We start from the raw sequence: 144179 nt of genomic DNA, 5'->3' as shown, positions 1-144179 counted from the left end.
TTTTCAGTTTTGTTCTTAGATTGCACTCACATCCAGTTATTTATGTTCACTCCACGCCCTGCACCTGCCTTTATGTTTTTTCCTCACTTTGATTCTGTCTGCTTTGTTTCGCCTCACTCACACTCCCTACACCAGCCCAAGTATCTTTGCTCCTCACATCACTCTCTTGCACAGTGTTTGATCTTTGTCTACTAGCCACGCCCCCTTTCTGGAATCTTCCCTCCACACCTGCACCTTGTTACCTAATTAGTCTGCACATGCACATTGTTCACAGCACTTGTTACTTAAGCCCTTACAGTCTCACAGCACACCGCCAGATTGTTGTCTTCGTACACTTTCCAGCGCCCATTCACAGTTCTGATTTTTGTCTTGCCGTGTTCTGAACCTTGCTTTGTATTCTTCGACCATGCCTCTCGCCTCATCCCAGATGTCAGTGTTTGCTTGTGCCTCTGAACCCTGCTCGTGTATGACTGCGTCTCAGCCTGACCCTGTTTGTACCTCTGCTGCGCTGACTGATTACTTGTGTACCAAACCCAAGCCTGAATTAAAGACCATGATTTCCTCCACACCAGAACCTGGTTTGGGAGTCTGTATTGTGGGTCCAGCCGCTCCTGGTGATGGGCTCCCCTCCGTCATGACAGTACAATCTGGCCAGAACATGGACCCCGCAGGCTCCACCACTGCCACGGACCCTGCTGCTGTGCTCCCGGACATGAAGGTGATAAAGGAGATTTTTGCAGACCTTTCGTTTTTCTTTATTTGTTTTCGAGACTGCTATGTACCCAGAGAGAAGTTTGATTACCTTGATCAAGCTTGGGATCTTGTTAATCTGAATCCATGGCTGTTTGATTATTTCCTAGAGCATCTGAGCCTGGATGACTTTTTTTGTCTTCAGACGCGTCCAGATTGGATGAAGCAACCTGAGGCCTACATGCCGTCTGATGATGATAATGATTCAGACTGGACAGATTTGGATGAAGACAGATGAGTCAGAGCAATTAGCTTTGCAGAACATGGCTATGTCTTTATTCAAAATACAAGACTTATTTTTTGATTATCAGGACTGCAGCAGTCAGCGAAGCAAACAGCACATTTTTTCAGCTCTCGATCAAATTTTTCTCGCTGAGCCTGAGCTGTTAACCACATTCCCAGAGCTGAGAGACATTAAAATGATGTTTGAGCAGGGTGAGGCCCCTTCCTGCATTGAGGACCCCATGGACCTTTTGTTCGAGTCCAAACTAACTGCCACTTGTTGTGAGGAGCCGCGCGTCATTACGTTTTCTGATGCCGCTCTCGTTCCACCCCAGTACGACATAACACCGAAGCCAACCGCTTACCTCACTCCTCCTGTTCCAGAGATGTCACCTCCAAAGCCTGCTCCACGGTGAAACCCAGCGGTGTCCAGAATTTCGCACCCAGAACCCACGGAGCCGCTCGTCCTGGACGCTACCTCCACTGCGTGTCTGGCACTCCGATGGCGGCGCCATGAAGATTGCGTATACCACAGCCTGATCCTCCAGTTTCTGCTTCAGAGACCCCTGCACCGATGATCACCTCTGGTCCTGTGTTGCCCGACTCCTCTATTGTGATCACTCTTCTGACATCAGCTAATCTCATGCCTCCGGGTTCACAGATAGAGCCATCGGGAAAAGCCCTGTCATCCTGGAGCTCAGCCTCAGCTGCGGTGCACGGCCCGCCACCTGAAGTTTGTTTCGTCTCGGTGCACGGCCCGTCGCCTGAAGTTGATGATGTCCCGGCGCGCACTTCGCTGTCTCATCCACCAATCGATGCTCCCACAGTCAGTCCAGCTTCGCTGCCACCTACAGCCTGCTCAGACTCTGCTTCTGCATTTACCGTGACCACCTCGCTGGTGACGTCATGTCCATCTGCTGCCTCACCCTCGCCTACTGTCATCGTGGCTTCACCGTGCTCCGCCTCTGCTTTACCCTTGCTGGCTGATGAAGGAATCTCTCTGCACCCGGTGTCTCCACCAGCGGCGGCTCCAGAGGGGGGAGCCCACCCACACACAGACAGTGCTTCCATTTCTGATCTTCACCAGCCTGCTGCAATCCCAGACCTGACCACAGCCTTTGTGAACTGCGACCGCGGGATGGTCAGTGACTTTTCTTTTTCTCTCTGATTTATAATTTTGTGTTTACTTGCCTGTGACAATGTCAGAAGTCTGTTAAAGATGCCTCATCTGAACCTGAAACAGTTTTCTTATGCATCTTTTGGAAATAAGTTAAAAGCACTACTTCCGAGCTTGAGATGGTTTTCTTGTGAACCTTTTACAAAATAGCTAAAATTTACATGTCACACTTTGAAACTTGCTTCATGCAAGCTTCACTTGCAATTACTGATTGCCATGTGTGCACTTCTGAGCTGCAGATTTATTTCTGTGTTCGGTTCCTCCCCAGAGAAACTTCATCGTTTTGGGATATGCAACTCCACTCATGCAGGTGCTGTGTCCATTTAAGGGTTCCCAAATTGTTTTTTCAGTCTGGATCAAATTACGGATTTATCTAGAAGGATCAGTTATTGTGTGAATTGTTTGAAGGAAAACATCTACAAAATTGGCCTGTTCTCTGGTGGACTTTCGTTGTTTTGGCTGTGTTGCAAGGGGGGACGAGATCTTTCGGGTCCTTGGATTTTGCACCTGTGTGCTTCATATGAGCTGGGTTTTTCATCTTACTGTAAAGCATTGTGGAAGTTGATAGTGTTCTATGTGCATAGATTTGTTCTCTGGCACTTGTATTTATTTGAACAGATGGCTGAAATGATCTGGAGTTTTAAGGCGGTTTATGGTTTACTTCAGACATTGTCCTCTTTGAGTTTTTGGACCAAACACCTCAGTGCATCTTGTCTGCTTGCTTTTTGTGCCTTCTCTGGTGCCACCATTACTTTGATAAGATGTCACTTTAGAGCTATGGTTAACTAGTTTTCGTACTCCTATGAGGGGGTTGTGATCTGGAATGGGGGTTTGGAAACAAATGGAGGAATTTCGGCTCATTTGGTTTCCAGGATATTTTGGATTTTGTTATTAGTACTGTTTCTTTGGTTATCTAGCATGGTGGTCTCTTCCTTTACACGTCTGGTTCTCTCCCTTTGGGGTTCCTGGTGTTTTACCCCTAGGTTGGCTCCCATTTGTGCCCCCGACTCTGCTTCTGGGCCTGCTGGCCCCATTACCCGTCATTCTGACACTAGGTTGCATCTAGAGGGGTCTTCTGGTTGCCCCCCGGACCCTGTCTTACGTCGGTTCCCTGACACTTGCATGCACGGGGTCCCATTGTATGGCCGACCTCCTGCTGCGGTTTTTCGCCCTGTTTTCGCCCAATGGTTCCCTGGCCTGTTTTTGGTCATGTTCTCAGTCTTCCTTGGGGTCTCCAGCCTTTTGGGCCTGGTGGAGTGTGCCCCCTGTCTCTGGGTTCCCCCCGTCCTGGGTCCCCCGCCATCCCGCCCATTGTCTGGGGTGTGCAGCGTTGTGGGGGGGTTGTTGTGGCAGCCTCCGGGGGTTGGCTGCCTTGGGGGGGAGTTCTGTCATGACCGGCCCTGTTCCAGGCTTTGATCCCCTTTTTGCCTCTTTCTTTGCGGCATCTTCTGTTCCTGCTTTGATTTATTAGTGGTTTATTTTCATCATGTGTTTCTTCTATGTTCTATTTTGCTTTGTCACTTTGTTTCCTTGCTGCTTTTATATTTTAACCATTGTGCAGTTCCGTTCTTGTTTTGTTCAGCCAGTTTGTGTTTTCATTGTTTACCACTTATTTTGTTCTTCTCATTGGTTATATTATCTGTTGTGCTTTAGTGTCAGGTTTTGTTATCTGAGTCTCTGTTTTATTTTTAATTTGTTTAGCCACTTTGGTTTCTTAGTCTGTTCCAGTTTAGTTTTGTCTTAGGGTTTTATTGTCGATTATTCTCAGAGCAGTTTTTTTGAAATTTATCTTCTGTGTTTGTAATCCCCTGTTTTGCTTTTCAGTTTTGTTCTTAGATTGCACTCACATCCAGTTATTTATGTTCACTCCACGCCCTGCACCTGCCTTTATGTTTTTCCCTCACTTTGATTCTGTCTGCTTTGTTTCACCTCACTCACACTCCCTACACCAGCCCAAGTATCTTTGCTCCTCACATCACTCTCTTGCACAGTGTTTGATCTTTGTCTACTAGCCACGCCCCCTTTCTGGAATCTTCCCTCCACACCTGCACCTTGTTACCTAATTAGTCTGCACATGCACATTGTTCACAGCACTTGTTACTTAAGCCCTTACAGTCTCACAGCACACCGCCAGATTGTTGTCTTCGTACACTTTCCAGCGCCCATTCACAGTTCTGATTTTTGTCTTGCCGTGTTCTGAACCTTGCTTTGTATTCTTCGACCATGTCTCTCGCCTCATCCCAGATGTCTGTGTTTGCTTGTGCCTCTGAACCCTGCTCGTGTATGACTGCATCTCAGCCTGACCCTGTTTGTACCTCTGCTGCGCTGACTGATTACTTGTGTACCAAACCCAAGCCTGAATTAAAGACCATGATTTCCTCCACACCAAAACCTGGTTTGGGAGTCTGTATTGCGGGTCCAGCCGCTCCTGGTGACGGGCTCCCGTCCGTCATAACACTCATGTTCAAAGAGTGGCATGCCTTTGCATCACAAGTGCCCTTAGGACAACACAGACAGCAGCTTTAGAAGTACTTCTGAATTTCACCCATCGAGACCTCTACATTGTTGGAGAGGCCATACCTATGTCAGTAAGGCTGCACCAGTTGGGCAAGTGGTGAAGACTAGCAGATGTCTGTCATATCTTAATCAGGGAAAGAATATCAGCGGATCTTCCACTTAATTTAGTACAGTGACAACAGGGAGAGAGTCATGGTCAGACCCGGCTCTGAACAAAACCTCACCTGTATCACCTGTTTTACATATGGATCATTGATCAGGGGAAAAGCCAGAGCTGGAGTATTAATACAACATGAGGGCCTGATACGTTACAATGGGCAGATATACCACTGTCTTTCAGAGGGAGGTGTTTGCTGTCATTCAGTGGGTGGAACTCATGATTAGCCTCAATTTTAGGGGTAAAAGAGTTTATTTACTTAGATAATCAGGTATGTATAAGAGTCGGGCCAAACTTATCAGCTTCGGTGTGGGAGTGTGCCCACTTAACACACTGGGGGACATGTAGTATGGGAACCTGGTCATGCAGGTATTCCAGGTATTCACAGATAATAGGGCCAACATGGTTGCTGCTGTGTGCAAGGCAGGTTGGGCACATTACCCATATTTTGCTCACACCTTAAACTTGGTTGTAAAAGACTCACTCAAAGCTGTCCCGGACTTGGTTGAGATCCAAAAGAAAACAAGTGCAATTATTTCTTTCTTTCACCACAGCACCACTGCTACATCCAAGCTCAAGGAAATTCAAAAGCAGCAGAAATTTCCTAAGCAAAAACTGCTTCAATCAGTTGAGACCAGATAGAACTCAGTATTTTACATGTGGGAGAGACTCTCTGAGTAAAAAGATGCAGTTACCACGGTCCTCTGCCTGCTTGGCAAAAGCTCTCTTTGCTTGACTCAGGAAGAATGGTCTGAAATCAGTCTCTCCCTGAATGCACTAAGACCATTTGAGGAGGTAACAGGGAAATATCGGCTGAAACACGTTTCCATTTAAAAAGTCATACCCCTGGTGTCTCTGCTTCAAAGAACCTGATCTGCGTCTGAGTGAGAAGGCAACAAGCCAGCTACTGAGCTGTAGGCTCAATGTCACTGCCGTTTCAGGACCATGGAAACATTTTATGGTCTTGCCGTCAGCACTTACTTGGACATCAGGTTCAAAAACATGGGGTTCCGTGACTCATCAAATGTTGAGCCTGTGATACTGGGCCTGTATTTACTTGGTATACCAATACCAAAATTCCCGGTATCGCCCACCTCTAGTGGAATGTTCCAATCAGGTGTTCTTTGAGCATTCATCAACTTTCCCAGTCTATTGTCCCAGCTTTTTGAAAACATGTTGCAGGCATCCATTTCAAAATGAGCAAATATTTGCACAAAAAGAAAAAAGTCTATCAGTTTGAACATTAAATATCTTGTCTTTTTGGCTTCTTCTACCTGTTCAAGTGTCTCATTGACTGAAATTTGACTTCATGAACATGTTTAATGATGCATTCATTTGATGTTAAAATATAAAATGAAATGGCTTTTTCAAATAATTAAATAGTTGCTCTTTAAAGAGCTTTTGTTTTATTTTAGAAGCATGAGTTCAGCGTGAACATACAAGTGTGAGCTGCACCATCAGGACATTTAACCAGATGAAAGTCTCTTCTGCAGCTTTGACCTCTGGTGGAGCTTTTGGAGACACTTTCCTCACATTTTGAAGAGTAGAGATGTTCTCTTGTTCTTTCTCTTCAGGGTTTGGTGTTCAGCTCCATCACTGGAAGTTTTTGAAGTCTATCTGTATTTAACAAGGTTCTCTGCACAGCAAATGTTGAAATCTTCCTGATATGAACAAGTCAAGAAATATACTTATTTAAATATAATGAAATCACAACTACATAAGTATTCACAGTCTTTGCCAAGAAGCTCAAAATTGAACACAGGTGCATCCTGTTTCCACTGAGCATCCTTGAGATGTTTCTACAGCTTAATTGGAGTCCACCTGGGGTAAATTCAGTTGATTGGACATGATTTGGTAAGACACACACCTGCCTACATATACGGTCCCACAGTTGACAGTGTATGTCAGAGCACAAACCAAGCACGAAGTCAAAGCAATTATCTGCAGACCTCTGAGACAGGATTGTCACAAGCCACAAATCTAGGGAAGGGTACAGAAACACTTCTGCAGCTGTGAAGGTCCCATTGAGCACAATGGCCTCCATCATTCCTAAATGGAAAAACGTCCGAGAGCTGGCCACCCTTCTAAGCTTGAGAGATCATGGAAAGGGGCATTAGTCAGGGAGGTGACCAAGAACCTGTGTTGTGTGTGGGCCGCCAGAAGAGGAGGTACTGCTGGCCCACCACCAGTGGGCGCCCTGCCTGAAGTGCGGGCTTCAGGCACGAGAGGGCGCTGCCGCCACGAACACAGCCGGGGGTGACAGCTGTCACTCATTATCTCTTGACAGCTGTCACCCATCTACTCAACATCATCTCACTCCATAAAGACCAGACGTCATCTCCACCTCGTTGCCGAGATATCATACTTCATTGGAGGTAATATCCTCAGCCGTTTTGTAATTGTAATACTTGTATATTGTGAGTGTTTGCAGGAGTACCGGTACCGCTGTCAGTGGAAGCTGAGAGAGCGCTAGAAGGCACTCTTTTTCCCTGAGGAATCTTCAGTACTCTGCAAGTTATTGAGTGAGAGGTGGAGGTGGCATTCCCACCGCTGTTGTTACTGGGTGTACACACACCCACACTTGACTGTCTTTGTTCTCGCCAGCAGTACCAGATCCGACAGTCGGGGACGGTGATCACCTGGGAATTCGGGACTTGGCAGCTCCAGTATTCACCAGGTTCTGTGGTGGCGGAAATCGTGTGGTTCCAGCTCTTCTCAGGACGGACGTCTTCTATCCTCGAGCCTGCCCACACGTCACCTTTTGTGGATTGACTGTAATTATATTCTGAGTTTTTCTGTATATTCGTTGTGCACATTTCACAACATTAAATTGTTACTTTTTGGCTCATCTATTGGCCGTTCATTTGCGCCCCCTGTTGTGGGTCCGTGTCACTACACTTTCACAACAACCTGATGCTCACTCTGTCATGGCTTGGACATTCTTCAATGGAGAAAGGAGAAACTTCCAGAAGGACAACCATTTCTGCAGCAATACAGCGATCCGGCCTGTATTGTGAGTGGCCAGACGGAAGCCACTCCTTAGTAAAAGGTACATGGCAGCCCACCTGGAGTTTGCCAAAAGGCACCTGAAGGACTCTTAAACCATAAGAAACAAAATTCTCTGTTCTGATGAGACAAAGATTTAACTCTTTGGTGTGAATTTCAGGCATCATGTTTGGAGGAACCCAGGCAACATCCCTACAGTGAAGCATGGTGGTGGCAGGATCATGCTGTGGGGCTGTTTTTCAGTGGCAGAAACTGGGAGACTAGTCAGGTTTGAGGAAAAGATGAATGCAGCAATGTACAGCGACATCCTGGATGAAAACCTGCTCCAGAGTACTCTTAACCTCAAACTGCGGTTCTTCTTACAGCAGGACAATGACCCTAAGCACACAGCCAAGATATGAGTGGCTTCAGGACAACTCTGTAAATGTCTTTGAGTGGCTCAAACTTGAATCCGATTGAACATCTCTGGAGAGATCTGAAAATGGCTGCGCAGCGACGCTCCCCATCCAACCTGATGGAGCTTGAGAGCTGCTGCAAAGAGGAATACGCAAAACTGCCCAAAAATAGGTGCACCAAGCTTGTGGCATCATATTCAAGAAGACTTGAGGCTGTAATTGCTGCCAAAGGTGCATCAACACATAATTGAGCAAAGGGTGTGAATATTTATGTACAGTAGTGTTCAGAATAATAGTAGTGCTATGTGACTAAAAAGATTAATCCAGGTTTTGAGTATATTTCTTATTGTTACATGGGAAACAAGGTACCAGTAGATTCAGAAGATTCTCACAGATCCAACAAGACCAAGCATTCATGATATGCCCACTCTTAAGGCTATGAAATTGGGCTATTAGTAAAAAAGTAGAAAAGGGAGTGTTCACAATAATAGTAGCATCTGCTGTTGACACTGCAAACTCAAAACTATTATGTTCAAACTGCTTTTCTAGTAATCCTGTGAATCACTAAACTAGTATTTAGTTGTATAACCACAGTTTTGCATGATTTCTTCACATCTGTGAGGCATTAATTTTGTTGGTTTGGAACCAAGATTGTGCTCATTTACTAGTGTGCTTGGGGTCATTGTCTTGTAGAAACACCCATTTCAAGGGCATGTCCTCTTCAGCATAAGGCAACATGACCTCTTCAAGTATTTTGACATATCCAAACTGATCCATGATACCTGGTATGCCATATATAGGCCCAACACCATAGTAGAAGAAACATGCCCATATCATGATGCTTGCACCACCATGCTACACTGTCTTCACTGTGAACTGTGGCTTGAATTCAGAGTTTGGGGGTTGTCTCACAAACTGCCTGCGACCCTTGGACCCAAAAAGAACAATTTTACTCTCATCAGTCCACAAAATATTCCTCCATTTCTCTTTAGGCCAGTTGATGTGTTCTTTGGCAAATTGTAACCTCTTCTGCATGTCTTTTACTTAACAGAGGGACTTTGTGGGGGGATTCTTGCAAATAAATTAGCTTCACACAGGCGTCTTCTAACTGTCACAGCACTTACAGATAACTCCCGACTGTCTTTGATCATACTGGAGCTGATCAATGGGTGAGCCTTTGCCATTCTGGTTATTCTTCTATCCATTTTGATGGTTGTTTTACGTTTTCTTCCACATGTCTCTGTTTTGTTTTTTTTTTTGTCCATTTTAAAGCATTGGAGATAATTGTGGATGAACAGCCTATAGTTTTTTTGCACCTGCGTATATTTTCCCCTCTCCAATCACCTTTTTAATCAAACTATGCTGTTCTTCTGAACAATGTCTTGAACGTCCCATTTTCCTCAAGCTTTCAAAGAGAAAAGCATGTTCAACAGGTGCTGGCTTCATCCTTAAATAGGGGACACCTGATTCAGAGCTGTTTGTTCCACAAAATTGATTAACTCACTGACTGAATGCGACACTACTATTCTTGTGAACACTCCCTTTTCTACCTTTTTTTTTTACAAATAGCCCAATTTCATAGCCTTAAGAGTGTTCATATCATGAATGCTTGGTCTTGTTGGATTTGTGAGAATCTACTGAATCTACTGGTACCTTGTTTCCCATGTAATAATAAGAAATATACTCAAAACCTGGATTAATCTTTTTAGTCACATAGCACTACTATTATTCTGAACACTACTGTACATGTGATTTTAGTTTTTTTTATTTTCAATACATATGCAAAAAATAAATAAAAATCATGTCATTATGGGGTGTTGTGAGTAGAATTTTTTGGGGAAAATGATTTGCTCCATTTTGGAATAAGGCTGTAACATAACAAAATGTGGAAAATATGAAGTGCTGTGAATCTTTTTGGACACACTGTTGGGAAAGTGTAGTGACACGGACCCACAACAGGGGGCGTAAATGAACGGACCATGGAAGGAGTCAAATTATAACACTTTACTGTTGTGAATATCACAACCAAACACAGCAGATTCAGAATGTGCAACAGTCGATTAATAAAGGTGTCGTGTGGGCAGGCTCGACGATAGGAGACGCCCGTCTGGAAACGAACCGGAACCACACGATTTCCACCGCCACCTGAACCCGAGGAATACTGGAGCCGCCAAGTCCCGGAGTCCCCAGGTGGCCACCTTCCCGGCGTGTCGGATCTGGTACTGCTGGCAGAAAGCAAAAGACAGTCAAAGGGTGGGTGTGTGAACACCCAGTAACAATGGTGGGAATGCCACCTCCACCTCTCACTCAACACGTTGCAGCGGTCTCAGATGAAAAGGAGCGCCGTCTTGCACAGCCTCCGCAAAAACGACCGGTTCTCCTGCAAACACTCACAATAACAGATTTATAAATCTCACAAAAAGGGCTGAGAGTATTACCTCCAGATGAAGATGATATCTCGGCAGTTTGGTGGAGGTGTCTTCCTGCTTTTATACCAGATGTGTTGATTAGTGACAGCTGTCACGGATGATGGGTGACAGCTGTCACCACGGCTTGTTCCTGAGGCGGCAGCGTCCTCTCGTGCCTGAAGCCCGCACTTCAGGCAGGGCGCCTTCTGGTGGTGGGCCAGCAGTACCTCCTCTTCAGCGGCCCACACAACACACACTGTAGGTTTTCCCACACTGCAGTGTCCTAATTTGATGATTTAGTGGGATGACAGAGGTTAATGTTCACCACTGCAACAAGACTGTTTGGGAATATTAATCTCATCTCTTTGGAACACCAGGGTCTACATGTGTTTCACCAGGTGAAACTGGAATTGCAGTAGGAAAGGCATCAGTTGTAAAACTTTTGCCAAATAGTGCAGATATGGCTATATCCGCTGTGGCAACCCCAATCAAAAATGGGAGCAGCCAAATGGACACCAACAACATTCTTCTGTTATTATACTTTCATTTTAATGAAATGTGTTTTGAGGCTTGAAAAGAATTTCATTTGTGGGAGATGGGACAAAAATGTCTCTTTTGAGCGGTGTGTTTAAAAACACTGATGGCTGCAGACCCCTGAAGTTGTGAAAATGTAATGTTTGGATGTAGTTCAAGAATGTATGAACCCTAAAGCAAACTCCCCTGAATGTACGCTTACATATTATCAGTTCTATCAGTGTAATAACTTACTTTTGTCAGGTCACACTCATCAATCTGAAGCTTTAGCTTTATTTTTATGAAAGTTCTAAATTTTTCGAATTTCACTTACTCTTTGCAGACATGCAGACGTTGCCTGTGATTAAGGAAGAAATTCTTCCTGAACAGCAGAAATGTAATCTGAGTGTTGACCATTTGAACATTAAAGCGGAACAAGAGGAACCCTAGATCAGTCAGCAGGTTCAGCAGCTGGGGGAGGCTGATATCACTTAGTTGCCTTTCACTACTGTTCCTATAAAGAGAGAAAATTTTGTTAAACAATCATCGCAGATTTGTCAAACCCAAAGTGATAAGGACGTAGAGACTGAACCTGTAGCCAGCAGCTCAACTGTTCATGGAACATTGACAACACAAACTGATGGAGAGAACGATGGAGGACCACAGCCAGCGAGCAACTCTGGTCCATATCGTGTACAACTAGATTCCAATGGTAGGAGTTCAGACAGTTCAGAAACTGAGACTGATGACAGTCACGACTGGAAACAGAACAGACACCCTAGTTCACCTTATGACTGCCTGAAAAACAGGAATGTCTCCATGAATACCAGCAGTTGCAACATCGCGAAGAAACCGTTTAACTGCTCTGTATGTGGAAACGTATGTTGTCACGTGGACTATTCAAAGCAACTACAGGGAAGGCAAGCAAGTGAGAAACTATTTGTTTGTTCATAGTGTGGTAAAAGATTTGTACGAAAGGGCAATCTCAACATACACATGAGAATTCATACGGACATTACACAAGCCGACATAAGATTTATAAATTTCTACATTGGAAAGTATGCAAGGAACTGGAGGTGGAAGTAGAGGGTCACGTTTGGAAGTGTGAGCCAGCACCAGTCTCATCCAATGGAAAAGTGACTATCTTTTATGACAAAGAGATCCCAGCAGGAAGACATATCGGAGGTGCAGTAAAACCTGATATTGTCATTTGGAACAAGCAAGAGAAGACAGCAAAAATTATTGATCTGACAGTCCCCAATGACTATGGCCTGAATAGAGCTGAAAGGGAGAAAATCACAAAATACCAAGAACTTCAAAATGATCTACAAATAACGTGGTCATTGAAAGAAATTGATATTATACCAGTTGTGGTGGGAGCAACAGGGCTTATGAAGAAGAACCTGAAGAAATATCTTGAGGCAATCCCTGGTCACCCAAGTGCCCATGAGGTGCCGATATCCGCAGTTAAAGGAACAGTTACCATCTTGAAGAGAGCCCTCGGATACAGTGCCAGTAATGATTAATGATTAGGATGCAACTGTAGACCCCAGGTTTTGGGCCCATTGCACTCTGTAAAAAAAGAAATTGAAGAGAAATTAAGAAAAAAGGGAGAAACCATTTGTCTGTTCTGTGTGTGGTGAAGCATTTGGACACAAGCTCAGTCTGAATGAACACATGAGAATTCATTCAGGACAGAAATCATTTGTCTGTCTGGAATGTGGTAAAACATTTGGGCAAAAGAGCAAACTGATAAGACACATGATAATTCATACAGGGGAGAAACCATTTGTCTGTTCTGTGTGTGGTAGCAGATTTGGACTAAAAGGCAATCTGAACAAACACAAGGACACTCTGAACATGCACATAAGAAGAGTGAAAATGATAATGAAAAACCAGAGTCATCACAGCTTCATCAAAGCCCAAGTGATGAGAGCACAGAGGCTGAGCCTGTAGCCAGCAGCTCATCTGTACACAGAACACTGACAGCAGAAGCTGATGGAGAGGACGATGGAGGACCACAACCAGCCAGCAACTCAGGTCCAAACAGTCATTTACATCCAGATACAATTGGCAGGAGTTCAGACAGTTCTGGAACTGAGACTGATGACAGTGATAAAAGCTCTAAATATGGAAAGCATCTGGTCACATGAACAGCTCAGAGCAACAAAAGGATCGGCAAACAAGAAGAAAACCATTTAGCTGTTCTGATCGACGACAAATACTGGAACAGAAGGACACTCGGCTGGATAATCCACCAGATCAGCATAGTTCTGATCCTGGACTCCAGCAACAACAGCATGAATGGGCCAGAAGAAACAAACGAAACTACGCCACAGTAAATTGGACCATTGAAGAGAAGAAAAAGATCTTTCACTGCTTCACTTACTCAAGGCATGAGAAGTGGGGCAGAAAGAAAAGGGCAGTATTTGAGGAGCGCATAAAAGAAGCGGATCTACCACCACAGAAGAAAGAAGCCACCACAACTGCAAAACTGCAATCGATCGCCTCACAAATTGCAAAAATATCTGACAGCAGAGGAAGACCAAAAGGAAGCGATAAAAGATTATCAGTTGATGGATAAAGAGAAACAACTCCAGTTTGAAAGGAGTCAGTGGAAGAGGGAGGAAGAGTGGATACTGCTGTGGGCAATGGAATATGCCACAATAAAATAGACCAAAAACCAGACAAAGAGATCTAGAGAATGCCAAAAAATATTCCATCACCACTGCCCAAGTAAGAAAGACATCCCGAGTAAGACTCTCACCACGCAAAAATCCAACTTTATCACACAAAAACATTTCTTGGAGGATGAAATAAAAGCTATGCAACAGGAGGTTGGGCAAATGATCAGAGACGGCATCTGCCCTCTGACGCAACCCATTGCACCACCAAAAAATGATTGCCCTCAAAAAAAGTACATCCCCGAAAAAACAAACCATCCACTGCCCCCAGAAAAAACGAACCATTCACTGCTCCCCGAAAAAACTAACCATTCACTGCCCCCCCGAAAAAACAAACAACTCACTGCCCCCCGAAAAAACAAACAACTCACTGCCCCCCGAAAAAATGAGCAGTTCACCAGCTCATCTACAAAACAATATACAGGTGCACACAGACACAGAACAGCAGGAACTAGAAGAGGAATTGGCAAATAAGATTGAAAAAACAAGAAAAATGGACATGAAAGCGCCCAAAGCTGACTAAACTAAAGGAGAATACAAAATTCAAAAATATCCTGCAAAAAGTTAACATAGGACAGACCAAACTGGTCCCAAAAGGAACCACATTGACAGAGTTAAACTCTGTAAATTATGGAGCAGCATGGTACATACAAAGTAAATTAGTCCCACAAGATTTGGAGAGAAACGGAACCACAAATAAGAAAAAGAATACCATGCCACGATGGAAAAAGAAATTACAACAAAAAATAAGCCGCCTAAGAGTTTTTTGGGAAACAAAAACCACAAAAAGAATCTTCTTAAAGTAAATTGCATTAAAAGAAAATACAATGTTGAAGACAAACAGCTAGGTGGAAGGCTGGCTGAACATCAAGCCTTAGTAAAAGCTTTTGCAGCACAAATTAGGAACAAAGACAAGAAAATACAAGCAAAACAGATAAACTATTTGCAAAAAACCCCAGACTAGTGTACAGAAAGCTGGCAAACGACACAATAGAAGTACAACAGCCACCTGAGAGAGAGGAAATTGAAAAATTCTGGAGACCACTCTTTAAAGACACAAAACAACACCAAGAGGCTGAGTGGATTGAAAAAATAAAACAGAAAAACAAAGACAAACAAATGCCAGCAATTGTAATCACTGAAGAGGACATCAGAAAGAAAATGAGTGAATACAGTAACTTCAAGGCACCTGGCATCGACAAAATCCCAAATTTTTGCCTGAAAAGACTGACAGCATTACACCAACATTATGCTGTGACTTTCACAAAAATATTAAACGGAGAAGAGGACACACCAGACTGGCTAACGACGGGGAACACAAGCCTAATTCCAAAGACCAAAGAAACACAACTTCCCAACAAGTACAGACTCATCTGCTGCCTAACAACAACGTACAAATGGCTGACAGGAATCATAGCTGATGCCATTTATGAACATCTTGACACTGGTAGCTACCTGGAAAATGAACAGAAAGGATGTTCCAGAAGAAGATTAGGAGCTAAAGACCAGTTACTGACAGACAAAGGTATCCTGGAGGATTGCAAAAAAAGGAAGAGGAACCTCAGCATGGCTTGGATTGACTACAAAAAGGCATTTGACAGTGTACCACACTCCTGGATCATGAGGTGCTTAGAACTCTACAACATCAATGAGGAAATAAGATCTTTCCTGAGAGCACAAATGAACAAGTGGAACACCACCATCACCCTCAGTCACACAGAGGGACAAATAACAATCCCAGACATACGAGTTCAGAGAGGGATATTTCAGGGAGACAGCCTTTCGCCTCTCTTATTCTGCTTAATCATGGACCCGCTCAGGAAAACCCTGAAGGAGCATGACATCAGATATAACTTAAGCAGAAGCAGGAAAAAAAAACAAAAACTTGTGAACCATCTGCTGTTCATGGATGATTTGAAACTCTATGCCAACACAAAAAAGGGACTCAGTCACCTCGTGAAAACTGTCCATAAGTTCTCAAAAGACATTGGCATGGAATTTGGACTGGATAAATGCTCAAAATGCCCAATGACAAAAGGTAAAAAGACGAAAACCGAAAACATACAATTGGATGAAGGGAGCTACATTGAAGATCTGGCCGTAGACTCCACATACAAATACTTGGGAATCGAACAACATAATACAATTGAGCACAAGAAAATGAGAACAAAAAACACAATAATACCTAAACCGCTTAAAAAAGATCTGCAAAACACAGTTGACACCAAAAAACATGATCACGGCCATAAACCAGTTTGCAATACCAGTGGTGACCTATGGGTTTGGTTTATATTATTTTTTTAGTATTTTTGAATTGTTCTTTAATTCATGAAATAAAATGACATTAAAACATTAGACCTGGGTGGGCGGGGAGGTAGGGCTTGGAGGCGGGATGTGGAGGCGGAGCTTGAGGCGGGGTTAGGGGAGGTGCTAGGGGCGGGGACAGGGTTAGGGGCAGGGCTTAGGGGCGGGACATAGTGATGTAGTCAATTCTGATTGGCTGTGATGTCATAAGGGGTGGAGTTAGGGGCGGGGCTTAGTGACGTAGTCGATTCTGATTGGCCATAAATCAGTTTTTGACATAAGGTCTCTCAGCTTACTCTCTAATATAGTAACTTTAAGGCACCTGGCATTGATAAAGCCCCAAATTTTTGGTTAAAAAGACTGACAGCATTGCACCACCACTATGCCGCGGCTTTCACAAAAATATTGAACGGAAAAGAGGATACACCAGACTGGCTATCGACTGGGAACACAACCCTACTCCCAAAGACCAAGGAAACACAGCTTCCCAAGAAGTATAGACCCATCTGCTGCTTAACAACAACTTACAAATGGCTGACAGGAATTATAGCTGATGCCGTTTATGAACATCTGGACACTGGTGGCTACCTGGAGAAGGAACAGAAACGTTGTTTCAGAAAAAGATTAGGAGCTAAAGACCAGTTATTGATAGACAAAGCTATCCTGGAGGACTGCAAAAGAAGGAGGAGAAACCTCAGCATGGCTTGGATTGACTACAAAAAGGCATTTGATAATGTCCCACATTCATGGATTATGAGATGCCTAGAACTTTATAACATCAATAAGGAAGTAAGTTCTCTCTTGAAAACTCAAATGAATAAGTGGAATACCACCATCTCTCTAAGCCATACAGAGGGACAGATAATGATCCCAGACATAAAAGTGAAGCGAGGGATATTCCAGGGAGATAGTCTCTCCCCACTCCTTTTTGTCTTAGTATTAAGCAAGATTCTCAAGGAATTTGACATCGGGTATGATTTAGATGGAGGTAGAGGAAGAAAACATAAACAGGTGGTGAGCCACCATCTATTCTTGGATGACTTAAGATATTTGCAGATTCAGAGAGGGGACTCAGGAGATTAGTGGAGGCAGTCCATACGTTTTCTAAAGAAATCGGTATGGAATTTGGGCTGGATAAATGCTCTAAATGTACAAGAAGCAGGTCACAGAAAATATACAGTTGGATGAGGGGAACACTATTGAAGATTTGGCTGAGGATTCCACGTACAAATATTTGGGAATTGAAGAAAATACTACAATAGAGCATAAAAAAAATGAGAGAGAAAGTAACACAAGAATACTTAAACCACTTAAAGAAGATCTGTAAATCAGAATTGACACCAAAGAACAAGATCACAGCCATAAACCAGTTTGCATTGCCTGTGGTGAGCTATGGCTTTGGCATACTAGACTGGCCACAGGGTGAGCTTAACAAGTTAGATACTAAAACTAGGAAGATGCTCACCCTGCATAAAATTACATACAGAAACCAATGCATGGATAGAATATATCTCCCCCATCGAGAAGGCGGCTTAGGTCTTATGGAGATCAACCAGGCTTATAGAGCATCTATAATAAGTATTGGGCAGTACTTAAAGAATTCTCAAGAAGAAGTTATGAAAAAGGTTACGCAACACCATATTAAGACCATGCCACAACAGACCTCTATTATAAAATTGGCAGAAAACTTTGGCGGAGAGCTTTTGCAAAAGAGAGAAAGCAATGAGCTGACACCTGCAACGACACTAGCAAGACAGGCCAGGGAAAAATACAGCAAAAGAGAACAAAAACATCGAATGAACAGATGGAAACAGTACAAAAGGGCTGGCCGATTCCAAGAAAAACTCGAAAAGGAATACATAGACAAAGAAGGATCTATGCGGTGGCTTACAAATAGAGAACTTGGTTTTGATGGAGAAAGAATTATAGGTGGAGAGCAACATCAAGGACTACTAACAAATGGCTTCAAAAAAATGGCAGGAATTTCACAGAATGATCAATGCCGATTCTGTCATGCAGCTGTTGAGAGTGTAAACCACGTAGTATCAGCATGTCAGATCCTCATGGCAGACGGACATTACACAAGCCAGCATAACAAGATCTATAAATATCTACATTGGAAAGTATGCAAGGAACTGGAGGTGGAAGTAGAGGGACACGTTTGGGAGTATGAGCCAGCACCAGTCTCATCCAATGGAAAAGTGACTGTCTTTTATGACAAAGAGATCCCAGCAGGAAGACATATCGAAGGAGGTGCAGTAAAACCTGATATTGTCATTTGGAACAAGCAAGAGAAGACAGCAAAAATTATTGATGTGACAGTCCCCAATTACTATGGCCTGAATAGTGTTGTGAAAGTGTAGGAACACGGACCCACAACAGGGGGCGCAATGAACGGACAATGGAGAGAGTAAATAACAAGATTTACTACTGAAACAAGCACGAGTAATACAACAAACACAATTTGGGGTCGAATCCGCTGGTGTCGTGTGGGCAGGCTCGAAGGTAGGAGACGTCTGTCTCAGTCGAACCGGAACCACCCAGATCTCCTCTGCCACCGAACCCTGGAAATACTGGAACCGCCAAGTCCCGAATTCCCAGGTGGCCACTGCCTCCGCTCGTCGGATCCGGTACTGCTGGCAGGAGAGAGCAACAACACACAGGAGTGGATGAACGCACCCAGTAACAGAGAGGGGAGAAGCCGCCTCCACCTCTTGGCAAAGTATAGCAGGAAGGTGAGTACTTATCCAAAGAATGAGGTTTTCAGTAGTCACCAGTCCTGAAAAAGGTTTTAACAGTCTTAGCTGATGATGCAATGTATAACTGCAGAGAATACTACCTTGGTCTTAGGCGATATCTCGGCACTGAGGTGGAGACGCCGTCCTCCTGATATACCTCGGTGCTGAGTAGAACAGCTGTGTCTGGTGATGGGTGACAGCTGTCACCCAGGCTACTCCCATGATGCGGCAGCGCCCTCTGGTGCCTGGAGCCCGCACTCCAGGCAGGGCGCCCTCTGGTGGTGGTGGGCCAGCAGTACCTCTTCAGCGGCCCACACAACAAATAGAGCTGAAAGGGAGAAAATCATGAAATACCAAGACCTTAAAAATGATCTACGAATAACGTGGTCATTGAAAGAAATTGATATTATACCAGTTGTGGTGGGAGCAACAGGACTTATGAAGAAGAACCTGAAGAAATACCTTGAGGCAATCCCTGGTCACCCAAGTGCCCATGAGGTGCAGATATCCGCAGTTAAAGGAACAGTTACCATCTTGAAGAGAGCCGTCGGATACAATGCCAGTCATGATTAATGATTAGGATGCAACTGTAGACCCCAGGTTTTGGGCCCATTGCACTCTGTAAAAAAGAAATTGAAGAGAAATAAAAATAAAAAAAAAGACAAAAAAGAACAAAAGCAAGAGAGGATAAATACTTAGAGTGGACAGATGGAAATAGCACAAAAGGGCTGGATGATTCCAAGAAGAATTCAAAAAGGAATACATAGACAGAGATGAATCAATCCAGTGGCTTACAAATGGAGAACTTGGTTTTGACAGAGAAAGAATTACACTGGTCAGCATGATTTTCTGGCATGGCGTTCTTCAATGGACTTTGGGTAATTTGGGGGTGCTGAGATCCCACACAGCCCTCACTGCCAACGGATCTGAAGAACACCGGAGCCGCCAAGTCCTGGATCCCCAGGTGGCCACCGTCTCCAGCTGTCAGACCTGGTACTGCTGGCAGAGAACAGAAACAGTATAGATGAGTGTGAGTTTGCACACTCAGTAATCCCACAGTCTGTGTTCTTTTGGGAGGGAGCATCTCCACCTCCAATCACGCACTCGTTCAGCTCCTGTCTAACCACTTATCTGGTTGGGGTGTGAAGCGAAGCCGTCGCTGATCACACCAAACGCCAATCCCACAGATAAGGCACCACTACAGGAAAACGGCTGCAAAAAGGTATCAGACTATAAGTCAGAGTTAAGTTTAGCAGAGAAATTACCTCTTCTGGTCGCTGATTTCTTGGCGGGGAGGTGGAGTTGCAGTCCAGCCTTTATGGTGGTGGTGATGTGGATGAGTGACAGCTGGTGCTGATGACGAGTGACAGTTGTCACTCCCGGTTGCTATGACGCCCTCTCGCTTAAAGCCCGCACTTCAAGCAGGGCGCCATCTGGTGGTGGTGGGCCAGCAGTACCTCCTCTTCAGCGGCCCACACAACAGTAATCCATCAATATGGAACATACAGATTGCAAAAAAACATGATGTGATAGTGTAATATAATCTCAGTTTTGGATTTAGCACCCCAAAATTATGCTACATAAGTTCTCAAAGTCCATGTAAGAAGTTTCTTTTTTTAAACCAGTGTCAAAGTTGGAGCACAAGATCAGGAACTTTTATATAACACCGGAGTGGATCCTTGTGATTTGATTGCTGGGTTGTATGTCACATGACATGGATTATTCATACCATTTGCTGTTGTGTTTCATTGACCGTGCAATAGTTCTTTTTAGCATGTTTTGGTGCTATATAGAATGTGCTATTGCACGTCCTGACCACCACATGCACTCATATTACCGGGACAGCGTTTAGCTAAATGTGGCGAGGTTTGTTTGCTGGTGGACGATGATTTTAAGAAACTAATTGACGCTGCTAATTCATCTAACACAAAAAAACAAATCAACAACGCTGTAGGCCCTTTGGAGGCATGAAAAGCTGGACAAATTTCTGACGTGATTTTTCACTGGACTGAGGGACTATACAAAGTCTTTTCGGGGGGGTGAGTACATGAAGTCAAAGCACGGCATCATGGACTATATCGTCAGAATTATTTTTGAAGTAACTGTTTTTCCAAGTTGACTGAGAACAATTTTTGACTCCTATTTAAAATTTGTGTTGGACTGTTGACATAAGTCCCTTTTCTGTTATTTATAAATTAATAAAATACCAAATGACAAGGATCTATTTTAGCTGTTATACAAAACAAATAATGTTTTTCGTTCACTCAGTGTGATGAATATTTAATTCAGTGAAAGCTGGAATGTTCCATTCAATGAAGCGACGCCGAGTTGAATGGTACATTCATGAAATATTTGTACCATTGAACTCATAAACATTCATTATTTGTATACTAACAAATGACTTAAAAAGTGGCAGGGATTTCACAAAATGGTAAATGCCAGTTGTGTCATACAGAATGAATGCTTCTTCATTTTTCCCCCCCATCGTGAGTTACAAAGGAGGTGGAGACAGAAATGTTAGACTGCCATAGTGGCGGCTGCTGGTCTGTCAAAGAGGGAAAGCGGTTTTCATCATACAATTTGTCAATTTATTTATATGTAAATTCAGATATATAAATGGCAATAACCGTCTCTAGTTGCACAAGTATTTCACAATTTATATCTCTAATCCATACAATATTTTATTATGGCACAATTGCATTATAACACAAGTATACTGTTAATGTCCATCCATCCATCCATCCATTTTCTTCCGCTTTATCTGGAGTCGGGTCGCGGGAGCAGCAGCTCAAGCAAAGCCGCCCAGACCTCCCGATCCACACACACCTCCTCCAGCTCCTTCAGGAGAACCCCGAGATGTTCCTAAGCCAGCCGAGAGATGTAGTCCCTCCAGTGTGTCCTGGGTCTTCCCTGGGGCCTCCTCCCAATGGGACGTGCCCGGAAAACCTCTCCAGTGAGGCGTCCAGGGGGCATCCAGAAAAGATGCCTGAGCCACCTCAGCTGGCTCCTTTTGACGTGGAGGAGCAGCGGCTCAACTCCGAGCTCCTCCCGAGTGACCGAGCTCCTCACCCTATCTCTAAGGGAGCACCCAGCCACCCTGCAGAGGAAACTCATCTCAGCTGCTTGTCCTCGCGATCTCGTTCTTTCGGTCATGAGCCAAATCTCATGACCATAGGTGAGGGTCGGAACGTAGATCGATCAGTAAATCGAGAGCTTTGCCTCCTTCTCAGCTCTCTCTTCACCATGACGGTCCGATACAGCGACCGCATCACTGCGGACGCTGCACCGATCTGTCTGTCGATCTCACGCTCCATCCGTCCCTCACTTTTGAACAAGACCCAGAGATACTTAAACTCCTCCACTTGAGGCAAGGACACTCCACCGACCTGAAGAGGGCAAGGCACCTTTTTCCAGTCGAGAACCATGGCCTCGGATTTGGAGGTGCTGATTTTATCCCTGACGCTTCACACTCGGCTGCAAACCGTCCCAGTGCACACTGAAGGTCCTGATTTGACGAAGCCAATGGAACCACATCATCCGCAAACAGCGGAGATGAGATTCTGTGGTTCCCAAACCGGACCCCCTCTACACCCTGGCTGTGCCTCAAAATTCTGTCCATAAAGGTAATGAACAGAACCGGTGACAAAGGGCAGCCCTGGCGGAGGCCAACGTGCACTGGAAACAGGTTTGACTTACTACCAGCAATGCGAACCAAGCTCCTGCTGCAGTCCTACAGGGACGGGATAGCCCTTAGCAAAGGACCCCGGAGCCCGTGCTCCCGGAGCACCCCCCACAGGGTGCCCCCAAGGACACGGCTGAACGCCTTCTCCAGATTCACAAAGCACATGTGGACTGGTTGGGCAGACTCTCATGAACCCTTGAGCACCCGATGGAGGGTGTAGAGCTGGTCCAGTGTGCTGCGACCAGGACAAAAACCACACTGCTCCTCCTGAATCCGAGGTTCGACAATGGGTTGAATTCTCCTCTCCAGTACTCTGGAATAGACCTTACCAGGGAGGCTGAGGACTGTGATCCACCTATAGTTGGAACACACCCTCCGGTCCCCCTTCTTAAACAGAGGGACCACCATCCCGGTCTGCCTATCCAGAGGCACTGTCCCTGACCACCACGCAATGTTGCAGAGATGTGTCAACCAAGAATCAAAGGGCAGCCCTGGCGGAGGCCAACGTGCACTGGAAACAGGTTTGACTTACTACCGGCAATGCAAACCAAGCTCCTGCTGCAGTCCTACAGGGACGGGATAGCCCTTAGCAAAGGACCCCGGAGCCTGTGCTCCCGGTGCACCCCCCACAAACTCAAAATGTTAATAAACTACGCATTTGACCATTTAAGTTTTTGACACTTTAGTTGAAGTTGAAGTCGCCTCTGGCCTTTCACTGATTTTTGAAATGTACATGTATCCATCCCCTGACTTGTCAAAAGTAAACTGACTGTGAAAGAAATGATTCATGAGGGGTAATTGAAAAGTTTTGAGCCTGACCCAGAAAAAGTAGGGTGTTCTTTTTCATCTTTTCAGGGATAAGAAGCCTCTGTGGATCCATGGATTTCTGACTTTTTCTGGATTTCTGGGCCATTACTGAGATCAGCTTAAATCCGTTGAGAAAAATTGTTTTCTGGGGGGGTTGGAGGTGCATCTGGGGCCAGCTGTGCTTGTTAAACCTTTCCTCATATCCATGGGAACTGCATTGTTGAAACTACAAGCTAAAACACGCAATGTCATTGGTTACTTTTTGTACAAAGCAAACTTTCAGCCAATCAGAATCGATAATATCAAAAGTCACTGAAAGTACTCGGACGTGGACATTTTTATTTTCTGCAAGTTTGGTCTGTCGAGCTAACTCTTTAACATGGCCAAAATTACAGAGAGAGAGAAGATGAAGACTACATTAAAGACATCGATAGAGGTGTAAAAATAGGCTTAAGTGGAGATGTTTGGAGCAGGAGGTTGACGTGGACGGGCCAAAGGCAAGATTCTGTGAATTTGTCTGCAAGGTTGAGCTCCCCGGTAAAGCTCTCTGCATGTTACGTTCGTATTTCATCAACAAAACCTAGGAAGAACACTGCAAGACGAAGAAACGTGTCACCAAATTTAATATTAAATGGGCTAATCTGCCCGGTTTCCAGAAGACCGTGGAAGAGGCCCAGCGAGCCCCAAAGCCCACAGCAACCGAACATCCAGTGCTCAGGTGTGTGTCCAGTAATTCTATTCATGCAATTAAAATGTGTTTACAATTACTGAAATTTTTAAGTGTGGTGCAGTTATTCATACCAGACATGTACAGAAGTGAAATTCAGGGTTGCAAAACCAGCGTTTGTACGAGGTCTGTTAGAAAAGTATCGGACCTTTTTTTTTTTTTTTTTGCAAAAACCTGATGAATTTGAATCACGTGTGCTTGCATGAGCAAACCTTGAACCTTCGTGTGCTTGCGTGAACTTTTTCACGTCTGTCGATTGCATCATTTTCTGGTAAGCAGCCTTTGTGTGAGGTGGTGTGCAGTGCGGTCAGCAGATTTTTATTTCAAGGAAAAAGACGAAACGACTGGAGCAGTGCTACTGCATCAAATTTTGCCAGAAACTGGGTGACGGCCAGGTGGAAACCATTCGGATGATTCAGACGGCTTTCGGTGACTTTTCAGTCGTGTGACTATCTGAGAAATTGTGGAAGAGGTGGGCATGTCACAACATGTTCTGTGAGACTTCAACACGGAGGCGCTTTTGCTGCAGCAGCATGAATTTCACAGCCACTCTTTTCATGGCCAAATCTTCTGTCACAGTGGAATGTACCGAAAAAGTGCTGATGTCCACCTCTTCCGCAATTTCTCGGATAGTCACACGACGGTCCCACATCACCACAGCGTTCACTTTGGAAATGATGTGGTCATTTTGGTATGTTGATGGCCGACCGGTGTGTTGCTCGCTCTCCACCATTGTGCAGATGTCTTTAAACCGGTTGTACTGCTCCTTAATCTGTGTGATGCCCATAGGATCATCACCGAAAGCCGTCTGAATCATCCGAATGGTTTCCACCTGGCTGTCACCCAGTTTCTGGCAAAATTTGATGCGGCGCTGCTCCAGTCATTCCGTCTTTTTCCTTGAAATGAAAATACGCCAAGCACACTACACACGTCCCACACATAGGCTGCTTACCAGGAAATGACGCAATCGACAGGCGTGAAAAAGTTCACATATGCGCACGAAGGTTCAAGGTTGGCTCATGCAAGCACATGTGATTCAAATCCAGCAGGTTTTTGCAAAAATAAAAAGGTCCAATACTTTTCTAACAGACCTCGTATGCTGATTTTCGTCAGTTTGTTTTCATGTACCATTTATTTCATCATATAAAACTGCTATCTTAAAAATATGTAAAATATATGTTTTATGGCTTTTATTTTGACATGAAAACACGCTTTTTCTCAAAACATGACTGTGTGGAGAAAAAAAACCACCCAAACCCTTCTTCTTTTGTGGTGTATAGCGGCAGCCAGCATCCTTATTGTTGCTTTGCTGACACCTTCTGCATTAGGTGAGTCTATTCATCCAACAGCCGGGGACACAGGGCCGTGGCAAGATGTCTAGCTGCCTGATCGTCGGATGAATAACACGCAAATAGTGTATTTGCCCGACCATCGTCGGGCCGAAGTCTTGACATTTTGCTGAAATGTCGATGGGATGTAGCTTTCTGTTGTTTTTTTTTTGTTCCCAACTTGTAAAATTTCACCATTTTAACCTTTTTTTTTTAAGTTGGTGGACTGGGTCCCTGCGTGAATTTTTTTAAATCCCTCTTTCTCTGCGATTCAGCAGATGCATTTCAACCTCGCAGTCACTGTTTTTTTTGTTTTGTTTTGTTTTTTTTTAGCAGTTACCGTCTTTGTGAAGCTTTGTGTGTTCCCCAAAAAAGTGAAAATTAAAAAGCAAAACACTCAGTCTGCGACTCTGAGTAACGGACTTCTGCTGAGAGGAACTTTTTTCAGACTGTCTGTCTGGTGGCACAGAGCTGTGGCTCGCCCGGTGTGAGCGGAGTGCTGAGCCCCTCACACCGGGCAGAGAGAGACAGCAGCCGGGCGAATAGCAAACTTCGATTCTGGGTGCCTGGTTGCCGGGTCAGTAGTCACTCACTTCTGCATGAGTTCTTTACAGCAGTACTAAATCCTCTCGACAGGTCCAGTGTCTTTCAAGTATTTAAAAAGCCAACACTTCCCCATCTCATTTGACCTTATGGCTAAAATATTTCCCACAGAAACTTCTTTCAGGCCTTAAAATTGATTTCCTTCAGTTTTTACTCTTTAATAGATAAACATTCAAAAATTACTAGATATATTTTGCCTGCATGCTGAAATCATCCTGCATCAGTTTTATTTTTTATTTTGGTGAATTTCATAGAATGTGATACAGCTGGTGCACAGAATGTGTTGTGTGGGTCGCCCGAAGAGGAGGTACTGCTGGCCAACACCAATGGTCTGATGCACTGTCCCGGGTGCATGAAGAGGAAGTCAGGCCAGAGCTGTCGGATCCACCGGACACCATCATCCCCGAGTCCACTGTTGTCGCTACCCTCATCTGGGACGTGAAGAAGACCATCCGGGAGGCCCTGACACGACACCCGGACCCCAGAGATGGACCTAAGAACCGGCTGTACGTCCCACCAGAGGCCAGGGCTGCAGTCTTGGACTTCTGTCACGGTTCAAAGCTCTCCTGTAACCCAGGGGTGCGTAGAACCGTGGCAGTGGTCTGGCAGCGCTTCTGGTGGGCGTCGATGGAGACCGACTTCCGGGAGTATGTCCAGGCCTGCACCACCTGTGCCAGGGGCAAGGCTGATCATAAGAAGGCCCAAGGACTCCTCCAGCCGCTGCCGGTGCCTCGTCGCCCCTGGTCCCACATAGGCCTGGACTTCGTCACGGGTCTCCCTGCGTCCCAGGGTATGACGACCATCCTGACGATAGTGGACCGGTTCTCCAAGGCGGCCCACTTCGTGGCCCTCCCGAAGCTCCCGACGGCCCAGGAGACTGCAGACCTCCTGGTCCACCATGTCGTGCGTCTGCATGGTATCCACACGAACGTAGTCTCGGATCGTGGTCCCCAGTTCTCCTCGCAAATCTGGAGGAGTTTCTGTAGGGAACGGGGCCACCGTGAGTCTCTCGTCCGGGTACCACCCTCAAACCAATGGACAGGCAGAGCGGACGAACCAAGACCTGGAGCAGCCCCTGTGGTGTGTCACCTCCGCACACCCGACGGCCTGGAGTCAACACCTGGCCTGGATCGAGTACGCCCATAACAGTCAGGTCTCGTCTGCCTCCGGCCTCTCCCCTTTTGAGGCGTGTTTGGGGTACCAGCCCCCATTGTTTCCAGCCGTGGGGGGAGAGGTTGAGGTCCCCTCGGTCCAGGCCCACCTCAGGAGATGCCGTCGGGTGTGGTGCACTGTCCGCTCTGCCCTTCTGACAGCCCGGACGAGGGCTAAGGACCATGCAGACGTACCCCGGCCCCTGCATACCAGCCCGGGCAGGAGGTTTGGCTGTCAACTAAGGACATCCCTCTGCAGGTGGACTCCCAGAAACTGAAGGACAGATACATCGGACCTTTCCCTATCATCAAAGTCCTCAGTCCAGCCGCAGTGAAGCTGAGGTTGCCAGCTTCACTGCGGGTACATCCAGTCTTTCACATGTCCCGGATAAAACCGTGTCACACCTCCAGCCTCTGCACTCCCGGACCAGCGCCGCCTCCTGCCCAGATCATCGATGGAGAGCCTGTGTGGACCGTCCGCAGGCTTCTGGACGTCCGTCGACGGGGCCGGGGGTTCCAATATCTGGTGGACTGGGAGGGGTACGGACCTGAAGAACACTGCTGGGTGAAGCGGAGCTTTATTCTGGACCCGGCCCTCCTGGCCGACTTCTACACCAGACACCCCGACAAACCTGGTCGGGTGCCAGGAGGCGCCCGTTGAGGGGGGGTCCTGTTGTGTGGGTCGCCCGAAGAGGAGGTACTGCTGGCCAACACCAGAGGGCGCCTTGCCTGTAGACGGGCTTCAGGCAAAAGAGGGCGCAGTTCGCCGCCAGGAGCTCCAGGGACCCTGACAGCTGTCACTCATCATCTCATCATGCCAACCATAAAAGCCTGGAGAAGACACCATACCCCTGCCGAGAAATCATATGAAGTATTCAGGTAAAACTCTCAGCCGTCTTTGTGTCTTGTTCAGCTAAGCTTGTCGCAACGTACTTTGCTGCTAAGCTCGAAAAGCTGTAATCTATATTCTGAGTTTGCAGACGTATCTCAGTACACTTGCAGCTGGTCAGGAGGAGTTGGCGTTCCCGCTCCTCAGCTGTTAAGTGTGATTTGGGATCTGCACGACTGTGGATATTGTGAGAGTCGGAGGTGGTGTTTTTTTCTCCCTTTATCATCAGAACCCTGCTGACTGTTTACTGGGTGTGTGCTCACACACCCACTCTTGACTGTTTCTGCTTCCTGCCAGCAGTACCCGATCTGACAGCTGGAGACGGTGGCCACCTGGTGACTCGAGACTTGGCGGCTCCGGTGTGTTCCAGATCCGTTGGCGGTGGAAATCGTGTGGGTCCCGACTCCTATCTGGACAGGCGTCTCCTATCCTCGAGCCTGCCCACACGACACCAACTGTATAATTGACTATAGTATTGAATTGTATCTGTATCCGTTGTGCACATTTCACAACATTAAAAGTGTTACTTGTTATTTCCATTGACTGTTCATTTACACCCCCTGTTGTGGGTCCGTGTCACTACACTTTTACACAACAGAATGTGTGTTTTTAACTATACTGTGCTGTATGTGCCTGCTGAATGACATAAGTAGTTGGGGTGCAAACTCACATGGTGTGATTTAGGAATTTATTATGGGGCAGTAATTTGTAAGCATACATTTTACATGTAAATATGAATAAAGTCACTGTTTTATACCACAAATATTGTTGTTTTGATCATTTTTAATCTCTTTAAATGATTTACACATGTTGTGTGGGCCGCCAGAAGAGGAGGTACTGCTGGCCCACCACCAGAGGGCGCCCTGCCTGAAGTGCGGGCTTCAGGCACGAGAGGGCGCTGCTGCCACGGACACTGCAGGGGGTGACAGCTGTCACTCATTATCTCATGCCAGCTGTCATCCATCTTCACTGCATCATTCCACTCCATAAAAACCGGACGTCATCTCCACCTCGTTGCCGAGATATCATCTACCTGTGAAGGTAATTAATCTGAACTGTGTCTTAGTCTGAACTCTTTTTGCAGCCGCTTTCCTGTGGTGTTCCTTATCTGTGAGATTGGCGTTTGGTGTGATCAGCGACGGCTTCGCTTCACACCCCAACCAGATAAGTGGTTAGACAGGAGCTGCACGAGTGTGTGTTAGAGGTGGAGGTGGAATTCCCACCATTGTTGTTACTGGGTGCGCACGCACCCACATCTTACTGTTTTTGCTCCTCGCCAGCAGTACCAGATCCGACATTCGGAGACGGTGGCCACCTGGGGACTCGGAACTTGGCGGCTCCAGTATTCTCCAGGTTCGGTGGTGAAGAAAATCGTGTGGTTCCGGTTCTTCTCAGGACAGACGTCTTCTATCCTTGAGCCTGCCCACACGTCACCTTTGTGGATTGACTGTTTGCATCAATTCTGTAATCCTCTGTGTTTTGGTTGTGCTCTTTCACAACAGTAAAGTGTTCATATTCGACTCTTTCATTGTCCATTCATTTTCGCCCCCTGTTGTGGGTCCGTGTCCCTACACTTTCCCAACATACACATACTGGTACTTGCATTAAGTTCCACTGTATTTCAGAGCTCACTGCGAGTTAAAGAAAGACACATGATGAATAGTTTTGGCAAGTTCAATGATATCTTTCGAATGCTACGGCATTTATGGCAAGTACATATGATACAGCAGGAGGCAGGAATCACTGAAAGAAGGTCTACATGGACGGATTCTTTTATTACAGTCAGGTTTCCACATACACCAACATACACAAAATATGACATGGAAATTCATCAAATTAGGTCTCTCAGCCCCTGGAGCCCGCTTGGAACCTACGATGGCCCCCTGCAGATTTTCAGAGTTTTTTTTCTTTGTCCATTCTCATCCCTGTATTTTACATTCTGAGAAACCAACGTTTCTCTTGAGAATGTGTCAAATTTTGACTCACTGGGTGCAATGTTACAGACGCAGCATTTCAGTGAAGTGAGTGAGGGTGTGCCAGATTGGCAAAATGGAGAAAACTGGTGATTCAGTATGTCATTAAAAGGGAATGTCTCTGAAGGAGATCTTTGAGGACATGGTAATGAGATTAGGGGGATGCCCCATCTTATGCTGCAGTTGAGCGCTGGGGGGCAGAACAAGGGTCGAAGAATGAGCAAGATCAGGGAGACCAAAAACTGCCACCTTGACCGATGATGATGCAGAAGAGTGCGCATTACAGTACTGTAGGCACTTCCAAGGAGAGGGTTCATTCAGTTCTAATGGGGGAAAACTGGGAATGACAAAAGTTTTCAGCGCAATGGGTCCCAAGTCTTCTCATGGCCAATCAGAAACACATGAGGTTCCAGATGTGCAGAGAGAATCTTCAGCTTTTTGAGGAAGATACGGACAACTTCATGCAAGGATTCATGGCCATGGACGGGATCTGGGTTCATCTGGGTCCATCACTTTATCCAGAGTCCAAACAACAGCCAAAGCAATGGAAACACAGGTTGTAAACCGCTGAACAAAACCAACACTGTCTGATCTTCTGGAAAGGTCATAATAATAATACATTTTATTTATTACTTTACATTTAGTCTGTGGGGGCCCTCAGGTGGTCAGGGAGGGCGTTCCACAGCCTCAGAGCAGCAGAGGAAAATGCCCAATCAGCCATGTTGTGAAGCTTTTGTGGGGGGGCTTGGAGGCTGTTTGCGGCTGCAGGACGGAGGGGGTGTGAGACGGTCTGGGGGGTGAGGAGTTCCTGGAGGTAAAGGGGAGCATGTCTGTGTATGTGCTGGTGGGTGAGAAGGGAGACCTTGTAATCAATTCTGAGTGGGATGTTGAGCCCCAAAATGTGAATCTGCTGCAAATCGTGAATTATCCGCAAACCGTAAATAAAAATTTACGTAAACCGTGAATATCTGTGAACTGTGAATAAAATTTCCCACAAAACGTGAAAATCATCCATGATATATATTTTCTTTCTGCTTAAGCAGTTTATGGATTTCAAGTTTACAGATAGGAAATCTTGATCGCAAACCCTATCGCCGCAAAGGTCACTCAATTCGGTGAGGTGAGCCCTGAGCAGGCTTTCGCTTCTGGTGTCAAGCGCTCAGCCCGCAGGGTGTGATCTGCTATATAAAATAATAATTTTGTAGCCGATGACGCATTTTCGCTCAGAACTTGGCTGATGAAACCATTCTCTCATCGCTCCCAGAATCACAGAGCTGCAGGTTGTCTCGTGCGCGTCATGCAGTGTTGATCGCATTTGGAATCTTGTCTCAAAGGTTCTTAATATATAGCAGAATCATGGAAGTGAGAGTTGGAGTAGCCCACTCTAGGATTTATCTGACAATGGACTTCCACAAGGGAGTGTGTGCACAAGTGAGTATTATATGTAATATTAATGATGTGGGGAAATGACTAAAATTTCTGAAAAAAGGTTAGAAAATAATTTTTTGTGTCAGTCTGTCAGAGGACATGAGTGTGCACATGCATGAGCTTCTGAAAAATGTGGAAGTTTCCTTTGACTGCAGGATGTGTGTGCACACTGATGTCCGCAAGATGTCTTATAAATCACTCCAGAGGTGTTATCAGGTTGTGAAAACAGTGTTTTCAGTTTTCAAAGTGTTTTTCAGTAGCTTTTACATAATATATGATGGGCATGTTAGATTTACACAGAAATGAAGCTGTTTTGGAGTGGATACTGCCATGTTGCATTAGCAGCCAGAGAAAGACCAGATGTCACAGTGGCTCTCTACTGTGACTATCTGTCAACCCCCCCACCCCCCAAAAAAACTGATTTGCAAGAATGTTAGTTTCTCAAACCTGTAATCTGGGTCAGGAAGAAGTTCAGGTGGTCCCATCTATACTTCTTCTGCTCGGATAGGACATCTTCGGATCATGGCACAATTGTAGAAATGATGGTAGTACTGTCCATTGATGTGATATTTATTGCAGCCGCCATGACAGCTCTGTAAATTTGTGGCACGTCCCTGGCAAGGCTGCCTTTGATGGTTCCTGACTTGCCTTGACTGCTGAAGTGCTGCCAAAGATAAACAGGAGCAGCAGCGTTCAAGGAGCCACTGACAATGATTGTTACTGTATCCTTCCCTTGTTCCATTCCAGGCGTGTATGCAGTCAAGGTATTGATTAGGCCATTCCTCTGGTGCCTGGTTCCCTTGTCCTCACCATCACATTTGTCATTATTACTCTTGAGCTGCAAGTTGAAAATTTCCATTGTTAGTCATAAGCAATTATATATTTTTTCCTGTTGAGATACTGTATAATTTGAGCAGCATGGTCATAGCTGGTATTCAACTCAACACCTTATTGGACAGGCCCTATATTTTTAACAAGCTGTTTATTTTGCTTGCAGAAATTTTCTCAAGTTAGTTATCAGCTAGATATACCACACAGGAGCCAAGTAGTGAATAGTTAGGACTATGAAAGGACTATAAAATAATTATGCGGAACGGTAAAAAAAATCATACTTTGGAAAAATACTAAACGATAATAAAAACAATATAAAGGAAACATGGAAAATATTGAATAGTATTATAGCAAATAAACCTAAATCAAATAATGATTCAACATACTTTACTTATGACAACAAAGATGAATATAACATGAGCCAAGTAGTGAATAGTTTCAATAAAATTTTTGCTAATGTTGGGCCAAATCTGACAGCTGAAATTCCACACAGCCCATGGGAAAATCAGCAATTACTCACCAGAAATCTGCACACAATGTTTCTCATCCCAGTAGATGAAAGGGAAATTATTGACATACATGTACATGTACATGTAAAAAGTCAATGAATCATAATGAGGTACATATGTCCTTAGTAAAGCGAATAATTACTGAAATCGCAAAACCATTATCATATATTTTTAATAAATCACTTCAAACCGGAATTGTTCCTAACAGTATGAAAGTGGCAAAAGTGATACCTTTATTCAAATCTGGTAGCAAGCATCTTTTTACTAACTACAGGCCTGTGTCTCTATTGTCACAATTTTCAAAGATACTGGAAAAACATTTATAGAATGACACAACTTGCTTGATGAAAGTCAATATGGTTTTAGAGCGAAACGGTCCACTACACTGGTATTGCTCGAGTCCATAGAAGAGATCAATAAACATGTGGACCAAAGGGTAATAGTAGCAGGTTTATTTATTGACCTAAGAAAGGCTTTTGACACAATTGTTCACAATATATTATTTCAAAAGTTGGAACTGTATGGGATCAGAGGGGTTGCTCTGAGTTGGATTAAAAGTTACTTATAAAACCGGAAGCAGTTTGTTAAACTCGGGGACTACTGTTCTTCATGTCTGGAACTCATTTGTGGGCTTCCACAGGGTTCTGTGTTGGGCCCAAAATTATTTATTTTATACATTAATGATTTATGTAAAGTTTCAGATGTGATTAAAGCTGCTCTCTTTGCTGATGACACAAACCTGTTTTGCTCAGGGAAAATCTGCAATTATCTGAATTAGGAACAGAAATGGTTTGATATCAGCAAATTATCATTAAATTTGTCTAAAACTAAATTAATGTTGTGTGTGGGCCGCTGAAGAGGAGGTACTGCTGGCCCATCACCACCAGAGGGCGCCCTGCCTGGAGTGCGGGCTCCAGGCACCAGAGGGCGGCGCCGCCTGATGAGAGCAGCCAGGGTGACAGCTGTCACCCATTACTGGACACAGCTGACTTCACTCAGTACGGAGGTATATCAGCAGGACAGCGTCTCCACCTCAGTGCCGAGAGATCACCTTGAGTTTAAGGTAATCACCTCTGCAACATATATCTGTGTGACGATACTTTATAAACTTTTCAGGACAGCGGAAGGCCAAGTGTTCAGATAAGTACTCACCTTTCCTGCTTCAGTGTGACAAGAGGTGGAGGCGGCTTTGCCCCTCTCATCTACCGGGTGCGGTCGCATCCCAACCTGTGTGTTTGTGTTCTTTCCCGCCAGCAGTACCGGATCCGACGAGCGGAGGCAGTGGCCACCTGGGAATTCGGGACTTGGCGGTTCCAGTACTTCTGGGTTTCGGTGGCAGAGGAGATCTGGGTGGTTCCGGTTCAACTAGGACGGACGTCTCCTACCTTCGGGCCTGCCCACAAGACACCAGCAGATTTCGGCTTACACCTCCAAATTGCTAATTGTTGTATCAGTTGTGCTATTTTCACAACAGTAAAACTTGTTCTTACTTTTCTCCATTGTCCGTTCATTGCGCCCCCTGTTGTGGGTCCGTGTACCTACACTTTCACAACAGGATCTCTCGGCCAGCGTCATGGATCCCGAGGGGCGTCAACCGGCTGTTGAACGGCCACTGGAAGACCAAGACGTGGCGGAGGCTTCGGGAGGGGTAATCGGTGAGTTGCAGCGGATCCTCACCGCTTTCACCTCTCGGATCGATTTAATGACCGAGCAACACGTTCTCCTAAACCGCAGGGTGGAGGCTCTCGCCGCACAAGTGGAGGCACGCCCTTTGGGCGCCGCTGCGGCTCTCCCTCCCGAGGACCCTGCGCGCGAAAGTAACGTTCCACTGGTCGTTCAACGGTCCCTCCCTCCGTCCCCAGAAGCATACATAAGCCCTCCAGAACCGTACGGAGGCTGTGTGGAGACGTGCGCGGACTTTCTTATGCAGTGTTCGCTCGTCTTCGCACAGCGTCCCGTGATGTACGCGACGGATGCTAGCAAAGTAGCTTATGTGATAAACCTGCTTCGCGGGGAGGCACGCGCTTGGGCTACAGCGCTCTGGGAGCAGAACTCTCGGCTCCTTCATACTTACGATGGGTTTGTACGGGAGCTCAGAACGGTGTTCGATCATCCCAACAGAGGAGAGTCCGCTTCAACCGCACTACTGTCCATGCGACAGGGACGTCGGAGCGCAGCTGCCTATGCAGTCGCCTTTCGCATCGCGGCGGCGAGATCCGGCTGGAATAGCACTGCCCTCCGCGCTGCCTTTGTAAACGGACTGTCTCTGGTCCTAAAAGAGCACCTGGTGGCTAAGGACGAACCGCGAGATTTAGATGGGCTCATTGATCTAGTCATACGACTCGACAACCGGTTAGAAGAACGCCGTCGGGAACGAGGCGAAGGGCGTGGCCAGGCACGCGTCGTCCCTCTCCCTTCCGGGTCCGATCGAGCTCCGCCCTCCCCACGCTCCTCTGTTCCTGCGCTCCGTGCGCTTACGGCTCCCCCTGCTGACGAAGCTATGGACACGAGCAGGGCAACATTTAGGGCACCTGGAGCACAAAGGAGGCGGGCCCACGGAGCTTGTTATGTTTGTGGCTCGAGTGAGCATATGGCAAACGACTGCCCCGAGCGGTTAAACTCCAACGCCCGCCCTTAGAGACTGGGCCAGGGGTGGGCCAAAACATTCACGTGGGACACACCCACATTGCTACACGACTCCCAGTCACAATCCTGTATGAGGATTCAACCCTGAAGGCCCCAGCACTGGTGGACACGGGCTCTGAGGGGAATCTGCTTGACAGCAGATGGGCCAGGGAGATAGGGCTCCCTCTGGTGGCTCTTACCTCGCCTGTGCAGGTTCGAGCACTAGATGGCTCCCTACTCCCACCAATCACGCATAAGACACCTCCAGTAACTCTGGTGGTGTCAGGTAACCACCGGGAGGTGATCGAGTTCTTTGTGACTCAGGCCACCTCCCGTGTGGTTTTAGGGTTTCCATGGATGCTTAAGCACAATCCCCGGATTGATTGGCCGTCCGGGGTAGTGGTGCAGTGGAGCGAAACCTGCCATCGGGAGTGTCTCGGTTCCTCGGTTCCTCCCGGCTCCCAAGCTAAGGAGGAGGTCCGAGTCCCGCCCAATCTGAAGGCGGTGCCAGCGGAGTACCATGACCTCGCTGACGTGTTCAGCACGGATCTGGCTCTCACGCTTCCTCCCCACCGCCCGTACGATTGTGCCATTGATTTGGTTCCAGGCAGTGAGTTCCCGTCCAGTAGGCTGTACAACCTCTCACGGCCGGAACGCGAATCAATGGAGACCTACATCCGGGACTCATTAGCCGCTGGGTTGATCCGGAATTCCACCTCACCGATGGGCGCAGGTTTCTTTTTTGTGGGTAAAAAAGATGGCGGACTTCATCCATGCATTGATTACAGGGGGTTGAACGAGATCACGGTCCGCAACCGATACCCGTTGCCCTTGTTGGATTCAGTGTTCACCCCCTTGCATGGAGCCAAGATTTTCACCAAGCTGGATCTTAGGAATGCGTATCATTTGGTTCGGATTCGGAAGGGAGACGAATGGAAGACGGCATTTAACACCCCCTTAGGTCATTTTGAGTACCTGGTCATGCCGTTCGGTCTCACTAATGCTCCCGCGACCTTCCAAGCGTTGGTAAACGATGTCTTGCGGGACTTCCTGCACCGGTTCGTCTTCGTATATCTAGACGATATACTCATCTTTTCCCCGGATCCTGAGACTCATGTCCGGCATGTCCGTCAGGTCCTGCAGCGGTTGTTGGAGAACCGTCTGTTTGTGAAGGGCGAGAAGTGTGAGTTCCACCGCACTTCTTTGTCCTTCCTGGGGTTTATCATCTCCTCTAACTCCGTCGCCCCGGATCCGGCCAAGGTTGCGGCGGTGAGAGATTGGCCCCAACCCACAAGCCGTAGGAAGCTGCAACAGTTCCTCGGCTTTGCTAATTTCTATAGGAGGTTCATTAAGGGCTACAGTCAGGTAGTTAGCCCCCTGACAGCCCTGACCTCTCCAAAAGTTCCCTTCACCTGGTCGGACCGGTGCGAGGCCGCGTTCAAGGAGTTGAAACGGCGCTTCTCGTCTGCACCAGTTCTGGTGCAGCCCGATCCTAGCCGCCAGTTAGTGGTTGAAGTGGATGCCTCGGACTCAGGGATAGGAGCGGTGCTCTCCCAGAGCGGGAAGACCGATAAGGTCCTTCACCCGTGTGCCTATTTCTCTCGCAGGTTGACCCCCGCTGAACGGAATTATGACGTCGGCAATCGGGAACTCCTTGCTGTGAAAGAGGCCCTCGAAGAGTGGAGACATCTGTTGGAGGGAACAGCCGTGCCATTCACGGTTTTCACTGACCATCGGAACCTGGAGTACATCAGGACCGCTAAGCGTCTGAACCCCAGGCAAGCCCGCTGGTCACTGTTCTTTGGCCGTTTTGACTTCCGGATTACCTACCACCCCGGGACCAAGAATCAAAGATCGGACGCATTGTCCCGGGTGCACGAGGATGAAGTCAAAACGGAACAGTCGGATCCCCCGGATCCCATCATCCCGGAGTCCGCTATCGTGGCCGCCCTCACCTGGGACGTGGAGAAGACCGTCCGGGAGGCCCTGACCCGTGTCCCGGACCCCGGAAACGGACCAAAGGACAAACTATACGTCCCACCAGAGGCTAGGGCTGCAGTCCTGGACTTCTGTCACGGTTCTAAGCTCTCCTGTCACCCAGGGGTGCGAAGGACCGTGACAGTCGTCCGGCAACGCTTCTGGTGGGCATCCCTGGAGGCCGACGTCCGGGACTACATCCAGGCCTGTACCACCTGCGCCAGGGGCAAGGCTGACCACAAGAAGACCTCAGGGCAGCTACAGCCACTGCCCGTGCCTCATCGCCCCTGGTCCCATATCGGCCTGGACTTCGTCACGGGTCTCCCGCCGTCCCAGGGAAACACCGTCGTCTTCACGATAGTGGACCGTTTCTCCAAGGCGGCCCACTTCGTGGCCCTCCCGAAGCTTCCAACGGCCCAGGAGACAGCGGACCTCCTGGTCCACCACGTCGTCCGTCTGCATGGCATCCCATCAGACATCGTCTCCGATCGCGGTCCCCAGTTCACCTCACACGTCTGGAGGAGTTTTTGCCGGGAACTGGGGGCCACGGTCAGCCTCTCGTCTGGGTATCACCCCCAGACCAACGGGCAAGCAGAGCGGGCGAATCAGGAATTGGAGCAGACACTACGCTGTGTGACAGCCGCGCACCCGACGGCCTGGAGTACCCACCTGGCCTGGATCGAGTACGCTCACAACAGCCAAGTGTCATCTGCCACGGCCTCTCCCCGTTTGAGGTGTGCTTGGGGTATCAGCCCCCCTTGTTTCCGGTGGTCGAGGGAGAGGTCGGTGTGCCCTCGGTCCAGGCCCACCTACGGAGGTGCCGTCGGGTGTGGCGTGCCGCCCGCTCTGCCTTGTTGAAGGCCCGGACGAGGGCGAAAACACATGCAGACCGGCGGCGGGCCCCGGCTCCCACGTATCGTCCTGGGCAGGAAGTGTGGTTGTCCACCAAGGACATTCCCCTTCAAGTGGACTCCCCCAAGCTCCAAGAACGATACATCGGTCCCTTCAAAATCCGCAAAATCATCAATCCCGCCGCAGTGAGGCTTCAGCTGCCGGCCTCGCTGCGGATTCACCCAGTGTTCCATGTCTCCCGGATAAAGCCCCATCACACCTCACCCCTCTGCACCCCGGGTCCGGCACCACCTCCTGCCCGGATCATCGACGGGGAACCGGCTTGGACTGTGCGTCGGCTCCTCGATGTCCGTCGAATGGGCCGGGGTCTTCAGTACCTGGTGGACTGGGAGGGGTACGGCCCCGAGGAATGCTCCTGGGTGAAGAGGAGCTTCATCCTGGACCCGGCCCTCCTGGCCGACTTTTACCGTCGCCATCCGGAGAAGCCCGGTCGTGCGCCAGGAGGCGCCCGTTGAGGGGGGGGTCCTGTTGTGTGTGGGCCGCTGAAGAGGAGGTACTGCTGGCCCATCACCACCAGAGGGCGCCCTGCCTGGAGTGCGGGCTCCAGGCACCAGAGGGCGCCGCCGCCTGATGAGAGCAGCCAGGGTGACAGCTGTCACCCATTACTGGACACAGCTGACTTCACTCAGTACGGAGGTATATCAGCAGGACAGCGTCTCCACCTCAGTGCCGAGAGATCACCTTGAGTTTAAGGTAATCACCTCTGCAACATATATCTGTGTGACGATACTTTATAAACTTTTCAGGACAGCGGAAGGCCAAGTGTTCAGATAAGTACTCACCTTTCCTGCTTCAGTGTGACAAGAGGTGGAGGCGGCTTTGCCCCTCTCATCTACCGGGTGCGGTCGCATCCCAACCTGTGTGTTTGTGTTCTTTCCCGCCAGCAGTACCGGATCCGACGAGCAGAGGCAGTGGCCACCTGGGAATTCGGGACTTGGCGGTTCCAGTACTTCTGGGTTTCGGTGGCAGAGGAGATCTGGGTGGTTCCGGTTCAACTAGGACGGACGTCTCCTACCTTCGGGCCTGCCCACAAGACACCAGCAGATTTCGGCTTACACCTCCAAATTGCTAATTGTTGTATCAGTTGTGCTATTTTCACAACAGTAAAACTTGTTCTTACTTTTCTCCATTGTCCGTTCATTGCGCCCCCTGTTGTGGGTCCGTGTACCTACACTTTCACAACAATTAATGTTATTTGGAAATTATAAAACAGACATACAAATTAATTTAAATATACAAGGGGTAAACATAGAACATGTCAAAGAGAATAAGTTTTTAGGTGTCATTGATGAAAAATTAATTGGAAATCTCATATTCAGCATATTCAAATGAAGGTATCACAGAGTATTGCAGTATTAAATAAAGCAATGCATGTTCTTGATGGCAGAGCACCACATACTTTGTATTGTTCACTGGTTACACCCTACCTGACTTACTGTGCTAAAGTTTGGGGCAACAATTATAAAACTACTGTTGTGTGGGCCGCTGAAGAGGAGGTACTGCTGGCCCAACACCACCAGATGGCGCCCTGCTTGGAGTGCGGGCTCCAAGCACGAGAGGGCGTCAGAGCCGCTGGGAGTGACAGCTGTCACTTATCAGCACCAGCTGTCACTCATCACCATCACTATAAAGGCCGGACTGCAACTCCACCTCCTCGCCGAGAAATCAGCTACCACTCGAGGTAACCTTCTCTGCGGTAATTTGTTGTATCTAAACATTGTTCTGTGTGCAGCCGTTTTTCATGCGGACTTAGTCTGAAGCTGGATTGGCGGATAGTGGGAGTGCGACGTTCTTCGCCTCTCACTCCATCCAGGGAAGAAACTAACAGGAGCTGTATGGGTGAAACTGTTTCTGGAGGTGGAGGTTCTCCCTCCCGGAGGAACTGATCAAGGGACGATTACTGGGTGTGTCTTCACACACCCACCATTAACTGTTTCTGTTTCTGCCAGCAGTACCTGGTCTGACAGCTGGAGACGGTGGGCACCTGGGACTCGGGACTTGGCGGCTCCGGTGTTCTTCAGAGTCGCTGGCGGTGGAAGCCGTGTGGGATCCGGCTCTTCTCTGGACAGACGTCTTCTATCCTCGAGCCTGCCCACACGTCACCTTGTATACGATTGACTGTACTCCTCTATTGTTATTGTCTGTATTCCGTTGTGCAATTCACAACATTAAATTGTTACTTTTTGGCTCATCCATTGTCCGTTCATTAACGCCCCCTGTTGTGGGTCCGTGTCACTACACCTTCCCAACAACTACATTGCAACCATTATTCATTCTTCAAAAAAAAGCATTAAGGACAATTCATAATGCAGGTTATCGAGATCACACCAATTCATAGTTAATTAAATCTCAAATATTAAAACTTCATGATATGATTTTGGGCGGCACGGTGGATTAGTGGTTAGCACTGTTGCCTCACAACGAGAAGGTCGTGGGTTCAATTCCCGGGGCCTTTCTGTGTGGAGTTTGCATGTTTGCCCCGTGTATGCGTGGGTTTCCTCCGGGTGCTCCGGTTTCCTCCCGCATCCAAAGACATGCGAGTTAGGTGGATTGGAATCTTTAGAAATTGTCCTTAGGTATGCGTGTGGATGTGTCTGTGTTTGTTTGTCTGTTTGTGGCCCTGTGACAGACTGGCGTCCTGTCCTGGGTGTACCCCGCCTCACACAGTATGACTGCTGAGATAGGCTCCAGCCCCCGACGATATGAAGTTTTCTGTTGTGTTATTGACAGATCAGAATTTAAAGTGAAGGGGTTGTGGAATAGGGTCCCTCTTTACAAATTCTGAGGCCAAGAAGTGGACAGGTCTCCCTAGTGGCACATGAGGACTCTCTGAGTCACCTCGGCGGAGGGCATCACACACCATATCGGCCTCCTGCACATTCTGCCAGTTCAGTCCTCCCATTCCACCACCTTTCTTCTTGTTCTTTTTTCGTCTCCTGTTCTTATTTGTGGTTGCGGGTTGTTGCATCCACGCGTCATCCATCCTAAATTGGGGTTCGGGATCCACTTCACCTGTTGCCTCCAGGAAAGCCCGATGGCGCCTCAGGGTCTGTCTCTGAGCTCTCCCGAGCCGTTCCTCCCCAACATATTCCAGATGCACAGCCATCTACAGATAAAAATAAAGAAATAAATCACAGGATTAACCAAATATAATCAAATTATTTGAGCAACTCAGCCACATGGGGTGTGCAGCCAGTACATTCTGAGTGCCAGTCCCAAGCCCGGACAAATGAGGAGGGTTGCGTCAGGAAGGGCATCCGGCGTAAAACAAGCCAATCCAACTATGCAGACTCAGAATCGAATTCCCATACCTGATCGGTCGCGGCCCGGGTTAACAACGTCCGCCACCGGTGCTATTGCCCAACAGGGTGCCGGTGTTAATTGGGCTACTGCTGGGCGAAGACGACGAAGAAGAGGAGGAAAACATTGCCACGAACAGCGGGAGAAGAAGAAAACTAGAAGGGTGGAAATGAGAGTGGGGACTTTGAATGTTGGTAGTATGACTGGTAAAGGGAGAGAGCTGGCTGATATGATGGAGAGGAGAAAGGTAGACATATTGTGTGTGCAAGAGACCAAGTGGAAGGGAAGTAAGAGCAGGAACATCGGCGGTGGGTACAAGTTGTTGTACCATGGTGAGGACAGGAAGAGAAATGGTGTTGGGGTCATTTTAAAGGAAGAGTATGTTAAAAGTGTGTTGGAGGTTAAGCGAGTGTCTGACAGGGTGATGAGTGTGAAGTTGGAAATTGAAGGGGTGATGATGAATATCATCAGTGCATATGCCCCACAGGTAGGTTGTGAGATGAAGGAGAAAGAAGATTTCTGGAATGTGTTAGATGAGGTGGTGGAGAGTGTGCCCAAGCATGAAAGAGTGGTGATAGGAGCAGACTTCAATGGGCATGTTGGTGAAGGGAACAGAGGTGATGAGGAAGTAATGGGTAGATATGGTATCAAGGATAGGAATGGGGAAGGACAGATGGTAGTTGATTTTGCAAAAAGGATGGAAATGGCTGTGGTGAATACCTACTTTAAGAAAAGGGAGGAGCACAGGGTAACATATAAGAGTGGAGGAAGGTGCACACAGGTGGACTACATTCTTTATAGGAGATGCAAGCTAAAAGAAATCACAGACTGTAAGGTGGTAGCAGGAGAGAGTGTCACTAGACAGCATAGGATGGTTGTTTGTACGATGACTTTAGAGGTAAAGAAGAAGAGAGTGAGAGCTCAACAAAGGATCAGATGGTGGAAGCTGAAGGAGGAAGACTGTTGTGTGAAATTTAGCGAGCAGGTGAGAGAAGCACTAGTTGGAGGGGAAGCAATTTTGGACAACTGGAAAAGTACTGCAGATGTGGTGAGGGAGACAGCTAGGGCAGTACTGGGTATGACATCTGGACAGTGGAAGGAAGACAAGGAGACTTGGTGGTGGAATGAAGAGGTCCAGGAAAGCATAAGGAGAAAGAGGTTGGTGAAAAAGTTTTGGGATAGTCGGAGAGATGAAGAAAGTATACAGGAGTACAAGAAGATGCGGCGTAAGGCGAGAAGAGAAGTGGCAAAAGCAAAGGAAAAGGCATATTGCGAGCTGTACAAGAAGTTGAATAGTAAGGAAGGAGAAAAGGACTTGTACCGATTGGCCAGACAAAGGGACAGAGTTGGAAAGGATGTGCAGCAGGTTAGGGTGGTAAAAGATGCACATGGTAATGTGCTGACAAGTGAGGAGTGTGTGCTGAGAAGGTGGAGGGAATATTTTGAAGAGTTGATGAATAAAGAAAATGAGCGAGAGAAAAGGCTGGATGATGTGGTGAGAGTAAATCAGGAAGTAAAAGAGATTAGCAAGGACGAAGTGAGGGCTGCTATGAAGAGGATGAAGAGTGGAAAGGCAGTTGGTCCAGATGACATTCCAATGGAGGCATGGAAATGTCTAGGAGAGATGGCATTAGAGTTTCTAACCAGATTGTTTAATAAAATCTTGGAAAGTGAGAGGATGCCTGAGGAGTGGAGACGAAGTGTGCTGGTTCCTATTTTCAAGAACAAGGGTGATGTGCAGAGCTGCAGTAACTACAGAGGCATAAAGCTGATCAGCCACAGCATGAAGTTATGGGAAAGAGTAGTAGAAGCTAGGCTTAGAAAACAGGTGAAGATCTGTGAGCAGCAATATGGTTTCATGCCGAGAAAGAGCACTACAGATGCAATGTTTGCTCTGAGAATACTGTTGGAAAAGTACAGAGAAGGACAGAAAGAGTTACATTGTGTGTTTGTGGACTTAGAAAAAGCTTATGATAGGGTGCCAAGAGAAGAGTTGTGGCATTGTATGAGGAAGTCTGGAGTGGCAGAGAAGTACGTTAGGGTAGTGCAGGACATGTACAAGAATAGTGTGACAGCGGTGAGATGCGCAGTCGGAATGACAGACTCATTCAAGGTGGAGGTGGGATTACACCAAGGATCAGCTCTGAGTCCTTTCTTGTTTGCAGTGGTGATGGACAGGTTGACAGATGAGATCAGACAGGAGTCCCCATGGACTATGATGTTTGCAGATGACATTGTGATCTGTAGTGAGAGTAGAGAGCAAGTTGAGTCTAGTCTGGAGAAGTGGAGATATGCTTTGGAGAGAAGAGCAATGAAAGTCAGTAGAAGCAAGACTGAGTACATGTGTGTGAATGAGAGGGAGCCCAGTGGAATAGTGCAGTTACAAGGAGTAGAAGTGGTGAAAGTAGATGAGTTTAAATATTTGGGGTCAACTGTTCAAAGTAATGGAGAGTGTGGTAGAGAGGTGAAGAAGAGAGTGCAGGCAGGGTGGAGTGGGTGGAGAAAGGTGGCAGGAGTGATTTGTGACCGAAGAATATCAGCAAGAGTGAAGGGGAAAGTTTACAAAACAGTAGTGAGACTAGCTATGTTGTATGGTTTAGAGACAGTGGCACTAACAAAAAGACAGGAGGCAGAGCTGGAGGTGGCAGAGCTGAAGATGTTGAGATTCTCTTTGGGAGTGACAAGAATGGACAAGATTAGGAATGAAAATATCAGAGGGACAGCTCAGGTGGGACGGTTTGGAGACAAAGTCAGAGAGGCGAGATTGAGATGGTTTGGACATGTGCAGAGGAGGGACCCAGGGTATATAGGGAGAAGGATGCTGAGGTTGGAGCCACCAGCAGGAGGAGAAGAGGGAGACCAAAGAGGAGGTTCATGGATGTGCTGAGAGAGGACATGCAGGTGGTTGGTGTGACAGAGGAAGATACAGAGGACAGGGTGAGATGGAAACGATTGATCTGCTGTGGCGACCCCTAACGGGAACAGAGGAAAGACAAAGAAGAAGAATCAAATTATTTGAGCACAGGCTGTGTTGGTGATGTTATTGCACAAAGTCAAAGTCAGGTCCAGAAATATTTGTATCTTTGAAATGTAAAAAAAAACCTTAAAACTGAAAATTACTTCTTTTGTTTGATTGTTTTTCTAGATTAACGAAATCTGCCATATCTGCTTACCTCAAAATGTTCAGCTGTTGATTTTATTCACAAAAACAAAGTTTTGTGTCGTATTTTCAGGTGTTTCTCTCAAAAGCTGCAGTGTGATGAAGGGTGACTTAACAAGTGATTTGGATTTACTATTGTGAGTTTTTAGCACTTTGTGAGTTTTTTCTGTTGATGACTCATCAGCTTCTCTTTGTGACTCATCAGCGTGTGTGTCCACACGGGGTGAAGCAAAAAAGAAAACACTGGCGGAAGCAAACGTCACTCGTAAAGCTCATCACGATTGGCTGGAATACGTGGCTTAACGTGAAATGCATGATGGGCAATGGAGTTGACTTAGCGTTTTTGTTTGTTGGTTTGTTTCTTTTAAGCCCCGTTACCTCACAGTTGTTGGACGCCTGATTGAAAACACACAATAGACGAACATCAGTGTTATTGGAGTTTTAGAAACTGCTCTCAACAAGATCCAGCTGTCTCATAACAAGCTAGCTAGGGAGCTAACTGTGCAACTGTCTCCCAACCAAGGTAATCTGTGTAAGTTAACATTATTTTCATTTTTCTGTCCATGTGATTTTAAAATGGGTAATATAGATGTAAATATAAAGATTCAACACTGTGATTTTTTTTTTATTAGAAGTCAACCCTATATATATATATATATATATATATATATACACACACACACACACACACACGAGGTCTGTTAGAAAAGTATCCAACCTTTTTATTTTTTTCAAAAACCTGATGGATTTGAATCACGAGCCAACCTTGAACCTTCGTGCACATGCGTGATTTTTTTCACACCTCTCGGTTGCATCATTTGCTTGTAAGCAGCCTTTGTGTGAGGATGGGTGGAGTCTCTCGTCGTTTTTTCTTTGCAAGGAAATGGTGGAACGACTGGAGCAGCGCGACTGCATCAAATTTTGCCAGAAACTGGGTGACAGCCAGGTGGAAACCATTCGGATTATTCAGACGGCTTTCGGTGACGATCCTATAGGCATCACACAGATTAAGGAGCAGTACAACCGGTTTAAAGACGGCCGCACAACGGTGGAGAGCGAGTCACGCTCCGGTCGACCATCAACATGCTGAAATGAGCAGATCATTCCAAAGTGAACGCTGTGGTGATGTGGGACCGTCCTGTGACTATCTGAGAAATTGCGGAAGAGGTGGACATCAGCACTTTTTTCGTGAGGCTTCATCACAGAGGCGCTTTTGCTGCACCATCAGCTTTGTGCCGCTGAATTTCGCTGCAGCTCTTTTCATGGCCAAATGTTCTGTCACAGTGGAATGTGCCGAAAAAGTGCTGATGTCCACCTCTTCCGCAATTTCTCGGATAGTCACACGACGGTCCCACATCATCACAGCGTTCACTTTGGAATGATCTGCTCATTAGTGTTTCATACTCCGCTTCGTACATTAAAACCGTGTAATGCACGACTTCTCGTTGTTTAATCCTTACCTATATACGCGTATATATATATATATATATATATATATATATATATAGATAGATAGATAGATACAGTGCCTGTGGTCTTCCATTTCCTTACTATGTTCCTCACAGTGGAAATTGACAGCTGAAATCTCTGAGTGAAAGAGTTAAATGTATTAAAAATTATATATTTTTTATTTTTATTTATATATTAATAACAATAATAGCAACAACAACAGCAATAATAGTAATAATAACGCTTGAGAAGCGGCAAGTCCGCTTCTTAACCCCTCTCAAAGCCATGTCAATCGTGAGTCACTTTTGTGTGGATTAAACTCATTAACTGGGACTCTTGTCTTGTGGCAGTCAAGAAACGAGAATCGTCCTCCGTTCCATTGGCACAGCTCTAAACGCTGCGCTGCTCCCTGCCGAGACAGAGTCCGGTCTGAAATAATAACTTCAAAATGAATTGCCGTTTTAAATAAAATGACACCCCTTCCAAACGCTGTAATACAGACAATAAACTACAATCGACTTAAACTTTTTTCCTCTCAAAATGAAACATCCTGCATTTTTTATGAATTACATCCTGACATACAGCACAGCCAGCTGCAAGAGTTCAGCTCAGATGTATGGAAAGACATTCATGCCAATAATGTCTGAAAGGAAATGCTTTTGAGAAAAACTACAGATTTTATTTCTCTGTCCAGAGATCAAGGATCCTTCATGTAGAGTTTATTTTTTCCAGAGTTGAAGGATCCAGTGACCAGTTTCATATTTATTTACTTTAAGAGTCAATAAAATGTTGTTGACATAGAAAACGTGTAAAGCCTACTTTTAGTACACAGAAAATTCACAAGCGGTATCGATAAGGGAATGGTAAGGAATCGGATCGATAAGCGGAATCGATAATGGTATCGATATTGATAAAATCTTATCAATACCCATACCTACTATCAGAAGACCATTCTACTTTTTTCTCTACCATGTATGTACAGTATGTCAGACTGTTGTCCAGCTCTATTTCTTTATTTTAGTCATTAGTCCTGCTTAAATGCAATTATTGTGTATCACTCACTTTTTTCTCTGCCAAACTCTTTGTCTCTCAGGCTGTCCTGTGCCCCAGAAATGTGCCTTTCGTAGGTGTGGACTTCACAGGCATTCTTCACATTTGTAAATTTACTATACTGTATAGTTATGTTAGGTTAGGTTAGGTTCAACTTTATTGTCCCCACAGGGAAATTTGTCTTGGGCTCACAGTGTTGTTTGACACATACACAACATTCACAACATTTAACATCCGGACACACAGGCAATGGTACAACAGTCAGCTGGTCTGCGCGATTTCAACAAAAAGAATATGACCATGTCATGATATTGCACAACACATGATACGTGTTCTTGCTATCGATCTTGATGGGCGTAAAACCGACTACTTTTACAGAGTGACTGGAATGAATGCAGCTATCTATTATTGCATTATTTTAAAGACTCCAATACTGTCTATGTCAATTTTTCGAAACTGTCTCATTCTCACTGTTCTCTTGACCCACCTGGCCTGTCTTTCTCTCCTCTTAGGGCATATTTAGAGTGAAGGTTTGCCTTTTCCTGATCTGGAGTTTACGTGTGTTCTTTTTCTTTCTTTTCTGAATGGCTCTTATTTTAATTCTTGAAGAGACAGTATCAGATAAATCGAGCATATCTGACCTCCGCTCTGCTTTCTGTCTCCCTCAGAGCACCAACTTCCATGCAGCGTTTTGTCTCAGCATATGTAAGTACAAAATAAGCTGTTATCTCTCTGTTTACCTAAACATTATTTAAACTATACCTTAACTGATCCCTGCTGTCTTTCTTTCCTTTGTCTGCCTGTCTCTGCATCTCTCTCTGTATCTTTCTCTCATTGTCTGTCTGTTTTTCATACTTTAAGGTGCCACTTTAATGAGGAGCTCTTAATTTTACAGGGATATATGGTCTTACTGTGTATTTGTATAAACAATATATTTCATTAAACACTGAAAAGACATCTCGAGCAGTGTTTCTTTGAGATCCACTTTCACATCATAATGGGAGTTGTGATACTGTGGCCGTTTCTCCTGAGATGAAAGTCTCTGTGAGTTGAGAAAGAGCGCATTATACAGTAGTGTTCAGAATAATAGTAGTGCTATGTGACTAAAAAGATTAATCCAGGTTTTGAGTATATTTCTTATTGTTACATGGGAAACAAGGTACCAGTAGATTCAGTAGATTCTCACAAATCCAACAAGACCAAGCATTCATGATATGCACACTCTTAAGGCTATGAAATTGGGCTATTAGTAAAAAAAAAAAAAAAGTAGAATCCTTCAGGTTATGATGAGAGTATTTTGGATTTATTATTGATCATCTCAGTAAACAAATCCCAAATTTTTTTAATCCATTTGGAGATACTGAGTGACGATCCAACCGACCCAGACTGTGTTCCCCACCTGAGGACGGGCGTCAACGAGGAACAGGTGCTGGGAAGTTCACTGAAGAAGAGACCAGGAAGCGTACGTGGAAAAGTCAGAAGCATAATGCAGTTATTGACTCCAGCAGGTCTGTCTCCTCTGAATCTAGAGGCCGTCTGACTCCTCTGGGTTCAGGGGTCGTATCTGTCTCCTCTGGGTTCAGAGGCCATGTCTGGACCCACTCCTCTGCACTGTCACTTAGGTCAGATGATGGTATCTGCTTAACTAACTTTACTTCACTTTTTCTATTTCTTCTCAAGAGGTCTTTGAATTCGATACCAGAATCAGAATTAGAACAAGCTTTATTCACCAAGTATCTATAAGAATTCACAGAATTTGACTCCGATTTGAGCTGTACTCTCTCTGTATGAGCATGTATAAATACGTATACACTAAACACTGAATAATTCACAGTAAAAATGAGCAAATAAAATAAACCAGACAGAGATGGAGATTCACAGGACAGACTGGATGATGGATGTGTAGATGATGATGAGCAGTTCCTGGGGCAGGTTGAATTTCATGAGCTGTTTGTGGAAGTACATCCTCTGCTGTGCCTTTTTCCTGATGGAGTCGAGGTCCACTTCAGATCCCGGGAGATGGGTAGTGATGGGGGTTCCTCCTGAAGTCCACTGTCATCTCCGCAGTTTTGAGCAGGTTCAGCTCCAGTTTGTTCTGATCACACCAAAGGACTAACTGTTCCACCTCCTGTCTGACCTTGAATTGATCTACAGAGCAAAATACATATGAATACATTTTCAGCTGAAAAAACCTTTCAGTAAAAATCTGACAGGAATCATTGAGATTACTGCACCAGATCATTGTAGTTGTTACGGTTTTTACAATGATGAATGACGGATGTTCTTATGATTTATCATGTGTTGATGTCCTTTGCATTACAAAAGTACATGTATATATACACACACACACTGTCAAGCGGAATCTGTTTGTTTTATACAATGAGTTAAAAATAAAAATGTTTTGACATGAAAAACCTTTTTGCTGGTCCTCCGTCATTTGTCATTTGTGCATCTAAACTCTGACTAAAAGTCACAGGGGCCAATCAAAATGCGTGTTTTACGCCGTTCCTTATAGAATTTAAAATGTAAGATGGATGTTCATTTGAAGGTTTCAAATACAGACATGCCAGTTTAAATCTTGAGAACACATTTTGATTTACCTGTTCCCGAAATGTAAGACTGTAAATTATATTTGTTTATTTCAGATGTGTACATGTAAAAAAAAAAAACAGTCCATAGACTTAAAAAGTAAAAGTATAAAAAAATCTAATAAAGTATAAATATAAAAATAAAAATTACAAACAATATAAAGAATATAACGGCAAATTCCTTCCATTGTCAGATCAATTTAAAATCCTTAGACTGATCAATTCCCCACTTCTCAAAATAATAATATAGTAATAATTTACTAATTCATCAGTTAACGTCTGATCACTTGTGGTTGTGAGTTAGTTAATGTAAAGTGGTTTGGAAGCATTCAAAATATTTTAAGTCATGTTTAATCTATCTTTCAGACCTGAGATATTCCAGCCAGTCAGAAGTAAAATGACACTTACCTGACCGGCAGCGAGCACAATAAACACAAGCATCATATTTGTGTCATCAGAGCCAAGGATTGGTCATTTATCCTATTTCCCCTTCAGGAAACAGAACAGGTCGTCATCTTCAACGGGAAGGTATCATACGACTTTATCGTGGCCACTTACAAAGAACTGGTTCCGCTCAATCGATTCTTGAACTTGAAAACGCCATGCTCTTTCCTGGTATCTATTTACACATGTTCTTGCCAATTGCGTTATTGCGCTTGTGACGTCACCAACCCTGTTCCTGGGGGGCACCTGCCCTGCATGTTTTCTAACTCTCCCTGTTCCACTCCCATGTAATTAACTCTATCAGGTGTGCTCAGCCAATCAAGAACTGGAAAACACCACTTTAAAAAAAAATCAGGTGTGACTTGAGTAGGTAGACTTAGAAAACATGCAGGAACAGGTTTGGTGACCCCTGCTATAAAGTGGCAGAATATAACGGAATCCAGTAATGCTCCACTCCTAAACAGGTGGTGGCGGTAATGCACCGTGTTGGTTTGCAAACCACCAATAAAATCCGAGGAAGAAGAAGGCAAAATCACCAATAGCAACAGTTCAACAAAGATGGCGGCTGCTGTTTTTGAGCTGTGCTCTTCTCTTTTCATCATAGTTTTGTTTTTCTTGTTTATTGTCATAACGGCCAAAGAAAACATAACGAGCTATGACTTTAACGTGACTGTGTCGGATGAGCAGAATGTCACCGCTAATGTTACGGAGGTCTTCATGTGGACGCCGTCCACGCTGCCCCCCGGCGGCACCCAGCAGCTCCCTGGCGGCCCGCTGCCACTCGGCGGCCGCCTGCCGGCCCCCATCACTGACGGTAACCGAACACGCGACTTCTCCAGAGCCTGTCATGACTTTAATCCATCTTCTACAGGGTGTGACTAAACACCGACAGGAGCCGGTGGGAGACCGAGACTCAATCGTTGTACACATATTAGCTTTTGGTGTCGTTAGCATTCAAAATCTACCTATTTTCAAATAGAACTTTGACTATATACATACTGCAATGAGTGATAAACAAGGCATCGAAGCCAGTTCCAAAAGGTAACTACTTGTAGTCCTCTAGCGGTTAAAATATTTAAAAAGGTTTCGTTTAATTTTCATCCATGTGGCATCGTCTCCTTTCTAAATCACATGCGCACTTCAAAACTTTTAAAATGTGACGGGAGAGGGACGTAAAAAAAGTCAGCACAGCCTTTTTACTGGGGCTGTTAATCTCTTATTATCAAAAGAATTATGCACAGAATGAAAGAAGCATGAAACCTTTAGGGTTTGTTCTTGATGACATAAGCTTTAATTTAAGATGTGGAGGCAATCTCAGTTTGACCTCTGGGGTCAGCTAGGGGTCATTGACCTCTGGGATATGAAATTTCTGTGCACTAAATTAGAAACGGGTGTATCTTAGGATCAAAATATGATATAAATGTACACTAAATGCGTATTTCCATGTTCCTGGACCTGAGAAAGTCATTTATAATATTATCACTCTTAGATGTCAACATCATGGAAAACAGTCAAGGTCACTTGAAAAGATTCCACATTTTGGCAAATCTAAATACAAAATTGACACCTCCTTTGGATTTTAACAGACGATTACATGTAAATATGGGCATCACAAAAATATAGATCTACTTGAACTTGAACTCATCTGAAACTCCTAGTACAATGTAAATAGCATTCTAAAATCATACAGTACATAGATTTTATTGTAAAGGCCTTGATCTAAGGGTTACAACAATGTAGGCCAACAACTTGTTTCATCAGAATAATGTTTTAGTCACTGCAGTCACTAGAACATGTGACATATCCGATTTAGCAGGTGCATGTCAGACTGTGAATCCGTGTCTGAGCACAGTTTTGAAAAAAAAGAGGCCAAATGTCAGTGCTGAACTTTAATTTCGTACCTCTGTTACTGGACACATCCATACTGCTCTGTCCGGTACATGCGATGGGTTTTTAATGGGGATATATTGTGATTGGTGTGTGTGTGTGTGTGTGTGTGTGTGTGTGTGTGTGTGTGTGTGTGTGTGTGTGTGTGTGTGTGTGTCTGTCTGTCAGTTAGTAAGTTGTGTCCATGTGATGAAAACAAGGATCTCTGTGACATCAACTGCTGCTGTGACCAACAATGTAGACAGGAGGTGGCGCTGTTCAGCAGCTGTTCCACACACAGCGTCAGGTGAGTCCATGTGCTGGAAATCACATCTGCACAATAGATGAGTGGCAGTTTCCAAACAAGGTCTCTATTTCTGGAGTTTAATGCAACACTGTGCTGGTGTGTGACATCATTTATTCAAGAAGACTTGAGGCTGTAATTGCTGCCAAAGCTGCATCAACAAAGTATTGAACAAAGGGTGTGAATACTTTTGTACATGTTATTTCTTAGTTTTTAGTTTTAATAAATTTGCAAAAATTTGAAAAAAACAAAACAAACAAACCTTTTTTCATGTTGTCATTATGGAGTGTTTTGAGCAGAATTTTGAGGGGAAAAAATGAATTTACTCTATTTTGCAATACAGATGTAACGTAATAAAATGTGGAAAAAGTGAAGTGCTGTGAGTACTTTCCGGATGCAGAATCAGAATCAAAATAGCTTTTATTTTCCAAGTATCCACAGAATACAAGGCATTTGTCTTTGGTTTGAGCTGCACTCTCTCTGTGTGGCATGTATAAATAAATATACACTAAACACTAAATAATTCACAGTAAGGGTTCCTCCTGAAGTCTACTATCATCTCCACAGTCTTGAGCGGGTTCAGCTCCAGGTTGTTCTGACCACACCAGAGGATCAACTGTTCCACCTCCTGTCTATGCCACCTCTTCACTATGCTGGATGACACAATATATGTGTGTGTGTGTGTGTGTATTCTGAGAAGGACCTGAACTGTGGCTGAGAGATAAGAAAAAAAAACAACCCTCTTTTCATATTATCATTATGGGGTGCTGTGAGTAGAATTTTTTTTTTTGAGGGGGGGGGGGTGAATTTACCCCATTTTGGAATAAGGCTGTAACAACAAATTGTGGAAAACGTGAAGTGCTGTGAATACTTTCCGGATACACTGGAGTAAGATTCAAACTACTTTTGTCATTCATGTGTATGAAGTTCCTCATTATAGATATCTACAATTTAGTTGCAGTTATCCTGAATCCTTATTGCAGATATCAGTTTGACTCCAGTTTTAGATATAAAAATTTCAGTTCTGACTAGTCATAATTCAATATATCTTTAATTTTACATTGTACATTTTAGATAAATTGGGGTTCAGCTGGCCAGAGTGATAAATGGTTAATGGACTGCATTTATATAGCACTTTTCCATCTGCATCAGAAGCGCAAAGCACTTTACAATTGTGCCTCACATTCACCTAAACACACTGACACATTAGTACGCCGATGTCAAGATGCTGCCATCCAAGGTGCTCACTGCACACTGGGTTCAACTAGGAACTTAATTAAGGAACTTCCCAAAGGGCCTTTTGTGATTTTCTGGTCTGACTGGGTTTTGAACTGAGGATACTCTGGTCTGAAGCCCAACGCTTAATCACTAGAACATCACCTCCCCAGACAGGCATGTGAGAATTGCGCATTTTGTGTGTTTATGCATTTTTAAATTTCACCCAAAGTGTTTTGTGTGAGATATAAATCAGTCTGTTTTGAAAGCGCACATTAGTGTCATAAAAAACAATTTCCGACAATCATATGTTTATACCAGGGGTGGGCAACGAGGGCCTAGACACTGCAGGTTTTCCTTGCTGACGAGCTTCTCCCCTGAACATAAACACCTGATCATTAATGAAACCACCTGTTGAGACACCTGATCATTAATGAAAACACCTGCTGAGGTGATTGGTAGCAAGGAAAACCGGCAGGGTCTCAGCCCTTCATGACACATGATTGCTCACCCCTGGTTTATATGGTGCTACTGTAAATGAGCGTGAATTGCTATGAAGCGGTCAAACTAAAAAAACAAAACCAAAACCTTGCTTTTTAATTACGCCAAGCTAAACAAAATGAGTCAAAATCTGTGGGAAGACAATAGAAAGCGACAGAACTGGTAATCTGGGTTCCAGAGACATTGACAGAAAAACAGGCATCAGGTAGCCGGGGGACTGGATGTTGTGTGAGATTCAGGTGAGTTGTTCTGCTTTTTTCACCCGTATGTTAGTGTTTAAAGGACATGTTGCATGTTATTTAATGTCCTGGTCAGCAAGTATTCATGATTGTTCGTCTATCCGTGCACATGCGATAATAATTACTGGTTGCTGATGCATTTTATTGTTAATTATTAGTGATGGAGAAACTGAAGCGTTTTCAACCACTGAATCAATATAAAGCAATTGCGTTGAAATGGTTCAGTGCTCTGAAGCATTTGATACAATTTAATGTGTCAACACCTGCTGGCCAATCTGACATAACACTTGCATGGAAAATTGAAACAGTAAGGCACTGTTATGCATTTAAAGACATTAATAATATACTTGTGTTGTAATGTGATTGTGCCATCATAAAATACTGTACATAATGCAGTGCAGGAACAACAGACTGAAACACTTCTTTGTTCCGCAGGCCATCAGACTGTACAACTCCTCACTCGGGGGGAGGAGGAGTAACAGGACAACAGAGGATGGGAAGGAGAATAACAGTAGTAGCCAGTAAACTAGTACCGATCAGTATGTCTGATATTTATATTTGTGTATCTATATTTATAGTTGCAATTTTTTTTTTGCTTTCACTTTTGATGCTCTGTATGCTGCTGTACAGTGCTGCTGGAACCTAAATTTCCCTGAAGAAGTATTCCCAAGTGATGAATAAAGTTATGTCTTATCTAATTGAGATATAAAATGTGAAATGCTATAGATTATCTATAGATTTATTTCAAGATATCACATATTTATTTCAAGATATGTATTTGATATCTATTTATCTATTCGATAGATATCTATAAAATAGATATCTTGAAATAAATGATAGATTAGTGATATCTGAAATTGCAGATATCTTTCACTTTCATTTTGCCTCGTCAAAATATAATTACAGATATCTTGAATTACACTTGTGCCAAGTCAGAATTATGTCACAGATATCTATGATGTCAAAATCAATGCTACAGCAAATGGAATGTGAGAGTGAGTGGTCTGCGAGTTGTCTCCCCCCCCCCAAACCTTTGGCTTTCAAGCAGTACAATGTTCCTGATCAATCAGATTTTGATATTAAATGATGTTGGTCCTCTTGGCAAGGCATGATGGTACAGAGTGGTGACTTGTCAAAAAAAAAAAATCACTTTTAAACCTGTTTTAGTAATTAAACATAAGAATCTGAACAGGAAGCCTCGAATATGCAGCAAGAAAAAAGCCTACAACTATAATTTGTATTTGTCAGACCTGAATTACATACATCTGTAACTGTCATTTAGGATGTGTGAGGAATTGAGTATTGGTACGAGTGACATCATTGTGATCGCTGTCATTTTAACTAGTCAGAATGGCCTTATGGATATCTTCAATTAAAATTCATACTAGTCACATACTCGTCACATTGTTGATATCTGTAATATTAAATGTGGATAGTCAAACTTAACTGATAAATGTTAAAACGTCTTGCCACAGCACTGCACATATCTAGAATGATCAAATATCAATAAATCAGAGAACCATTAGATTTAGTGATTCATCATATTGGTGATTACATGTAGTTAATGGATCATTGACTTGATTAACTGAATAACCTGTTGTATAAGTTACTGCACAGCATAAGTAACAAAAAAACCCTGCAATGCTAAAATACCCTCAGCTGTATGAGCATAGAGTATAGTGCAAACTATATGTATGTATATAAGATCCTATTGTCTAATGTACAATTTGTACATGTTCAATCAAGCCCATCTATTTTGTCATGTGATAATTTCACAAGGACCACAATGGAAATAAGCATTTATGCTTTGTGTTATCCGTGTATCATTGATATATTCACTGCTGTATGTTGGTATTGATGTTACAGAATAAACTTAATCAGTCAGTCATAAACAATGTTTTCTTTACATTTTAACAGTGTCTCCAGGAGGGCGTGCATGTGCACATACATGAGGTTTTGAAAAGAGCGGAAGTTACCTTTAACCTTGTATGATGCACGTGCACGCTGACATCCATGAAATGTCTTGTAAATCACTCCAGAGGTGTTATGAGATTATAAAAATGCATTTTCAGTTTTAGAAGTGTTTATTTCTCGCAAGCCTTTACATAATATATGAGAAAGAGGATATATTTACACATAAACAAAACGCAGTTAGCACCTTGCAAGACCAGCCAGTGACATCACCAGGCTAATGTCCACGAGATGTCTTGTAAATCACTCCAGAGGTGTTATGAGATTACAAAAATGCATTTTCACTTTTAGAAGTGTTTATTTCTTGCAAGCTTTTACATACAGTATTATAAAAGATATGTGCTATATTTGTCCAGAAATGAAGTGGTTTTGGAGCGACAGAGAGACCAGCCAGTGATGTCATGGTGCCATTCTACTCTGATTGGCTGTCACCCCCCTGCCCCCCCAAAAAAATGGATTGCATGATTCGCTGCATAAAAATAGGAAGCAGAGGTTATTGGAAGTTAGCGTGCACGCTAACGTCCGCGAAATGTCTTTTAAGTCACTTCAGGGCATGTATTATTAGGTTCCAAAAACAGAATTTTCAGTTTTAGAAGTCTTTATTTCTTGCTAGCTTTTATATAACATATGACAAAGAGGTTATATTTACACACAAAAGAAACAGAGTTTGCAGCTAGCTACCAGACTGTGACATCATGGTGCAGCTCTACTCTGAATGGCTGTCACCCCCACCACTCAAAAAAGAAAACGGAACAGATTGAAACAGAATGTAACTTTTTAACCTTCTAAAATACCTCTAAAAATATGTCAAGGTTAGCCATCTCTGAACTTGTCCAAGATCTGTGTTCTAAGAATGTTCCCTGTGAATTTGAAGACTGTAGAAGCAATAGGACTGGACTTATGCTGAGACAGACAGATGCAAACCCTTCACAATACCTGATGGCCATATTTTGATGGTCTTGGGTAAAAATCTGATTCGTCCCCTTTGTTTCAGTTAATACAAAGTTTTGTAGTTCATATCATTAATCAGGCTTTTCTCTTCAGGTCAGAAATGTGCACACAAAGGTTTAATCCTGCAGCTTGATTTTCTTGATCTTAATGTTGTGATTAAGTGTTCGGTAGTCACTGCCTTTATTGTCCCTATAAATGCCAGTATTTTACATTTTTTCGAAGGTTGTACATACAGCTGATAACTGTCGAGTAATTCTGTATGTATAGTCTTGCCCTGTGTGATTCTTAAGATTATCTGATTATTTTTTGCAGTGGCAATAAGCACTTGTGCAACCAGGAAGTTGCGTACTATTCTTTGGACAGCACAGCTGATGGCTACTCTGTGCTGCAGTCATCTGTTGAGGTGGAAACAAATTATGACATCTTCTGCATTCAATCTGACAACCGTAAGTCCTTAAGAACATTCATTTGTGTTTGACTTTATAAACTCAGTGCTGTTTGAGTTGCACTCTGCAGCTACACTCCATCATAGTTCCACATACTTTTATCATCAGGTATCACTAAATGTGTGTTTACTTGTTTGTTGGGTGTTGTGGACTACAAACGATGTTCATGCTTGTCATAATAAGCAGCTGAAGTCTCAATTGTGTAATATTTGCTCTTTCTAGGTGTTAATGGATTTTCTTATCTTTCGCCTCCTCTTCCAACCGACAGCAACTTTGACTCACTGATTAAACAATTTACCGGCTTTGTGTTTGGCTCTGGAGAGAACAGTGGTGAAGTGTCCACAACAGAGGAACAGGTTTCTTCTGGATACCTGGTGAGTCATAGTCATTTTGTGAACTATTTCAATTCACTTTATTTATACGGTGTGGAATCACAACATAAGTCACCTTATGGCGCTGTACAAAAGTAAAGTTAAGACCCTACGGACCCCATGACGCAACTCCATATGACATGAAGAAAGGGCAGTCATGGGGTTTGAACCTGGAAACTTTAGAATTGTCCAGGTTTGCCTCGCAAAAGAGATTTTGATCTCAATGGGCCTAACCTGGTTAAATAAAGGTTTAAATAAATAAATAAATATACACACGTATATGCTGGTTTGGAGCAGAGTGCCTCAGTTCTTAGGGCCACCCAATCTCTGTACTCAAAGCGAGAGCTGTGTTTGGGTGCTCGGCAGTAAGCAGGACTCTATTCCAGTGGGGGTTGGCCTCTGCCAGGGCTGTACCTGGTCACCAATCTTGTTTGTGATATTCATGGACAGGATATCGAGGCGTAGTCGGGGGGGGTTTCAGTTTGGTGGACTCAGGGTCTCATTACTGCTTTTTGCAGATGTTCTGTAGGATTGGCCTGGGTCCATCTGCCTCAGGCACGGGTTCGTTCTCTGTGGAAGGAGAACGAACCCATGGCACGGGTTCATTCTCCTTCGACGGGTTTAGGCTTTAGCGTTCAGTGCACTCTGTTGATGATGAAACCGGCTTGCAGAAGTTGTCCTGGGAGAGGATTCCGTTGGCCTCCCTTTCTCCTCATCCTCAGGAATTCCAAAGATCTTGATGTTGTTCTGGTGGGATCTTCCCTTCAGGTCTGAAACCTTAGCCCGCAGCTTCTCTACTGTGTGAGCATCTCTTCCAAAATGCAAACGTATATGCTGCTCGTGATCCGCTGGTTGGCTCTCAGCGTGCGTCACCTTTGTGGAAAGTTAGTTCTGGGCGGTCACGAGACTTTGAAAACTTTGCTAAAGTCTGTCAAATTGCTCGTTAAAAGAGTACAGGGTGGAAGCTCCTCTTCATCACTCGATGATGGAGAACATAGTTGCTGCTAACTAGGCTGCTGCTAGCTTTAGCATCGGGTTGTAAGCAAGTCATTTTCTTTGTTTCCCGTTGAAGTTTTGACATCTTTGCGGCAGTATGGCGCAAGTTTATAACTGGTCTTTTATAAGGCAATTAAAATATTTTGTGGTGTGTTGTGAGGAGCTCTACAAATCACATCTACTTTATACCCATTGCAAGCTCCTCCCCCAATACTTATCCCCTTAGGGAAGGTTACCGTCCGATATGAAGTCTTTACAAAATAATAGCTTATTCATTCAAATGAAAGGAATGCACTGTTTATTAGTCCGATAATTTTTAACAGTATCCTTATTGGAACTTTTGTTTTGAGAAAGTGCACTCTTACACACATGACCCAGATCTGATGAGATGAGTTTATTATGATCAGATGGCACAGAATATAAAAGTTCAACATCAGAGTGAACAGGCCAGACGCACTGCTGTCACTCCCCCAAAAATAAAAAAACAAAACCTTTTTGTTTTTTCATGTGTTTTTTTTTTTTTTTTTTTTTTCCCCATTTTATTTGCCCTGAAAGAATATATTGGTCTCTGTAGTGAGTTTCAGATTTTCAGAGTTAACTTTTTTTTGTCTTGGCCGTGCACTCCTCACCACCGTGCTTCTTGTGCACATATCACAGCTGGTGGCCTGATGATTATCTGATGAAGACACAAAACAAACATTTCACATCACAATATTTTTGTTTCCTTTTAAGTCTGCGTGCGCACAGTTGCTGCCCGCCTGCGACCCACAGGAAGACTGCACAGAAGAATGAAGCTAAACAGGCCCAGCGCCAGACACAGATTTGTGGGGGGAGCTTGGATTGCTTTTAGGGGGGCACGTTTTTTACGCCAGAAGTGGAAAGTCTTATTTATTCAGGGGTTTCTCCCCAGGATATTTAAAAATTTTAAATGTTGACTATGCAATTGTAATGTAGTTTGGGAAGAAAAGAGCAGTCCTCTCATGTCTGACTCATGTCAATAAAGCACAGGGCTGTAGTGCAAGCGCAGGCTAAATGCATGTAATCGTAGTTTAAATGCACCTCCAATATTGGGCTATTGAATAGGATTTAAAAACTTCATGCACCTCCTTTATATTTTTATTTTTAAACTACAAAAGTCAAATTGTTACCGGGTCAAAGACAAAGTAGTAGAATCAACACAGCAGACCAAGAAAGCAGTGAGGACGACAACGCTGAGCAGCTTGACCGTGCACAGAGAGAAACGGCTGAGTTTCAGCAAGGAAATCAGGTGAAGTACATTTAAAGTGATTGGGTGGCATAAATCTGGGATGTGAGGAGACGCTCTCACAACAACTGAAGAGAGCGTCCGTACACTGGAGAGAGGACGCCAGGGCTGGCAGCAGAATGTTCATGTGCTAACTGTAAGATATTCTATTAGAAAAGTGTTCATGGTTGTTGCTGTAATGAACAACCTGTGCGAGAAACAGCTCGTCCTTTTCTACCGTTTTGAAAGCATCCTTGTGTACGGCATGACTGTGTGGTACACTGGATGCTGTGCAGCAGACAAAAAAATTTTTTTGAGTGATTAACGCAGCTCAAAAGATCATCGCCTGTTCTCTTTCCTCTGCAATTGCCAACTCCAGACTGTGCTCCAAGACCCCGTTCACACTGGGGTTTGCAATTGAACTTAAGCCAGATTCAACCCGGATTTCTTCCTAGTCAGAGAGCGTTGAGGCTTGTTTTTCATCTTACTAGGCCGTGTTCAGACTGGGGTTTGTAATCCAGCTGCAGCCACACCCTGCACCCGGCTGGGAAGTTTGGGTTCTGTGCTCTTTTGCATGGAAAGTAAACACAGAATAATAAACTGATGGATTTTATCCCAGAGACGTCTTTGACTTGACAGTGTAACAAAATTTTGATTTGCCTGGTTTTCCACAGCTCGTCACAAGTGGCCATAAAGTATCTTTTCTCTGTGGTTGTATTTTATGGTGAAATATACACCAAAATGCAAGAAATGGTTCCTATATATTCACAAATGCATGCTCCCCTTTACAAAATTCTGGATCTGCCCCTGGATTTTCACAGCAACTTTTCATGTGTAGGTACAGAGTGTGGATTTTTGAGGTCATTTCAGATCATATACAGATGCCTATTTTTTAAAATTTTATCTAGCTCTTATTTTGTGCAGATGCAGATTTGTGGGGAAAGCTGCACGGGGAAGAACTTCTCCATGCAAATAAAACTTTCCAGTCTGGATCCTGTGACAGTTTTCTTAGCTGTCAGTGGGTAAAGGCATTGTAAACTCTGCATGAACTGTGCACGGCTGTGTGCCAGAAGAAGAAAATTTTTAAATGTTTAAAATTTCTGGCACGTGTGAACTAGTCGTGAACATTGCACAACCTATTTGAAAACACTGCGTGTCACTGTGTGTCATTGCGCGCAGGGCATCTGAACGTGGAATTAGATGTTACAGCTATAATAAACATAACTTTACAGATACATTATCTAACTCATAAGAAGGAATGAAAATGGAACTGTTTACCAATCTATTACAATACATATTATGAATAATTACCTTTGAGACAACATCCCAAATGCAACAATGTGCACAAGACAACCTGCAGCTGTTGATAATTTCTCTGTGATTCTGGGTGTGATGAGAGATGGTTTCATCAGCCAAGTTCTGAGAGCAAATGCATCAATGGCTACAAAATGATTATTTAATATAGTGTGGCATCAAGCAGGACAAAGTTGGATGCAGTGGCACGGCGAATTTCACAGTGCAGGGATCAAATTTGTGCAAGTGTCAGGTGCCTTTATGCACATGGACACGGATTGGGGAGGGAAACGGAACTAAACATACATACACAGACAGAGTGAACGTAGCAGAGCAGAACACAGCTCACATGAGAGAGAGAGACAGAGAGAGCTTTCTTTCAGTACTGAACATTGTAGTGTTGATACTCCAGTCTTTCATAATTTAGCCCTGGCCCTGTTTAATACCTGGTTTCACTACCATCCCTGCCACACTTTATGATAATGGGGAAGGCGGCTTTTCCACTTCAGTTTTCTCTTCTGTGGAGTTCTTCCTCTCGGTGCGCAGGCGTTACTCCCTCCTTGTGATGCCTCAGCGCACGCTACACAAATCACTGCATTTATGTAAATGATGTTATGAATTATGTCGATGAGTCGCCTCATACCTAAAGAAGTGTGTGCTCCCGTATTTCTGCCCAGTGAAATTTTCATGTAATTTATGTTAAATTATGTTAACATTGTTAACAGGTATTGTGGCTTAGCTGATGTTAGCTCCAGTCCACACTAACCCCAACAGCCCACCATTACCGAGGCAATAACCTGGTCATAATTTTTAATACCTCACCATAGCCACCCATTAAGAAAACGACAGCTCAATTCATAAAAACATGCTTAAATAAACAAGAGGAACCACTGACCCAACATTAGCCTGTTAGCTTTATTTGGGGATGCTGAAATGGGGGTGTGTTCTTCCCAGCCAGGTCAGTTGGGGTCTTGCCTATGCTGCACCTCTTTGTCCTTGTATGGGTTGGCAGTTGAGCTATTTATAGCCACAACATCAGAATCAGAAAAGTTTTATTGCCATATGAGTGAATAAGTTCACAACATTAGGAAATTGCTGCGGTACTTGGTGCCAACATAAAAGACAAACACACACACACAAAAAAATAGAGCAGTAAAACAAGTAATATATAATAAAACTTTACACTATAACAATGTTACAAAATGTACAGAATGCATGAGCTAAGATGGCTGCCCATAGATGAAAAAGTGTAGAATAAATGTGAATATTCTGTTAAGTATGCAATAAAACATACTTTAAATATGCATAAGGACCCCAGTGACCCAAGTCAGCAGCATACCAAATTTGGTATCGATAGAATTATAGGTTTCTCTAAAGCCCCTTTCACACCGGGGCCAACGTAGAAGTGTGTATTGCAGCATACCATCTAAGCTGAGTTAAGCAGCTCTATGCCCACTTTAAGCAGCTCTGCGCTGAGTTTTTGCTCCCTTCATAGCAGTATGCTGTGGGTTACGTGAGGAGGATGCAAGAAATTAAACACATTTAATTTTTTTCGGCATAGAGCACTGGACACAAAGTACAGAGTTTTTAAACAAATCTACACAACACACCGCAAGTGTTTGTAAATCTACTCAACACTGCACTACTGTACACCAAGCCTCTGCAATTCTACACGCCAGGGTGACAGATTCTTTTATCAGTGTGTACTTAGATTTATATATTTGATTCATCCCTCTGGATTGTGCTGGCAGTGAAGCATCAAAATCACAGAAGAAAAGGCAAGCCAAGCTTCCATGTTCAGAGGACATGTCCACGTCCACTCCTCATGGACTGATCGCCAGCAGGAGGATATGTCCACAGGCCCCCGTTCACTTTTCACGGCATGTTGCGAGCAGCTGCCAGAAGCAGCTCTGCTCTTGCTTTCTTTAATTTTTCACCTTCAGTCTGTCACGATTGTGGCACATTAAAAAAGTCTAATAACTCCTGCTCACAGACCGATCACCAGCAGGATATGTCCAGCATCCACTGCTCACTTCTCACGGTGGATTGCATGCGCAGCCACCAAAAGCAGCTCTGCTTTGCTTCACTTTAGTTCGTTTTTCACCTCCTCCAGTCTGTCACGGTTGTGGCACGTTAATGAAGTGCATTAACCCCTGCTCATGGACCGATCGCCAGTGGAAGGACATTGCCACGTCCAGGTTAACTGTCCATCTCCACTTCTCATGCACAGAGCGTGCATGTGGTTGTCGGCGGCCGCACACGCGCACACAAGAGGACTGTCTCGCGCATAATTAGCCAGCTCAAACGGTGTTCAGGAGGAAATGCAAGAACACTGGGTTTCTTGCTTTACTCAAGGACAGGTGTCACAGCTCTGTGGATCAAACTTGTTCTCAGAGAATATCTACTGATGCTGATGGCTTAAAACCTTTTCACACCTTCATGCTCAAGTGAAATGACACAACAGGGGGTTTTCAAGTACCACTTAGAAAGCTATGATTTCCATGGCTTTGGTTCTCTGCGCTCACTCTCTCTCTCCCTGCATGCAATGTGAGTCCGTTCATGTAACGTTTTGAGAAGAAAGCGCATTTTCTCTCTCTCTCTCGCATGCTCAAACAAAAAGCATGATGTTTAACTCACTCGATGCCATTGGCTCCTAAACGCGTCTTTTCCGATAGTAACGCTCTGTGCCAAAGATGCGTCATCGAGCCAGTTATGTTTTTTTATGGGGGCGGGGTAATCAGCTGATCTAGCTTGTGTAAAAAAATTAGAGTTTTAATCACAAGGGAACCCATTCTGTGGGTGGTAGCAGTGTGAGTGCGGATATGTGAAAAGACGCGCCGCCGAGAGAAGAGACAGACGGAGTCCCTCCCCTGACGATTCGGATTTCAGCGAGCCTGACCCTGACTCATCGGACGATTTTTGGTGCATTATACAATAGGATCACTTTTCATAATGTTTGAGATGTCATTGAAGGAAAAACAATTATAATCAAAGACATTTTCTGCTTGAAATATTGCTTGTCACAAAAAGTCAATTTTCTCAGTTTTTTGTCAGAAATCAGCATTTTTAGTGATACCCACCCATGTTCTGCAGACGATAACTAAAGAATGGAAAGAGGTACAAACAACCTTTTTTTTCTGATGATAAAGGAAAGTCTGAAGTTTCTTTTGGTATGTTTGTTGTTGACATGGACATAGAACTCACTTTTCTATGGGTCTTGAAAAAATCCTGGCACTGGGATGTTCTGAACTTTGAAAATGGCTGGCACTCAATGAGTTAAGTACGTGAGTTTAAATGGCAATATTTTCTTTTCTTTTTATTTTTGGGGGGCACACAGCAGACTCTGAACTTTGTGATCTGATTTTATGAGCTGTGACAAGACAGCAGTGTGTCCCGCTGTACGTCAGAAAACGTGAGTGCCGTTTGCTTGTCATGAACCATTTTGAGAATGGAGCGCACTTCCACAGAGGCAGAAAATAGGAGCGATGGCTACATACGTGGCAGTAATGCAACTGTAACCAAGACTAGGAACACAAACGCACGAAACCACACACCAGCCTACACATGGACGACACCAAATGTTCGCAATTTTCCAGTGTACTCCACATGCATCACAGTGCAACTGTATGCACGCCAGGTGTGAAAGCAACACACTTTCATCTTAATATATACTAGCAGAAATACCTGTTCATTTGAATGCATAATACAGAAGACAAAAATAAATGAATGCATTGAACATTCATTTTCCATACCCGCTTATTCTAATCTAGGGTCACGGGGCTGGATCCAATCCCAGCAGTCAGAGCGAAAGACAGGACACCAGTTCATCACTGGGCTGCATATAGACAGATAAACACATTCATACACATACCTACAGTCAATTACAATTCACAGTTCATCAAACCTGCATGTCTTTTGGAAGTGGGAGGAAGCACCCAGAGGTAACCCACCCCAACATGCAAAATCCACATAGAAAAGACCAGGCACACAGCGACGCCACACCTTTCTTGCTGTGACGCAACAATCATAACCACTGAGGCTCCATGCTGCATGCAGTGGCAAGTATTAGGTATATTGTTAAGAGAATGAGTTACATGAAAAAGACTCTGTAAATACTGGCCGCGAGTGCCGGTGTTGCAGACCGACACCCCCCCCCCCCGAAAATTGGTCAACCGTGCCTTCACTGCGCATGCATTATTTAGGACCACAGCAGCTCGTCTGAGACTGAGTCTCTACACCCAAAGCTATCAAAGGGAATAATGTGATTATAACCATCAGATGACAAGGTAAAACATTTTAAATCATTCTAAAGTTAGTTTTAAGCAGAAACGAGGCGATAAATGCCTGGTTAGGCTTTGAAATGACAGAGGTGCAGCTGCTGCTGCACTCTGATCACTTCCTTTGTCTTTTATTATGAAATAATGCTGAATTTATGTGGAAATGATTGTTGTGCAAAAGCTTCAGATATGTGTTGCTGAGACAGATGATGACTGGAGTGCAGTATTAAGCAGAAATGAGGTGATAATTGGTGAAACGCTGGTGATGCTCAGAAGTGACACATGCGCAGTGAAGGCAGGGCGGACCCATTTTTAGGGGGGACCGTTCGGTCGGCATCACTCATTTTTTGTGGGTAAACGTAATCAAGATGAAGAAAGCATCTTCAGTCAAAATACATATAAAATCAAAGCCAGTGATATAATTTAAATATGTATTTATTGTTTTTCAGACATCATTATGTTCCTTTTCATGTTCCCTATGCAACAAAGCCCAGTTCTCTTTACACATTTGGAGGCGTGGCCACTTTGAGCGAAAGCTTATCTGTTTTGGCTCGGATGTCGTCATTGTGGTCCGTCATAGGCTCAGGCTGTAGCTCGTCTTTTCAGAATTTTAATACAAATATCTGTAATGATAGTGGATTGTTGTGTGGTTAATTCTCTGAACAGATGGCGTGTGTGCGCTTGTACAGTAGTGTTCAGAATAATAGTGCTATGTGACTAAAAAGATTAATCCAGGTTTTGACTGTATTTCTTATTGTTACATGGGAAACAAGGTACCAGTAGATTCTCACAAATCCAACAAGACCAAGCATTCATGATATGCACACTCTTAAGGCTATGAAATTGGGCTATTAGTAAAAAAAAAGTAGAAAAGGGGGTGTTCACAATAATAGTAGTGTGGCATTCAGTCGTTGAGTTCGTCAATTTTGTGGAACAAACAGGTGTGAATCAGGTGTCCCCTATGTAAGGATGAAGCCAGCACCTGTTGAACATGCTGTTCTCTTTGAAAGCCTGAGGAAAATGGGACGTCCAAGACATTGTTCAGGAGAACAGCGTAGTTTGATTAAAAAGTTGATTGGAGAGGGGAAAACTTATATGCAGGTGCAAAAAATTATAGGCTCTTCATCTACAATGATCTCCAATGCTTTAAATGGACAAAAAACCAGAGACGCATGGAAGAAAATGGAAAACAACCATCAAAATGGATAGAAGAATAACCAGAATGGCAAAGGCTCACCCATTGATCAACTCCAGGATGATCAAAGACAGTCTGGAGTTACCTGTAAGTGCTTTGACAGTTAGAAGACGCCTGTGTGAAGCTAATTTATTTGCAAGAATCCCCCGCAAAGTCCCTCTGTTAAATAAAAGACGTGCAGAAGAGGTTACAATTTGCCAAAGAACACATCAACTGGCCTAAAGAGAAATGGAGGAATATTTTGTGGACTGATGAGAGTAAAATTGTTCTTTTTGGGTCCAAGGGCCTCAGATAGTTTGTGAGACGACCCCCAAACTCTGAATTCAAGCCACAGTTCACAGTGAAGACAGTGAAGCATGGTGGTGCAAGCATCATGATATGGGCATGTTTCTCCTACTATGTTGTTGAACCTATATATCGCATACCAGGTATCATGGATCAGTTTGGATTTGTCAAAATACTTGAAGAGGTCATGTTGCTTTATGCTGAAGAGGACATGCGTTTGAAATTGGTGTTTCAACAAGACAATGACCCCAAGCACACTAGTAAACGAGCAAAATCTTGGTTCCAAACCAACAAAATTAATGCCTTGCAGATGTGATGAAATCATGAAAAACTGTGGTTATACAACTAAATACTAGTTTAGTGATTCACAGGATTGCTAAAAAAGCAGTTTGAACATAATAGTTTTGAGTTTGTAGCATCAACAGCATATGCTACTATTATTGTGTACACCCCTTTTTCTACTTATTTTACTAATAGCCCAATTTCATAGCCTTAAGAGTGTGCATATCATGAATGCTTGGTCTTGTTGGATTTGTGAGAATCTACTGAATCTACTGGTACCTTGTTTCCCATGTAACAATAAGAAATATACTCAAAACCTGGATTACTCTTTTTAGTCACATAGCACTACTATTATTCTGAACACTACTGTATTTGCTTCAAGTGAAATTTTTTTTCCATTATAATTTTGAATGCTAACGTATTAGCATTTGTAACAGCTATCAATAGATGGAGGATGGAAGGTCAAGTTAATCCATGATTACTGAGAAAATGAGGTCATAATTTTTCATGCCGACAGTAAAGCCAAACTGTCTGTTATGAGAACCATTGCTCAGCTCCCCAAAATCTGATAACATCTGTACTGAGATAATGGTGATTATTATGATGAGATAATGGTGATTATTATGATCATTATTATTATTATATGTTTTCAGTATGGTGATGTGATGATGACAGCAGGACAAAGTGAAGACAGAGGTGTGTTTTGGCTGCCAGCTGCTGGTGTTACAGCTGACTGTGTGGACATGAATCCTGCAGGTAAAAGCTGCTGGGCAAAACCCCACTTATTTATCAGTCTCAACTGAACAGTGAGATAACAGAAAGTGCTTCTTACTAATAGGAAGAAGAGCTCAGTAGTCAGTGTAAAAGATACCAGTTGAAATGTTGTGATATGAACAGTAAAAATGGATTAAACAGAGGACGCAGTTAAATTAAATCAGATTTATGAACAAATTTGAAATAACTGCACTCGACACAAAACATGCAAAGTCAATAAATACTTAATAAACGAGCACTGGAGTCCAGAGTCGCACTGAGCCCTGTCCCGGCAAGGAGGCGTGGTCACCATTTTTATTCTGGGCACTCATTGGAAAGCGCACATAGATGTTCAATTAGTCTCATCAAGAAACAGGTGGAATATGCCAGAAAGCTGCGCATGTTGGCAATGCCACAAATGGAGGAATAAGCGAGACAATATTTCCTTCCATAAGTAAGTGGTTTTGATTATTCTTGTCACTTTGTCCTTGACATTTGGTCAGTATGTCAGGACTCGTGGTGGTTTGACACAGGAAGAAGTAGGAGACACATGCAGACTCACAGACACGGTTGGTTGAGATGAATAAAAGGCTTTATCTGGGAACTGGGCATGAGATTCAGTACACGGGTAGACAGTGAAAGAGGCAGAGGTCTCAGACAGGGTACAGGCTGGGGCATGGTCCAAAAAAACGAGCTGAGGTCATACAAACGGTTTTGAGGAATAAAGCAGGCAAAAACAGGCAGATTCAGAAAACAAGCTGAGTTCAGGATTAAGGCGAGGTGGAGGTTGGAGCAAACAAAAAACACTGCAGTATTAAGCAGAAATGAGGTGATGGTCTAGTGGTTAGATAAGATAAGACTTTATTGATCTCACAGTGGAGAAATTCACATGTTACGTTAGCTCTTCAAAAACACACAAGATGAGTGGTGTTAAGGTGTTGGGCTTGAGACCTCGGTTCAAATCCCCGCCTGATTAGAAAATCACGAAGGGCCCTTGGGCAAGGTCTTTAATCCCCTATTGCTCCCGGGGTGTAGTGAGCGCCTTGTATGGCAGCACCCTGACATCGGTGTGAATGTGAGGCATAATTGTAAAGCGCTTTGAGCATCTGATGCAGATGGAAAAGAGCTATATAAATGCAGTCCATGCACCATTTAACACTATAGAGCAAACAGGACGAAAATGAGAGGCAAGAGAGTGAACAGAGTCAACAATCGGGCGCTGAGCAGAGGAACTCTGAGGTCTTAAGTAAGGGGCAGACTAATCAAGGTGTAATGAGGTGCAGGTGTGTGGAAGGCTCTGGAAGGGGGCATGACCGATGAAGACAAGGGTATATGCAAGAGGGTGCAGTGAGACAGAAAGCAAAGCAAACTGGGGCAAGATAAACTAGTGACAGAAAAGCTAAAGGTGAAAAACGGGACGTGCTCAAGACAAACAATAATTAGCGTGAGCAAAACAAGAGGGGCAAAACTAAGAAATAACGTGACTAGTCTAAAAGTGGTTAACAAGAAAACTAATGATTATAAGCAAAACTAGACGGGAACGGATTCATAAAAGTGAATACAATCAAAATGGCAAAACAAACTGTTGGTTAAACAGAGAATAAATGAACAGGAAAAAAAAAACAGTGACTTCAGAATAATGTAATGAAAGACTGAATACACAATAAATGATAACCAAAAATAAAACCCAACAACAGAACACATAATCACAATGAGGAGATCATAAATAAATGAATGACTACAGAAATAAATGATAACCAAAGAATGAACCAGTGACAATAGAATAACACACAGAAAAGACATAAACAGAACCAAACAGAGACTAAAATGACAAAGTATAGACATATGAAAAGTAAAACTGGAAAACCACAGAGGAAATTAAGCAATGAACTCAAACCTAAACCCAAGCCGGGGCCGAATCTGACACGATTAACAGGTGTATGTTGCCTGCCATACCTGTGTCGTTAGAGCACACAGACCATTAAGTCTCCACTTATGTCTAGTTGATATTTTCTCCTGCTAGACTGATGTCTAGTTAAAATACTTCTCGTTAGTAATTAAAATTGTTTGACAAGACCGACTGTTTCTTTTATTTTGCACCTTAAATAACCGAGCTGTCGCTCAGAGATTATAATGACTGTGCCGCTCAGTCACAGCCTCACACAGAGATGTGCACCCACACCACTGACTTCATGAATGAAACTCGGTCAATAAAGAATAATTGTGTAAAAATGTAATATATATAAATGTATTGTAATGGTTTTAGGAGCCGCGCTGCACTGAACACAGCAGCAGCAGGACTTCTCAGCAGCTGGAACAGATCACATCTGTGTAACTTTCAACACTAATATTTCGGAATGTGTGGGTGTAAACAGAGTAAGTTTAATATTTTGTAAAAAAAAAAGAAAAATAACTGGTGCAACACAGGAATAAGTGCCAGAAAATTTAATAAAGGTGCTGAAAGCAAAAAGTGTTCAACGGGATGTGAGAGTCACATCTTCCTCAGAGTCCTGCATAAACAGAGATGGTACAGCTTAAATACTGATAGGAAGCAGGTGCTTTCAAAAGGGGCATGACCATCCGTCAGACACAACACTCACTCAATTAGTAATCAAGTCATGATTAGAAACACACTGTCCCAAAGCACACAAAACTAAAACCAGACTAAAAAACAATTATTAAAGCAAGTAAATTTTAGATATTCATTCAAACCAAAAGGTTCCAAAGTGCCTAAAGTATAAATCCAAAATGCTTCTCTACATAAGAGTTTTTTCATAATATCACCACCTCTGGGTGGAGCTATTATTCTCTCAATCCCCCAGAATTTTAAGGATGCTGGAGAGCCATGACCGGCCTGTTTATAATGCCTTGCCATGGCATAAGTTAAATTCTGAGTACGGATTGCCGTTTATTGTTCAGCTTATTGTTTATTGTCTGTAATTTAAGTTTGTTTGGCCAATATATGCCAATCCACAAGGGCATTTTAAAATATATACTACATGAGTAGTATTACAATTGATAAATGAAGAAATAGGATATTGCTTACCAGTGCGAGGATGAGAGAAACATGAAGCATTAGTGGAATTTGAACAATGTGCACAATTACCACATCTGAAGAAACCTTTTGGTGGGCTGGAGGGCCAGGCAGTTGAGACGGGACTGATCATATCTGAATGAATAAGTCTATCACGAATATTTCGGGCACGCCTAAATATAAATTGAGGCGGTTCAGCAAAGATGTCTTTTAGTGTGGGATCACTCTTCAGAATGTGCCAATATTTATAAATGATAAATGATGTTTTTTATTCTTCCCGCAAATGGAGTATAGCAGGTAGAAAAAAACAACTTAGATGTTGAAGAAGATTTAGATTTTTTTCTTGAGTAAAGAGGCACGATCAGTATTTAGAGCTCTGTCCCATGCTTTACCATTGTTCTACTATAACCATGTTGTTCAGAGTTGCTAAATGGGCTGCTTTTGACATGAAGTCCGTGATAGAACTGCAATTTCTTCTAACTCGCAAGAACTGACCCACTGGTATGTTACAAACTAAATGAGGCGGATGATTACTATCAGCTCTCAATAAAGTATTTCTGCTAAGAGGTTTACGGTAAATAGTTGATTGCAAAGAATTATTGACATCCTCGTAAATAGTGAGATCTAAAAAATCTGTGGAATGAGAGTTATAGTTCATAGTGAAAGATAAATAATCTGTGGTGGAATTGATATAATTCAAAAATTGATGTAACTCATCATACGTGCCCCGCCAAATTAGGCATCAATATATCTGCGCTGTAATGGTATTTTTGAGTGAAAAGGGTTATTTTCAGTACTAAAGATATGTTTTTCTTCCCAAAAACCCATCACTAAACAGGCGTAAGATGGAGCAAAAGCACTCGCCATAGCAGTGCCCTGTAGTTGTAGATAATATTTGTCTGAGTATTTAAAAAATTTTTTTGATAAGACAATCTCAACCAATTTAATCAAAACATCTGAAGGTGGCAGCACATCAGTAGGACTTTCAGCAAGATAGAAAGAAATGGCTTCTAAGCCTGCGTGGTGAGGTATGCACGTATATAGACTTTGTACATCCAAAGACACAAGGATATCGTCACTTGCACAATTCCGATTATTGATAAGATTTAAAACATCAGTGATATCCTGAAGATACGAGGGTAATTTACGTGTTGTGTCTGACGGATGGTCATGCCCCTTTTGAAAGCACCTGCTTCCTATCAGTATTTAAGCTGTACCATCTCTGTTCATGCAGGACTCTGAGGAAGATGTGACTCTCACATCGAAACGTTAGTCCCGTTGAACACTTTTTGCTTTCAGCACCTTTGTTAAATTTTCTGGCACTTATTCCTGTGTTGTGTAACACTTAAGGTGCTTTCTTGACCCTTTTATAGTATTTGGAAGTGGCAATATATTTACCTCTACCGTATGTACCAGCAGGAAGAGGAGAAATGGGCCGGATCAGACAGATTATAGATTCGTAAGAGCCTAGGGGTGTATCAACATAAGACATAAACAACCCTTTGATTTAAAGTGAAGAATTATTTATATAGAATTGATTGTCAATGAACTCATGTGAACTAACAATACAATGTAAAAAAAATAAATAAACGAGAGCGCTCTTTACCCAAAATAAAATATACCCAAAATAAAATAAAATATACCCGGGTATAGTCCTTTAGTCTTTTTCAATGTCTGTTGTAGTCTGATAAGTGTTTTTTTTTTTTTTTAGAGGTTCGTTCAGTGTTCAATGTGTTTGTCACCAGTCGGGCTACAAGCTACCAGTTCATTTGACTCTTTGGGCTGGGGCTCGCCATCCAGTACTGGAATTCTTGATCCGTTCTTCCCTTGCATGTCTGCAATTCGAACTTTGATCCAAACCATAAAACCTGACCTATGGATAAGGTCAGAATAAAGTAGCTTAAAATATGTACTATAGAACTACAATACCCATAAACTACTGTGTACATTCATTTTTCAAAAATAAAACATGTTGTACAACATTTTGAATTCCTAAGGTTTACAATTACATCATTACCATATCAATATACCAAATAAAATAGTTGGAATGTGGTAATACAGTAATCATACTAGTTCCATTGTTTGGAGTGCATAGTCAGTACACATCAAAAATAACACAACACACCTTTAAAGTGCATTTGGAATACTTGTTGGCTTCTCAATCTAATCATATGTACCAAAAGATTAGGAAAGTGGCAGTGAATTGCACTTGTAGTTTTCCAGCTACTGTTCCCAGTGCTTAAGAACTATGTTAACAGCTTAGCTTAGCTGATAGACTGTTGCTTCAAAAACGAGCAGAAATATACAACCTTTTACAACAAAACATAAAACTTTACATTGTACCTTTTAGTTACATTGCTGATTTAATTAACCAACACACAGCTAATCATTTTGGCCTAATAAAATGGCATTTTTACAGTGAAAAGCTAGCGGAGATTAGCATGCTATGTTAGCACAATTCATTGTGTATGGGACTCACCGATACAGGGCACAATGTGCTAACAAGGCTACGGGGTTTCCAGAGGCTTCCGTGGGCACTCGGCACTTCAGTATCTTAAGATTTAACAAAGGCTTTGTCACAAATATGCAGCGTATGATAATTCAGGCAGTTATAGCATTGGTTTGTGCTTACCAAGCAACAATTGTATCAATAGAAGAAAACTGATTTCCACACGTTAGCTCTTACAACACACGAGCAGGGAGTTCTCTGGTCAGCATCTGATGAGAGACTGAGCAAGGCGCAGCATTGTGCAATGCCCCGTGGCTCAACCGTTGACCTTATTGGTTAATATCACACCAAACTTAACTGCTATTGGTTGCTCAGTGTGTCAATCAAAACAACATTTTAACTTAATCTTACAACTTTTTAACTTTTTTTAGCATGTTTATGTCAACATATTTATGAACTTATATTTCTTTGTTATTTTATCACTATTTATGCTCTTGTGATTTTTTCTTTTTTTTTAATCTCATTTTTAACACTGGGTTACAGTTGCACCAGTTATTTTTCTTTTTTACAAATTAGTCCCACTTGGCTGCACCAGATTTGTTTGTGTTATACAGAAGCGCAGTGAACTCTGTTTTTGCTCTATAAGTTTAATATTTTGTTTATATAATTTAATGTTAATTAATTTTACTGGCTCAATATCCAGGTCAGAATGACATTTTAACACGTATTTTGTGAATGTTTTTCTGAGTGTGTTTAGTCACGAATCCGCATTGCAAATGCATTCACATCTGGGAACTTCGTCAATATTTTGCGCGGTTAGGAGGTGTCATGTCGCTGTCCATGAAGGGACATTTGCATTTAGTAGGCAGCATTGGGAGTGCAGAGTCTAGTTCCTCTTTGTCTCACCCTCACTTCCTCAAAGGCATTCTTTTACCAGGTTTACAGAGTAGATTTAATTCTTGCCTGTTAATGTATTGTAGCTCAGTGGATAAGGAGCTGACCTGCTAATATGGGTCCAAATCCTACGTATTGCTATATCATGTCTGTGTCCTTGGACAAGACACTTAATCTTCATCGTCTCAGTCCACTCAGTTGTAAATGGTTACCTGTGTTGGACAGGTGTCTGCTCCAGGGGGGCTTGTCGACTCTCATGCCCTTGAGACACTGGAATTCAGAGATAAGCAACAGGCCCCTGGGCCGATTTAAAACTTATTGTAATGTATCCAGGTGTTCCTACCAAATGCTTAAATAGATGGATGGAAGCTTTTTCAACCTTAAATGTCGGCCCAGTCCACTTAACACATTTTTTTTGTCTGAAGCTAGCACTTGAATCAGATGTGACATCTGGCCATATCTAAAAATATCTGCATCCATACTAACTTTTATAGATTTCTTCTTTGCCATTTGAAGTGTTTTCTAGTGCAGAGCAAGTAGCATTGATCAGTGCCATCATGTGGGTCGACAGACGTTAATGTTTAAAACGTGCTTGTTTAGGGGAAATTAGGATGTACATTACCTCGATAAAGTATTCACTCTCTTGAACTTTTACACATTTGAATTTGTTTATGCCATTTTTAACACACAAAGTAATTCATGCTTCTCTGTATTAACATTTCTAAAATTAACAAATTATACCACTTCATCATGAAGCTGTATAACTGGGGATACAAAATGCAAAACATGCACTGTGCACAATTTCTCCAATCACAGCCCCACAGAAGCCTATAACTTCTTCTGCGTGTCTTGGTGGCTTTCCTCACTCTTCTCCTTCTTGCACAATCACTCAGTTTTTGAGAAATGTCTACTCCACACAGATTTACCACAGAGTGCCATACTGTTTGTATTTCTTCATAATTCATTTAAATAATTTTCAAGACATATTCAGTGACTTGGAAATGTTCATGTATCCATCCCCTGACTTGTCTGAATCAAACTGCCAATACTAAAGGATTATTAACCCCTGCGCTCGGTCCATGCGAAAAACACAGAAGTCTGATATCCCCGTACAGACCGAGCAAGCGAAGTTAATAATTTTTTATTACATGGCTATTATATGTATAAACACTCAAACTTACAGTATCGCCCAAATATGAAAGCTGCTGACGGTTTTGGGCTCGTAGTCAGACCTGTTCACTTTCTTCACCTCCACAATCTTAACAGATGGTCAAGGTCATTTTCTGGTAAACTTTCAATGTGTATTTTTGCTGTTTAAATATTTACAGAGTACGTTCATGTCCGACTTGATCATGTTTTTTGCTTCCTTGTTTGTAACGAAAATACACATTGCAGACCGATTGTCATGGTAACCGGTCCGATATGGGAAAATATCAGACCGGTAATCAGCCAATCAGAGTGTGCGTAGCGTCGCAGCCATAAAAAAAAAAAAACCAAACAAACAAACAAAAAAAAAAACAGATTATTTACAAGTATTATACCAAAGTGTTCCATTACTTATGCAACCCATCGTTTTGGCTTTTTTTTATTTTTAATTCATCTATATGAAGTTGTATAAATTTACTTTCAGTTTGAGTTTAAGGAAGATAATTTTAGAAATGTTTATTTTTTGTATTTTTTGTGTTTGAAATGGCATAAACAAATTAAAATGTGTGAAATAACAAATGCTCCAATACTTTTGGAGAGCACTGTATGTCTGTAGTTCATTTGCATGTCATAAAAAAAACCTGTGGAGTAGACAGTTCTCAAAATCTGAATGATGATTTAAAAAAGAAGAATTGCGAGGGAACTCACCAAGACACACATGACAACTCTGAAGAAATTATAGACTTCTGTGTATGTGATTGGAAAAGTTGGGACAAATGTGGCCTGTTACATCACCATTGATAGGTTCAAGGTGAAGTAAAATAGAGAGGAACAATAATAAACGAGAAGTGCTCAGATCTAGGATCGAGTCTCCGATGTGCCTCCCGACATACTGTAGCTGAACTTTCAAGTCTGCTTTTTCAGAAAATCCTTCTCTGCTCCACTCCACCATGCTGTTGTGTAACTGGTGATGCAAAATGCAAAACTTGCTGTATTCCCACATTCTCCAGCTGCAGCCAGAGAAGAATGTAACTCTTTCAGAGTTGTTGTGTTTTCAGAATTTTTCAGAAATACTGACCTGCATGCCAGGCTGCATTAATGTTCTCTTACCCACTAGTAATGCATCAGCACCACTGCGCACAGCAGGTGATGTCTTGCTTGTAAAGTAGTTTGCTCTGCTGGTCTCAGGCTGGTCACTCAGACGTCTGCTGTGTTGCTTCACAGTGACTTCACATCAGTGATGCATATCAGTACCCCCCCCCCCCCCCATTGGCACCTACAGTGAGGCAAATAATTATTTGATTCACTGTCACTTTTAATTAATTTGCATTTTATTGCATGCAATAAGTATTTGATACAACATAAAAACCCACCTTAATATTTGGTGCAGAAACCGTTGTTTGCAGTTACAGAGCTCAGATGTTTCCTGTCGTTCTTGTCCAAGTTTGCACACTGCAGCAGGGATTTTGGTCCACTCCTCCATACAGATCTTCTCCATATCTTTCAGGTTTTGAGTTTCAGCTCCCTCACAGGGCTTCTATTGAGCTCACGTCTGGAGACTGGCTAGGCCACTCCAGGACCTTCAAATGCTTCATACGGATTCACTCCTTAGTTGCCCTGGCTGTGTGTTTCACGCCATTGTCATGCTGAAAGACCCAGCCGCGACCCATCTTCAGTGCTCTTACTAAAGGAAGCAGGTTGTTTGCCTCACGATAAATGACCCCGTACATCCTCCCTTCAATAGGGCACAGTCATCATGTCCCCTTTGCAGAAAAGCACCCCCAAAAATTATGTTTCCACCTCCATGCATCACGGTTGGGACGGTGTTCTTGAGGTTGTTCTTATCCTCCAAGAGTTCATGATTAATTATAAGGATGGAACGATCTGATCCAGTATCGGTATCGGCTTCCGATACCAACGTAATTCAAATATCAGAAAATATTGAAACAATCTGCAGCATTTTCTGATGTTGGAGAGGAGCCACTGTGAAACCTCTCAACTTCTGCAAGCTCTCTGCTGTTTGCTGCTGAACATGAGGAGGGGGAGGTTTCTGAACTCATGCGAGCTGTTTGAGAGAGGTCTGTTCCATAGTGGAGGAGCAGTGCTCTTAGCCACGGGTCACAGCAAATTTCCGCCTGGCTCTCGAGTTCAAATTGTCTGTGCCTCAGAGTACGTATTTTCCAAAAAATGAACTGAATTGAAATGTGTGCTGACAAGTCAGCTGCTTCAGTGTCCTGAGGCTGTGAAATACTATGAAACTGCAGCTCAGAGCGTAGCTGAGGGGCACAGCCGAACAGAGTTTCTATTCACTGAATGGGGAAAAAAACTCCATCAAAATACTTCAGTATTAATCCAGAGTTCCTCGTGTGAGCATCACTGATGATAAATTTAGATATTTACAGTTTATTTTACAGTTGAAAGGCTTCGTGTCTCCAAAAAGTTCCAAGTTTGCTCTTAGCAGGAGAACGAGAGGGAGAGAGAGACAGAGAGAAAGGAGAGGGGGAGAGAGAGAGAGAGACAGAGGGAGAGAAAGGACTTAATGTCAAATTTTTACTGTGTAACACTTACTTCGACAATGCAAACTTATGTTTTCCATGCCAATAAAACTCCACTGAAATTGAAAATTGAGGAGAGAGAGAGACAGACAGACAGACAGAGAGAGCGCTGTCTTTTCTCTTTAAGTCTATAAAAATAAGTCTGTAAAAGTCTATTAAGAAAAAGTACGTAATTCTTTCACCAAAACATCAAATCTTGGCTTGCATCTTAGCTGTGCCTGCTGGTAAATTGTAGCTGAACTTTCAGGTCTCCTTTTTAAGAAAATCCTCCTGTAAACACTTAATCATGAAGCTGTATAACTGGGAATACAAAATATCCTCAGAAAAACATCAATAATGCTAATAATAATAATATTAATGCAAACAGAGCTCTGGTATTGGAATAGTATTGGTATCGGCAAATATCCAAATTCAGGTATCGGGATCGGATCGGAAGTGAAAAAATGTGTATCGTGCATCCCTAATTAATTATAAGTGTTGTTATCAATAAAATGCAGCCGTTCTGCTTTGTGAAAGCCTGATTCCATCAGATCTCAGAAGCTAAGCAGTACTGGACCTGGTTAGTACTTGGATGGGAGACCTCTTTGGAACACCAGTGACTGTGTGTGTGGGGAAGATATAGGACAGTGGTTAGTGTCCAAATCTTACATTAAGACTAGAAGCACCATGACCCTAAAGACTCGGACCTTCCTTCTCCTGCACACATGTTGGCACACATGTTGAGGAACGTTTGACTCCATGAGCTCTTTGCAGATGAATGGCAATATTCACTGAAGAGACGGCAGAGGCTCCACGCCGACTATTCACAGCACTCATCGTGCCTGTGTTGTCCAGCAACTTATGTGAATCCCACAAATTTACAGGATGTCCCAGAGAACAGTCTGTTCATCGGAGTCGAGTGCTTGCAGTCACTGAGTGCTCGCAAATCTGGTTTCAGTGCCTCATCTTAAGCATAGTTTCCATCATCTGTCTCATTACTGTGAAACCTACAGGCTGTGCTGCTGTGCTGACATTTTTACTGGACAACTGTAGCACAGAAATTGAACTACCAACCTAAAACACAGAGATTAAGCTGTTTTGGACGAGCATCCCATGGGAGTTAAGACATGCTTCAAGTATTTCCTACTTCATGAGCGCCGAGGCCTGGAAAGATTCACTCTGTCTACCTTTGTGCTGTGAACGCCGCACAAAAACAGATACACAAACAGCATTTTAGTGCCATAAAAGTCCTGTCTGGTTTGGCCCCATTTACACCTGACACTAAAACTTATCTGTTCATCAACAACATGCAGTGGATGTGTCAGTGCAGCTTTTGAGGAAAAGCCACACTCCAAAGCCCAGTTTTCAGAGGCTGCATTCACGTGTAAGCTTTTTAGTCTGGATTAATCTTTTTAGTCACATAGCACTACTATTATTCTGAACACTACTGTATATACATGTGTGTGTGTGTGTTTGTATATGTATATATATATATTAGCTGGGGTACCCGGCGTTGCCCAGGTTAACCTGTTTAAGATATAATCTACAAAATATTCCAAAGTTTATATTTTGTCATAATTGTAGTTATCTTATAAGTATATATGTAGTCCGAATAGGCAAAGGTTTGAACTAAAAACCCAAAATAGGTGGAATCCCCAAACCAAGAGAGAAAACTGAATTTTGCTGCATGCAAGAAACAACAATGAAGTTCTTCAGACTTTATATTGCAGATCAAGTATGCTCATTTGATGTTATGAATTGATGTTATGACCTTTATAATTGTTGATACATTGCAAATCTAGTTTATAAGAATGCTACAAAAATAAAATGGCTTTTAAGCAAATGTTAATTTTGGATTTGAGATGTTGAATATATATTTAAATGTAGCTTTTACTGACCAATAGTTCTGAAGAGCCTCTTGGTAGACAATGTTCCTTGTCCTTCTGTCAGGAAAGTGGATATACAGCTGATTGGGGTTACCAACTCTGGAGCATCTGACTAACTAACTGTGGAAGATCGCAGGTTCTGCCATATTCAGGCCAGCCACATTATCAGCAAAAGTAGTGGTTTCTTTTTGCACACTTTGAGGCATTCCGTCTTTAAATGGTGTAAATGTTGCCTTGCATATTTCTTAAAGTTATGCATTCATTGGTATATTTAGAGAACAAACAATCTTTTCAGTTGTAAAAAAAAAAGAGGTTTGACCACTAAAAACAGTTTGAGCCATGAAACATCAACATACCAAAACTGTTAGATCAACCTCAAAGCTAGTGCACTATTATAATAGGACAGCAGGTTGTGAAGAGTTGATAAATAACAAAATTTAATTTATGATATTTACATCATAATGAGCAGCCTATATACAATGCGCCATTGGAGAACACAGGCTCTATGCCCGCTTACTGGCTGATTGAAAGGGTGCCGCCCCATCAGCAGTTAGAACTACATCACTTTTTCAAATGATCTGCAGAGTGCCATTGTGATACAGAAAACATGCGTTTGCCTGATACATTATGATCAACGCTAGGCAAGTGATACACATCATGTACACTCTACACCTTTATTTTTAGAAAATGTACAAATGTTTAGAAATACATGTACAAATTGCAAGAAAAGACAAAGCTTGATATTTTATCCAGTAAACTTTTAAAGTTTAATTTACAGCCTTCCATTAAACTTTTAAAGTTTAATTTACAGCCTGCGGTTGAAAGCTCTCTGCTAAGAGTGAAAACCTTCATTCTAAGAAGGAATAGGCTGTATTCTGATAAGTATTATATCATAGTGATTGTGTATAAGTTTTATCAAAATTCATGTGGATTGACCCCCTCTCAGCCACCAATGCCTGGCATGGGGAGAACCCATCTACATCTCTGAGCTGGCACCTTATCTGCAGGTCTAAATCCTTGTTCCTGGGGACAGCATTATGAAGAGTTTACCCTGTATTTATTTTGAAGTTGATAAACATAACGCAGTATTGGCCATTAGGTACAGAAAAATCTCAATTTGAGGGTGCATATTGCCATAATGATTAAACCAGATTTAAGGACCATTTTTAAGTAAGATGGCATATCTACTCATTCACACATGGTGTCAAATATCATGGGTGTAATATTGGTAGAGGGGAGTATGGGGATAACAAAGCACATGGAAGAAAGTTACTTTGTATTGAATTGTGTATTTATATTCTTACAATCAAAATGTTCAGTATATGATTAGTCAGTAAATGACAGAATACTCACATTTGTTTTTGCTATAAACAGGTCTGAAAACACTAAAGTTTGTAGAGTTGTTCAAATCTTTTGAAGGAGAGTCAAATAGGTTTGTAGCACCCACGTGCAGCATGTGCAGAGAAAGGATGCATTTATATCAAGGGGGATATTTGAATCTGCTTGGTTATACAACCAAGCTGGCATGCACACCCACGCTATGTGTGCTAGCCAGCAGCAGATAGCCCAGGAGTCTGGGCTCTGTTTATAGCAGTAGGCAGGCTACTGAGCTCCTGCATATATGCATAGGGCCAGCGGCCAGCTATTAAAGCTGAGAGATTTGTGCTGGAGTACAACTGCCACTGAGGTACATATGGTTCAACCGTATGTATCAGATTATTGTTAATATTGTTGTGTTAATATTAATTTTTTTGTTTGAAAATAGTACCAGGTTGTAGCCCATGTCATGGTGGTTCAGAATATGTAACTTTGGAGTTCAACTGTATGTATCAGATTATTGTTAATGTTGTTGTCTTAATATTAATTTTTTTGTTTGAAAATAGTACTAGGTTGTAACACATATCATGGTGGTTCAGAATATGTAACTTTGGGGAGTTCACCTTTTGTAGTTTTAGAGCCTATTCCGGACAGACAGAAAGACAAAACTGTATGTATCAGATTATTGTTAATATTGTTGTCTTAATATTAATATTTTTGTTTGAAAATAGTACCAGGTTTTAGCCCATGTCGTGGTGGTTCAGAATATGTAACTTTGGGGAGTTCACCTTTTGTAGTTTTAGAGCTTATTCCGGACAGACAGAAAGACAAAAGTAGCCATTTATGTATATAGATTATCTTAATATTATTATTTTTTTTTGAAAATAGTACCAGGTTGTAGCCCATGTCATGGTGGTTCAGAATATGTAACTTTGGGGAGTTCACCTTTTGTAGTTTTAGAGCCTATTCTGGACAGACAGTAAGACAAAAGTAGCTATTTTTATATATACGAGGGCTGTCAATAAAGTAACGGTCCTTTTTATTTTTTTCAAAAACTATATGGATTTCATTCATATGTTTTTACGTCAGACATGCTTGAACCCTCGTGCGCATGCGTGAGTTTTTCCACGCCTGTCGGTGACATCATTCGCCTGTGAGCACTCCTTGTGGGAGGAGTCGTCCAGCCCCTCCTTGGAATTCCTTTGTCTGAGAAGTTGCTGAGAGACTGGCGCGTTGTTTGATCAAAATTTTTTCTAAACCTGTGAGACACATCGAAGTGGACACGGTTCGAACAATTAAGCTGGTTTTCAGTGAAAATTTTAATGGCTGATGAGAGATTTTGAGGTGATTCTGTCGCTTTAAGGACTTCCCACGGTGCGAGACGTCGCTCAGCGCTCTCAGCCGCCGCCGTCAGCCTGTTTCAAGCTTAAAACCTCCACATTTCAGGCTCTATTGATCCAGGACGTCGTGAGAGAACAGAGAAGTTTCAGAAGAAGTCGGTTTCAGCATTTTATCCGGATATTCCACTGTTAAAGGAGATTTTTTTAATGAAAGACGTGCGGACGGGTCCGCGCGTCGGCACGCGACGCCCCGCCACAGGAAAAACACCTCTGTTGAAAGCCTTAAGGACAAGTTGGAACATGTCCTGCTGTTAAACAATTTCTCATATACTCACTCCACTGAAAGCCATCAAAAACCGCCTGGATTTTACAAATGGTTATCAACACGGAGGTGTTTTTCCTGTGCCGCCGCACCGCGTCGGCTGCGTCCCGACGCGCGGATCCGTCCGCACGTCTTTCATTAAAAAAATCTCCTTTAACAGTGGAATATCCGGATAAAATGCTGAAACCGACTTCTTCTGAAACTTCTCTGTTCTCTCACGACGTCCTGGATCAATAGAGCCTGAAATGTGGAGGTTTTCAGCTTGAACAGTCTGACGACGGCGGCTGAGAGCGCTGAGCGACGTCTCGCACCGTGGGAAGTCCTTAAAGTGACAGAATCACCTCAAAATCTCTCATCAGCCGTTAAAATTTTCACTGAAAACCAGCTTAATTTTTCGAACCGTGTCCACTTCGATGTGTCTCACAGGTTTAGAAAAAATTTTGATCAAACAACGCGCCAGTCTCTCAGCAACTTCTCAGACAAAGGAATTCCGACGAGGGGCTGGACGACTCCTCCCACAAGGAGTGCTCACAGGCGAATGACGTCACCGACAGGCGTGGAAAAACTCACGCATGCGCACGAGGGTTCAAGCATGTCTGACGTAAAAACATATGAATGAAATCCATATAGTTTTTGAAAAAAATAAAAAGGACCGTTGCTTTATTGACAGACCTCGTATATATATGTATACATATATATGTATGTATGTGTATATATATATATGTATGTATGTGTATATATATATATGTATGTATGTGTATATATATATATGTATGTATGTGTATATATATATATGTATGTATGTGTATATATATATGTATGTATGTATATATATATATATATATATATATATACTCAACAAAAATATAAACGCAACACTTTTGGTTTTGCTCCCATTTTGTATGAGATGAACTCAAAGATCTAAAACTTTTTCCACATACACAATATCACCATTTCCCTCAAATATTGTTCACAAACCAGTCTAAATCTGTGTTAGTGAGCACTTCTCTTTTGCTGAGATAATCCATCTCACCTCACAGGTGTGCCATATCAAGATGCTGATTAGACACCATGATTAGTGCACAGGTGTGCCTTAGACTGCCCACAATAAAAGGCCACTCTGAAAGGTGCAGTTTTGTTTTATTGGGGGGGGGATACCAGCAGTATCTGGTGTGACCACCATTTGCCTCATGCAGTGCAACACATCTCCTTCGCATCATCCGTGAAGAGAACACCTCTCCAGCGTGCCAAACGCCAGCGAATGTGAGCATTTGCCCACTCAAGTCGGTTACGACGATGAACTGGAGTCAGGCCGAGACCCCGATGAGGATGACGAGCATGCAGATGAGCTTCCCTGAGACGGTTTCTGACAGTTTGTGCAGAAATTCTTTGGTTATGCAAACCGATTGTTCCAGCAGCTGTCCGAGTGGCTGGTCTCAGACGATCTTGGAGGTGAACATGCTGGATGTGGAGGTCCTGGGCTGGTGTGGTTACACGTGGTCTGCGGTTGTGAGGCTGGTTGGATGTACTGCCAAATTCTCTGAAACGCCTTTGGAGACGGCTTATGGTAGAGACATGAACATTCAATACACGAGCAACAGCTCTGGTTGACATTCCTGCTGTCAGCATGCCAATTGCACGCTCCCTCAAATCTTGCAACATCTGTGGCATTGTGCTGTGTGATAAAACTGCACCTTTCAGAGTGGCCTTTTATTATGGAGAGTCTAAGGCACACCTGTGCACTAATCATGGTGTCTTGTCCAATCAACTGAATTTACCCCAGGTGGACTCCAGTTAAGCTGTAGAAACATCTCAAGGATGATCAGTGGAAACAGGAGGCACCTGAGCCCAATGTTGAGCATCATAGCAAAGGCTGGGAATACTTACGTTCATGTGATTTCTTTGTTTTTTTTTTGTTTGTTTTTTTTTTTAGTTATTTTTATTTTTAATACATATGTACAAATCTGAAAAAAAAACAACTTTTTTTCACATTGTCATTATGGGGTATTGTGGGTAGAATTTTGAATTACAAAATGAATTTCATCCATTTTGGAATTAAGCTGTAACATAAAATGTGAACAAAAGTGAAGCGCTGTGAATACTTTCTGGATGCACCGTAAAACTAGTCCTGTCTGAATATGTGTTTAGCCTGAACAGTAATCCAAAATACAGTATCCCTCCGGGAGAGGTGATACTCGGCATTAAAGTGGGCTAGCCTTGTTTTATACACCGGATTTGTTCTGTGGTACTCGCATATCCACTGACGTATTATTTATGCTTGGCTGTTTCATACAACACTGCTTTTATCACATGTTTTTTGTCTCTTCATATACATTTGAAGGGTTACTTTATTTGAGTGTTTTCTTTAAAAAAAAAGGGTTTATTTAATTTTTGCTGTTTGTCTCATTAGCATTCCTAAAGGATCAGAGCAGTCGGTGTTTACGGCGTGCGGCCCTTGAGCAGGTCTGCGAAACGCTGCCATCCCTCGGCATCAACACTTATACCAACATTCAGTTCTTTGCTGTGAGTCACATCGAACATCACACATGACATTCAGTATTTTAATCAGTTTAACACCAAAGGATTTTCACCTTTTGTCCTGGATTTCTTTTAAAGCTGTAATTATGCTTAAAACAGAAAAGAGCTCCATGGAAGCACAATTATCTCAATGATGTGTAAAATCAGTCTCTTATGCTCCACAGGGGAAGAATAAAGATGCTGCAGTAAGTATATTCACTTTTTATTTACTTATTTATATCCAGCTGCTGATTGAATAAAAACAGTAATCATGTATGTCATTGGTACACACAGTGTCTGCCCATCGTGATGATAATCTGGAATTAAATTGTAAAACTTAATATTATACCACATAGAGTAATGCAGTACAAAATAATTATTTCTGTTTTTCAAGACAGACTCCCTGATTGTGTTTTGTGTGTCACTGCTCAGCTGGACAGTTCTGAAACTCATTTATATGAAGCATTTTAGGGATTTGTGGGCGCAAAGGAAAACAAATCTTGAAGTGTGTTGTTAATGAAGGAGCTTCATGAAAGTATTAAAACCTCACAAGATAACACAAACCCAGCCTGGAAGGTCCACCTGTTTGTTTTTGCCTGATGAACACAGGCTGAAAACTTGAGTAATGTCTCCTTTGCACTTGTGAAAAAGTGAAGTTAGCACAGAACTTGGTCAAGGTTAACCACAATGATAGAAGGAAACAGGAACTCTCACAGCTTTAAGTTTGTTTTTTGAAGAATTCCTGCCATTTGCTTATTACAGTCTCAGATTATTTTATTTTAAAGTGGTCATAGAGTCATGAGATCATGCAGCTTCTCCGCCTTGTGTAGGCCGGATCCTGCCAGGTCTCCGAAACTAAGCAGAGTAAGTCTTTAATAGTACTTGGATGGGAGAACTCATAAGAAGACAGGGGTTGTGTGTGTGTTTCACCAGGTAAACTTGGAATTGCGTCAGAAAGGGCATCTGCTGTAAAGTTGTAGTAGATGTGTTGTGGTGACCCTGAGCAAACGGTGGCAGCTGAATGACAAACAACATAAAGTCATGAGGTCACTGGACAGAGATGTTTGGTGATGCTGAAACCCTTATAGGAGAATGATGGTCCTGGTGCTTCGACTCGGACGCTCATCTTTGTGACCTAAAGTGATGTGACTGGATGTCTTTGGTACCAGGTCTCACTGGAGGATCACTGTGTGTCAAAAGAAGTTGGTGGGACTAAGATGTGTTGCATCACTTGCATGATGAGGGGAATGTCAGCTATGATGTTTTTTGGCCATGTGGTATGTTTCTCTGGTTGTGATCCAGCTTACAGCTGTGTCAGTGTTGATGACCCCAGCAACAGGGATAAACCTAAAGCGGACACACGTGTTTCGCCTGAATGCAGCAGATAGATGATTATGTTTGAGAGATGGGGATGGACCAGATGTTTACCTGGGTGGTTGCCATCCAGAACCCAAGATCATTCCATAGCGTGGTGGATGTGGCACTCTACAGCAGCAGCAGCGCATGATCCCAGACACGCCCTCTCATCTCTGAAACAAACAGTGTAGATGTGTCACACAGAGCACAGACCAGCTCTCTGGGTGTGTCACTGAACACGCTACAGGAGACCAAAATGACTTCTTTCAGGCTTAAACTTTGGTTGTAGCAGAATTATGTCTACATTCACAGACAGAACTGACTTCCAGCTGACTGAGTAAAACTAGCTGAAGGTCGTTTTAACTTACTGCTTCCCAGGGGAGAGGGACATGGAGTCCCTGCAGAGGAGAATGAACAACTTGTGGAAAAACATGCACTAAAATGAAAGAATCTGGCTCGTGTTGAAACAATTAAACCTATACCGCCTTTCAAATCTCACAAAAGTGACAAAATGTAGTTTCTGCTGAAGGTCCAGCATTGTAATGTTGGTTTGTTTTTGAAACATGTTGCAAAATTACAGCTCATTTTCTTTGAAGGGAACACATTTATCTGGGGGAATTCCAAACATATGCTTTATTTTATTTTTCAGGCATGTGAGAACTGCACGTTTTTGCATATTGACGCATTTTTAAATTACTTGAGTGTAAATCAGTGTTTTGAAGGTGCAGGTTAGATGTCACAATTTTTCCTGCTCTTTCATACAGTACTACCATAAATGGGCTCAAATTTCCGTAAAGCAGTTAAATTAAAACAACAAAAAACACTTGCTTTGTAATGGCGACAAACTGCAGCTCAACAGAATGAGTCAAAATCTGCAGAAAGACATAGTAGAAAGGGGATAAAACTGGTGATTTTGATGCCAGAAACACTTACAGAGAATCAGGTATTGTGGGATTGGATGTTATGTGAGTTGCTCTCTGCTTCTTTGTTCAATAAGTTAGTGTTTAAGGGCCTGGTCAAACAGCACACGGCTATAGCTGAACGAAAGGGGGAAAAAAAAAAGGTCAGAGTCACAAATTGTCAAGAAAAGATGGATGAATGATCCTGCACTTTTCCCCTCACCAAAAAGCCTGCGAATCGAGCGCATAAAGGATCAAAACTAAACTGAAACGAACAAAAGAAAAACAAAGCAAACGTTAACCTTGACGCTTTAATCAAAAGGAAACACTCACGGTGATGTGACTGACAGCAAGTATGAGACCGAATGCAGCCAGTCCTGTGCTTATGTCCGCTCACCTTCAGGTGCAGGATTTGATTGTCTTGACCAGCCACAATTGGCTTTAATGTGAGTAAACAGTTACAGTAGTTGATAAAACATTCTTGCCGCTATTGCTTCTGTATAACAACGTTGCTTTTCATCTTACACATTTTTTCAATTCGTCGGCTAATCGGATCATATGTAAATTCGGGCTTATCGCACCAGCGTGCCGCTGTCATTTGTCTTTGAATGTTGCTATTGTTTATTATGTCATTTAATTAATGACTTATTTTGCTATGTGTTATTGTTGGCAATATTGTTTTAATACATTCATGGCAATAAAGCAAATTTAAATGGAGAGAGAAAGAGAGTGACAGAGAGACTGACCTTCTTAAAGGCTGTATCGTATTTCTTTTCCATCATTGTGGTGAAGTGAGAGCGGACTGGTTGGTAGTTATCTTGGTATTCTGGGTTGAACTGCTTGATCATCTCTTTGAAACCTTGATCGCCAACCATGGACAGGGGTCTCCTGTCAATCACCAACATGTTGAAGATTGCTACAGTCAGGATATTTGCTTGCTGAGGTGTGCATGTGGGCTTGGTAACAAAGTCATCCATTGAAGACAAACTTATTTTTTAGCACTGTAACATAGCGTAATAAAACATTAGCATTATCACATTTCCTATTCAAACATGACATCGCTATTATAACATTACAGCAAAGACATGACATATATGTGCGAATGCTAGTAAAATCTTCATACACTCAACAAAAATATAAACGCAACACTTTTGGTTTTGCTCCCATTTTGTATGAGATGAACTCAAAGATCTAAAACTTTTTCCACATACACAATATCACCATTTCCCTCAAATATTGTTCACAAACCAGTCTAAATCTGTGATAGTGAGCACTTCTCATTTGCTGAGATAATCCATCCCACCTCACAGCTGTGCCATATCAAGATGCTGATTAGACACCATGATTAGTGCACAGGTGTGCCTTAGACTGCCCACAATAAAAGGCCACTCTGAAAGGTGCAGTTTTATCACACAGCACAATGCCACAGATGTCGCAAGATTTGAGGGAGCGTGCAATTGGCATGCTGACAGCAGGAATGTCAACCAGAGCTGTTGCTCGCGTATTGAATGTTCATTTCTCTACCATAGGCCGTCTCCAAAGGCGTTTCAGAGAATTTGGCAGTACATCCAACCAGCCTCACAACCGCAGACCATGTGTAACCACACCAGCCCAGGACCTCCACATCCAGCATGTTCACCTCCAAGATCGTCTGAGACCAGCCACTCGGACAGCTGCTGGAACAATCGGTTTGCATAACCAAAGAATTTCTGCACAAACTGTCAGAAACCGTCTCAGGGAAGCTCATCTGCATGCTCGTCGTCCTCATCGGGGTCTCGACCTGACTCCAGTTCGTCGTCGTAACCGACTTGAGTGGGTAAATGCTCACATTCGCTGGTGTTTGGCACGTTGGAGAGGTGTTCTCTTCACGGATGATGCGAAGGAGATGTGTTGCACTGCATGAGGCAAATGGTGGTCACACCAGATACTGACTGGTATCCCCCCCAATAAAACAAAACTGCACCTTTCAGAGTGGCCTTTTATTGTGGACAGTCTAAGGCACACCTGTGCACTAATCATGGTGTCTAATCAGCATCTTGATATGGCACACCTGTGAGGTGGGATGGATTATCTCAGCAAAGGAGAAGTGCTCACTATCACAGATTTAGACTGGTTTGTGAACAATATTTGAGGGAAATGGTGATATTGTGTATGTGGAAAAAGTTTTAGATCTTTGAGTTCATCTCATACAAAATGGGAGCAAAACCAAAAGTGTTGCGTTTATATTTTTGTTGAGTATAGTTAATGTTAACATTTGCAGCTGTCAATATAAGTAAGTAGCTCACTATCGATGTTAATGTTAGCAGCTAACTAGCCAATTAGCTTACCGAGATGATTGTCCCTCTTCATCAACATCTGAGTCAGCCACATTGTGCTTCCTTCTCAGATGCTTCTGAGAAGGAAGATGCTTCTCAGATGCTGAAGTTCCGCTGGTGAAACCAGAGCTGCAGAGCTTCTTAACAGGCCCCTGATTGTCTCCCTGTGTTCAGTATTTGTCAATAAATGCATGTGTGAAGTTGTAAATGTTACACACTGTCAGCCACGGCTCACCTCACTTTTTTAATCTTCAGTGTGTGTGTGTGTGTGTGTGTGTGTGTGTGTGTGTGTGCGCACTGCTCTGAGCTCACAGCATTTACGGCCTCACACACATGCTCCCATTAACAAGTTTCATGTTTATTCCATTTGACAGGGTACCAAAAAATGGTCCCTGAATGTCTCCACATCATTTCCAGTCATCTGTTGCTCACACTCGGTATAATTTCTTTTCTGTCTTCATGTTGACTGATCTGACAGAGGGGAGATTCCCAGCTCCCAGGGCCTATTTACATACATTTGCATATTTAAATAGGGGAGTTGAAAGGGAGATGCTTGATACTTCTGCATATGCGCTCAATTCCACGTTCAGTGGGATGTACAAATGGAATGTGCTTGGATCCATGCGTACGCACACTTTGATACATCTGGATATTTTTTGTGCTTACGCCAGTTTCTGGGATTTAGCGTATGCCATGTTTCAGTAGGAAATCCACACAAGTCTTTGTACATGTTGACTTAATAGGGTTTTAAAAATAAATAATTTTCACTATTTGTCATGCTTAGTCATAGATACCAGTGGACGTTGACCTTATTTGACCTTTACTTTGGAGACCAAACATTCAACACAGTCAAAACTATTCCATGTATTAATCCTTTTATTTCAACCAATAACTTGCATCATTTTTACTGAAATTGGAGCAACTTTAACTTTTGACTCCTGTACAAACCGAAACTGACCTTTGTCACCATTTTTGCTGTTTTATCCCTGACTGAATTCACAGTATTTCATTGAGCAACTTTAAGTCCAGGCTGAGAGCACTTGAGATGATGTTATCAAACTGCAATTGTTTTCATAATGTTTTACCTGTGCATTTGTAATTGTAATCGTAATTTTTTCTGCCTCTTAGCCAGGACTCCCTTGAAAAAGAGGTTTTTAATCTCAGTGGAACATCTCAGTGGAACAGTCATAGATAGTCCAAACTACACCTTTTTGGAATTATGTTCAGACAAATAATGTGATATATTTTCAATGTGATTTGAGCTTTTTTTTTTTTATTTTGACCTCTGTGTAACCCTACATTGACCTGTCTCTCTCTGTGACCCTGGGATGTATATCATAGTTTTTGGGTAGGCCATGGTACACTGAGGCTGGATTGTGTCGTTTAGTACCCTTCGGTGTTACCGATTAGGTCAAAATTGATAACTGGCTCATGGACTATAATTGGGATGCAGAAGACCAATTTTGTTGTATGTATGTTAACATCATGTTGTTGTTGTTGTTGTTCATTCGGCTGCCCCCGTTTTTTTTGGGTTCGCCACAGCGGATACAGCCAGATCCGCATTGGTAATTGGCACAAGTTTTATGCCGGATGCCCTTCCTGACGCAACTCCAGTTTCATCTGGAGAAACACTCATAGCCGCTGGTGTTCCAAAGAGGTCTCCCATCCAAGTACTAACCAGATCCCGCTCTGCTTAGCTTCTGAGATCTGACAGGATCAGGCTGACACAGAGCAGACCAGCTGCGCATGTATGTTAACATCATGTACAGTGATAAATAACAGATCATTGAAATGGTTTGTGGCCGACAGAGAAAATTATGCCAACATCATTTTTCTCTGGATCTTGTATCATTGTCCTCAAAGTTCATCTGACTGTTGTACTCTGTTGTAAAACAGTTACTAACATGAGCATTCCATGTGTTGTGGAGGTTATTCCCATGGAGGTGGTGTCTGTTGTCCTGCAGTCTTTAAACGGCACTCAGACGGAGGTGGAGCTGAGTGTTAATGAAACCTTGAGTCCTGTTCTACTGAGCCCAAACTTATGTGCTAATGTGGTTTTGAAGGTGAGTTAAATCCCTGATTTAGCCAATACATAAAATACTTCAATAATTGATTCATTAAACACTAAAGAAAAGAAAAAAATTATAGTCCCACGTTCTGCTTTTAAACCTACAGTATATATTTTTGTCAGTGTGGAAAATTGTCTTTCATCAGAATGCATTAGTGGAGTAACAGTGTATCATGACATGATGCAGTGAACACTGACAGAAACGTTTTCCATTTGAAGATAGAGTTAATGTATAGAAGCTGATAAATGTTATTACCAATAAAACAAGAACAGAAATTACAATTATTGTTAATTGCATAAAATGAAGTGTAAAATATGTAGTTGTGAAATCATCAGCTGTTTTGTTTCTTCAGGTGGGTTTTGTGGTAAAGTACAACTCAGCTGGTGAGATAGTGAATGCAGTTGTGTCGGTGGTTCTTGGATTTGTCCGTGATGAATTGCTGCCTCTGGAACAGGAATTTCACGTTATGTTTGCCCAGGTAATGGCACTCCAGAAGCAATTTTATAAATAAATGAATATGTTGTTTTTTTACGAGTTAAAGTTACTGTGTTTCAGATGTGGCTATCCTTTTTGACTGTTTTTCTACATGAAATATACAAAAAAAAAAAACCTAGAAATAGATAACACATTTGCAAATCCAGTTCCAGTGAAGCTGGGATGTTGTGTAAAATGTAAATAAAAACAGAATACAATGATTTACAAATCCTCTTCAACCTATATTCAATTGAATACACCACAAAGACAAGATGTTTAATGTTCAAACTGATAAACTTTATTGTTTTTGTGCAAATATTTGCTCCTTTTTAAATGGATGCCTGCAACATTTTTCAAAAAAGCTGGGACAGTGGTATGTTTACCACTGTGTTACATCACCTTTCCTTCTAACAACACTCAATAAACGTTTGGGATCTGAGGACACTAATTGTTGAAGCTTTGTAGGTGGAATTCTTTCCCATTCTTGCTTGATGTACGACTTCAGTTGTTCAACAGTTCGGGGTCTCCGTTGTCGTATTTTGCGCTTCATAATGCGCCACACATTTTCAATGGGAGACAGGTTTGGACTGCAGGCAGGACAGTCTAGTACCTGCACTCTTTTACTACGAACCCACCCTGTTGTAACACGTACAGCATGTGACTTGGCATTGTCTTGCTGAAATAAGCAGGGACGTCCCTGAAAAAGACTTGGATTGACTTGGATGGCAGCAGGTGTTGCTCCAAAACCTGGATGTACCTTTCAGCATTGATGGTGCCATCAGAGATGTGTAAGTTGCCCATGCCATGGGCAATAACACACCCCCATACCATCACAGATGCTGGCTTTTGAACTTTGCGCTAATAACAATCTGGATGGTCTTTTTCCTCTTTTGTCCAGAGGACGCAACGTCCATGATTTCCAAAAACAATTTGAAATGTGGACTCATCAGACCACAGCATGCTTTTCCACTTTGCGTCTGTCTATTTCAAATGAGCTCGGGATCAGAGAAGGTGGCAGCGTTTCTGGATGTTGTTGATGTATGGCTTTTGCTTTGCATGGTAGAGTTTTAACTTGAACTTGTAGATGTAGCAACGAACTGTGTTAACTGACCATGGTTTTCTGAAGTGTTCCTGAGCCCACGCAGTAAGATTCTTTACACAATGATGTCGGTTTTTAATGCAGTGCCGCCTGAGGGATCGAAGGTCACGGGCTTTCAGTGTTGGTTTTCAGCCTTGCCGCTTACGTGTAGAAAGTTCTCCAGATTCTCTGACTCTTCTGATTATATTATGGACTGTAGATGATGGAATCCCTAAATTCTTGCAGTTGCACATTGAGAAACATTGTTCTTAAACTGTTTGACTATTTTTTCATGCAGTTGTTCGCAAAGTGGTGATCCTTGCCTCATCTTTGCTTGTGAATGGTTGAGACTTTTGAGGATGCTCCTTTTATTTTATTATGCTTATTTAGTGTTGTTAGAAGGAAAGTTGGTGTAACACAGTGGTAAACATACCACTGTCCCAGCTTTTTGGAAACATGTTGCAGGCATCTATTTCAAAATGAGAAAATATTTGCGCAAAAACAACAAAGTTTATCAGTTTGAACATTAAATATCTTGTCGTTGTCTAGTATTCAATTGAATATAGGTTGAAGAGGATTTGAAAATCGTGTTCTGTTTTTATTTACATTTCGCACCACGTCTCAACTTCATTGGAATTGGCGTTGTAGCTATACACAAAAAAACAACACAACAGCAGCTTTAAAAACAACAAACAGTTTCACAGGACAAGACCTCCTTAAATCCCCCCCCCCCCCAAAAAAAAAGTGCTTCATAAATTATTAAGATGCTTAATGAGGTAGGGTTTTTTTAGATGTGTAAAAAGACTGTATTATTGATTGCACATGTTGATAGTCTGTTACTGAATGTCTGCGCTTGTGTTTGTGGGAGGAGGACGGGGTGGGTTGCTGAAGGCTACAGCCCTGGGGAAAAAACTGTTCCTTAGCCTATGTCCTTATAGAAGGGCAAACAGGAAATGTCCTGGGTGACTGTTGTCCTTACAGATGGCCCGTGCTTTCCTCTGCAAGTGCTCAGCATACGTGTGTGTGTGTGTGTGTCACACATGAACTGTTCTTTTACCATTGTGAAATGATTGTAAAGCAAGTTTGAATTTATTTTGGATGTTCTGTAATCCATGTAGGGTATAAATACATACAGGCTCAAATACACTCTAATTCATATTTGGTTAAATGTCCCTTAGCAAGCTGTATGTCAACTTGGCACGTGCGGTAGCCATCAACAAGCTTCTGGCATAATTCTGGCTGGATGTTTGACCCCTCTTCTTGGCAGAATTGGCAGCGTTCATTTAAAGTGGTTTGTGTCCTGACACTGACCCGGTGTCGCAGACTGAACGGTCCCCCCCTAAAAATTGGTCCAGATGGACTCTCTGCAGCCAAAGCGATTAAATGGATTAATGGGATTATTAACCATCAGATGACCATCAGGTAAAACCTCTTAAATCATTATAAAGTCAGTTTTATCCAGAAAACGAGGTGATAATTGGTGAGTCGTTACTGACGCACTGAAATGACGTAGGTGCCGCAGCAGCTGCTGTGCCCTCTGATCGGTCCGCCGTCTTTTATTATGAAATAATGCTGAATTTATGTGGAAGTGATTGTTGTATAATATACATGTCAAGCCCTTTGAGGTTCCACCTGTATAACCAAGTGAGAAAATCCATAAAATCAACACAAAATCCTTATAACCTCCAAATGGCACCAAAATCAGTTTTATTACTGTACACACAATTGCATAGCGGTATCGCATAATTGGGTTTTTGTCCACATATTATGAGTTGCCACAATGACATTAAATTCAGGATCATTAGTATTTCCTCCACAGCTGAATTTCAGACAATAGAGATCTAGTATTCATGTGTCTAGCTGAATTTTATAGAACTGAATGTGTCAAATTTAGTTATTTTTTTACAAAAACAAGAACTGTGTGTAACTAATGGAAATACATTAATAAAATCATGAAAAATAAATCAAATATAATGAACAAAATAAAACATACCCCAGAACTTCATCAAATGTATCGAAAATCGCCTCGCCAGTGCCGATGTTGCAGACTGGCATGTCGATCCTCGACTTCGTCCCAGTGTTTCTTAGGGATGGGTATCGATAAGATTATATCGCTACCATTATTGATTCTGCTTAGTGATCTGATTCCGCTTATCAATCCGATTCCTTATTGATACCTCTTGTGATTTTTTTAAATTTTTTTTTGTGTACTAAAAGTACGCTTTACAAGTTTTCTATATCAGCGGGTCAAAGAGCTTTTCGTTATCATGCACCCGCTCTGTGGAACGGTCTTCCTGCGACCGTGACGCAGTTGGAGTCTGTAGACATTTTTAAGTCAAGCCTTAAAGCCTATTTTTTATTCTCTTTCTTATGAATAGGTTTCATTTGTATCTGTTTTAATCTTTTACTTCTGTTTATAATTATGTATTTGAATTTTTATTTATTTATTTTTATTTTTTATGTTGAACTGTGAGGTGCCTTGAGATGGCTTTTGTTGTGATTTGGCACTTTATAAGCCAGTTAAATTGAAATTGAGTTGAACAACATTTTATTGAGTTTTAAAGTAAATAAATATGAAATTGGTGACTAGATCCTTAAACTTTGGACATAATAAACTGTACATGGTGGATCCTTGATCTCTGCAAATGAATCGAAATAAACAAAATCTGTAGTTTTTGTCAAAAGCATTTCCTTTCAGACATTTTGGCATGAATGTCACTCCATACATCTGAGCTGAGCTCTTACAGCTGACTGTGCTGTACGTCAGCATCAGTTTAATTCATAAAGAATGCAGGACGTCTCATTTTGGGAAGGAAAAAAAAACATTTTACTTGATTGTAGTTTATTTTCTGTATTACAGCATTTGGAAAGAGGTGTCATTTTATTTAAAGCAGCAATTTGAAGCTATTAATTCCGACTGGACTCTGTCTCAGCAGCCAACGGAACGGAGGACGATTGTCGTTTCTTGACTACAACATGACATGAGTCCCAGTTACAAAAGCGACTCACGATATTTTAATGGCTTTGAGAGGAGTTAAGAAGCGGACTTGCTGTTTCTGAAGAGCAGCGAATCAAAGAACCACGAGCCAGTGGTTCGAAGCATTGGCTTCATTGCCTCACGCATCAAAGTGGAGTTGCGCTGCAGAAACGGTTGATTACAGAGCCACTGCAGACCAAACTCTGAATATCCGTAAGACTTTATTTGTACGTCCGTATGACTCTGAAACTCTGAAAAATCCATTTAATTTATGGACAATCCGTATAGGTTGACGTATGGTATAAAAGCTTCAGATATCTGTCGCTGGGACAGATGATGACTAGAGTGCAGGTTTAATCAGAAACGAGGTGATAATCAGTGAATTGCCGGTGATGCTCAGAAATGACGCTGCTGAGCTCCGAAATGACGCATGCACATTGAATGCAGGGTGGACCGATTTTAGGCAGGTCTGCGACACTGGCTTTGCTTGTGGATGACATCACCGGTTTGCTCAGATGAAAAAAAACTCCTCTACGAAAGCCCCGCTGCTAGTTCTTGTGGAGGACTGAACATTTTATTTGAAATATCTACAATAATGTGGCTTGCTATGTGGTTATTTGTCCTTGCATATCATCTAAAAAGTCTGTGTGCCTTGAGGTTAGCACTATTTAGCAGGTTTAGCAGCTATTGGTAGCTTGATAACTTTAGGTTCAGTTAATCTGCGATTACTGAGGAAATAAGACTGTCATAATTTTTTTAATACCCACATCAAAGCAGACTGTTCTGATGACCACTGTGCAGTCCCCAAACATGATTTAATAAAACACCTGAACAAGAGGTTAGCCTGTTAGCTATTCTCAAGGTCGGCCATCCGGCCATTTAACCTCAAGGAGCTGGTTTTGTTGGTGAAAACATCACCGAATTCTATACAAATACATGTAATTTGGTCACTTTTCAAAGGTGTCAGACTCATCAATAAAATCAATTTAATGTACAATGGTTCATTTTAGGTCAGCTTGGTGTATAAATCTCATTGTTCCAGGCAATGATAGTTGTCAGCTGGCCGTTAGAAGCAAGAGATGATTAAAAAACCGGCTGATTTCAATAAAACAGCATACAGCCCAAGCGTGTTTTCACCGAGTGGACAGTCACAGAACCACGAATTCTCGCCTTCGGATTGGCCACTTTGCCAAAGTGATGTAGCGCTGACCTTGAGAATAGGTTTGGTTACCACTTACACCTCTTTACCCATTTATGTGTTCGCTGGGATGTGACTGAAGGGCATTCCATCAGTTGTAATAGTTGACCATGCACTTCTGCATGTGCCCACCCCCATCTTGGACATATTTTCAAGCCAAATCCCCTGGACATTCCAAAATGCCAGTAATGTACAGGGACAGTTTGGTAATCACACATATCTCCAGCTATGGGGTCAGTGGAAACCATCCAGGAGCAAAGATGTTTCTGTGTTGTGGTAGACACAGTGACACAAGTCAACAGCACATCATCTGGCCTTCACATTTGGAATATTTGAAAAGTCTAATCAATGCCAGTCAATTTGAAATTGTTTTGCAAATAAACAATGTAATTGTTGATAATGAAAGGTCATAATCTGTGATTTTGTCTGTCTGTCTGTCTGTCTGTCTGTCTGTCTGTGTGTGTGTGTGTGTGTGTGTGTGTGTGTGTGTGTGTGTGTGTGTGTGTGTGTGTGACACAGGAGGATGGACAGCAGGTGGCTGTTCACAACAGTGGCAATCCAGGTTATGTTGTAGGACTGCCTGTTCTCTCTGGAAAAAGAGCAGCAGAATATCCTTTAACTTGCATAAAGATACTCTCACACCCAGAAGAGTTTGGCACATATTTAAGAAATGTTGTTGTACCAGTTACAACTCTGCACACTTAAAATGATTTCCACAATTGGGGGCCTGACTGAATTTGGGGCTGTGTTTTCTCAAGTAGCAACAGCACAACTCTTATACTGTCAAAGTCAGGGTGAGCTCGGCATTGTAGTCTGCGTATCTCAGCACGGGTCACGATAGCTGAGGGTAAACGAGGTGCAACACGGACACAGAGTTCCAGAAATGTTTAAACAAGTTCAAAACTGGTACAAGTACACCCAACCTTTTACAGCTTGCGTAGAGCTATGCCAAGTAGTATGCTGAGGTCCCCATGATGTACAGTGTATACATATTGTGTTGAGTCACTGTGTAGGAAAACCGCCAGGTGTGACAGCTGGTGAACTGATGGTTTCACCATCAGCATGAAGACCAAAGCATTAACTGATGCAGTGACACAATGTATATTATTATAGCCAAGTGGTCTCTGTGTGTGTATACGTGCATGTGTGTATGCGTGTGTATGGCTTCAATCACTGAGAAACTGGGGAGAGCTGACATTTGCCGTTTGGTATGCTTATGTATTTTGGGTCAAGAATGAATACTGCGAAACTGGAAAGTTGATAGGACTAATATTTTTGAAGAAATTAGCGATATTAGTTAACACGAGTAAACAATGGACATTGTGCTGCAATACACCATGAGGGTTTGAGGTTTATGGGTTTTAAATGTTGTTATTGTGGTTCATTTTAGTTTAACAGTGTTGTTAGTGTTATTGAGTTCTTGTGTTTTTGTAGTTCAATTGGTTTAGTAAGTTTAGTTAAGTGTCATCTTGCCCTTACTGTGAATGACACGTGTAGTGCTTTTGATGTCTTCTGCCACTGTCTCTGTTTGTGGGTGTGTAAAAATAAAAGCACCTGTGTGGGGCAGAATGCAGAAAAGACAAAAGACTTTGCGTGTGGACGCAACTTCGATCACAGATGGAGCATTGATAGGATGAATATTCTTGGAGAAATTACAGATATTAGCTAACAACACTGAACAATGTACATTGATAATTACATTCTGGGCTTGCATGCCATTCCAGCAGGGGATGGTAAATCATTTTTATATTAAACACTTGCATGCCTGCCTGATTTTATTTAGTAAGTTCAATGTAAGTACATGATTTAATTGTAAATATGTTAAAAATCAGTGGTGGGCACGGCTACGCAAAAAAGTTAACTTTAATAACAGTTAATCAGCTAACTGAAAGCTATACCGATAAACCATCCAAACATTTATTGGAAGCTACAGCTAACTGATAACCAATAACTTTCAAAATTGAGTTTTAACACCACGATCACAAACCCAGACAATGAAACACCACTTTTGTCATTGTGCCCCCTGCTGAAAGCTCCTGTTTATGTTTTTTGTACTGTTTATGTATTTTACTCTACCACATTAAAAGGACCCTGACCACCAGGTTGTCACAAAAAAAAAATATATTCCTTATCTGCATACAGCTCTTGGAAAATAAAGCAGTTTTGACTTGTAGTTTTGATTTATAAACCAAATTATTCTGTATGGAATAACTACATTGACAATTCTGTCATTTGTACAAAGTTAAAATATAACACATATCTTTTAATTTTAAATAATGCACTAATTCTGAAGTTTTTTAACAAACACACACAGATGCCAAAGGGATTATGGGTTAAATAGCCTCCGCTAACACTGATTGGTTGACTCATTCATTCTGTGTAAAAACAAACACGTTAATGTGACGTGTGTCTTGGTTTACATATAAATGTGCTTTTGTAAAATATGCCATTTTTTTCATGTGTTTAAAAAAAGCCATTTGCAAAAGCCAAAAGTAAAGTTGTGATTAGACAACTGTCTGATATAACCTGATAATACTGCCATGAACCAGACCAGTGAAAACTTACCAAAACAACTATTCCAAATATTCTGTGTCTGCTACATGGAATTTAATAAACACAAACTGAATTTCAGACATCTTACATATATATATATATATATATATATATATATATATATATATATTTATCTCAATCACTCTGCAACAAAGACGACAAACAGTGTTGTCAAGGACAATAACCAGGACATTATAGAGCAAACAGGAAGTAATTTCAGCCTACAGTGATTCCAATTGAAAATAATGGAGAAGCAACCTGAGCTTCTTCTGGCATGTTTACATAAAACAAACACAATAACAACATCTATAAACTCAGAGAATATATTCACAAGAGTTTTAGGCCCAATTTACAAAGGGTTTAGTGCTGTTGTCCATGTGGAGCCTGATCGGAGCCTCTCAAATGCATTTCTCCTGTCGTAAACTTCTACAGTACCCATAATGCACTGCACACACACCATGTTCACACTAAAACCTTTAAAATTAGTGCATTACTTTAAAACTAAAACATATAGCTGATATTTTCACTTTATAAAACTTCAGACGTGACGTTAATTTAAATAACTTGTCCAAAATGTGTTTGGTTAAAATTTTAACCATAACTTAAAACTGTATGCCTCTGTATGATTTGGGTGATATTGCTGGCTGGTTCGTAGGGTGTCAAGAGAAATGGTCTTGTTTTGTTTGTCTTCTGTGAGCAGTTCTTCTCTGATTCTGATTCTCCTCTGTTTGTAGAGGATAGAACTGTACATCTACTACAAAACATTTAACAGGTAGGCTCTAAAATCTTTGATATCAGACTTTAAAAAATGTTTGCTGTTAAAGCTTTATTCACTAAGCTTGCAATAATATGTTAGTGGTTTAAAAATTATCAGACCAAAATTTATCAGAAGATAATTAATCCGATGATGGCTTTCAGAGTTATCTGAAAAGCTAATCTGATAATGAAAATGTTAGCTTTGATAATTAGCGGTTAGCGGATTAGTGGAATTGTGCCCACCACTGTTAAAAATGCATAGATGACACAAGAAAGTGAAGACAGTTATTACCTCCCCCAACGAAGACGGAGGAGGTTATGTTTCACCTCTGTTTGTTTTATTTGTTTGTCTATTTGTGAACAGCTTGGAGCTAACAATTTTTCATATATTGTTATGACATTTTTATTGACGATTTATTTCCTGATAGGCATGAACTGATGAAATTTTAAAGGTCAAAGTCTGGAAAAATCCCTATCTTTTAACATAGAATGTATTTTCAGAAATTCATAATTCTGTCAAAATGATCAAATTATTTTCATATTTGAAAGTGTTATGTAGGATGGTATCCTTTATCACCTGACAACATTTGATGGTGCAGGGCAGCTGAAGTTGGTGTGTGTGCTGCGATCCCTGTAACTCATCTTAGTTGCAATGGAACAGGTCTCTGCCTCACTTCCTACCTGCTGGTGATCACCTTAGTATTCTCTCTGCTTTCCTGTCAATTTACTGATGTGAACTCATACCTTGGTCATGCGGCACTAACGAAGGACAACGAAGCTCAAACGATACAAGAAATCTGGACTTTCATTGACTTTTGGACGTATCGTTGACTCTTCATCCAACTTCGTTCCTCCAAGCTGGCGCTTCATCAGAATTTTTAGTTTTGAAAAATTTGAATGAATACTGCCGACATCCTCAATTTGCCAATATTTAGTTTTCCATTTCTTATCATTTGCTTAGTTTTCGGAATGTTAGTGTTTTGTTTGACTTTAGTCCAACTTCATTCAACCTCCCAAGTCCGACATATTGAACAAAGGTTGACAATATCTGAACAAATCAATAACTAAAGCTTTGATGAGCTGAAATGAAACCCTTGGATCACTAATGAATCGTCCATGTTTGGGACGAAACAGCAACGTTTTCATACAGGAACAAATGCGTGAAGTATGTTTTATCAACTACTTTAACTGTTTACATGTTCCAACTGTTTGTGGCTGGCCTGCGTGTGCCTGCATGTGCGTGTCTTCAGGAGTAGCCTTCATCTGGCACGGATACTTCTCCATGGCTGATGCCATTGACTCATCAAAGGTACTCATCACAACAAGTACTATCACAGATAAAGTGTACAATAAGGTACAGACATGCCGCGAGAACTCGGAATGTGAAGACAAACAAAACTTGTGAAGACAAACAAAATCTCTCACCTGTTGTCAAGACAAACAAACTCTCACACCTCCAAGTACTGTAGAAATGAGGACAGGGCTGGCTGCACTCAGCTTCTTTTGGTCACGTCATAGTTAATGTTTCGTTTTGATTTAGTTCAAAGTGTTGAGGTCCACGTTCGCTTCATTTTTCTATTCATTTTAAGTTCTGTTTGAGTTCGCTTGATTCGCAGATTTTTTTGGTGATGATAAAAGTGCAGGATCTTTCATTTACCTTTTCTCAACGATTTTTGACTTTTTATCCTTCATTGAGCTTGCTCTGTGTGCCATGTGACCAGGGCATATGGTTTGTTTTTACAGCTGACTGATTCTGTTCTTTTTCTCTCTGTCCAAGACACTGACAATAGACTGATTCTGGCCGAGCACCACCAAGGTGCTGGACTGACCTCAGTGTGTCGTGCCTGTTCCACAACTGATGGGTGGTCCTGGTCTGCAGCCTACCGGTGCTGGACATTATATATTAAAGACCCAAGATGGACGCTACTGTATTTTTCATTAAGGACTCTGTTTTTGCTGCTTTTCTGTTTCATCTGTTTGTACGCAAACTTTTGTATAATCTGTAAAAACCTTGTAACTGTTAGACTGGTTGAAGCAGTGGGTCATCCACAGTGAGTCTGTTCTGCTTGAGGTTTCTTCCTCATTATCACCAGAGAGTTTTTTGTGGCCCACTTTTTTTTTTTTTTTTTTTTTTTTTGGACTTGTGGATTTGGTTACACACAAAGATTTTTTTTTTTTTTTTACACATTTATGGATCTGGTTACACACCCAGAGATTGAAATACACATTTGCAAAATACTTGCAAGCAAATACTTTTGCTACAATAATAGCCCCATAGTTTTTGCTTGCTCAGGGGCTTGGTAAGGTTATACAACCCCAATTCCAATGAAGTTGGGACGTTGTGTAAAATGTAAATAAAAACAGAATACAATGATTTGCACATCATCTTCAACCTCTATTCAGTTGAATACACCACAAAGACAAGATATTTAATGTTCAAACTGATAGACTTTATTGTTTTTGTGCAAATATTTGCTCATTTTGAAATGGATGCCTGCAGCACGTTTCAAAAAGCTGGGACAGTGGTATGTTTACCACTGCGTTACATCACCTTTCCAACAACACTCAATAAGTGTTTGGGAACTGAGGACACTAATTGTTGAAGCTTTGTAGGTGGAATTCTTTCCCATTCTTGCTTGATGTACGACTTCAGTTGTTCAACAGTCCGGGGTCTCCATTGCCGTATTTTGCGCTTCATAATGCGCCACACATTTTCATTGGGTGACAGGTCTGGACTGCAGGCAGGCCAGTCTGTTACCTACACTCTTTTACTACGAAGCCACGCTGTTATAACACGTGCAGAATGTGGCTTGGCATTGTCTTGCTGAAATAAGCAGGGACATCCCTGAAAAAGACTTTGCTTGGATTGCAGCATGTGTTGCTCCAAAACCTGGATGTACCTTTCAACATTGATGGTGCCATCACAGATGTGTAAGTTGCCCATGCCATGGGCACTAACACACCCCCATACCATCACAGATGCTGGCTGGTAACAATCTGGATAGTCTTTTTCCTTTTTTGTCCGGAGGACACAATGTCCATGATTTCCAAAAACAATTCGAAATGTGGACTCATCAGACCACAGCACACTTTTCAACTTTGTGTCTGTCCATTTCACATGAGCTCGGGCCCAGAGAAGGTGGCGGCGTTTCTGGATGTTGTTGATGTATGGCTTTCGCTTTGCATGGTAGAGTTTTAACTTGCACTTGTAGATGTAGCGACAAACTGTGTTAACTGACAATTGTTTTCTGAAGTGTTCCTGAACCCACACGATAACATCCTTTACACAATGATGTCGGTTTTTAATGCAGTGCCGCCTGAGGGATCAAAGGTCATGGGCATTCAATGTTGGTTTTCGTCCTTGCGACTTACCTGTAGAAAGTTCTCCAGATTCTCTAAATCTGATTATATTATGGACTGCACATGATGGAATCCCTAAATTTATTGCAATTGAATGTTGAGAAACGTTGTTCTTAAACTGTTGGACTATTTTTTCATGCTGTTGTCCACAAAGTGGTGATCTTCGCCCCATCTTTGCTTGTGAATGGCTGAGACTTTTGAGGATGCTCCTTTTATACCCAATCATGACACTCACCTGTTTCCAATTAGGTGTTCTTTGAGCATTCATCAACTTTCCCAGTCTTTGTTGCCCCGTCCCAACTTTATTGAAATGTGTTGCAGGCATCCATTTCAAAATGAGCAAATATTTGCACAAAAACAACAAAGTTTATCAGTTTGAATATTAAATATCTTGTCTTTGTGATGTATTCAGTTGAATTTAGGTTGAAGAGGATTTGCAAATCATTGTATTCTGTTTTTATTTACATTTTACACAACGTCCCAACTTCATTGGTATTGGGGTTGTACTTATGTGAAGCTCCTTGAGGCAGCTTTGTTGTGATTTGGAGCTATACAAATAAAATAATTTGAATTGAAATTGATAGTACTCCTCTGGGTCCCACTGCACTGCAAGGTGTATTTGAAGATATGCATCATTTGATATTCTGCTTAAAATTAGGTGTGTTTTTCTCCATCTAGCAGTTGACATTCCCCTGCAGGCAACCCGCCTACACACGGCGCTTGAGCTTAGCAAGTTAGCACTGTGGAGCAAAGCAGCGCTCACTAAGATCAGCCACGTGTGTGGATGCACACGTCTGCTTCACTTAATCTAGTGACCATGGGCACAATTTGGTGGGGGATAGAGGGGACATGTCCCTTTCCACCTTTTCAACCGGGGGGGGCAGAATATGGTATGGCTCCCCCCACCTTCTGACATACGAGGTCTATTAGAAAAGTATCCGACCTTATTTAAAAAAAAAAAAAAAAAACATATGGATTTGAATTACGTGTGCTTGCGTGAGCCAACCTTGAACCTTCATGCGCATGCGTGATTTTTTTCACGCCTGTCAGTTGCGTCATTCGCCTGTGAGCAGGCTTTGAGTGAGGAGTGGTCCAGCCCTCTCAGCGGATTTTCATTGTCAGGGAAATGGCTGAAACACTGCCACTTTGCTTGATCAAATTTTTTTTAGAAACTGTGAGGCACATCCATGTGGACACCATTCGAGAAATTCAGGTGGTTTTTGGTGAAAATTTTATGGGCTTCAGAGACATTAAGGGATGTTACTGTCCCTTTAAGGACGGCCCACAGCAGCTGTGGGGCGCGCCGCGCTCCAGCTGCCATCGACAGGCTGAGCGGTCATTTCATTTTTAAACGGATCGCTCTGTGGATCCGTGACCATCGTGTGCAATTTCTCTGGTTATCACAAGAGCTGGACATCAACTATTTTCCTGCAGATTTCACTTTTAACAAGAGATTTTGTCATGGAAAGCTGAGCGGACGCTTCGCGCGTCACGATGGATTTGCTGCTGGACAGACACAAAACCACCTCCGTTTTGGTCTCACAGGACGGCTTTGAGATGGCGTTCAGACAGCTGTCGGTGGTTTTTCAGTCGAGTGATTGTCCAAGAAATTGTGGACGAGCCTGGACATGCCAGAACATGTTCTGTGACGCTTAGAAAAAGCTTATGATAGGGTGCCAAGAGAAGAGTTGTGGTATTGTATGAGGACGTCTGGAGTGGTAGAGAAGTATGTTAGGGTAGTGCAGGACATGTACAAGAATAGTGTGACAGCGGTGAGATGCGCAGTCAGAATGACAGACTCATTCAAGGTGGAGGTGGGATTACACCAAGGATCAGCTCTGAGTCCTTTCTTGTTTGCAGTGGTGATGGACAGGTTGACGGATGAGATCAGACAGGAGTCCCCATGGACTATGATGTTTGCAGATGACATTGTGATCTGTAGTGAGAGTAGAGAGCAAGTTGAGTCTAGTCTGAGATATGCTTTGGAGAGAAGGGGAATGAAAGTCAGTAGAAGCAAGACTGAGTACATGTGTGTGAATGAGAGGGAGCCCAGTGGAATAGTGCAGTTACAAGGAGTAGAAGTGGTGAAAGTAGATGAGTTTAAATATTTGGGGTCAACTGTTCAAAGTAATGGAGAGTGTGGTAGAGAGGTGAAGAAGAGAGTGCAGGCAGGGTGGAGTGGGTGGAGAAAGGTGGCAGGAGTGTTTTGTGACCGAAGAATATCAGCAAAAGTGAAGGGGAAAGTTTACAAAACAGTGGTGAAACCAGCTATGTTGTATGGTTTAGAGACGGTGGCACTAACAAAAAGACAGGAGGCAGAGCTGGAGGTGGCAGAGCTGAAGATGTTGAGATTCTCTTTGGGAGTGACAAGAATGGACAAAATTAGGAATGAACATATCAGAGGGACAGCTCAGGTGGGACGGTTTGGAGACAAAGTCAGAGAGGCGAGATTGAGATGGTTTGGACATGTGCAGAGGAGGGACCCAGGGTATATAGGGAGAAGGATGCTGAGGATGGATCCACCAGGCAGGAGGAGAAGAGGGAGGCCAAAGAGGAGGTTCATGGATGTGTTGAGAGAGGACATGCAGGTGGTTGGTGTGACAGAGGAAGATACAGAGGACAGGGTGAGATGGAAACGATTGATCTGCTGTGGCGACCCCTAACGGGAACAGCCGAAAGACAAAGAAGAAGAAGATAAGTAATTTATCCTAAACTTATGATCTGTTGTTTTTTCAAACTTATGCAAAAACAAATCTTGAGAAAAAAAAATATAGTATGTGATAGTTAATAATTATTAAGAGCTTGTTCTTCGGCCCTGCGGGTCTCGCACTTTGTACCCCCTAATTTCTCGTTCTAAATTGTTCCCTTGCTAGTGACAAATCATAATCGAACGTTGTCCGATTCTTCATCTGACATACTTCTGCAGTGGCTGAAGATGACCCTGCGACCACTGCGACTTATGGTCTGCAATCGAGTGAGACATATAGGACAACAAAAGCAACCCGAGTTTTCTGACGTCCGCTAATCCTGATCCGGATCAACTCCAAAATTTAGTGGAGTCTTCCATGGCTTAATACACTCAACAAAAATATAAACGCAACACTTTTGTTTTTGCTCCCATTTTGTATGAGATGAACTCAAAGATCTAAAACTTTTTCCACATACACAATATCACCATTTCCCTTAAATATTGTTCACAAACCAGTCTAAATCTGTGATAGTGAGCACTTCTCCTTTGCTGAGATAATCCATCCCACCTCACACATGTGCCATATCAAGATGCTGATTAGACACCATGATTAGTGCACAGGTGTGCCTTAGATTGCCCACAATAAAAGGCCACTCTGAAAGGTGCAGTTTTATCACACAGCACAATGCCACAGATGTCGCAAGATTTGAGGGAGCGTGCAGTTGGCATGCTGACAGCAGGAATATCAACCAGAGCTGTTGCTCGTGTATTGAATGTTCATTTCTCTACCATAAGCCGTCTCCAAAGGCGTTTCAGAGAATTTGGCAGTACATCCAACCAGCCTCACAACCGCAGACGACGTGTAACCACACCAGCCCAGGACCTCCACATCCAGCATGTTCACCTCCAAGATCGTCTGAGACCAGCCACTCGGACAGCTGCTGGAACAATCGGTTTGCATAACCAAAGAATTTCTGCACAAACTGTCAGAAACCGTCTCAGGGAAGCTCATCTGCATGCTCGTCGTCCTCATCGGGGTCTCGACCTGACTCCAGTTCGTCGTCGTAACCGACTTGAGTGGGCAAATGCTCACATTCGCTGGCGTTTGGCACGTTGGAGAGGTGTTCTCTTCACGGATGAATCCCGGTTCACACTGTCCAGGGCAGATGGCAGACAGCGTGTGTGGCGTAGTGTGGGTGAGTGGTTTTCTGATGTCAGTGTTGTGGATCGAGTGGCCCATGGTGGCGGTGGGGTTATGGTATGGGCAGGCGTCTGTTATGGACGAAGAACACAGGTGCATTTTATTGATGGCATTTTGAATGCACAAAGATACCGTGACGAGATCCTGAGGCCCATTGTTGTGCCATACATCCAAGAACATCACCTCATGTTGCAGCAGGATAATGCACGGCCCCATGCTGCAAGGATCTGTACACAATTCTTGGAAGCTGAAAATGTCCCAGTTCTTGCATGGCCGGCATACTCACCGGACATGTCACCCATTGAGCATGTTTGGGATGCTCTGGACCGGCGTATACGACAGCGTGTACCAGTTCCTGCCAATATCCAGCAACTTCGCACAGCCATTGAAGAGGAGTGGACCAACATTCCACATGACACAATTGACAACCTGATCAACTCTATGCGAAGGAGATGTGTTGCACTGCATGAGGCAAATGGTGGTCACAGCAGATACTGACTGGTATCCCCCCCCAATAAAACAAAACTGCACCTTTCAGAGTGGCCTTTTATTGTGGACAGTCTAAGGCACACCTGTGCACTAATCATGGTGTCTAATCAGCATCTTGGTATGGCACACCTGTGAGGTGGGATGGATTATCTCAGCAAAGGAGAAGTGCTCACTATCACAGATTTAAACTGGTTTGTGAACAATATTTGAGGGAAATGGTGATATTGTGTATGTGGAAAAAGTTTTAGATCTTTGAGTTCATCTCATACAAAATGGGAGCAAAACCAAAAGTGTTGCGTTTATATTTTTGTTGAGTGTATCTATCTGTGGTGTAAATTTGGTGGGACTCCGTGCAGTAGTTTTGACGTAATCCTGCAGACAGTCAGACAAATAAATAAATAAACGCTGATGAATTTATTATGTCCTTGGCGGACGTAAAAATGCACGGTAAATAGAACCAAAATGCACAGTACATGACATTAGTCATAGAATGGGACAAATGATGAAACTTATGTGACATACAATCCACCAATCAAATGACAGGGTCTATTTGGTGTTACATTTTGTTGAATGTGGAATGGGGATGACTGTTCTGATGTGCAGGCAGAATATTTGTCCTTAATGGTTTTCTCCAGTGGGATTTTCAGAAATGTGGTGCCCACAGAAACGCTGTCTCTTCTGTCCAGCTCTGAAGACCAGGACTGCCTGCAGGGCCGACATCAGCGCTCCCCTGTCCTGTTTGGTGTGGACTTCATGTCAGGATGCACCTTAAAGTAGGACAGTAACATCTTCTTTATTCCAAAAATTACAGTGGAACTAACATCATATTAACCTGAAGACAAATGAGGGAATTATGTAAGAAAATACTTTTGTGCATCAGGTTAGTTTCTCTATGTAAAACTGGTTCAGGAAAGCGTTGAGAGTTTGGTTTTCATTGCAGCTGCAGACTCCACCAGGTGATTAGCAGTGCTTTGAGTAGAGGGGAGGAGCTTATCACTGACATCACCTGTGGATGTGATTGGTTGGAATGAAACCCTGCACCTTCACAGCCCTGCCTGGAACCAGATTGAGACCACTGCTTTGTGTTTTCAGAAATCTACATTGTCTCTGCAGATTGGAGGATGCTGCAAACTGCTCCTTGGTTTCCCAAGTGCTTCTAAGTGTTCTGCAGGGCCCAGACTATCCACAGTATGTTGCTGCCTTTGGGTCCTCTCCCTTAAACAATCCCATGGACTGGGTACCCATCAGTAAATTCAGTCCAGAGGTACATTGAAAGTAGGCTTTAGATATCTTTTAGACAATTACTGGATGTAGAAGAAATGAAACTTTAACATCTGAAATAATAATGATCTCAAATGGTAACATCTGTTTCAAAACATATCACAGTATGGTCTGTTTTTGATGTGACTGAGGCTTATTCTGGACATATACAGTAAACTCACATGTAATGGATTCAAGTGGACCATAAAATTTTGTCCATTATAGTCTAAATCATTCACCACTTTAGTGAGAGCTGTCTCTGTGGTATATGTTGTAAAAGCAGACTGCAGTGGCTCAAAACGGTTATTTTCAGTAAGGTGGTCCACAAGTTGCTGTGAAACCACTTTTTCCAGAATTTTAGAGCAAAATGATAGATTTGATATCGGCCTATAGTTTTTCTGTATACTAGGGTTACGATTAGATTTCTTAAGTAATGTTTTAATCACTGCAGATTTGAAACAATTAGGAACAGATCACAAATGTAATGACATATTGATCATTTCCAACACAGTCTGCCCAGTGCTTTTAGCAGATGTTGCAAGTTCCGTGGGCACACCAAGTGAGATGCTATCAAATTCTTTAAATCTGGGTAATACCTCAGTAAAGGCACCCACCTCAATAACAGGATGTAGTGGCTAGATTAAGGCATGCAGGAATATATTTAACCTAATGTCATCTATTTTCTTCTCAGAGTAATCTAAAAAATCTTTGGCTGTAAAAAGAGAGTGAATCACAGGTGGTTGTCCATGAGTAAGTGTTGCCACCGTGTCCAACAAGAACTTTGAATTATGCTTGTTTTTGTTGATCAAATCAGAGTGATAGGTCTGCTTTGTAGCCACTAATAGATGCTTATAGTTTAAGATAGCATCATGCCATGAGAGCTGGAATACCTCTAGTTTTAAACTGCATCATTTTCGTTCTAGACCTTTTAGCCTTATGCTTGACGCCACATAAGTAATCATTGAACCAGGGTGACTGTGTTTTGGGGGGACATGGTTTTAATACAGGTGGAGCAATCAAGATAAGTGTGGCAGATAGATATCAGGCAGTCTGGCTCCAAGTTCAATTGTAGTTGAAGAGTTGACGTGTTGCCGTAATGATAAACAAGATTCTTGTTCCAGTAAACACGGCAGTGAGACTGTAAACTTAATTAAGTGAGTGATCAGATGCTACTGACGCAAGAGGCATGATGTCAATCCAGAGCCATGCAATTAATCATTGAACTAAGGTGACTGTGTTTTGGGGCTGTGGTTTTAATATAGGTGGAGCAATCAAGTCGAGTGTAGCTTTGAGCGCTGAGTTTAAACTGTCCACAAGACTCCACTAAATGGTCAATTTCCAAATGTGAATCTAAGATATCAGGCAGTCTGGCTCTGAGTTCAATTGCAGTTGAAGAATTGATGTGTCGCCACAATGATAAATAAGGTTCCACTAAACACGGCAGCAAAACTGTAAACTTAATAAGCGAGTGATCAGAGACCACTGACGTAAAAGGCACGATGTCAATATTTGTGACAGCAATACCATGTGTGAGAACCAAATCCAGGGTATTTCCACTAATGTGTGTTGAAGCTTGAATGCATTGCTGTAATCCTAGTACATTTGCAGATGGGGTCACAAGACTTATTTATATGAATGTTGAAGTCACGAAAATCAGAAGGTTATCTGCATGGGTTGACAAATTAGAGATAAACTCACAAAATTCATTTAAGAACTCAGAATATGGGCCAGGAGGCCTATATACAGTGACAAAGTAACACGGTTCATTTTTATTCTTCTGACCTTGGCTATACATAGTGTCATGGGTAGAGCAGATGTTCAAACAAATAATTTTTTTTGGCCCCCAACAGCTTGTAAACTAAACCCAGATTTATAAATTAGAACAACACCTCCACCTTGCTTCGTATCACGAGGGACATGACTAAATGTGTATGTCGGTGGGCAGGCCTCATTTAAGGGGAGGACAGCAGTAATTTTAAGCCAGGTTTCACATAAACCAGTCATATCTAAGTGGCAATCCATAATTACATGGTTCATCAACAGTGGTTTTGAGGACATTGACCTTAATGAGGCCCAGACTAAGGACCTCAGTGGAGTTGCCAATTGGACTGTTGGAGTTTTGGGGTGGTTCCACAGTGGCATATATAAGATGGCGAGAAGTAGGTTTAGGTTTAAACTTAAATTTAATCCTACAATGAAACCTAGGAGTTTCATTTTTTGGGGGGGGGGGGGTTGCAAATTTATTAATTAAAAAAAAACTAAGAAATCACATTTAAAAATGTTTCTCAAGCTGTTTAAAAATTATTCCAAACTCTAATAAGATAAGAACAACTTCATTTATGCCAACGGAAATTATTTTGCCAGAGTACAGAAACAATGAACTTTTTTTTTTGTTTCACAGTAAGTAGAACAAAGTAGTAATACATAGTAATATACTGGTGGCATGGTAAACAGACATATTATTAAGGGATATTTGGGGAGTTTTAACATTTGAGAAAAACTGGACGAGAATATATAAAGGTTTCACTTTCTGAATTAACTGACAAATAATATTGACGTTTTTCATGATATTCTTTTTTTTTTAGATGCACTTTGTGTGTATAATAGTTTGTTGTTGTTTGCAAACAGGACATTTTATTTGGCTTTTACAGGAATCCCAGAGTTGCAGCATTCCATTATATCTTCATTTGGTCATCAAATGGACTAAATATGGATCTTTTGTGAATCCTCAAGCTCAGATCGTGAGCATCGAGGAAGTCATCCACACCAACACCAGCACCTTGGTGAGTAACACCAATCCTAGCAGGTCATAATGCATTCGTACTTTTGAATCAGTGTGTTCTTATATCAGCCCCGGTGTCATGGGCGGGCCTTAGGATGCCTTGCACGCCCTCGCAGGCAGTTGGGCCCGCCTTGGATGGACAAGCCTGTCAATCACCCGCCTACCAAAAAAAATAATAATAATAATTACAGGGTACCATGATTAGAAACAATTTGTACAAATTTACAATGTAGATGAGTCATAATAATATTGATAAACACATTGTGCTTTATCAAATTTTTACTAAAATATGAAATGAAAATGAAATGATCTGGGTAAAACAGAAACGTAACGCAGAAATGATATGTGTAGAGTGTTGAATACTTACAGAAGCGCATTGCATTCACCGGATCAAAAAAACAGACATCGTAATTAAGAGAAAAGATCTTATTATGAGATCTTTTCTCTTAATTACAAAATAAGATGAGTATGTTTTTTTTAATCCAGTGAATGCAGTGTGCTTACTGAACCTAGCTGTGAAAGAGAGTGAGAAGTGAAAAAAAAACCTGCTAAACTAAAAGATGGATATACAGCATTTCTCTAATCAAGGAGGGTCCTCGATTAGAGTGAAATAAACAGTGAATTTTAGCGTTATGGATGACACACTGGATATGAGTTGCGTGTAGCCTGTACAGTAGTGTTGAGAATAATAGTAGTGCTATGTGACTAAAAAGATTAATCCAGGTTTTGAGTATATTTCTTATTGTTACGTGGGAAACAAGGTACCAGTAGATTCACTAGAGTCTCACAAATCCAACAAGACCAAGCATTCATGATATACACACTCTTAAGGCCATGAAACTGGGGTCATTGTCTTGTTGAAACACCCATTTCAGGGGCATGTCCTCTTCAGCATAAGGCAACATGACCTCTTCAAGTATTTTGACATATCCAAACTGATCCATGATACCTGGTATGCGATATATAGGCCCAACACCATAGTAGGAGAAACATGCCCATATCATGATGCTTGCACCACCATGCTTCACTGTCTTCACTGTGAACTGTGGCTTGAATTCAGAGTTTGGGGGTCGTCTCACAAACTGTCTGCGGCCCTTGGACCCAAAAAGAACAATTTTACCCTCATCAGTCCACAAAATATTTCTCCATTTCTCTTTAGGCCAGTTGATGTGTTCTTTGGCAAATTGTAACCTCTTCTGCACATGTCTTTTATTTAACAGAGGGACTTTGCGGGGGATTCTTGCAAATAAATTAGCTTCACACAGGTGTCTTCTAACTGTCACAGCACTTACAGGTAACTCCAGACTGTCTTTGATCATCCTGGAGCTGATCAATGGGTGATCCTTTGCCATTTTGGTTATTCTTCTATCCATTTTGATGGTTGTTTTCCATTTTCTTCCACGCGTCTGGTTTTTTTGTCCATTTTAGAGCATTGGAGATCATTGTAGATGAACAGCCTATAATTTTTTTGCACCTGCGTATAAGTTTTCCCCTCTCCAATCAACTTTTTAATCAAACTACGCTGTTCTTCTGAACAATGTCTTGAACGTCCCATTTTCCTCAGGCTTTCAAAGAGAAAAGCATGTTCAACAGGTGCTGGCTTCATTCTTAAATAGGGGACACCTGATTCACACCTGTTTGTTCCACAAAATTGATGAACTCACTGACTGAATGCCACACTACTATTATTGTGAACACCCCCTTTTCTACTTTTTTTTTTACTAATAGCCCAGTTTCACAGCCTTAAGTGTGTGCATATCATGAATGCTTGGTCTTGTTGGATTTGTGAGAATCTGCTGCATCTACTGGTACCTTGTTTCCCATGTAACAATAAGAAACATACTCAAAACCTGGATTAAGCTTTTTAGTCACATAGCACTACTATTATTCTGAACACTACTGTACTTGTATTTGGTTCAAAAAGGAGGTGCATGAAGTTTTTAAATCCTTTTGGGTGGCCCGATATTAGAGGTGCATTTAAACTGTGCTCATTAGCCTGCGCTTTGTTCACGTGAGTCAGACATAAAACGATTGCTCATCCTTCCTTCATAACATATGATAAACATGTTATGTTTCCACTAGACTAATCGATACAAATCGGTATCGAGATACAAACGTGCGCGATGCAAGTGTATTGATTCATTCAGTGTGCATCAGTTCAGTTGTCATCTGAAATCGTGATGCATTGGTCGCTGCATGTTTGCATCGAGTTTTTTTTTCCAAGACACATTGAATGCACCATCACTGATGGAAGCCTGAAAGCACATTTCTACCGCAAAAAAATCTATTTCAAAATGGAGACCCGCGAGAACACCAGCAAACAGTTGGAAGAGGTTTTTGATGCACCTAAAACATGTAAAGGTCTTTGGAGATATTTTGGCTTTTGTTAAAGATAGGAAAGTTGGGAAAGTTGACAAGATGCAGGTCATTTGGAAAGAATCCCGTGGCCGCCGCTGCGCCACTCAGCAAGACTGGTAAGAAAGTATCTTAAATGACTTTTGCCAAGGCGGTACTCTCTCAGTGAGTGACGTTGTTTTACTCTTTACTGTTTAAGTTCTGACAGTGTGATCAAACAGGTTCCACATATGAGGGAATTGATTCTTGTTCCTTAATGTTGCATCTGGTAAATTTGCTGCTTATAAGGAGTAAAACAAATCCTTTGTGAGGTTACACCAGTGACCTTATGATAACTTTATGCTAATATAACTAAGTATTTAATTTCTGTGGTATTGTTGTCCGTTTGCTGTTGTACATTGAAATGGTACCGTTGTGTGTGGATGAGGTGATGTGTGCAGGGTGTGCTGTAATGTGCGAGTGGTTATTTGGCTGAGCGTGTGCTCATCCAGTTGGAAGATGTGAAGACAGAAGAGGCTGATAAGTGATGCAACAAAGCACATCAGAGATCTTTTATGTTACTCCGAGAAGTGCATGAGAGTGAAACTGTAAGACGATGGTCCACCACAGTTTGGGTGGTTCACAGGGAGACACTGGACGTAGTCTGGAAGACACACTGTCTTCATGCTTGTGTCTGTCTGTGTGTGGACATAATCTGAATCAGTAAGAAGCCCTGATGGACACTTGATGTTTCCACCACAGGTACCTTCCAGGACAGTACATGAGCTTTATTGAATATCTTGGCGAGTTTTGTGTATAAGTGGATCTTAATGTGATTTTTTCTCTGCATGTCGGAGAAACAGTGATATTCCTCGGATAGATACCTAGAAGTGAGGAGAATTTGGAGTCGTATGGTCAAAGGTCAAGGAAACCATGCTCCATGAAACACTTGTTTGTGTATCTCAATATCCAAGAAGCTTATATGGATGACCGAAAGTAAATGTTGATTTGCACAATATTTGTGATTGATTTTTATGAATGATGTCACACAAAAGTCAGATGATGAAGTCGCACATAGTCAGAAATTCAGTTCCATACATTTGTATATTTACCCTTACCAAAAAGTAGTATATGCAAGTATGTTTCAAGTATACTTCTAGTTTACTTTTTATATACTTATCAGTACTATTTTTTGGTAAGGGTAGTTGTACTACATTTCTGTCAGTGTGTAGCTGATGGATTTTATTTATCTTGTGAACACATTAACTCATTCACATTAGTATTTCAAGGTGCCTTAAAGTTTTCCACAGTTTAGATTTTGTCGGTCGTGTGCATAAAGACGTTCGTGGATTACCTGTCGGCTGTTCTGTCTTTTCTCCACAGGCCCTGCTGTCTGGAGGTAGCAGCACCGTGACAGTCACGACCTCAGTGACCTTTGTCTCAGTTTCTGCCGCTGCTGTCCCTGGTTTCAGAGCCACGCCCACCATTGATGCCAAACTGCCCTTTGATTTCTTCTTCCCTTTTGTGTGATGGTAGAAGTACAACCCCAATTCCAATGAAGTTGGGACGTTGTGTAAAATGTAAATAAAAACAGAATACAATGATTTGGAAATCCTCTTCAACCTATATTCAATTGAATACACCACAAAGACAAGATATTTAATCTTCAAACTGATAGACTTTGCTCATTTTGAAATGGATCCCTGCAACATGTTTAAAAAAAGCTGGGACAGTGGTATGTTTATCACTGTGTTACATCACCTTTCCTTCTCACAACACTCAATAAGCGTTTGGGAACTGAGGACACTAATTGTTGAAGCTTTGTAGGTGGAATTCTTTCCCATTCTTGCTTGATGTACGACTTCAGTTGTTCAACAGTCCGGGGTCTCCGTTGTCATATTTTGCCCTTCATAATGTGCCACACATTTTCAATGGGCGACAGGTCTGGACTGCAGGCAGGCCAGTCTAGTACCCGCATTCTTTTACTACGAAACCACGCTGTTGTAACATGTGCAGAATGTGGCTTGGCATGGTCTTGCTGAAATAAGCAGGGACATCCCTGAAAAAGATGTTGCTTGGATGGCAGCATGTGTTGCTCCAAAACCTGGATGTACCTTTCAGCATTGATGTTGCCATCACAGATGTGTAAGTTGCCCATGCTATGGGCACTGACACACCCCCATACCATCACAGATGCTGGCTGGTAACAATCTGGATGGTCTTCTTCCTTTTTTGTCCAGAGGACACAATGTCCATGATTTGCAAAAACAATTGAAACATGGACTCATCAGACCACAGCATGCTTTTCCACTTTGCGTCTGTCCATTTCAATTGAGCTCGGGCTCAGAGAAGGTGGCGTTTCTGGATGTTGTTGATGTATGGCTTTCGTTTTGCATGGTAGAGTTTTAACTTGAACTTGTAAATGTAGCGACGAACTGTGTTAACTGACCATGGTTTTCTGAAGTGTTCCTGAACCCACGCGGTAAGATCCTTTACACAGTGATGTCGGTTTTTAATGCAGTGCCGCCTGAGGCATCAAAGGTCATGGGCATTCAATATTGGTTTTCGGCCTTGCTGCTTACGTGTAGAAAGTTCTTCAGATTCTCTAAATCTGATTATATTATGGACTGTAGATGATGGATTCCCTAAATTCATTGCAATTGAACATTGCGAAACATTGTTCTTAAACTGTTGGACTATTTTTTTCATGCACTTGTTCACAAAGTGGTGATCTTTGCTTGTGAACGGCTGAACCTTTTGGGGATGCTCCTTTTATACCCAATTGTGACACTCACCTGTTTCTAATTAGGTGTTCTTTGAGCATTCATCAACTTTCCCAGTCTTTTGTTGCCCTGTCCCAACTTTTTTGAAATGTGTTGCAGGCATCCATTTCAAAATGAGCAAATATTTGCACAAAAACAACAAAGTTTTTCAGTTTGAACATTAAATATCTTGTCTTTGTGGTGTATTCAGTTGAATATAGGTTGAAGAGGATTTGCAAATCATTGTATTCTGTTTTTATTTACATTTTACACAACGTCCCAACTTTATTGGAATTGAGGTTGTACAACTTTGTTCTTCACAGGCTCCAGTCCAGCTTTGTTGTATTTATCATTCAGTTACTGTATAAACTATGTACATAGAACATAAAAAGGTCTTTATTAAATGGTTTTAATGAATGAAATGTCATTTTTTACATTCCTTTTCACACCATACACAACATGTAACTGCCATTAGTTGAGATTTACGGTTTCATTTTCATGTCCATTAGCTAAAGGAAGTTCTCAGCCATCAGTGTTCGCACATTTCACATTGTAAATTACCCACATCTCATGGTTGTGGTTACCATTTGCGAAGGTAAATAAAGTGCATTCACTGTCGAAAGCAGACACTTTACAATGATGACTTACATTCAACCATTCACACACTGACATCAGGCTGCTGCCACACAAGGCAGTAAACTACACAAGAACAACTTTTGGATTAAGAGCCTTGACAGACCCGGTCTGGTGGCAGAACTGAACCTATGATGTTCTGGTTACAAGGCCTTTGGCCTTTCATTTAGACCAAAAGTTTGTTTATTTATTTATTTAACAGCAAAATGTTCTCATCTAATGAAATACAAATGGAGTGTAATAGTGCCTGACATTTACTGTCAAGTTACAGTAAAATGTCCTTTAAAAACAGTTTTCTTTACACACACTGAACGTTTCCAAGTCAATGAATACTAGCGCGTTGCCTGTGGGGATCCATGGGCTCGAGATTGGGTAGTGTTTATAAATTAGGTAGCTGACATTTTTCAATTGTGGCAATAAATTATGCAGTTTCTATAATGAGTTGGAATGGCGAGCGGGTCCAGAATTTTTTTTAGAACTTTAGGCTTCGACAGATTTTAAAAGAACTCAACCCTTTTATTTCTTAATTATGTAATTTTTGAATGAATTTACTGTCTTAATGTATTTTCTTATTGTTTAGGTTCTTGTTATCATATACACTATTATTGTGTATGTCGGGGACATGAACAAGCGAAGCTCTTCAGCATCTCTTCATGTCATTTAGGTCCTTCAGACTTTTATTTCAATAAATGCTTCTGGGGAGCATTAGCATGGCTAAAAACCTTCAGGTTCTGGGGAGCTGACCACCCCCCCCCCCCCCCATTTTAAGCATTTTTCTTTATTTGCCTCTCACATGTCCAGAAAGTCCTCACCATCTCATTTACGTCCTTCACACTTTATTTTCAGTAAAGGCTTCTGGGGAGCATTAGCATGGCCTTCAGCTTCTCCCCCTCACTATAACCCTCAACCTCCTGCCACTTTAAGCATTTTTAAATGTAAATGTGAATTAATAAACAGAGACAGTGGTGGAAGATATCAAACGCACTACAGTTTTCACTCATGATAATGGCAACATGATACAACTCAGTCACGGTAACGGCAACATGACACTTAACCTGTGGGTTTAGTGGTTAAGCGTTGGGCTTGAAACCAGAGGATCCTCGGTTCAATTAAGCTACAAAAAATAAATAAATCAGTAACACTAACAACACTATTAAACTTACCATTTGGTACTTTAATGTTTCCCATAATGCCCCTGGCAGCCCCCTGTACTTCCCAGAATGCACCACGGTGCCAGCAGAGTTCCGGCGTCTCACAGCAGATGTAAGCAATGACGAACGAGGATGTGGATGGTGTTGATCCAGCGAATTCACGGGTGATTATGATGATGACACGTTCTCCCAAATTGAGAGGGCTATCTGGAGGAGGTGTAGCACCTGTGAATTTCTGCTGTGCCCCGATGTTGTCCATGCTTCACAACGTTTGTTTACATTGTGCCCTGAACTGGAACTCTGCTGAAACTGATCTTTCATGTGAGTCATGGACTGTGAGACGGCGTGAGATTCACAACACCTGAAACACTGAATGAACTACAATAACATTTAAAACCCAGAACTCCCATGGTGCAGCACATCTATTGTTCACTGTTGTTAGCTATTCCGTTTTCACAGCGTTCTTCCTTGACCCAAAATACATGAACATACCAAACGGCATATGTCAGCTCTCCCCAGTTTCTCCGTGATCGAAGCCATACACACACAGAGGCCACTTGGTTGTTATAACATGCCAGCCTGTACACAGGGACTGAGTGCCGTATAGAGCAGGGGTGGGCAGCGAGGGCCAAGACAGTGCAGGGTTTCTTGCAACCAGTAACCTCAGCAGGTGAGTTGCTGATGAGCTTCTCCCCTGAACATAAACACCTGATCATCAATGAAGTCACCTGCTGAGGTGATTGATAGGAGGTCGGGGTTCGACTGAACTGACCACTTTAAGCGAGCTGTGAGCTTTTCATCCACGGTTTTTTGCAGCTGCTCGACTCGTCCTCACCTGTTAAAGCACGGTGATGATAACACCTGCACTGAGCTTTACAAAGACACTTTTATGCTTTATTTTTCTCCTTTATTTAGAATTCTGAGCTGAGCCGCTCCGTATCGTCTCGTTAAAAACAGCTGATCCTCCGCGACGCATCAACAACTAACACTATTTTCCACTCAAATGCACCTAAACTCTCTTTCTGACGACCACGTGATGTGAAAACACAATAAAAACTTTCTTACCTGTAAATCTGGTCATGTTTTCTGCATAAATAAATGTTATCCATTCTTTGTGCTCAGACGCCAAAGCAGGGGCGAATCCAGATGGAATGGGGGCGTGGGGGAGGGTGCCTGCACCCCCCCCCCCCCCACACACACACACACACACAACACCCCTGGATTAAAGGTCCAGTTTTGAAGCCTTTTTTTTACTACAACTACTAATACTACTTAAAATAATAATAATTTCGACAAGTAAAATATTTAGAGAGAATTTAAATGTTAGAAAAATGCTAGAATGAATTTAATAGTTACATTTATAAACAATGTAGGTTCGAAATTGCAAGTTTTACTGTTACAGTGCTGTCAACAGTTAAATATGAGGTCGAGAAAGAGGTCTTTAGTTTACTTTTTATAGAACAAGTATTTATTTTCATTGAAGTCAAGAAAGGGTGACTGTAAAGTAAGTTTTGGCAAAACAGGTATCATTGTCATGTCGAGGTGGGTTGTTGTCGGCAGCTGGGGAAAGTAACTAAAAAAGTAACTAGTAATCTAACTTAGTTACTTTTACATTGAGTAATCAGTAAAGTAACTAAGTTACTTTTTCAAGGAGTAATCAGTAATTGGATTACTTTTTCAAAGTAACTGTGGCAACACTGGTGCTAAGTGACTAAAAAGATTAATCCAGGTTTTGAGTATATTTCTTATTGTTACATGGGAAACAAGGAACCAGTAGAGTCTCACAAATCCAACAAGACCAAGCATTCATGATATGCACACTCTTAAGGCTATGAAAATGGGCTATTAGTAAAAAAAAAGTAGAAAAGGGGGTGTTCACAATAATAGTGTGGCATTCAGTCAGTGAGTTCATCAATTTTGTGGAACAAACAGGTGTGAATCAGGTGTCCCCTATGTAAGGATGAAGCCAGCACCTGTTGAACATGCTTTTCTCTTTGAAAGCCTGAGGAAAATGGGACGTTCAAGACATTGTTCAGAAGAACACCGTAGTTTGATTAAAAAGGTGATTGGAGAGGGGAAAACTTATACGCAGGTACAAAAAATTGTAGGCTGTTAATCTACAATGATCTCCAATGCTTTAAAATGGACAAAAAAAAAAAAAAAAGACGCGTGGAAGAAAATGGAAAACAGCCATCAAAATGGATAGAAGAATAACCAGAATGGCAAAGGCTCACCCATTGATCAGCTCCAGGTTGATCAAAGACAGTCTGGAGTTACTTGTAAGTGTTTTGACAGAAGACGCCTGTGTGAAGCTAATTTATTTCCAAGAATCCCCTGCAAAGTCCCTCTGTTAAATAAAAGATGTGCAGAAGAGGATACAATTTGCCAAAGAACACATCAACTGGCCTAAAGAGAAATGGAGGAATATTTTGTGGACTGATGAGAGTAAAATTGTTCTTTTTGGGTCCAAGGGCCGCAGACAGTTTGTGAGACGACTCCCAAACTCTGAATTCAAGCCACAGTTCACTTTAAAGACAGTGAAGCATGGTGGTGCAAGCATCATGATATGGGCATGTTTCTTCTACTATGGTGTTGGGCCTATATATCGCATACCAGGTATCATGGATCAGTTTGGATATGTCAAAATACTTGAAGAGGTCATGTTGCCTTATGCTGAAGACATGTCCTTGAAATGGGTGTTTCAGCAAGACAATGACCCCAAACACACTAGTAAACGAGCAAAATCTTGGTTCCAAACCAACAAAATTAATGTCTCGCAGATCAATCAATCAATTTTTTTATATAGCGCCAAATCACAACAAACAGTTGCCCCAAGGCGCTTTATATTGTAAGGCAAGGCCATACAATTATTATGTAAAACCCCAACGGTCAAAACGACCCCCTGTGAGCAAGCACTTGGCTACAGTGGGAAGGAAAAACTCCCTTTTAACAGGAAGAAACCTCCAGCAGAACCAGGCTCAGGGAGGGGCAGTCTTCTGCTGGGACTGGTTGGGGCTGAGGGAGAGAACCAGGAAAAAGACATGCTGTGGAGGGGAGCAGAGATCGATCACTAATGATTAAATGCAGAGTGGTGCATACAGAGCAAAAAGAAAGAAACAGTGCATCATGGGAACCCCCCCAGCAGTCTACGTCTATAGCAGCATAACTAAGGGATGGTTCAGGGTCACCTGATCCAGCCCTAACTATAAGCTTTAGCAAAAAGGAAAGTTTTAAGCCTAATCTTAAAAGTAGAGAGGGTGTCTGTCTCCCTGATCTGAATTGGGAGCTGGTTCCACAGGAGAGGAGCCTGAAAGCTGAAGGCTCTGCCTCCCATTCTACTCTTACAAACCCTAGGAACTACAAGTAAGCCTGCAGTCTGAGAGCGAAGCGCTCTATTGGGGTGATATGGTACTACGAGGTCCCTAAGATAAGATGGGACCTGATTATTCAAACCTTATAAGTAAGAAGAAGACTTTTAAATTCTATTCTAGAATTAACAGGAAGCCAATGAAGAGAGGCCAATATGGGTGAGATATGCTCTCTCCTTCTAGTCCCCGTCAATACTCTAGCTGCAGCATTTTGAATTAACTGAAGGCTTTTTAGGGAACTTTTAGGACAACCTGATAATAATGAATTACAATAGTCCAGCCTAGAGGAAATAAATGCATGAATTAGTTTTTCAGCATCACTCTGAGACAAGACCTTTCTGATTTTAGAGATATTGCGTAAATGCAAAAAAGCAGTCCTACATATTTGTTTAATATGCACTTTGAATGACATATCCTGATCAAAAATGACTCCAAGATTTCTCACAGTATTACTAGAGGTCAGGGTAATGCCATCCAGAGTAAGGATCTGGTTAGACACCATGTTTCTAAGATTTGTGGGGCCAAGTACAATAACTTCAGTTTTATCTGAGTTTAAAAGCAGGAAATTAGAGGTCATCCATGTCTTTATGTCTGTAAGACAATCCTGCAGTTTAGCTAATTGGTGTGTGTCCTCTGGCTTCATGGATAGATAAAGCTGGGTATCATCTGCGTAACAATGAAAATTTAAGCAATACCGTCTAATAATACTGCCTAAGGGAAGCATGTATAAAGTGAATAAAATTGGTCCTAGCACAGAACCTTGTGGAACTCCATAATTAACTTTAGTCTGTGCAGAAGATTCCCCATTTACATGAACAAATTGTAATCTATTAGACAAATATGATTCAAACCACCGCAGCGCAGTGCCTTTAATACCCATGGCATGCTCTAATCTCTGTAATAAAATTTTATGGTCAACAGTATCAAAAGCAGCAGATGTGAAGAAATCATGAAAAACTGTGGTTATACAACTAAATACTAGTTTAGTGATTAACAGGATTGCTAAAAAAAAGCGGTTTGAACATAGTAGTTTTGAATTTGTAGCGTCAACAGCAGATGCTACTATTATTGTTATTGGAATTCATGTACATGAGTAATATAAAAGAGTGTAGCACACTTAAATCTGTCTGGAGTACACCGTTCTCCAAAACTGACCCTCCATGTAGGAGACCAGTGAGGGAAACCACAAAAACACCCTGCAAGAAATATGACCGTCTGTGGCTGTGACTGGAGAAGATGCACAGAGCACCTTTTTCCTGCTGCATCACCAACATGGTGGAGTAGAAAAGAACACATGAAATTTCAGCCCCAGTTTGTTAGAAAACACTTGGCAGACATGAGCTTAGATTTGATCTGTTTCGGGCCTCATTTTGACTGCAGTGGACACAAGTCCATATATGGCTTGTCCAAACACATTGAGCAGAAAAGCTGCAAAGCTGGGGGCAAAGGGGTTGGATTTGTCCATTAGGCATGAGCGTGCTTTTGTCTAGAACATGATATCATCCAATACGAGTGGCACCTGTGTAAACTGGACTGGGCCAGGTTCAACACGTGACTGAGGAACTTGGTGTGCAAGTAAAAGATTTTTTTGATAGCAAATGGATTAGCATCAACCTGCCAGAGAGCACTGTGGACACCAAAGCTCCCTGAGTTGAAGCAGTAAAACAGGAAGGTGGATTTTTATGTTTTTTGTTCCATACGTAGATGAATTTTGTTTGTTTTCAATTCACTTTCATCATGTGGCTGAAAGAAGGGACAGGAAAAAAACTCTCATTAAAAAAAAAAAAAGTTGTTTTTCCTCTTCCATATGGTTTTGGCAGCACAACAGGTCATTCAGGTAACTGACAAGCAGAGTGTATGTGCACTACTGGGTTTTGGGGAGGTGATGATCTAGTGGTTAAGCGTTGGGCTTGAAACCAGAGGATCCTCGGTTCAAATCCCAGCCTGACTGGAAAATCAATAAGGGCCCTTGGGCAAGGTGCTTAATCCCCAAGTTGCTCCCGGTGTGTAGTGAGCACCTTGTATAGCAGCACCCTAACATCAGAGTGAATGTGAGTTTCTGTGGAATTCTGAAATGGCTTGTGATCCTCCACAGCGCCCATCAGTTGATTAAATTTGCATAAACTTGTGTTGTCATTGAGGAATATTTATGGACCTTGGCTGCCCAGGTGGCACTCTGTGATCTTTGTGGAACCCGTGGCTGGCCTGAGTGAGTGCATTGGAATGTCTGTTATACAGTTGTTATGGATCAAACCTGATAAGATCCAGGCCTACAACGACTTCCTGGACTCAGCCAAGAGTTGTGATCTGGATGCATTTCAGCAGAGATGTTCGTGTCTCTGTTGGTCCTCAGTCTTTGAAACTGAGATGCTGGAAGAGGTGCTCATGGGGTCACTGGACAGAGGTGTTTGGCAATGTGGATACTTTAGCAGGAGAACAAATGTCCAAGTCTTTTAGGGTTCTGGTCTGTCTTTGGTTCCAGGTCTCTTCAGAGGATCTTTGGGTACCACTGGAATGAATGTGTACCATAAACCTACTTCATATGAGGAGTACCACTTGCATTGTGAGTAAATGTAAGCTATGATATAACAGTCGTGTTTAGTGTTTCTCTCATCATGATCCAGCATTCTGGTGCCTCAGTGCTGAAGATTCCAGCAACTGGAAAAGGCCAGTAAGACGCCCACATATCATCTGGCTGTGGCAAACTGTTTGGTTACTTTCAAGAGGTGGGGATGGACCGGATGTCTGCCTGAGTAGTTGTCATCCAGGACTCAAGGTAGTTAGTCACATAATGTCATGAATACTGGGATTTGTAGCACCAGTGCATGCTCCCAGACTTGACCTGACCTGCCGCAAGACTCCTTCTGTAAAGTTCAGAGATCCCAGCACAGAAAACTCACAGCTGGTAAGGGCAGGTCAGTCAAAATCCAAAGACAGTAAAGTTCAAACACAGGTATCAGTCATATATGTTTGTCAGGACTGCTTGTCAGGGGTCAGGCAGGGATCCAATAACCAATAACCATGGAGGGAAAGTAACAACAAAGGTAGCTGGGATGGTGATCCCTTTTTCACCTCCTTCCAGGACACTGTTCTTTTCAGTTGCCTTCATTCTGACTGATTCTGTCATGTGCCTTACAATATAAAGCACCTTGGGGCAACTGTTTGTTGTGATTTGGCACTATATAAATAAAATTGATTGATTGATGTGGCTCTCCTGTTTCTTTTCTTTCCCCTGTTTTCTACCAGATCTTCTCTGAGATCCACTGTTCCTGTAATTTCTCCATTGGTCTTCTTGACCAGCCTCCACAAAAACATGTATTCACAGCCTTTGCCATGATGCTCAAAATTGAGTTCAAGTGCATCCTGTTTCCACTGATCATTGTTGAGATGTTTCTACAGCTTAATTGGAGTCCAGTTGATTGGACATGATTTGGAAAGATACACACCTGCATGTCAGAGCATAAACCAAGCATGAAGTCAAAGGAATTGTCTGTAGACCTCCAAGACAGGACTGTCTAGAAGCACAAATCAGGAGAAGGGTACAGAAACATTTTTACTGCTTAGAAGGTCCCAATGAGCACAGTGGCCTCCATCATCTGTAAATGGAAGAAGTTCAGATCCACCAGGACTCTTTCTAGAGCTGTCTCTTTCTAGAGCTGTCTAAACTCAGAAGAAACAGTTGCCCAATGTTAAGTGTAACATTGGGCAAGTAGAATGTCACAAATCTACTGAGGTGTCATATACGAGTGAGGAAAATAAGTATTTGAACACCCTGCGATTTTGCAAGTTCTCCCACTTAGAAATCATGGAGAGGTCTGAAATTTTCATCTTAGGTGCATGTCCAACTGTGAGAGACATAATCTAAAAAAAATCCGGAAATCACAATGTATGATTGTTTTAGTAATTTATATGTATGTTACTGCTGCAAATAAGTATTTGAACACCTGTGAAAATCAATGTTAATATTTGGTACAGTAGCCTTTGTTTGGAATTACAGAGGTCAAATGTTTCCTGTAGTTTTTCACCAGGTTTACACACACTGCAGCAGGTATTTTGGTCCACTCCTCCATACAGATCTTCTCTAGATCTTTCAGGTTTGGAGTTTCAGCTCCCTCCAGTGGTGGTCCTAGAGTGATTTACTCCCCGGGCGAAACCCCCTGCGTGCGCCCCCCCGCGTGCGCACTAACGTGGCCACCACCTCCGCCCCACCACCCATGAAAACACTAACTTCGTCCAGAATACCCACAATCCCACAAATTAACTCACAACAGCTATTTTCAAGAACAAATTTCCGGTTTTAATGTCTACTGCAATAGCAAACACAAAGATAAACAATAATTACTTCAATAAAGTTTTGAACATAAAAAAAACAAAAGACTCAGTGACTTCACATTACAACTATGTACAGTACAGGTATTTAAGAAAGCACAACTGCACTACAGCACCACCCGATGGGCAAAATATTGCACGTCATTCAGTTTTACCAACAGAGTGCACTTTGCATTATCATAGCGTACCATTCACCATAATGAACAAGACTTAAACCTCCATTAAAGTCGCACCATATAAATAACAAAAGAAGATAAACAATCTGTATATTACAGAATACCATGAAGTCACAAAAATGTACAAAAAAACCCCCCTATAAATTAAAGTGGCAAAAATGGTAAAGCGCAATCATGTATCATAAATAAATGAACTAACGACGGAGGTAAATTCTATACCCATTACTGTACACATAAGAAGAAATAACAAACACTATTGTGTATCATAAGTAACAGGAAGCAACAAGTGAAGAAGTTAACTCTCTTTAAAGGCAAAAATGCAAACCACAATAATTTGTCATAAATAACAAGAAGTGCAAAAGAAGTAAGAGGAAAACAGTCTATACGAGGTATCTTATAAAACTAACCGGCAGTTTTATAAAAAAAAAAAAAAACTATATGGATTTGAATGATATACGATTACACCAATCATGCTTGAACCCTCTTGCGCATGCGTGAGTTTTTTCACGCGTGTCGGTGACGTCATTTCCCTGTGGGCAGGCTTTGAGTGAGCACTGGTCCAGCCCTCTCGGCTGAATTCCTTTGTTTGAGACGCTGCTCGAGACGGCGCGTGTTGCTTTATCAAACTTTTTTCAGGACCTGTGAGGGATATCCGAGTGGACACTATTCGAGAAATTCAGCTGGTTTTCGGTGAAAGTTTAACGGCTGATGAGAGATTATGGGGTGTTTCTGTCGCTTTAAGGACTTCCCACGGAGCGGGACGTCGCGCAGCGCCCCCAGGTGATGTCGTCTGGCTGTTTCGAGCTGAAATCATCCTAATTTAAGGCTCTGTTGACCCAGGACAGTCGTGAGAGAACAGAGAAGATTCAGAAGAGGCCGGCATGAGGAGTTTATGCGGACATTCCACTGTTAAAGGTCATTTTCTAATGAAAGAACGTGCGCGCAAATTCGCCGAGTCGTTTCCGTGACGACGACGCAAATCTGTGTGTGCCGCGACAGGAGAAACACCTCCATGTTGAAAACCATTTGTAAAATTCAGGTGGCTTTTGATGGCTTTCAACAAGTGAGTAACTGAGAAATTGTTTAACAGCTGGGCATGTTCCAACTTGCCCGTTAAGTTTTCCAACGGAGGTGTTTTTCCTGTCACGCGGTCGGGTGCGGCCCGACATGTGACTCTGCCCGCACGTTCTTTCATTAAAAATGACCTTAACAGTGGAATGTCCGCATAAACTCCTCATGCCGACTTCTTCTGAAAGTTCTCTGTTCTCTGACGACTTACTGCGTCAACAGAGCTGAAATGTGGAAGTTTCACTTGAAACAGTGAGACGACGCTGCCTCAGAGCGCAGATCGCCGTCAGGCACCGTGGGCCGTCCTTAAAGCGACACTAGCAGACCAAAATCTCTCATCGGCCGTTAATATTTTCAACGAAAACCAGCTGAATTTATCGAATGGTGTCCACTCAGTTGTGCCTTACAGTTTTGAAAAATTTTTTATCAACAAAGCAGCAGTCTCTGAAGCCATTCCTAAACAATGAAAAAATCGACGAGAGGGTGGGCGACTCCTCACTCAAGCTTGCTCACAGGCGAATGACGTAACTGACTGGCGTGAAAAAAACTCTTGCATGCCCACGAGGGTTCAAGCATGTCTGATGTAATCACACATGATTCAAATCCATATGGTTTTTGAAAAATAATAAGGTCGGATACTTTTCTAATAGACCTCGTATACAAAAGTTTGCAGGAAGGCATCATAATTGTTTGCCACAGTGCTCACTATCCGTGATGTGAAATTCCATCGAGTAGGAGCATTTCTGGGCAACCTTGAGCAGCCTGCAGACTCAAAAAAAAGACATCCTCTTTGTGGATTTTGAGAAAAATGTGGCAAACCCAGAGAGTGATGCAAAAAATATTCTGCACTCAGATAAGCATTTAGGCCCCCTGAGACAGAACCAGATTCAGTCTGTGTGCAGAGCAATGCACAAACATTACACTGGGGGCTGTTGCTTTAACTTTGGCCTACAAACCATTGAGAGCTGAAGCCATGACAGCAGCCATGGCTTCTTCGTAAGGAAGACTATCAAATGGCTTCGCCAAAATCCGGTCCACAACATTCAAATTGTCTGCCGTTATGTTCAGCTTGCTACCTAGCTAGCTCACTAGCTGGGACTGGCGCGAGGCTAGTGTGAAGTTTGTCCGCCTGTGAGTGCTTTGTGATGGTGGAGGAGCTCAGCAGCACCCGCTGCTCGGTAGGGACAGAAACTGTGTTTAGAAGTCAGAAAGAGTGATAGAAGTCAGTCTCCAAACACAAGCAGCTACAAAAACACACCAGAAATAGAAGCTCGATTTATCGCTAGTTGTTTTTAAACAAAGAAAATGCCACTAAGAGGATTAGAAAGTCTCCGGTTCAACTCAGAACAGAATGAAAATTAAAAAATGCTCCCACAGATGTGTACACCAAAGATCGCTGATTCGCTTATTTCGCTGTCAATCAAAAAGGGATTCAGCCTCAGACAGATCATCCAATCATCATGCAGAAGCTGAGGTCCGGGCCAGCCTAGGCCAGCCCACTGCCCCATAGACCCCCAGACACGCTGAGCGTCCGATGGGCGGGACAAAGCCCAGCATTTGTCCAATGACTCGGCTCGTTTCACTGCATGCTTTGTGTCGCTATTGAACTCTGTGGACGCTCAGCGTCCACACTGTTTAAAGCACTGTGAAGCTGCGGGAATACGTAAATCAATACATACCATATTTTCTGCACCATAAGGCACACCAGATTATAAGGCGCACCCTCAATTAGCGGGTACTTAACCCTTACAAAAGGCGCACGCTAAAACATATAGTCTACAAAAAAAAAAAAAAAAGGTCACGGAAGCAAAACGGTGAGTTTATTTGAACTTTGCTTGCCTCTACTGGTGGTTGGCTCTCACTGCGGTATTGTATCACTTCCTGTTCCGGAGCACAGCGGTGTTTTTCTGTATCTGTTAGCTGTTTAATCTGCGCAGTTAGATTGATCTAGTTATCTAGATTACGATTTGTTTCCCAGTGTAATCTTTACGTGCCTTAACTAAAGCACTCCTTCTGCTGAATCACCTCTAAATTATTTACACATTATTCACTTTGCGTGTTTTTAGGAATCCGCTAGCTTAGCGTAGCTACTAGCTCTTAGCCGATTTAGCATGGCGGCTTCTCCTGTCTCTCCCGCACTTTTCTGCTCTGGTGTGAAATGTTTAGTTATTCCTCGGCCTCCTTTAGCAGTAACGGTACTTGTAATAAGTGTAGCTTATTCGTAGCTTTGGAGGCCAGGCTGGGCGAATTGGAGACTCGGCTCCGCACCGTGGAAAATTCTACAGCTAGCCAGGCCCCTGTAGTCGGTGCGGACCAAGGTAGCTTAGCCGCCGTTAGTTACCCCCTGGCAGATCCCGAGCAGCGCACCGGATTATAGTGCGCATGGCCGATTTTTGTGAAAATTTAAGGCTTTTAGGTGCGCCTTATGGTGCGGAAAATACGGTACCTTTTTCCTTTGCTCGTTTCTCCTCTTCTTCTTTCTTTTCTTTCGAAATTGGGCACCTGATGGCTTTGATTGTTTCCTATCCATGATTATGTCTTACTCCGTTTCGACCACCTCCTCGTCCAAACATTGAATGATTCCCCCCTCCCCCTGCACAAACTCTGCACTGTGCAGCGTTGCTCACCTATCGCGAGAGGTGAGATTGGGGGGGGGGCGGCGCTCCGCCGTAACGTAACCACAACTCCCCCATCAGGACACCCCCCCCCCCCGGTTTTATTTTTTATTCATTTTTTTTGGACAGGTTTGTTTCCCCCCCCCCCCCCGCGATGCTGCCCGGGGCGGCTGCCTGGTCGGCCCGCCTCCAGGACCGCCCCTGGCTCCCTCCAAAGATTTTCTATTGAGTTCAGGTCTGGAGACTGGCCAGGCCACTCCAGGACCTTGAAATGCTTCTTACGGAGCCCCTCCTTAGTTGCCCTGGCTGTGTGTTTGGGGTCATTGTCATGATGGAAGACCCAGCCATGACCCATCTTCAATGCTCTTACTGAGGGAAGGAGGTTGTTTGCCAAAATCTCGCAATACATGACCCCATCCATCCTCCCTTCAACAGTTTTGTCCCTGGTGTCCTGAGACAGCTCTTTGGTCTTCTCTATGGTGGACAGGTTGGAGTGTGATTGATTGTGTGAACAGGTGTCTTTTATACAGGTAACAAGTTCAAACAGGTGCAATTAATACAGCTAAACGAGCAGAATAAGAGGGCTTCTTAAAGAAAAATGAACAGATCTGTGTGAGCCAGAATTCTTACTGGTTGGTCGGTGTTCAAATACTTATTTGCAGCAGTAATATACAAATAAATTATTAAAAAATCATACATTGTGATTTCCGGATTTTTTTTGTTTTTAGAATATGTCTCTCACAGTGGACATGCACCTAAGTTGAAAATTTCAGACCCCTCCAGGATTTCTAAGTGGGAAACTCCTCACTGTGTGTGTGTGTGTGTGTGTGTGTGTGTGTGTGTGTGTGTGTGTGTGTGTGTGTGTGTGTATATATATATATATGTGTATATATATATATATATATATATATATATATGTGTGTGTGTGTGTGTGTATGTATGTATGTATTCATACATTTATAAATTTTAACAACCTGAAAGCCACCAGACCAGCTTGAACCAAACCACAGGTTTCTGGACAGTCGCCTCAGTGTTTCTTCTCGCTGGTTTTATTTCTTCCACGGCTTACAGTCATCTTGACGCCAGTGAGTTCAACTTTATACTTTGTGTTCTTCCATTTGTCTGCAAAATCGCTCTTTTGCACATGTTAAACTGTTTGATTTCAAAATGAACTGAAAATCAGATCGTTAGTTTGCACCCCTCATAATAACTTCAGTCACAGCTTATCGCGTAAATGTGGAGCTGCACAAAGAAAACCAAAAGAAAAAAAAAATAGAGAAGGGGAGGTTAGTTTTTAATGTGATGTGTTGGAAACATGATTTCTATTGGAACACAGGGTGATCATGTGATCCATCTTCCACCTGTACTGGTCACAATTCTCAGCCAAACCACATCTGATCCTTGACACTAAATGCTGCAAAGTGAAAATTTTTGTGATGTGATGTGTTTTTTTATGCACGGCGCTGATCTGTCAGTGTGTGATGGACCGGTGTGGCCTCACCCAGCGCATGACATCATCGTGATTCCTTCTATTGCCAAACACATGAGTGCAGCTGCAGACAAGCTAAAGTGGAAGTAATTATGAGTAACAACGTGTAAGGACAAAAACAATCACTAGAGGGAGATAAAACCAAGGCAAAGACTAAGACCTGTAGGAATATAAATAAACACCAGAGAGCGATATAGAATCAGACCACACAGACACAGGATGACCAGAGAAAAGATGAATAAATAAAAATGAGAAAGGCTGTGATAAAAACAGACGAAAGTGGTGAAACGAGGAAAGAAAGCAGGGTGTGGCACAAATTAAAGGGAACTGGGACAGACAGTGGAGAGCTCTGAACAAAGAGGAGAAAAACTCATACCCAAATTAAACATGAAAGGATGGGAGCAAAAAAGGTCTAAAAGGAAGATGATAGGAAAGGCCAAAAAAAAAAACACCACACCAGAAAATACCATACTCACCTGTGTCTTGTTGAATGGTATATTCCTTTTTTCAACTCATGCAAATATTCTTGCCACTGCACTCACAAACATTCATTAATTGTTTATTAACTAATGTCAGTTCTCACTTTAATTGTGTCAGTTTTTATGATGGAACTTTCTTTTTTCATGACCAAGTAAATAAAAAATGTGATGACAAAAAAAAACCTTAAAAATTCAAAGTCAGTCCTGATTCTCTTATGTTTTGTGTTTGTTACTACAGATAATACTCAATTTCGCACAGTGAGTTTGTGAGGTATGGTCATAATTTATAGTGTTCATCAAATGTTTACAATTTTTTCCAGCATTACAAACAACAACAATAACAAAGATGGTCCCTTCACCACCAGGACCTTTGATTTTTGTATCTGATTTGAAGTGACGAGGTTGGACGTCAGTACCAGTTCATCAATGCGCTCTTGTAGCTCAGTGGCTCTGTGGACGAGGTGGTCGTAGCTCTCCTTCAGTTTGTGGGTTCTCTGTTCGGCACGGGTCTTCACCGACACCAGGATACCTGACCCAAAACACATCACAATTACATTCTTTTGTTTGGTCACATTTCTGTGCAGACATGATGCAAATCCTTTTTTATTGGGGGGGGAGCTCAAATGTAGTTAAAAGATAAATGCATAGCACTGACAAACTCTATTAAACCTGTGTGGGCCCAGAGGAAAAATGCAGTCAACAAAATATTACAAAGGCTGCCTTTGTAAAAAGAATTTAAAAGCATTTGTTCAGTTTTGTAGTAATTAATTACAGAGTTTACTTTAAAAGTATGGCAGAGTCAGTTTGAGGAAAAATATGGATGTTTTGTCACATCCATATTATGTTTTATAAAATCATTTCAGTTTCTTTGTTTGCGTTCTCGATGGGTGGATCTCCTGCGAGAGAGAAGTTCTCCGGGATTCAGATGTTTTTCACCGTGATTTTGAATAAATTTAATCAGAGAAATAGTTTGACTTTGTACTTTGTAAGGGACAACATTACAGTAAGGACCAGGGTAAAACTCACAAGGTAAAATAAGGTAAAGTACAGTCAAATCTTCGTCTTTCAGCTGGTCCCATTAGGGGGCACAAGAGCAGATCAATCCTTTCCATCTCACCCTGTCTTCTGTAACTTCCTCTGTCCCAACAACCACCTGCATGTCCTCCTTCAGCAAATCCATAAACCTCCTCTTTGGTCTCCCTTTTCTCTTGGCACACTGTCATAAGCTTTCTCTAAATCCATAAACACAAAATGTAACTCTTTCTGGCCTTCTCTATACTTCTCCTTCAGCACTCGCAGAGCAAACACTTCATCTGTAGTGCTCTTTCTTAACATGAAACCATAGTGCTGACCATAAAACGTTGGTGAGTTTCTGTGCTCCTGACAGACCCTTGCATCTTTCATCCAGTACTGCACTGAGTTTCTAGTTTCTGAGTCATAGGGAAAACAAAATAATTGTCAAAGAAACGGTAATCAAACTGTATAAAACAGGAAAGGATATAAAAAGGTATCCAAGGTACTGAGAATGGCAATCAGCAGTGTTCAAACTCTAATTAAGAAGTGGAAAATGAGGGATTCTGTTGGAACAAAATGACTGTCAGGTCGACCAACAAAAATTTCAGCAACTGTTGCCAGGAAATTTGTTCCCATAAATAACAGCTGAAATATGGGACTCTCTGAAAAATGATTTGTGGCTCTTTCGAGATGCACAATAAGGAGACACTTGAAGAAAAATGGGCTGCATGGTTGAGTCGGAAGAACAAAGCCATTATGATGCACATGCCACAAAGTATCCCGCTTACAAAATGCCAAACAGCACTGAAACAGTCATTTGGAGTGATGTGCCCAAAATGGAACTTTCTGGCCACAACCATAAACATTACATTTGGAGAAGAGTCAACAAGGCCTATGATGAAAGGTGCATCCTTACTAATATGACGCATGGAGGTGGGTCACTGACGTTTTGGGGATGTGTAAGCTACAAAGGCACAAGAAATTGGTCAGAATTGATGTCAGGTTGAGTCCAGCATGTTTTCAGAAAATACTGTTGGAAAATATGCACTCATCAGCCTTGAAGCTGTGCATTGGACGTACTTGAACAAAGTGAAGGTTCTGGAGTGGTCATCTCAGTCAACTGACCTCAATATCACTGAGCCAATCTGGGAGATCTCAAATGTGCAGTGCATGCAAGACAGCCCAGGAACTGAGAGGAACTGCAGGCTTTTTGCAAAGACGAATGGGCAGCTTTACCATCAGAAAAAATAAAGAGCCCCATCCACAACTATCACAAAAGACTCAAAGCTGTCATTGATGTTAAAGGGGGCAACACAGTATTAAAAGTAAATAAATATGAAAGGTTGGTGACTAATCCTTAAAACTTGGACAATAATAACTGTACAGGTGGATCCTGATCTCTGCAAATGAATCGAAATAAACAAAATCTGTAGTTTTGTCAAAAGCATTTCCTTTCAGACATTTTGGCATGAATGTCACTCCATACATCTGAGCTGAGCTCTTACGCTGACTGTGCTGTACGTCAGCATCAGTTTAATTCAAAAGAATGCAGGACGCTCATTTTGGGAGGAAAAAAACATTTTACTTGATTGTAGTTTATTTTCTGGTATTACAGCATTTGGAAAGAGGTGTCATTTTATTTAAGCAGCAATTTGAAGCTATTAATTCCGACTGGACTCTGTCTCAGCAGCCAACGGAACGGAGGACGATTGTCGTTTCTTGACTACAACATGACATGAGTCCCAGTTACAAAAGCGACTCACGATATTTTTGGCTTTGAGAGGAGTTAAGAAGCGGACTTGCTTTCTGAAGAGCAGCGAATCAAAGAACCACGAGCCAGTGGTTCGAAGCATTGGCTTCATTGCCTCACGCATCAAGTGGAGTGCGCTGCAGAAACGGTTGATTACAGAGCCACTGCAGACCAACTCTGAATATCCGTAAGACTTTATTTGTACGTCCGTATGACTCTGAAACTCTGAAAAATCCATTTAATTTATGGACATCCGTAAGGTTGACGTAGTATAAAAGCTTCAGATATCTGTCGCGGGACAGATGATGACTAGAGTGCAGGTTTAATCAGAAACGAGGTGATAATCAGTGAATTGCCGGTGATGCTCAGAATGCGCTGCTGAGCTCCGAAATGACGCATGCACATTGAATGCAGGGTGGACCGATTTTAGGCAGGTCTGCGACACTGGCTTTGCTTGTGGATGACATCACCGGTTTGCTCAGATGAAAAAAAACTCCTCTACGAAAGCCCCGCTGCTAGTTCTTGTGGAGGACTGAACATTTTATTTGAAATATCTACAATAATGTGGCTTGCTATGTGGTTATTTGTCCTTGCATATCATCTAAAAAGTCTGTGTGCCTTGAGGTTAGCACTATTTAGCAGGTTTAGCAGCTATTGGTAGCTTGATAACTTTAGGTTCAGTTAATCTGCGATTACTGAGGAAATAAGACTGTCATAATTTTTTAATACCCACATCAAAGCAGACTGTTCTGATGACCACTGTGCAGTCCCCAAACATGATTTAATAAAACACCGAACAAGAGGTTAGCCTGTTAGCTATTCTCAAGGTCGGCCATCCGGCCATTTAACCTCAAGGAGCTGGTTTTGTTGGTGAAACATCACCGAATTCTATACAAATACATGTAATTTGGTCACTTTTCAAAGGTCAGACTTGTCAATAAAGTCAATTTAATGGACAACGGTTCATTTTAGGTCAGCTTGGTGTATAAACCTCCTTGTTCCAGGCAATGATAGTTGTCAGCTGCCGTTAGAAGCAAGAGATGATTAAAAACCGGCTGATTTCAATAAAACAGCATACAGCCCAAGCGTGTTTTCACCGAGTGGACAGTCACAGAACCACGAATTCTCGCCTTCGGATTGGCCACTTTGCCAAAGTGATGTAGCGCTGACCTTGAGAATAGGTTTGGTTACCACTTACACCTCTTTACCCATTTATGTGTTCGCTGGGATGTGACTGAAGGGCATTCCATCAGTTGTAATAGTTGACCATGCACTTCTGCATGTGCCCACCCCCATCTTGGACATATTTTCAAGCCAAATCCCCTGGACATTCCAAAATGCCAGTAATGTACAGGGACAGTTTGGTAATCACACATATCTCCAGCTATGGGGTCAGTGGAAACCATCCAGGAGCAAAGATGTTTCTGTGTTGTGGTAGACACAGTGACACAAGTCAACAGCACATCATCTGGCCTTCACATTTGGAATATTTGAAAAGTCTAATCAATGCCAGTCAATTTGAAATTGTTTTGCAAATAAACAATGTCATTGTTGATAATGAAGGTCATAATCTGTGATTTTGTCTGTCTGTCTGTCTGTCTGTCTGTCTGTCTGTGTGTGTGTGGTGTGTGTGTGTGGTGTGTGTGTGGTGTGTGGTGTGTGTGTGTGACACAGGAGGATGGACAGCAGGTGGCTGTTCACAACAGTGGCAATCCAGGTTATGTTGTAGGACTGCCTGTTCTCTCTGGAAAAAGAGCAGCAGAATATCCTTTAACTTGCATAAAGATACTCTCACACCCAGAGAGTTTGGCACATATTTAAGAAATGTTGTTGTACCAGTTACAACTCTGCACACTTAAAATGATTTCCACAATTGGGGGCCTGACTGAATTTGGGGCTGTGTTTTCTCAAGTAGCAACGCAACAACTCTTATACTGTCAAAGTCAGGGTGAGCTCGGCATTGTAGTCTGCGTATCTCAGCACGGGTCACGATAGCTGAGGGTAAACGAGGTGCACACGGACACAGAGTTCCAGAAATGTTTAAACAAGTTCAAAACTGGTACAAGTACACCCAACCTTTTACAGCTTGCGTAGAGCTATGCCAAGTAGTATGCTGAGGTCCCCATGATGTACAGTGTATACATATTGTGTTGAGTCACTGTGTAGGAAAACCGCCAGGTGTGACAGCTGGTGAACTGATGGTTTCACCATCAGCATGGAGACCAAAGCATTAACTGATGCAGTGACACAAATGTATATTATTATAGCCAAGTGGTCTCTGTGTGTGTATACGTGCATGTGTGTATGCGTGTGTATGGCTTCAATCACTGAGAAACTGGGGAGAGCTGACATTTGCCGTTTGGTATGCTTATGTATTTTGGGTCAAGAATGAATACTGCGAAACTGGAAAGTTGATAGGACTAATATTTTTGAAGAAAATTAGCGATATTAGTTAACACGAGTAAACAATGGGACATTGTGCTGCAATACACCATGAGGGTTTGAGGTTTATGGGTTTTAAATGTTGTTATTGTGGTTCATTTTAGTTTAACAGTGTTGTTAGTGTTATTGAGTTCTTGTGTTTTTGTAGTTCAATTGGTTTAGTAAGTTTAGTTAAGTGTCATCTTGCCCTTACTGTGAATGACACGTGTAGTGCTTTTGATGTCTTCTGCCACTGTCTCTGTTTGTGGGTGTGTAAAAATAAAAGCACCTGTGTGGGGCAGAATGCAGAAAAGACAAAAGACTTTGCGTGTGGACGCAACTTCGATCACAGATGGAGCATTGATAGGATGAATATTCTTGGAGAAATTACAGATATTAGCTAACAACACTGAACAATGTACATTGATAATTACATTCTGGGCTTGCATGCCATTCCAGCAGGGGATGGTAAATCATTTTATATTAAACACTTGCATGCCTGCCTGATTTTATTTAGTAAGTTCAATGTAAGTACATGATTTAATTGTAAATATGTTAAAAATCAGTGGTGGGCACGGCTACGCAAAAAAGTTAACTTTAATAACAGTTAATCAGCTAACTGAAAGCTATACCGATAAACCATCCAACATTTATTGGAAGCTACAGCTAACTGATAACCAATAACTTTCAAAATTGAGTTTTAACACCACGATCACAAACCCAGACAATGAAACACCACTTTTGTCATTGTGCCCCCTGCTGAAAGCTCCTGTTTATGTTTTTTGTACTGTTTATGTATTTTACTCTACCACATTAAAAGGACCCTGACCACCAGGTTGTCACAAAAAAAAAATATATTCCTTATCTGCATACAGCTCTTGGAAAATAAAGCAGTTTTGACTTGTAGTTTTGATTTATAAACCAAATTATTCTGTATGGAATAACTACATTGACAATTCTGTCATTTGTACAAAGTTAAAATATAACACATATCTTTTAATTTTAAATAATGCACTAATTCTGAAGTTTTTTAACAAACACACACAGATGCCAAAGGGATTATGGGTTAAATAGCCTCCGCTAACACTGATTGGTTGACTCATTCATTCTGTGTAAAAACAAACACGTTAATGTGACGTGTGTCTTGGTTTACATATAAATGTGCTTTTGTAAAATATGCCATTTTTTTCATGTGTTTAAAAAAAGCCATTTGCAAAAGCCAAAAGTAAAGTTGTGATTAGACAACTGTCTGATATAACCTGATAATACTGCCATGAACCAGACCAGTGAAAACTTACCAAAACAACTATTCCAAATATTCTGTGTCTGCTACATGGAATTTAATAAACACAAACTGAATTTCAGACATCTTACATATATATATATATATATATATATATATATATATTTATCTCAATCACTCTGCAACAAAGACGACAAACAGTGTTGTCAAGGACAATAACCAGGACATTATAGAGCAAACAGGAAGTAATTTCAGCCTACAGTGATTCCAATTGAAAATAATGGAGAAGCAACCTGAGCTTCTTCTGGCATGTTTACATAAAACAAACACAATAACAACATCTATAAACTCAGAGAATATATTCACAAGAGTTTTAGGCCCAATTTACAAAGGGTTTAGTGCTGTTGTCCATGTGGAGCCTGATCGGAGCCTCTCAAATGCATTTCTCCTGTCGTAAACTTCTACAGTACCCATAATGCACTGCACACACACCATGTTCACACTAAACCTTTAAAATTAGTGCATTACTTTAAAACTAAAACATATAGCTGATATTTTCACTTTATAAAACTTCAGACGTGACGTTAATTTAAATAACTTGTCCAAAATGTGTTTGGTTAAAATTTTAACCATAACTTAAACTGTATGCCTCTGTATGATTTGGGTGATATTGCTGGCTGGTTCGTAGGGTGTCAAGAGAAATGGTCTTGTTTTGTTTGTCTTCTGTGAGCAGTTCTTCTCTGATTCTGATTCTCCTCTGTTTGTAGAGGATAGAACTGTACATCTACTACAAAACATTTAACAGGTAGGCTCTAAAATCTTTGATATCAGACTTTAAAAAATGTTTGCTGTTAAAGCTTTATTCACTAAGCTTGCAATAATATGTTAGTGGTTTAAAAATTATCAGACCAAAATTTATCAGAAGATAATTAATCCGATGATGGCTTTCAGAGTTATCTGAAAAGCTAATCTGATAATGAAAATGTTAGCTTTGATAATTAGCGGTTAGCGGATTAGTGGAATTGTGCCCACCACTGTTAAAAATGCATAGATGACACAAGAAAGTGAAGACAGTTATTACCTCCCCCAACGAAGACGGAGGAGGTTATGTTTCACCTCTGTTTGTTTTATTTGTTTGTCTATTTGTGAACAGCTTGGAGCTAACAATTTTTCATATATTGTTATGACATTTTTATTGACGATTTATTTCCTGATAGGCATGAACTGATGAAATTTTAAAGGTCAAAGTCTGGAAAAATCCCTATCTTTTAACATAGAATGTATTTTCAGAAATTCATAATTCTGTCAAAATGATCAAATTATTTTCATATTTGAAAGTGTTATGTAGGATGGTATCCTTTATCACCTGACAACATTTGATGGTGCAGGGCAGCTGAAGTTGGTGTGTGTGCTGCGATCCCTGTAACTCATCTTAGTTGCAATGGAACAGGTCTCTGCCTCACTTCCTACCTGCTGGTGATCACCTTAGTATTCTCTCTGCTTTCCTGTCAATTTACTGATGTGAACTCATACCTTGGTCATGCGGCACTAACGAAGGACAACGAAGCTCAACGATACAAGAAATCTGGACTTTCATTGACTTTTGGACGTATCGTTGACTCTTCATCCAACTTCGTTCCTCCAAGCTGGCGCTTCATCAGAATTTTTAGTTTTGAAAAATTTGAATGAATACTGCCGACATCCTCAATTTGCCAATATTTAGTTTTCCATTTCTTATCATTTGCTTAGTTTTCGGAATGTTAGTGTTTTGTTTGACTTTAGTCCAACTTCATTCAACCTCCCAAGTCCGACATATTGAACAAAGGTTGACAATATCTGAACAAATCAATAACTAAAGCTTTGATGAGCTGAAATGAAACCCTTGGATCACTAATGAATCGTCCATGTTTGGGACGAAACAGCAACGTTTTCATACAGGAACAAATGCGTGAAGTATGTTTTATCAACTACTTTAACTGTTTACATGTTCCAACTGTTTGTGGCTGGCCTGCGTGTGCCTGCATGTGCGTGTCTTCAGGAGTAGCCTTCATCTGGCACGGATACTTCTCCATGGCTGATGCCATTGACTCATCAAAGGTACTCATCACAACAAGTACTATCACAGATAAAGTGTACAATAAGGTACAGACATGCCGCGAGAACTCGGAATGTGAAGACAAACAAAACTTGTGAAGACAAACAAAATCTCTCACCTGTTGTCAAGACAAACAAACTCTCACACCTCCAAGTACTGTAGAAATGAGGACAGGGCTGGCTGCACTCAGCTTCTTTTGGTCACGTCATAGTTAATGTTTCGTTTTGATTTAGTTCAAAGTGTTGAGGTCCACGTTCGCTTCATTTTTCTATTCATTTTAAGTTCTGTTTGAGTTCGCTTGATTCGCAGATTTTTTTGGTGATGATAAAAGTGCAGGATCTTTCATTTACCTTTTCTCAACGATTTTTGACTTTTTATCCTTCATTGAGCTTGCTCTGTGTGCCATGTGACCAGGGCATATGGTTTGTTTTTACAGCTGACTGATTCTGTTCTTTTTCTCTCTGTCCAAGACACTGACAATAGACTGATTCTGGCCGAGCACCACCAAGGTGCTGGACTGACCTCAGTGTGTCGTGCCTGTTCCACAACTGATGGGTGGTCCTGGTCTGCAGCCTACCGGTGCTGGACATTATATATTAAAGACCCAAGATGGACGCTACTGTATTTTTCATTAAGGACTCTGTTTTTGCTGCTTTTCTGTTTCATCTGTTTGTACGCAAACTTTTGTATAATCTGTAAAAACCTTGTAACTGTTAGACTGGTTGAAGCAGTGGGTCATCCACAGTGAGTCTGTTCTGCTTGAGGTTTCTTCCTCATTATCACCAGAGAGTTTTTTGTGGCCCACTTTTTTTTTTTTTTTTTTTTTTTTTTGGACTTGTGGATTTGGTTACACACAAAGATTTTTTTTTTTTTTTTACACATTTATGGATCTGGTTACACACCCAGAGATTGAAATACACATTTGCAAAATACTTGCAAGCAAATACTTTTGCTACAATAATAGCCCCATAGTTTTTGCTTGCTCAGGGGCTTGGTAAGGTTATACAACCCCAATTCCAATGAAGTTGGGACGTTGTGTAAAATGTAAATAAAAACAGAATACAATGATTTGCACATCATCTTCAACCTCTATTCAGTTGAATACACCACAAAGACAAGATATTTAATGTTCAAACTGATAGACTTTATTGTTTTTGTGCAAATATTTGCTCATTTTGAAATGGATGCCTGCAGCACGTTTCAAAAAGCTGGGACAGTGGTATGTTTACCACTGCGTTACATCACCTTTCCAACAACACTCAATAAGTGTTTGGGAACTGAGGACACTAATTGTTGAAGCTTTGTAGGTGGAATTCTTTCCCATTCTTGCTTGATGTACGACTTCAGTTGTTCAACAGTCCGGGGTCTCCATTGCCGTATTTTGCGCTTCATAATGCGCCACACATTTTCATTGGGTGACAGGTCTGGACTGCAGGCAGGCCAGTCTGTTACCTACACTCTTTTACTACGAAGCCACGCTGTTATAACACGTGCAGAATGTGGCTTGGCATTGTCTTGCTGAAATAAGCAGGGACATCCCTGAAAAAGACTTTGCTTGGATTGCAGCATGTGTTGCTCCAAAACCTGGATGTACCTTTCAACATTGATGGTGCCATCACAGATGTGTAAGTTGCCCATGCCATGGGCACTAACACACCCCCATACCATCACAGATGCTGGCTGGTAACAATCTGGATAGTCTTTTTCCTTTTTTGTCCGGAGGACACAATGTCCATGATTTCCAAAAACAATTCGAAATGTGGACTCATCAGACCACAGCACACTTTTCAACTTTGTGTCTGTCCATTTCACATGAGCTCGGGCCCAGAGAAGGTGGCGGCGTTTCTGGATGTTGTTGATGTATG

At 42.3% G+C, this 144179-nt stretch overlaps 1 protein-coding gene across 1 annotated transcript; it reads left to right on the top strand.

The window, feature by feature from the left end:
• The first annotated feature begins 50839 nt into the window (after positions 1-50839).
• On the top strand, positions 50840-117353 carry LOC117519619 (tectonic-1-like). Its single transcript, XM_034180882.1, has 14 exons — positions 50840-51118; positions 52360-52477; positions 57664-57797; positions 58020-58171; positions 68393-68495; positions 85825-85937; positions 86117-86137; positions 92430-92564; positions 92923-93048; positions 98817-98905; positions 109981-110118; positions 110459-110609; positions 113257-113388; positions 117105-117353. Exons 1-14 carry the CDS (start codon positions 50863-50865, stop codon positions 117249-117251), a joined length of 1815 nt encoding a protein of 604 aa, XP_034036773.1. The 5' UTR covers positions 50840-50862; the 3' UTR covers positions 117252-117353.
• The last annotated feature ends 26826 nt before the right edge of the window (positions 117354-144179 follow it).

This window comes from Thalassophryne amazonica, chromosome 11 (assembly GCF_902500255.1).
Source record: "Thalassophryne amazonica chromosome 11, fThaAma1.1, whole genome shotgun sequence".
Lineage (NCBI taxonomy): Eukaryota > Metazoa > Chordata > Actinopteri > Batrachoidiformes > Batrachoididae > Thalassophryne > Thalassophryne amazonica.
Note: the sequence above shows the minus strand (reverse complement) of the source record. Positions and strands in the feature narration are given on the sequence as shown.

Excerpts from the sequence above, each read along its gene's own strand:
- LOC117519619 (XM_034180882.1), top strand. The coding sequence starts at position 50,863 with ATGGCGGCTGCTGTTTTTGAGCTGTGCTCTTCTCTTTTCATCATAGTT. Across the intron at positions 52,478-57,663 it reads TGTTCCACACACAGCGTCAG|TGGCAATAAGCACTTGTGCA; the intron begins GTGAGTCCATGT and ends TATTTTTTGCAG. Across the intron at positions 86,138-92,429 it reads GGAAGAATAAAGATGCTGCA|GTTATTCCCATGGAGGTGGT; the intron begins GTAAGTATATTC and ends TGTGTTGTGGAG.